Source organism: Eumetopias jubatus, unplaced genomic scaffold (assembly GCF_037043125.1).
Source record: "Eumetopias jubatus isolate StellerSeaLion01/CBP00866 unplaced genomic scaffold, mEumJub1_p1.0 scaffold_16, whole genome shotgun sequence".
NCBI lineage: Eukaryota > Metazoa > Chordata > Mammalia > Carnivora > Otariidae > Eumetopias > Eumetopias jubatus.
In genome coordinates this window covers 70,023,747-70,142,695 of record NW_028274822.1, presented here as the reverse complement: position 1 = coordinate 70,142,695, position 118,949 = coordinate 70,023,747, and the positions used below count along the sequence as shown (strand labels likewise).

At 43.6% G+C, this 118,949-nt stretch overlaps 2 protein-coding genes across 4 annotated transcripts; one reads left to right on the top strand and one right to left on the bottom strand.

The window, feature by feature from the left end:
* Positions 1-10,240: 10,240 nt before the first annotated feature.
* Positions 10,241-49,753, bottom strand: MORC2 (MORC family CW-type zinc finger 2). Of its 3 annotated transcripts, XM_028124678.1 has the most exons (27): positions 48,501-49,753; positions 42,287-42,340; positions 40,420-40,454; positions 34,294-34,362; positions 33,687-33,777; positions 29,958-30,066; positions 25,927-26,086; positions 25,712-25,823; positions 25,080-25,205; positions 24,188-24,267; positions 23,381-23,463; positions 22,861-22,946; positions 20,959-21,099; positions 20,722-20,876; positions 20,478-20,606; positions 19,866-19,971; positions 19,414-19,546; positions 18,312-18,386; positions 17,845-18,225; positions 17,127-17,258; positions 16,611-16,665; positions 16,051-16,192; positions 15,671-15,949; positions 15,485-15,578; positions 11,732-11,920; positions 11,546-11,638; positions 10,241-10,460 (listed from the first exon to the last, which is right to left on the bottom strand). In XM_028124678.1, the coding sequence occupies exons 1-27, from the start codon at positions 48,566-48,568 to the stop codon at positions 10,392-10,394; spliced, it is 3,246 nt and encodes a 1,081-aa protein (XP_027980479.1). In that variant the 5' UTR covers positions 48,569-49,753; the 3' UTR covers positions 10,241-10,391. The 3 variants fall into 3 exon arrangements, with proteins under 3 accessions (XP_027980479.1, XP_027980480.1, XP_027980482.1); XM_028124679.2 differs by lacking the exon at positions 11,546-11,638; XM_028124681.1 differs by lacking the exon at positions 11,546-11,638 and having other exon boundaries at positions 11,741-11,920.
* On the top strand, positions 49,100-59,684 carry TUG1 (taurine up-regulated 1). Its single transcript, XM_088019405.1, has 4 exons — positions 49,100-49,104; positions 49,661-49,827; positions 50,045-52,442; positions 53,602-59,684. Exons 1-3 carry the CDS (start codon positions 49,100-49,102, stop codon positions 50,500-50,502), a joined length of 630 nt encoding a protein of 209 aa, XP_087875531.1. The 3' UTR covers positions 50,503-52,442; positions 53,602-59,684.
* The last annotated feature ends 59,265 nt before the right edge of the window (positions 59,685-118,949 follow it).

Genomic DNA, 118,949 nt, shown 5'->3' with positions numbered 1-118,949 from the left:
AAAACCACAATGAGATACCACCTCACATCAGTCAGAATGGCTAAAATTAACAAGTCAGGAAACGACAAATGTTGGCAAGGATGGAGAGAAAGGGGAACCCTCCTAAACTGTTGGTGGGAATGCAAGCTGGTGCGACCACTCTGGAAAACAGTATGGAGGTTCCTCAAAAAGTTGGAAATAGTGCTACCCTATGAACCAGCAATTGCACTACTGGGTATTTACCCCAAAGATACAAATGTAGTAATCCGAAGGGGCACCTGCACCCCAATGTTTATACAGCAATGTGCACAATAGCCAAACTATGGAAAGAGCCCAGATGTCCATCGACAGATGAATGGATAAAGAAGATGTGGTATATATATATACAATGGAATATTATGCAGCCATCAAAAATTGAACTCTTGCCATTTGCAACGACATGGTTGGAACTAGAGGGTATTATGCTAAGCGAAGTAAGTCACTCAGAGAAAGACAATTATCAGATTATCTCACTGATATGTGGAATTTGAGAAACAAGGCAGAGGATCATAGGGGAAGAGAGGAAAAAATGAAACAAGAAGAACCAGACAGGGAGACAAACCATAAGAGACTCTTAATCTCAGGAAACAAACTGAGGGTTGCTGGAGTGGTGGGGGGTGGGAGGGATGGGGTGGCTGGGTGATGGACATTGGGGAGGGTATGTGCTGTGGTGAGTGCTGTGTATTGTGTAAGACTGATGAATCACAGACCTCTACCCCTGAAACAAATAATACATTATATGTTAATAATAATAATAAAATAAATTTAAAAAAATAAAGAACACTACATGGTCATCTCGATGGATGCAGAAAACACTTTAGAAAGGATTCAACATGCACCCATGATATTTAAAAGGAAAAAATGCTTTAAAATAGGAATGGAAACTTCCTTAATCTGTTGAATGGTGAAAAGGAAGAAGGAAGAAGGAAGAAGAAGAAAAAAGAAAAGAAAAGAAGGAAGGAAGGAAGGGGAGGAGAAGAAGAAAGCTTTGTCAATGAGATAAGAAACAAAAAAATAGGGGTGCCTGGGTGGCTCAGTCGTTAAGTGTCTGCCTTCGGCTTGGGTCATGATCCCAGAGTCCTGGGATCGGGCCCCACATCAGGCTCCTTGCTCCGTGGGAAGCCTGTTTCTCCCTCTCCCACTCCCCCTGCTGGTGTTCCCTCTCTCGCTGTGTCTCTCTCTCTGTCAAATAAATAAATAAATAAATAAATAAATAAAATCTAAAAAAAAAGAAACAAAAAAACCCCCTGCTTTTCCCTTTATACTCAACATTGTACTGGCAGCCCTAGCCAAGGCAATAAGGCAAGAAAAATACATGAAGTATGAGAATTGGCAAAATTATCATTCCTCACAGATATGTATAGCAAACTCAAAAGAATCAAAAGATAAATTAGAATAACATGAAAATCAATTACATTTTTATATATTAGCAACAAACTGTCAGAAAAATGAAGTTTTAAAAGTATCATTTACAATAGCATCAAAAACCATCAGGTACCTAGGATACATCTAATCAAGAAAATAGAAGACCTCTGGGACACCTGGGTGGCTCAGTTGGCTAAGCATCTGCTTTTGGCTCAGGTCATGATCCCAGTGTCCTGGGATCAAGCCCTGCATCAGGCTCCCTGCTCAGCTGGGGAGCCTGCTTCTCCCTCTCCCTCTGCCTGCCACTCTCCCTGCTTGAGCTCTCTCTCTCTGTCAAATAAATAAATAAAATATTTAAAAAAAAGAAAATATAAGACCTCTAAAAGGAAAATTATAACACTTTCTTGAGAGACACTAAAGAAAGATCTAAATTAATGGACAGTTATACTATCTTCACGGTTAGGAAGACTTATAAATATCAGTTTATGTCAAACTGATGACATAGAATCAATTCCAATGAAACCCCTTCAGGTTTTCTCTTGGAGCTTGATTAAATGATTCTAAACTTTATATGGAAATGCAAAGGACCAAAAATAGTAAAGACACTCTTGAAGCATAAAAAGTGGTTAAATTGGCTCTACTAGATATAAATACTTACTGTAAAATGATAATAATTAAATCGGTGTGGTACTGGCATACAGAAAGAGACAACAGCCAAATGTAACTGAATAAAAATTCAGAAACAGATTTACACATATATGAACACTTGATATAAAAGAGAGGTAGCATTGCAAATTAATGGAGAAAGGTAAGACTTTTCATTAAAGGGCGTGGGGACAATCAGGAAGAAGTAAGGAATTGAAGCTCTACCTCATACCATACACAAAAGTCAATTCCAGGTGGATTAAAGATTTATATGTGAAAGACAAAACTACAAAAGCTCTACAAGATAATATAAAATAGTATCTTCATGACTTCATGATAGGGAAGAATTTCTTGAAACAAACTACAAGAAATGTAAACGATAAAAAATACTGGTAAATTAGTCTACACTAAAATTAAGAACTTCTACTCATCAAGACTCTATAAAAAGGTTTTTTAAAAAGATGCCAAAAAGTAGAAGAAATCTGCAACACAGATAACTTACAAAGAACTTGTATCCAGAATATACAAAAATACAAATCAATAAAAAGAAGACAAAAGAACAGAAAAAATGGTCAAAAGTCTTGAACAAACACCTTATCAAAGAAAAAATCCAAATGGTCAATAGACAAGAAAAGGTGCCCAACCACATGACAAATCAGGAAAATGCAAATTAAACCACAATGACAAAAATTAAACAAACCGCAGTGACCTACAACTATACACCCATAGACTGGCAAAAAAATTCAAGTCTAAAAATATCAAGTATAGGTGAGGAAGTAGAGAAATGAAGAACTTAGTGCCAGTGAGCATGTAAACATATACAAGTGCTTCTGAAAATAATCTGACATTACCTAGTAAGGTTGAAAGGGGTATGACCGGGGCACCTGGGTGGCTCAGTCGGTTAAGCGACTGCCTTCGGCTCAGGTCATGATCCTGGAATCCCGGGATCGAGTCCCGTATCGGGCTCCCTGCTCGGCAAGGAGTCTGCTTCTCCCTCTGACCCTACCCCCTCTCATGCGCTCTCTCTCTCAAATAAATAAAATCTTAAAAAAAAAAAAAAGGGGTATGACCTATATGATTCAACAAGTCTACTCCAAAGATGATGCATGCATACATAAACAAGAATGTCCACAGCTGTATTATAATAGCAGAAAAACTAAAAACAATCCAAATGCCAGTCACAGAGACATGGATAAAAAATTATATATTCCATTGTAGGTGTGATTCATTTTTCATTACTGTATGATATTCAACAGTGATAGAAGAGTATATAGTAGTGAAGATTAATAAATTACAGCTACATCTAACAACATGGATGGATTTCTGGAACACAATATTGAAAAGAAAATAGCACGTTGCAAAACAGTAAATTTCAGCAAAACAGTCTATTCAAGTTCAAAAACAGGCAAAACAAAACAATTATTTAGGAAGGTAAAAGTTTTTAAAAGAGCAAGAACAAATATGCACATCAAATTCAGGATGGTGGTTACTGCTGGGCAAGGAGGAAACGGGAGAGGACCCAGGAAAGGCACACAGATTTATAAAGTAAGAAAAATGCTTTTTTAAAAAACAAGATGATAGGTGTACATTGCATATTCTTACCATATAAATATTTTATAAATACAGTACTCTTTTGTAGCGACACAATGTCTAATAAAAATAATTGTTAAAACAGCAGCTTAATGGAAAAAAAAAAAAAACATATGATTTGACAGTCAGGGTTGTGTCCCTGACAATTGTGTGCCCCCCAACCCACATTTCAGTCTATGTAACTAGAGCCCCCTGGTGCTCCACTCAGGTAAGACTGGCAGTTTAAACAAGATGGAAACTCCACACTTTAAAGATCACTCACCAAAACCACAGCCAATATTCTGCTCACCTCTAACATGTGGATTTCCAACCCATCAGAAACAAGACCCAGATATCAACATTGTTTCACCGTTTCTACCTAAAGCAAAATAGCAGGGCCCCTGGGTGGCTCTGTTGGTTAAGCTTCAGACTCTTGATTTTGGCTCAGGTCATGATCTCAGGGTGTGAGATGGAGCCCTGCCATGGGCTCCACGTGGAGCCTGATTAAAATTCTTTCTCTCCTCCCTCTGCCCCACCCCACTTGCACTCTCTTTAAAAAAAAAAAAGGCATTAAAATATTTTTTAAAAATAAAATGGCAATTAAAACTGGTGTACTGGCAAATTTAAGGCTTGCATCTATAAAAAAAATAAGTTTATTTTTAAAACTACCAGAGTTCATAACATAGAAAATAAATTGTTTGCTTTTCTCTGTATTAATAATCAGGAACAAAGATGGAAAAAATATCCCATTCACAATACTGACAAAAACTGTAACAGAAAAAGAGAAAGTTATAGAACATGTATGAAGAAATTATAAAATCTTATTGTAGGACTAAAAAGAGTCAAACAAATGAAAAACCATTTTGTATCCTCTGGGGGGATTTAAGGTCATAAAAATGTCAACCTCCCATAACTTACATCTAAAATTTAATGTAATTATAATTTAAATCCCAAGGGAACTTTTTTCTTTGGCAAGGATGGGAAAAAATTGGGTAACATGATCTTAAATTTCACTTAACAGGAGCGCCTGGGCGGTTCAGTCAGTCAAGCGTTTGCCTTCAGCTCAGGTCATGATCTCAGGGTCCTGGGATGGAGCCCCGCGCTGGGCTTCCTGCTCAGTGGGGAGTCTGCTGCTTCCTCCTGCTCTGTCCCCCCCTTCCGACTCTCTCTCCCTCTCAAATAAATAAAAATAAAATCTTAAAAAAATAAATTTCACTTAACAGAATAAATTCTAAGAATAGCCTGGAAAAATATTAAAAAAAAACAAAACAAAACAGTGAGGGAGACTGATCCATCTAGATGCTCCTGACACCCAAAATTCTAGTTTCAGCTGGGACCCCACCCCTCACATCAGAATCACCTGTCCACCCGATAACAGGACGTCTTCACTGACAAGTCCAAGGAGCCACCAAATAGAATGGACTATAAATAATGACCAAGGTTGTTCACTTAATAAATGGGGCGAACATAGTGAATTCCCATCTGAAAGAATCAAAGCTTGACTCTTGCCTTACCGCTTAAACTAAAATTCCACAGGGAGTGGACACTGACATTTTTAATATTGCAACAAAACATAAGAGAATATTTGGGGGAAGGCAATAAAAGGGAGAGGTTTTCCTAAGCATGGCAAGAATCCCCAAATTCTAAAAGTGTTTACCTTTCAAGTACAACATACACAAAGCTAAGGACAAACCCGTAGGAAATGGGCCAAGGTTGTGAGACACAAGATGCCTCAGGTCCTGGGAGAGGCCGACAGGCTGGCAAGCAGGCCAGACCTTCGAGGAAAATTACCTGGAGATGGCTATTTTAAGATGTGAAATATGCAGCTTCCTTTCCAGGTCCTTTATCTTGCAGATATAAAAGCACCACACCGCAAAGTCATCTATACAAAATGCTTTCTGTAGTGGCCAAAAAAAAAGTTGAAAAACAACGCAGACGCCATTAGAAAAAAACAAAACAAAAAAACAAAAACCCCACCCACTTTTCTGCTTGGGGTGTGGGCAGGCCATTGGATCCCCAGGGCCTTTCGTTCGCCCTAGGATGCGAAGACCCTGAGGCCGCCGCCCCCCAACTTGCCCCGAGTCTGGCCGCGTGTGGCGGTGCTGCCAGGGCTCCACATCGCGTCCCTGCAGCCAGCAGGCCTCGCGCACCTGAGTTTCGGCACAGCGCTTCCTCCCCACTAGCCTGCTCGCCTGCACCCACCGCCCCATTGGCGGGCTCGTCGTGTTCCCAGGCGCATGGCGCAGCCGCACACGTGCGTGCCGGGGAGGAGCATCGCGCAGGTGCTGTTACGTTCCCGCCTCGAGGGTCTGGAGAACGGGCTAAGGGACGCGCTCGGCCGACCGGCAACGGTTGGCGGGTTGGGTGAAGGCCGGCGCCCGGATGGGACTGCGGCTGGATCCTGGCCGCGTCTTCTGGGCCAGGTAAGAATTTGCAGCCAGTTCTCCAGCCCATCTCGTATTGTGATAGATGGTTTAAGAGTAAGAACTCAGAACTCTTCCCCTTCTAATAGTTCTCCTCCAACCGCAGCGCCCCACACCCGATGACAGACTGGCCTAAAGGGTGGCATTAGGGAGGGTAGTGAGAGCCCAGAGCTTCGTTAGAGGAAAAGTGTAAAGGGAGGGCCAGTAAACTCAAAAGTGGTGAATTAGAGCTGGCCGCGGCTTCCCCATTTCTGCCAAGTCCAGAGGGGAAAGGGGGAAAAGATATGTCCATGTCCATCAGATCCTTCTCTCAGTGGTCTAAGTGTGCCCCAGTGGTATGAGCTCCCCCACTCTCTAGGCCTTGGCTGACAACTGCTGGGAATGCCACAATGTACCATAGGCAACCTGCAAGGCAGCCCTTTAGGAGGCTGGATGGAAGCCCCGCCCCTCCTCACCCTTAAGGGATACTTTTGAAACAGGCCAAATGGTTAGGCAGCCATGAGGATGGCTATGGGGTAACACCCCAGGAGGGCCAGAGTAAGCAGTGAAATGCCTACGGGTAGTTCGGAGGGACCAGTGAATCTTGGACACAAAAATTCAGGGTCAGGGCAACAAGCGCTTTGGACCTCCATTCCAACTTCAGACCAGCCCTAGATTAGTGGCTATCTACATATAGGGGCCTCTGAGTAAATTTAAGGTGAACTAGCCTCATGGCTTAAATAAGCCAGGATGGGCAATGACTGGTCTGAGGCCTTGTGAGCTGGAAGGAAATTTCTACAGGACCCACCAGGAGCCCTAGTTAGACGACCACGGGGGCGGGGAGACACTCGTCAATATTTTGGCTCATTGCAGAGTGAGATGTTCCTTGCCAGGGCCTTCCTCTGTCCAGTCTTTGTCTTGCTCACTATGGAGGGTGACCCCATTAGTGCTGAGAACAGAACAGTCTGAGGCCTAAAACAGGGCAGCAAAGAAAGCGTGTTCCCTTGGAGCTCTGCCTCCCTTGGCCAAGCTGGCCATGGAACCAAAAGCAATGCGGTCATTCAAAAGGAAGCCTCAGAGGTGCCATCTCCAACAAAGGCCAAAACCCTCTAGCGGAATTCTGAGGATGTTTCAAGCACCTTAGTGACCACCACCAACAGGTCCCTTATAGCCTGGCCCAGCTAGAGAACAATCTTCCGACAGGGACAATTAACCAGGAGCCACTGCCCACTCCAGTCAAGCCTTGTATTCTATGTAAATGGCAAAGAAATTTGAGCTTTATCACTTACTGATCCTTAGAGCTAAAAATTCTTGGCTACCACTGCTTGAACCACAGGTCTGAAAGGCATTTATGTAGACTTGGGGAACTGGACCCAGTAAGAGCAGCCAAAAAGTAGTGTCACTCAGATAAAGGAGGAACCAGAAAAGTTTTTCTCAACCTATTAACCCATGCCTTCCTTGAGTAAACAAACATGTTAAACCTTTGTCCTGACCTAGTAATACAGTACTGATCCTGAAGTGGGGGTTATAATCCTAAATCCATGGGACACTTGGGCCTGAATGGGTTGTACAAGGTGAACATTTTCCTGAAGACTTCACCCCTTGGTTATCATCTTCTATTTTTGTAAACACTTTTGTAAAGTCCCTAATCCAGATTCAGAACTACAGACTGCATCAGAGACACAACTGGCCAATGAAGGTGCTCAATCGTAGTTCAACTCAAAAATATATCACTTTTCTCCTTTCAGATTAGTACACAGGATGGAAGAGACTGCATACTGACAAGTGTGGTGGGGGGGCGGAATACACTGCTCGTAGGAGCTAAAGTCGGAGGTCTTTTCTGGACTGTATCTTAGTATTTTTAATATTAATATCTACCATTTGACACAGCCATTTCTCTTTGGAATTTACCATACATACATATAGATCTGAGTTAATAATACACACATCATAGCATTTTTCATAAATGTTAACCCAAATTTTGTTAAGTAGGAGACTCTTAAAACATCAGTACATCCAAATCCAAGACAATGAAATGCTATGAGGTTGTGCAGAAGAAAAAAGTAGACCCATATGGGCTATTCTGAAACAGGTTCCAAGATACACTGATTGGGAAACCGGCAGTAACAGAACAGATGTGTGCTCAGCATGGATATTCTTTTCAAGGAGAAAACAGGGATCAAGGGTGAAACGGAGTCTTGCTTTTCAGGCTTTCCAGCCTTTTGTACTGTTTGAATTTTTACTGTTATGCGTGTCACTTAAAAACTAACGAAAGTCCCCACTGCTCCCATTCCTTAAAAACAGGCAATGCTGTACTCACTCACCTTTTTGCGGCCATTGTGCTATGGACCCTCAGGCCACAAACCAGCCAGACCACTCCCTCCTCCCAAGTCTTCATTAAGTTCCAAGCAGGTCCCATCACATGGAAAGGGGAGGAACCCTGCACTTTATCTTCCCACCCAGAATGGCAGGACCTCTGTCTGGGCAACAGGCTACATTCAGTACAGCTGTGATTGGATTTACACAGCAAAGTGGGCACATGAAGTTCAAGCTAAAATGTTTTATGAAATTCAGCATTTGTTTCTGTGTGTGTTACGGAGGGTGAATATTGAAAAAGATGGTGATGAGGAATAATCTGAAGACAGTTTAAAACCATAGTGGTAGAAAGAATGAAGCAGAAAGTGCTAGATTTTACTAACAGAAGAAAACAGACTGCATTCAGGAGTCTCACCAGTAAAAGTTTTATAGTATTGCATTTTGATTACAGGTGTGTAAATAAAAAACTTGGGTATTACCCCTGGTAAAAATGGAGAACCAACTTCCTTTAGATTAAAACAGTAGGTCTGGGGACAAAAATGAACCACATGCTGCCTGGGATGGAGAGAGCGAGGTGGACAGGAGAGGACTCACCAGCTCAAGAAACCCCAAGGCTCAGAGAATCTTCCAGAGGAAGAGACCAGGTTCTGAGTGGTATTTCCCCAAATAACCCTGCCCCAGGGATGTGGTTTGGGGAAGCCCCAAACCCACAAATTGCAGGTGCTTCTGGACACATGCACAAGTGGGTAAAGACTTCCCTCACCAGTGCCTCCCAGTCTTGTGCAGAGGCCACAAAGTGGCATGTGGGCCACTGTTGACCCGGAGTAGGTAGATGCCAGAAACACACCCAGAAAGGTTTGAATCACAGACCAGTGGTACCAGGCCATAGTTCTTGTGCATCTAGAAAACCCAAAGTCCCCAACAGTAGAGGAGAGAGAAGAGAGTTGGGGGAAATCAAACCAGAATTTTTCCAATGACCACTAAAGAGAAACTCAGCAACTCTTGCCATGTCTTTGACCCTGAGAAGTCACCTGAAGGACACAGCTGCATGAGGCTGTGATTAGATGGGAGGGAAGGCATGGTGTGCTTCCTACAAAGCTGCCTCTGGAGTCCCTGTGGCTCAGTGACCCCTCTCCTGTCTGGCCCAGAGCAGGGACCGGTGAGGCCAGGCAGAGGGGAAACAGTAAAAACAGCAGCGGCAGGCTCTCCAGATCAGCCAGCACCATCTGAGGCAGTGTGCTCCCTCCAGACCCTGCCAAACCCACAGGCAGAGGTCACCACCAGATCAGCACCAGGGGCTCTGTCATAAGGAGCTTTCTCAAAAAGAATCCTTTGGAATTCAAACATTCATTCAGTGTGTATTCCAATAGAGTCAGATCTACTACTCAACCTGGACTCAAGTTTTTGAGGTGGGAAACCTCACTATCCATGGTTAACTGAGGAAATCACTGCCACAGGGAGAACTTGAATGGTGGATGGGGGGGGTTGAATGGGAGGATCTTTCTTCCCCAAGCTGTTGGGACAATGCCACAGCATGACTGACAGCTGCTTGGGCCAACATTCATGTCCCTGACCTGAGAAGGGAGCTGCTCAGCAGTGAGCCTCTATCCTGACCCCCTACCCCCAGGGGTCCCCCAGATCAGAGCCCCTAGGAGAAGCACAACTCTGGAGGGCTCTTTCCCTTGCCCACTCCTCAGATATCAACACTGTTCATCCTCTAGAATAGCTAAGCCCTGCCCCTGAAGCCTGACTTATGGATGACACTGGGTTTACTGTATCTTGAGGAGCCAGGAGCCAAGAGAAGGAGCTTGGCATCCTGGTTCTCTGTCCTTTGCCCAAGAGTCACCAAAAGAAAAATGTATGGTCTCATAGCAGGCGCAGCATCTTATTTCTTTTAAAAAATAAATATTTATAAACTTAGGGAGGAAGATTCAAAGAATCAGAGTATTTTTCCCTCCAAAAGCACAAATGTCTCATGAGTCAAATCAAGGTAAGTCCACCAACCCATGAACAAAACAACCCCCCCCCGAACTCTGCCTTGAAGGGCAGAGGAGCTGATCTTTGTCTCTGAGCCCCTTAGTCCCCCTTGGTGATCAGGTCCTCGATGTAGGCATCCAGCTCATCATCTGTGTTGATGTCTATGTCCTGGAATAGAAAGGAGCAATCAGCTAGGGCCCAGAAGGCGGTGTGGGGGGGGGGGGGTGCCACCTCCCCATCCTTCTCACAGGCCAAGGAGCCTGAGCCCAGGATCCCCAACCCCCGCCTCCACCCTTGCTGTCAGGCCTGTCCCATCTTGATCATTCTCCCCCTCCCCATCCTCTGTGCACAGATGACGCCCAGATTTCTTGCTCCTGCCCTGCCTTTACCCCAGGTTCCCAGTGCCTTAGATGTGTTACAGACTTCTCAGACTCAGTATTCAAAACAGCCCAACTGCATCACCCTACCCCGGCTTGTGCCCATCTCAGTACAGGCTACCACCTTCCCTCACCCAGGGGCTCAAGACAAACATTAGTATCACCCCTGTTTCCTTCCTTCTCCCCAAATATTACAAATCTTTCTTTCTCACGGTCACCATCCAAGATTCAGGCCACCAAATCTCTCACCCAGATAAGTGTGGGAACCTCCTCACCCAAGCCCTAGCTTCTAACTTCCACCCAACTCCAGGACTTCCTACAACCAACCACAGTTAAGTATCTTAGGTTGCAAAAAGGACTGTGCCATACCCCTCCAGGGACGGCCCACCTCACGTAGGCCTGCCTCTTCTATCACCCACAAGTCCCTGCCTTTGACCTCAGGTCCTACTCTTCTCTCTGCCCAAAGCACTCACATCCAATCTTGTATGACTGATTCTACTCAGCTCAAATACCCCCTTCTTAGCGAGAACATCCTAGTAAAGTGGCCTCCATGTTTTCCTTCTCTTGTATTTACTTCATAGCACTTCCCCCCATCAATAATTCTGTGCACCAGACTGTTGGGCCATGAGGGTAGGGATCTTATCTTGCCTATCTGGTTCACCCGGTATCCACAGGACAAACACAGAGCAAGTCCACGGTTTTCACTGCCTTGGTGAAGGACTAAGACCCTACAGGGGCACTCCCCACTTCTGGGCAACCCAATCCCAATCTGGGCGTCATCTGGAAAAGCGAGAACTTTTTTCTGTTTTATGGCTTGGAGGATTCTCAAACCAGGTTGTAAACCAGAAGATCTAAACAAGGGCAAAAATCTGATACCGTGGGTCTGGCTGGGATGAGGCCCAGGCAGCCGCACCACCTCCAGCCCTTCTGGTCAGGATGCTGTGCAGCCAGGGTTGGAACCACAGATTCCTGTGAGTGGGGAGAAGGGAGCAGGAGGTGCCCAGGCCCCCCTCCCTGAGACACCAGGTGGTCCAGCTGCAATGAGAGGGCTGCCTGGCTCACCTCCTGCACCTTTTGCAGGAGCGCCACGATGTTGGTCCTCAGCTTCTGCAGCTTCTCCTCTGTCTCTCGGAGCTTTCTCTCAGAAGTGCGCAGGCTCTCCTCGGAAGCCTTGGCCCGTGAGTCGGCACGGCTCTGGTAGGAATGGCACAGATTCTGGAGTCCCACTTCATACTGTTTGAAGTACTCTTTCTGTAGGGAGGGAACCCACAGGATGATTGCATTAACTTACAGGGGCCCCCAGGGTCCCTCTAAATTAGCACTAGTATCCCCACCCTGGCTCAGCACGAGGATGTTCAGTGTGAAGGGATGTCACACACAAGGGACAAGCGGGCTCTCTAGCTCCAGAGTGGAAAAACCTGATGCCCATCTCATGGGGCTGCCATGAGAGGGAGATAGGATCACCTGATGTGAAGCCCTCAGCCCTTGGCAGACACCAAGCTATTAGTGAGGGATGATTCTTCCATTCCAGTTGGCACAAAAAGGACGAGTTCCTCTCCCAGCTCACACCTTTCTAACCTCACCATAGTCCTCTCAGCAGCCCATTCCAAGTCACGCCCCACAATGTAAGAACCAAAAGTTCTCTTCCAGAAATATTTATCAAGCACCCACCAGCGGCAAATACCTTCAGATTTGTGTAGTATACTTCTATAAGCAACATCAGAGCTTTTACTATCTTTCCTGAGTACCTGAAACTTCCAAGATGTGGGGTAGTGATGGTAAACTAGCAGTTTCTCTAGACATGAGGCTTTTCAAACTTTTAAAAGGTAGCAGAACATTTCAAAAGAAATGTTACATGGAATCTAATTGTAAAAAAATCTGAGCAGTATCTATTTTCAAAACTCAAATTTATAACATCATTTACTCTTAAGTCACCAATGAGAATAAGGCCATTTTAATGAAAATGAGTGGTTCTGGCTGACCACTGTAGTCTTATCAACTCATGTGTTTATATGCTTCTATAAAGATGTATGAGCTACCGGCATTGAAGGGCTCCTGACTGATTTTAAAAAGTGTTACTGGCTCCTGACTGCTGTTTTTAAAAAGTGTGACCGGAAAGTACTTAACTCTGTCATTTACCTTACAATGTAGAGTATCCTATTAAACCAAGATGGCAAAAGAAATTTGAAGTTTTATGTAAAAAAATTATGTTGGCAGCACAAAATAAGTGAGCAGACTCCAAAATATTAAAACTCAGTATACGATGTCTTGAGCCTATGATTAGTTTTTTAACTCTTTAAACTTTTTATTTATTATAGATTTAAATGGTTATATTACTTTTTTAAAAATATATATTTAAATCTAATATTTGCAGGACTCCTGAGAGCTTTATGGAACTCCTAGTCCAGTATGATGGCAAAAAAGATCTTTTACAGACTGACAAGAGCATAATGAACATTAGACTGTTGTGTCCCTGACATTAAAAAAATTAGTTTGAGTTACTTTAGACATTACAGTCAGCAGACTATAAAGCTGATGCATTGAGATGATGGACTCTGAAAAACAAACTGAGGGTTCTGGAGGGGAGGGGGTGGGAGGATGGGTTAGCCTGGTGATGGGTATTAAGGAGGGCACGTTCTGCGTGGAGCACTGGGTGTTATATGCAAACAATGCATCATGGAATACTAAAAAAAATAAATAAAAATTGAAGTTGATGCACTGGTGATATACCTCCTTTTATAAGCATAAGCTAATAGACTTTTAGGCTCAGATGATCCTGGCTGTGTTTCTGGTCTGAGCAGCAAAGACCCCACTGCACTCAGGCTTCGCTGAGTCTGACAGCTTCAAGCCAAAATCAACAAATCTGACTGACAAGAGGATGCCAGGCCACCCTAGCCATCCTATTAGTGGTTTGTTCCTGGGATTTGCAGAGAGCACCTGCAACCTCAACAAGCGCAAGAGTTGAGGCATGGAACTTTCTAAGGAAGCTACCACGAGCTCTGCCATCCTCTAGCTTCCTTTGCCAGCACCTACCCTCTCATCTCATGGGGAAGCAAGGCAATACTGGAAGAAGGGCAAGACCCTTGTCCTAAAGAAGTACCTGGGTTCAAATCTGGGTTCTATCACAATAGACTCTTCACCTCTCTGAGCCTCAGTTTCTTCAACTCTTTTTTTTTTAAGTAGAATGGAGATTTAAAACCCCATCTTTTCCTCTTTGGCAAACCATCAAGCACACAGCTGCCATACAAGGGCCCAAGGTCTTGAACATACTAGCCCTGCAGTTTCAATTCTAGTTCTGTTCTCTAGAAACTCCTCCCTAGAAAACTTAAGCTATTCCAACCACAAAATTATCTATCCCGCTCAATGAAAGACAACTCCCAGATCCCATATGCAGCCCTGGCCTTCCTACCCCTCCCAAGTGCCCAATCCCCAATCTCCACCTGCCCACTGGACATCACCAGAAATGTAGGTGCTGGTGCTTCCAGCCCAACACATATCACAATTCATCACCTCTCTTACCCTCACCCTCTGTTTTCTCTCCCAGTTAATAGCTTTGTCATCACTTCCCACAGGCCTGAGACATAGAGAAGCACGTGGCCTCTGCCTCCTCCCCCATCACTTGCCTCCAGTCAACAACCTCTGACATGGCCCTTTCACCCACCAGTCCACCCCCTCCACTCTGGCTCAAGTTCCCGTTCCCTCACCTCTGAGCTGTCACAACTGGACCCGCCCCCTTGCCCCTGCATCTCCCATCCACCCATCCCACCCAAACATACTGCCACAAGAGGTATCCTCTTAGGGCGGGGTCAGCACACTACAGCCCCAGGCCAAATCAGCCTGCCACCTGTTTTTGTAAATAGAGCTTTACTGGAGCACAGCCATATCCATTCCTTTACAAACTGTCTACTGCAGCTTTCACGCTGTAATAGTGGAGTTCAGTAGTTACCACAGAGACTGTATAACCCACAAAGCTGAAAATATTTGCTAACTGGCCCTCTACAGAAAGTTTGTTGACTCTTGCCCTAGACCAGGTTCAGACTGACAATTCCCCCAGCTCAAAACTTTTGCTGGCCCTTCATTTTATTCAAGGTTTAAACCACTATGCCTAAGACCAGACATTCAAGACTCACCATATCCTGGCTCTCAGGCCCTCTTCTTGCCTAAATGCTCACCACACAGCCTGCTGCCCTGACTTGGGAAGTTTCATCCCTCTGACCCCTTGCTCACAAAGTCCCCTTACCTCAAAGCTTCCCTGTCACTTATAGAGGCACTTCAGACTGCTGCTCTCTCCCTTCCCAAGGCTGCCACAGCCCAACCACCTGCTTCCACAGCACTTATTGCTCTCACAGTCTCATATCCAACTACTGGTAAAAATTCAGGCTCTATTGAATCCTAAGCCACTTGGAGGCAGGACTCTCTTCTGCTACTCATTAAGAGGTCCAGCACAGGGCCTGTGCCACATCAGCATAGTAACACCCAGTGCTTACTTTCAACACATCTCTACCTCGCTCTAAGAGTCGTTTTAGGTACTTTGAGCCTAAGTTCTTCACTGTTGTCCGGGACAAGTTTACTCCCTCTGCTGGGGTAGAGAAAAAAGGATATACTCATTCTAAAATGTCAAACCAGGCCTGCTGTCCCGAAGTGAGGACTCAGCCCCAGCCTCTTATGGTAGGGTGTGGTTGGCTTCCGCACATCACAGTCATATCCAGCTACGGGGGAACGGGGAGTGGGGGGACACAGCAAGGGCTGGCAATCACAAAAAGCATTAAGCTGAGAGGTCATGCAGAATAAAAATAAAGGTCAGGCCAAACTCACCAGAGGAAATGATATTAGCTCATCTGAATTCATAGCACTAAGTTCCTTCTTGGAGATGGGGAAACTTGGAGGCAGAAAGTACCGTAAACAATTCCTAAAGAAAGAAGAAGGCGGGAACAGAAATTCAGAATAGCAAGAACAAGTGTGGAGTGCCACAGCTAGCCCCAGAGTGGGAAGACACATTACCGAAGGATCTGGACAAGCAGGTCAATAGTCTCATGGTTGGTGCTCGGGGCAGTGGTGTCAGGCTCTATGCGGATGCAGTCAGAAGTAGAGGGCTCTGCCATGGCTACAGCCTGCTGGGCCGCCGCCGCCGCCGCCGCCGCCTCCTCCGCCGCCTCCTCCTCCGCCTCCTCCTCCTCCTCCTCCTCCTCCTCCTCCCCGCCCTCCTGCTGCGTGTCCGGGCTCTGGTACTCCGGAGAAGGGGGCTTCATCAGCCGCACATCCTCACTGCCTTTCTCTACCCTAGGAGGCACACAAGCACTTGTGTCATGTGTGCCCCAGGCGCCCAGGATGGGCCACCTTCTGGGAGGCCAACTCTGTCAGCCTCTGGAAAGGAGCATTACCAGCGGTCTCTTGGAGTGGTGTCTGTGGGCACGTAGTCAAATTTCACCTTCCACCGCACCACATGTTTGCCCACCTCCACAGCTGTGACGCGGCCTGTGTACCACTCCCTGTTCACACGCACCTCCACGTGCAACCCTTTATCTGAAAGAATGAGGATGGAACGGAAGTCAGAACACTAACAAAGTTCCCCACTCAGCCAGGGCCACCTTGAGAGAGGCGGTCCCAGGATCTGCAGAGACAAGAACCCCTAATGCTTGCCTGTACTTTGCCAGGAACATGAAGCCCAGCCACCCTGATCTCCTCCCCCATCTGTTGTGAGGGTGCCAAAGAGCAGCAGGATGAGTGACTGCCAGAGGTGCAAGCCAAGAAATTTGTGCTAAAAATACACATAAGGGTGTGCTATCTTCAGAATTCTTCTCGGGATCAGACTTGGAACCACTGCTACATAAGAGCCCAGAGCCAGGAAAGCCTTCGAGAGCCTTCAGGATAAACAGCTGCTGGCTGAGGGACCCCACTACCCTTTTCCCCCACAGGCTGCCAGGTACCTCCCCAAACTCACCTTTCTGAGCCCTCTTAAGATCAGCTGGGTCCTCTTCCCCAGCACTGTCTGAGAGCTGTAAGGAGAACAGAGTCTGTTAGAACCATCCCCAGTGCCCCCGAAAAGATTTTTACATGACTGGTGACCCAGGGTCATTAGCGGTCACCTCATGTTGTCTTATGTAGCCACTTACATCTCCGTGTCTCACCAAGAGCTGCTCTCTAAATCACTACCTTGAGTATCTACCCTTCTGCCACTTTTATAAACAAGACAGTACGCAAAGGAAAGTCACAAACACAGGGAAGCAAAGGGTTTCACAAGCCTCCCTGGTGTGTGACCTCCAGCCTGTGATGAGAGCCAGAAGCCAGTCTCACTCAGAAGCCTACCTGGCGCCATGTTTCTAAGTCATCTGTGTGACTAAGAGTCCTACAGAGATGAACTGGGCTTCTGGAAGGCTCAAATCACAAAACAGAAACGGAGCTGGTGCAGACTGCAACCCTGGGTAAGGAGGTTCTAACCTCACCTGGGACCACCTACCTCATTCAAGTCCTTCTTTTCCTCCTTCACAGCAAACTTGCCCCGCTTAGACCTCTCCTTCCTCCTCTCAGCCTCCTCCTCAGCTTCTTCTTCATCAGAGACCCCAAGAGTCCGCTTCCGACCAGGAGTGGTCTATAGCAAGAGGAGAGGGAATTGAGGGGCCCTGTCAGCCCTTGAAGTGCAGGAAGGTTCCATCTGGCCTAAAGGAGCTGTTCCACTTGTGTGCTTTTCAGTTCCCCCAAGGCTGAGCCTCCCGACATTACTCAGTATAGAGAAACCTCCTGATCCCTGTGCCCACAAGGACCTTTGCTCAAAGCTGTCATAGGGGGAGCCTCTCAGTTTACTTCTCCCTTAGCCTGCCTGGCCAGCCAGCTGTGACCTCCCTGAGACATGCTGACCACTGTTGCAGCCCAGCAAGGTGGTCACCAGGCTGCCAACCTACATCTACACCACAGAAGCTGGTGGAGGGGACTCAAATTTATAGCAGACCAAAACTCGAAGGGAGCAATGAAGAGCTCCCTGGACAGGAAACCAACTTGCTCTGTGCCCTGACCAGATCAAGTCCCTTCAGCTATTGAGACTCCTCCTCGGGGGCAACAGGAAGCTTTAGATTTGGTGATCTCCAGTGAGGCTCCCCCAATATAGCTTTGACACAGCCTGATTCCATTCCTACACCACTGAGAGTAGACTCGGGGCTGGAAGAGAAAAAGCATCTCACTGGGGACAGTTTATTGGGTGGCTCTGGCTTCTTGACCACTGGAGTCTTGATGGCTCTGGGAGCTGGGACCTCCCGAGGGCTCTTGGAGTTGGGTAGCAGAGATGGTGACAGTGGCTGCACCACAGGTGTAGGCCGGGGCGCAGTCTTAACCAGTGTGCTAGCAGGCTTTCGGGGTGGCTCGGGTGGCTGCAGCAGCCTGGATGTACTGGCCTCCTCCCGAGCTGCCAGGGAAGGAGGCTTTGGGGTACTGCTGATGACAGGAGCCTTTCGGGGCTGGCTGGCTGGCCTGGGAGCTTGCAGGGAAGGGGGTCTGCTGGGGGCATTCTTGATCACAGCAGGTAAAGGAGGTGACCGAGGTCGCTGAGGTCTACGTGCAGGTTCCTAAAAGAGAACCGGAGAGAATTGAGAACGCTGATCCCAGCACGAGACACCTAAGGAAAAGCCCTTCCCCTCTTCCTGGGCTTTACCTCAGTGGAAGGTCTGGTGGTCACTTCCAAAGGCAATTTCTTCAGGTCAGCTTGGGACCGGATAGGTGTGGTTTTCTGCACAGCAAACGTGATGATGAGGTTGTTTGCATATGTTGGTACATTCAAGCAAACTCTTTGGATCCCTACTATGTGTCTGGGATAGTGGGCACATAAAAAAGAAAACCTAGGCACAGTTCTACTATTTTAAGATTCCCATTCTCACTAGGAGACAAAAAATAGAGACACTGTATCATCAGCAAACTACAGGATTCTATGTGATTAATCTAACAATTGAGAGACCAGGAAAAAGTGTCAATGGACTAAATTCCTATAAAAGAGGCCAAAAAAGGTAAGAAAAGCCTGATGGAAAAGATCAGAAAGGACAAGTGGGATTCAGTAGACAGGGAGGCAGGCCTAAGACATCCAGGTTAGTGTGAACATCTGCACAGACACAGAAGCCAGAAAATAAAAAACTTTTTATAATAAAAATGATAAAGGGTTAGTACCATATGTACATCTCAAAAACCTGACAAATCAATTATGAAAAAAATACATGAAAAGCAGCTATCCTGAAACAAATAGACAAAAAAATTGTCCAACTCAAAAATATGAAAGAAATTCAAATTATAAGATGTGTACCTTTGCCTGTTGAATTTGCAAAAAAAACTTTAAAATAAACATACTACTTGTAAAAAAACAGAAATCGATACATCTTCTGGGGAATTACTTGGAAGAAGTTATAATAAGCCATAAGATTTTACAAACCCTTTTACTCTTTCAAATTCACTTCTGGAAAATTATCCCAAGAAAAGTATGCACTAAAAAGAGTCATAACACATCATTTCCATATTTTTATTATAAAATATATGTGGTACATAGGCACCCATAAAAAATTAGAAAGATATGTTAATTAATGGTGGTTACCTCTCTGGTAGAATACTTATTTTCTGCCCACATTGGAACACATAAACAAAACAGTTTGATTTTTTAAAATGATCATCATTAATGTACTCAAGAACCAGGGAGCCACTGAGGGTTCCTGTTCCTATCCCAGACAGACCTGACACAGGCTAGCTCTGACCACTGCCCACGACCCACGCACCTGCAGGGCTTCTAGTTTTTCCTGCTGCTGGCGAATTTTCTCTGTCAGCTGCTTCTGCTTCTCTTCTTGTGTCTTCAGGTCCTTTCTGAATGTCCCCAGGGGAACCTTCTGCTTCTGTTCAGAAGCCTCACATCTGTAGAATGAGGGTGTTAGGGAGGTTGCGGCAAAACAGGGCCCTAAGGAGGACATGGTCCTTCCTCTTCAGCCAACCCATGCTGTCTCTCACCACAGCAACAACCTCAGGGTTCCCAAATGTATAGAATTAATACTCACTGCAGGACAGACATCTATTCTTATTTCCAGGGCACTTACTATTTGTAGCAAGACAGAGATGTGAGGATATCAGCACTGACCTCAAGGTGCACAGCAAGTTATTTACCCAAAGGGTAGGGAGAATACAGTGGGGGAGAGAGGAGATACCCACAATCTCCTTGTTAGAGCCAAGTGCTCACCGGTCCTGCTCAGGATCAGGGTTCATGGAGCAAACCCAGGTGTCAGGGTAATCTTTTTCCACAGAACTCAGCTGGAAGGGGAGGGTTCGCCACTTCAGACACAAATCTATGACACAGAAAACACCCCCACAAACATCAGCCATGCTCCATACTATCTTTACTAAACAGGTTCCTCCCAACCAGGCCCAAGGCAAAGATATCCCCGACTTTCCATGGCTACAACTCTGCCTTCCTTACACAATGGTAATTCTTCTCAGGGACAGTGATCCCAGCAAGAACAGACACTTTATATCATGGACTTTCAATGTTCCCAGCCTCTCTCCCTCCTCCAACAGGATCCTGGCTCAATCATCACTCACACCATTAACAATGGAGTACCAAACCAAGTGATGCCTGGCAGGTTAGACACCTTCTGCCTCATTCAGGAGGGACAGGTGGGACTTGACACAGCCCCAAGGCTAAGCTCCCAGGCCCATCACCAAACAGACTCATCCCCAGTGGGACCCAAAGTCCATGAATGTCAGTCAAGTCAGGAGGCCAGCAAGGGGATAGAAAGAAGAGGGTCATGGATTATGGTGGAGAGTCAGGAGGAGGTTCCGACCACCGGCTCACCACACTGGATGGTGGTTGGGATTTCCATAGCTCTCCGGCGCTTATAACGTAGCTCGCTGGATGGGGGCTGGTTCCAGTTGGCAGAGAGGTAGCCAAACTCATCCCAGAACTTGATGATTCCCCTCTGGGCTGGAAAGGAAACACCCACACATCATATTAGGAGCCAGCCTCTCGCTCTTCCTAAATTTACATCCTTGGGCACTAAGGGTATTCTAAGGTTGGAAGTGAACAGAAAGGGAATTACCAATGGCAATGTCCTTCCAATACTGTGCCAGGTGCTCCCCCATCGCCCGCAGCAGGTGTCGGTACTCCTTAGCATCAGCAAAGTCCTGCTTGTTGTGTGTAGGTTCCAGGACCAGGTAAGGCACATCAACAACCCCAACAACCCCACCGCATGCCCTGCAGGAAGGAAAAAAGACAACTCTGTCACCCCACTGGCCCACTGCCTTGGGCTGAAAAGCTCTCCTTGGGCAATACTCACATGCCCCCTTCCAGCTGTGGGCCCACTTTTTCATACATCTTGATCAGGCGGCTACAGTTATAGATGAACATGCCATCCAGGTCCCGGTGCTCAATGTTGACCCCAAAAACAAAATTCAGTTCTTTAGGTTCTTTAAGTGCTCTGAGAAGACACAATATAAATTTAAGCAGATCAACCCACGAACACACAAACACCATGTTCTTGAAGATATGTTAGCTTAAGCTTAAACTTGAGACATGTTAAGGAATAAGTTTTGCATTTCCAGTCAAAGTGTAACCCATCAGACTTGGAAGGGAGATGGTACTGTGCAGTGACTCTAAGCATCCCTAATTAAAAGCATGTGACTTTGGCTGGCTTCTGGTAACAAAACAGGGACGTTAAGATTTAAGTATGAATGGGATACTGTGAAGCTGCTGCAAATCTCTGTGAAGATAGTTACATGGTGGACTAAACACAAGATCATACCTACTCCACTAATGTAGACAGTAATAAATTTTAAAAAGGTAAGAATTCTTAATCTCAGGAAAGAAACTGAGTGTTACTGGAGTGGTTGGGGGTGGGAGGGATGGGGTGGCTGGGTGATAGACATTGGGGAGGGTATGTGCTACGGTGAGCGCTGTGAATTGTGCAAGACTGTTGAATCACAGTTCTGTACTTCTGAAACAAATAACGCAACATATTTTAAGAAAAAAGAAAAAGAAGAAGATAACAGGAGAGGAAGAAAAGGGGAGTATGTCAGAGGGGGAGACGAACCATGAGAGATGATGGACTCTGAAAAAGAAACTGAGGGTTCTAGAGGGGAGGGGGGTAGGGGGATGGGTTAGCCTGGTGATGGGTATTGAGGAGGGCACGTTCTGCATGGAGCACTGGGTGTTATGAACAAACAATGAATCATGGAACACTGCACCAAAAACTAATGATGTAATATATGGTGATTAACATAACAATAAAAAATAAAAAAAAAGAATATAAAAAAAAAAAAGGTAAGAATTCACTAGGACAATGAACACGTATGTGAGGGAAGAGACCCTCATGTGATAAATAAAATCATGGAGCTGAAAAGCAGATGGATGAGCAGCACACTCACTCAGAAGAATCCAAAAACCTATGCCTGTGGCAGGAAGGCCAAGAAGCAGCAACCCAGGAATTCAATGTCCAGAGCCCCAAGAAGCTCCAGACATAAGGTGGGACATGGAGATCATCTAGTAAGTCAGGACAAGTACCCATTCTAGATGAAAAAGGTCCAAAACTCAATCTACAGCATTACTCCACATTTGTAACCAGGGATAAAATATTAAGAGTAGATATTACCAGATGGTACAAATGTAAGGGAGTTTTAAAATATTTCTAAAAATGGTCTGTTTTACTAGTTTTATACAATGAGCATTTTATATATCCTTTAAATGAAAAGGAGAAAAAAGAAGGAAAGAGAGAGAAGAGAGGGAGAGACAGAAAAAAAAAAAAAAAAAGAAGGGAGGGAGGGAGGGAAGAAAGAACAGGAGTTGCCAGGAAGAGAGGTCTACCAGGGAGTGGGCCCACCCTGCCTTTTCCTAGCTCAGGAAAAAACCTGCAGTGGGTATTTGACAAGCATTTGGGATCACATCAATGGCTCTCTCAAAGCAATCTTTGTGACAGAATAGCAACCTCACAGGGTGGGGAGGGATTCCTCAAGCTTTTTAATTTTGAGTACAAAAGCTACGTAATTTTAAAAACCCAGAAGTCAGGGACACCTGGGTGGCTCAGTTGGTTAAGGGTCCTGGGATCGAGTCCTGCATCGGGCTCCTTCCTCAGCAGGGAGCCTGCTTCTCCCCCTGCCTACCACTCCCCCTGCTTGTGTGCGTTCGCACTCTCTGACAAATAAATAAATCTTAAAAAAAAAAAAAAAACAGCCATGGCACTCACCGCTGCTTGGCCTCCTTGATCCGCTTCTTGACATCAGCTTCTCTGCGCAGGGTAATGGCTGTGTTCTGGACCTGACGCAACATCACCTGGAAACGTACGTTGGCACCAAGTGAGGGGAGGAGGTGCTCTGGACCGCAGCAGGCAGTATTATAAAAAACATCTGAAACTTCTCAATTTAAATCACATGGAATCAAAAACACACTGAGGGGTAGAGAACTGCTCAGACCCCTTCACTACTGTGTGTGACCTGGGGCAAGTGACCATCTTCACTTCAATCTCCCTTTCTATAAACTGAGAATACTAACAGTGGCCACTCCATATGGTTGTTAGGATGTTGAAATGATTAGCCAAGATTCTGCCATACAGTGTGTTCAATAATGATTATGGAAACATCATCTTAATATCCATTTTGCAGCTTTAAGGTAAGGAGTTCATGACTAGCCTAGAGCTGAGCCAGGCCAGCTCTGGGATGCTAATGCCAGGAATGCTAGACAATAGCTGCTCAGATCTGGGGCCTTACCCTGGAGTCCCGTGTGAGGTCTCCACCTAGGCGAACTTCTAAGGTCCGAGCTTTGCTCTCTGCCTCCCGTGCCTTCTCCTCAGCTGAAATCCAGAAGAAACCATGAATAAGGAATACAAAGGTTCAAAAACTCTTAATCATCCCTCCTGAATCCCACAGTGTAGTACCCGCTGGGCAAGATGTGTGTACACTGTCAAGGAACAGGAGAGCTGGGAGAGCAACCTCCAACCTCCCTGCCTGGAATGCAGTCAGTACAAAAAGGAAAATCCTTTTGTTTGGAGGTCCCAAACAAAACAGGCACTATTTATACTTGAGACATGTTTTTTAAACTTTACAAATGAACCAGAACAGGTCAAAAACTGCCCAAAGTAACCAGAGTTACATCCTCAGCAGGAGCTGGAAGTTATCCAAGTCCTCAGCCAATCACTCTCCATCAAGCAGCCAAGAAGCCCTGTCAGCATGGGAGACCTTGAGATGTTTGCCCTGGAGTCAGGAAAACCAATTTCGCAAGTATTTGGGCCAAAGAAAAGTGTGAGATTCTTCACTCTGAGCAAGCCAAGGAGTTGACACTGTTTTAGTTAAGTCCCTATAAATGGCTGATGAAGAGAAAGTAGAGTCTGGGGAGGAAAAACTGCTGAGAGGATTGGCATGCAGGGGTGCAAGAGGAACTAGACCCATGGTTCAGAACAGCCTGCCCCTGGGTGCTACACAGAGCTTTTTTTGGATCCTGCTTTGGCCACAAGCCTCCCCCAGACAATCCCAACCTGATCCCCCCTCCTGCCCAGGGGGGTGGGGGGTGCACATTACCAATCCGTGCTACATGCTCAGCTTTCTTCACCTCCTGCTCTGCACGAGTCTTGAAACGGCTTGATGTGTACTTGTACATCCTGAAGAGGGGGAGAAAGCAACCTCAAGACCCAAGCAGCAGCGGGGCTGGACAGCAATTGAGCAACTCAGGAAGCACCCTGCCTTCCTGCCCCCTTCCAAGCTGCACTATTCTCATGATGAGTCAAAAACAAACATTTTTTTTAAAGATTTTATTTATTTATTAGAGAGAGAGAGAGCACGCACAAGCAGGGGGAGCAGCAGGCAGAGGGAGAAGCAGACTCCCCGCTGAGCAGGGAGCCCGATGCAGGACTCGATCCCAGGACCCCAGGATCATGACCTGAGCCAAAGGCAGACGCCTAACGGACTGAGCCACCCAGGCGCCCCAGCAACAAACTTATTTTAGCAAAATATCCAATTCCTTACTCCACTTGCCCCTTTCTCCATCTTTGATAAGCAACCCCACTACACACCAGGTATATCAATAATCCCACAGCAGAAACAAATCTCAGCAATCAGCCAGGGCCTTTGCTCTCTCCTGTGTAGTGTCTAAAGGCCCCTTGGTCCTGAAGCTGAGAGGCTCAGACCGTTCACTGTGCCAGGCAGGGTACCCTCCATGTCACAGAAGGCACTCACACTCAACAAGCTTCACCAGCCAACCTCCACAGCTCATCAGCCATCTGTGTCCCTCCCTCAAGACTTAGAAGTTTCTATGCAGTAAATCACAAGTAGCTTAAAGGCCCAGATGCAGTCAACACTGTCAGAGCCTCTTATCATCACTCCTAGCATCACTCAAACAATGCCCCCGAGAAATACAGCCACGGCCCTATCCTCAGCTCAAGGGAACAGCAGACCGGGGTGGGCAGACCCCTACCTGGGCTTATATAGGCAGCAGGAGAGCCTCTTGGTCTGCACCTTGTGCCCATGGATGAAGATCCGCATCCGGGGATCAATATAAAGCACGGCAGCATAGGCACGGAAGGAGCGCCGCTCTGGCTTCCTAGAGGTGGCAGGAATAGAGGAGTGCTATCACCCACCCCACGACCAGCTTGACCAAAGATACGACAGAACAGCCTTTCTGCAGACCCTCCACCTCACATGTTAGCTTTTCTCACCACCCTGAAGGGTTGCTCCCTCCGTGTGGGGAGCACACCCTTCACATCCCCAGCACAGGCACTCCACAGACATCAGACCCAGCCTTACCACTGGCCCCACCACAGACCCAGCAAAACCCATCCTGTCTCTAGGCTCGGTTTCCAAATCAAGGAGTTGGGGCAAGGGATCATTAATCTTTTCTTTTGGCTTAGCTGAGGAGCTGCGGTCCTATTCATCCTGTTTGTGGTAAGAAAACTTGGGAGTGCTCAGCTTCATCAACTCCAATACCGGGAAATTCAGGGAATGAGCCCCACCCCCCCCTTCACTATTAAAGTCACCTCCTGAGCGTTCTCTCCCTGAGAAAATGGACCACCAGTTCCAAGCCTTCCCTCCCTTCCCAGCCACACTCACGTGCCCTCTGGGGAAGTCTCTGCCATCTGGATATCTCTTGGATTTGAGATTATGTCTAGCTCTGGCTCTCCATTATCCATGAGTTTGAGATTGAAGATGATCACCAGTGTTCCTGGGAAACAAATCCTCCTTTTGTCCTGCCAGGCACCACCTGGTCATCCCCACACCACTCATGGCTCCTGGATTCTAGGGGCTGTAAGCTCAAGCCTACTTACCACTGTCTCCAGGAATCTTCATGAACTGAGTCATAACTTCCTCTTCATTGCGGAAGGGAGAATACTTGTAGATGAGTTCTGTCTCAATGGCAAACTTCTCCACGTTGTCTGTGACAGGTTCCCGGGTCCGAGCATTCCAGGTGGGCAATGGGACTATCACCTTTGGAGAAAGCACGGGCAGACACTTTGAGGGAGGACCCAGAATAGCCTTCCCCCAAAATGTGCATCCATCTTGTCCCTCTCCACAGTGGCTCCACATTGCCCTAGAGGTGAGGTCCAAGCTTTGCAGCCTGACACCAGAGGCTCTGTGGCTTCTGCCCTTCCCAAGCCTCAGCCTCACAGCAGTAGGTCCTCTGGGATATGCTGATTTATGCCCTGGGGGTCTTTGCATGGGCAGTTCCCTGCTTGGGATGGCCCTGGCCATTCTCCCAATTTGATATCAATTCTTCTCTCTCTACTACTGAAAAGATATTTGTACTTATCTCGTGAATCTGAAGATACATATAAACATACAACTCAGCAATTCCACTCCCAGGTTCTGGGAGTGTCTTCTGCACACATGTACCAGCAAACATGTAAGAGTAATATAAATATCCAAAACAGAATGAATAAATTACACTATCATATATTTATACAACAGAATAAGGTATAGTAATGACAATGAACAAACTAACAGCTATTAGCATCAACATGCATGGATCTCAAAAACAACGTTAGGTGAGGGGCGCCTGGGTGGCTCAGTCGGTTAAGGGTCTGACTCTTGATTTTGGCTCAAGTCATGATCTCAGGGTCATGAGATCAAGCCCCACGTTGGGCTCTGTGCTGGGCATGGAGCCTGCTTGAGATTCTTTCTCTCCCTCTGCCCCTCCCCCTAACTAAAACAAAAACAACAAAAAAACGTTATGTGAAAAAGACAAAATAGAAAAAAAAAACAATCTATGGTATGAGCCCACTTAAATAAATATCATAAAATAGAGAAACTAAACTATTACTCAAGAATGCATACACAACACAGGTGCCAAAACTATAAAGACAAACAAGGAAATAATCATTACAAAAGTTACCTGAAGGCGGTTCCTTCAGAGGTACGATAAGGAATACAATTAGTGAGGGGACACACTGGGGGCTTCTAGTATCAGTCTATTATGGCAACTACCTAGGTGTTCACTTTATAATTATTCTCTCAACTGTACCTGTATTTTAATACACTATTCCATATTATGGAATTTAATCTTATGTTTTTAAAAATCCTACCTTTATCAATTGTACCTCAATAAAATTGGGGGAAAAAAATCCTACTCTTTCTTCTAAAAACCCTACCCTCAAGTGCCGCACCCAGAGGCTTAGATGTGCTCCTCTCCCAGCCAGCTGCCCAGGAGCCCTGTGGATAGATGACTGCTTGATTCCCTCTGTAAAGCAAACCAGTCCAGGTACCTCAAAATCTCAAATCAAATGGCCCACCCTAAGAATAAATGGATTCTGTAATTTTAAAAAGTGCCAGGGTGATAAACTGTTAAGGGTTCTGAGACATTTTACTGGTTTCTAAGAAGCTTTATGCCTAATGGTATTCATCCCTAGAGCTGGTTTGGACACATTCCTACCCGGTAGAAAATGATCTATTTTGAAATCTTGGCTGAGTCTGCACTGGAGTACAATCCAAAATAGTGACCTTCTAGCACCAAGTAAGGAAAAAATTTCAACCTAGCCTTTTCACCCAGGGAACTGAATTCCATTTGTGTTCTGTGAATCTGTACCTGACTCTGCAACCCCCATTCTTCACAGCAGCCCCAGGTGATAACAGCATTGCTTTAAACAGCATACACTTCCACTGGCACCCATCCCGGCCATCAGGACACTTCCTTAATTTCAATGTGACCACTCTCCTGGTTTTCCTCCTACCCATCTGGTCACTCCTGTCTCTTCTGCCACCTTCTCCTCTCCCTGGAGGAAAGTATCCCTGAGATTCCCAGGTCCTCTTCTCACTCTGAACACTCCTTTAGGTGAGCTCATCTGCTACCAAGGATCCCAGAGCCCAGGCCTCCCAAGCTCACGACCCAAACTTAACTTTCCATGTCCAGGAGAACTTACACTCTTCACCAAAGAGCAGGATGCTACTCTCTTATTCTTCACCAGCTCCAAACAGCCCACATCATGCCCCAGCTACCACACCAGAACCTACATCATTCATGACCCTCCTCCCTTTTCCCCTCTCCAGTGATCAAACACCAGATTTGTGGGTCCCACATGTTAAAGGACCTCCCTGCTGTGGTCCTGCCAGGCTACACACAGCTAGGGAATCTCAACTAGTTTACTCCAACTCCTGTCTTTTCAATCCAATCACCACACAATAACAAAATGATTTTTTTGTGTTTTGTTTTGTTTTGTTTTGAGAGAGAGTGCAAGCAGGCAGGGAGGGGGAAAGGGAGAGAGAGAGAATCTAAAGCAGGCTCAGCACTGGGCATAGCCCAATGCCGAGCTCCATCTCATGCCCTGAGATCATGACCTGAGGTGAAATCAAGAGTCAGATCCTTAACCGACTGAGCCACCCAGGGGCCCCACCAAACTGATCTTTTTAAAAGGGAATCTGATACTGCCACACCCTTGCTTAAGTTCCCTTTGAAGGCTGGTGTTAGTCCTGTACTCACCAAGGCCCTGAGGTCAAGCCTGACCTAGCCCTCCCTGCTGTCCAGAGGCCACCACCTTTCTTCAGGTAGTCCCTCTGCCAAGTCCCTTCCTACAGCCCTCACCCTCCCTCAGGGCCTTGAACAGACTATTTCCATGGACTTGACCACCCTCCTCCCACTACCCACAGTCCAACAGGAAACATTCCTGAAAACCACAGCCTGGGCAAAAGTTCTCCTGCCCTACCTTCTCCCAGGAGCGTTCTTTCCAGCTGTAGCAATTCTCTCACTGCATGTATGATAGATGAACTGACACAGTGCACCAAAAAGGCAAACTAATCCACTGGCTTGCCAAGTAAAGGTGGTGGAAAAAGACAGCCTTTCCTTCCCACCATGAACTAATTTGCTATGATTTAAGCTCACATCTAAATAGGGCCAGCACAAATCTAATCACAGCTAACCAAGAGAGATTAATCAGATTAAAACCCTGACTAAATTTACCTATCTGGAGATTTCTCTCTGCAGACCCTCTCTCAGCCCCCTCTCTACAGCTCTGGCCATCACCTCCCACACATGAAAGGAAGAGTCCAGTCTGAGGCTGGGAAGACTAAAACTGTCTCTGATACCCCCCTTGGTGAGGAAGCACAGACCTTACCAGACCAACTCTGTAGATGGCTGAGCCACCAGGCCACAAAGAGAATCAACTGAGCATGTGTTTAGCTTACATAATTACCTAATTACTGAAATGTTTTAAAATCAGAATATTCCAAATTCATTAGGACTTCTTTCCAGCACAGCAATGATGAGCTAGGGCTGAGTGTCATCTGTCATTTAGCAAAGAACTTACAATGATGTTGTCCATATACTCACCTGCTTCACTACCTGCCCAGGCCCCACAAGTATCTTACTTGTACCTTCTGATATAGATGATTAAAACAACATATTTCTTCAAAAGGAAAATACACTCATAGCACATTCCACAAAATCACCATCATATGGGAAAGACAGTGCTGCTCCTATTATTAGTTCCTATTACTATTGCAGATTGTGATCTCCACCCACAATAAAGAAGGAAAAACACTCCCCTTGATAAAACTCTTCATATTAACACCCCACCAGACTAAATTTAGGCTGCAAGTCTAGAGAAGCTGCAAATCCAACTCTTGGTTTCTGCCATCCTGATGGCCTCATTCTCAGAAACAGGACAACTGTTCTCTAAAGCTTTGAGATTTTTACTTCCTCTCACACTTAAGAGGTCTGCCTAACCCCTCAACCAGTTCATCCAACCAGCTAATACCATAAGGGGGCATTGCTGCAATCCTGCAACCCCAATGAGCCCAGCATCGCAAATAACCTAAGCCGACCCAGGAAATGTGAAATGACGACTTAGGCCACGAGGATAGGACCTACTTCATCAATGCCTTCCTCCTCATGAAAGGTCCGAGACAAAAAGAGGCAGGTCATGGTGTCTTCCTTCTTGGTGAAGAGTATAAAATCCTTCCCAATGCGCATTGAGCCCCTGAAAGGAAAGCAGAAATGGGTTATTCTCCCAGGGATTCAAAAACTCATCTGAAAAAGGAGGAAATTCACCCTCTGGACATGACTGAAACTGCCTTTGAAGGGCTCTCCTCAAGACCTCCCTCCCTCGCAGGACCCTGAGATGAGAGGTCCACAGTCCTCATTCCCTCTACTCTTCCATCAGCCTTCACTGTTCCTCACAACCAGCCTGACCGCACTTACCCACCATACAAGGCTTCCCCACCACCCTTCTAGGGCACACTGACCACGGATCGTCAGCCCCAAGTTAACTCCCGACCTGCTGCACATAGTAAGTAACCCTGCTGCCCATGCACCAGGTTCATCTCAGCTACACAAGGACTGCTGTACTCTTTGTGCCACCATCAGATTTCTCTCCAGGAACCGATACCTTCAACACATCATCTTCCATGCTAACCACATCCAGTTCCCATCTGATCCTTCCTTTGTTGACACAAACTCCCTTCTCATTCACTCATCAAATGGCAGTACCATCAAGGGCACAGCCCACAGTCTACACTCATAAGTCCTCAAAAAAAAAAAAAAACAAAACCCAGTATAATCCCAAGGCTCAGCCAAATATAGGGGCTAACCATACACAACATAATTCTTCTTAATCATAGTTTTTAAGGAGCCCTATAATTGGCTCACGTCCTGTAACTACAACCATCTTCTGTCTCAAAATTGTTTCGCCACCTCAAGCTCTTTATGACAGAGGCGGTCCCTGCTTTTAGATGCAATTGGTTTCTGGGAAATGTGCCTTGAGGCTGGGTTCCACAAGGCAAAAGTCCGAATGGAATCAACTGCTTCCTTCCTGTTTGGCCACATTAAATCATCTGAGAAACAGGCAAAGACAGGCCTTTCTGGGCAACATGGAACAGGGCAGAAGTTCCAACAGTTCATTGCCCAGTGAACAACGGGGCTGTTTAGCTCCTTTCTTCTGAGCAGCTTCTGGGGCTTTATGGCTATTATCTCATTAGTCTTCATAATACCCCAGGGAGGGGATGGCAGTGGAAAGCCTCATTACTCTCTTCATTGTACAAATACAAACCAGGCTGGCATGCCAAACACATAAATGAATGCCATGTCCCATTTCCCCAAATGCTCAGGAAAACGCCCAGGACACTATCCAGAGACACCGTGGGGGCTGCCAAGTTCTCTTTCTCCTCTTCCAGTTCCCAAGATGCTGGCAATGCTGCTTCCTCTGACAGATTTCACAGCCCTCCTCCTTCTTCCCTGAAGCTTATGGATAGCAAAATGAGGCACATTACCTTGCTTTCTGTCAAAGCTTGTTCTTGCCCTAATTTGGCAAAAACTCTCACTTTGTGCTTCCTTTCTTCCCTCTTTGATCCTGACCTCGGAAGCTGAAGAGCAACAACCCCAAAACCGCCACCTTTCTGCTGGCTTCCTTGCTTCTCAGCCCTATTCTCACCACAAATCACTCCCTCTTGAAACTCTTTTTCAACTTCTGGTTTCAAAATAAATACACTCTCAACACTAGATGGCTCCAACTCAATGCATCCTTTACGAAACTCATTCTACTAAAATATGCTAATGAGAACACTCTCAACTTCCTGGTCTTCTAAGCACCGTGAGAGTCATATTTAGTTTGCGCCTCAAACTTGCTCTGTAAGGGAGAATGTCAGAGACTAGAACCCCGTTTTCTAGATTAGAAAACAGATATTCAGAGATGTGAAACAGCTTGCCTGCAGCCACAAAACTGCTAAAACCAGGTAGGAGGAGGCTGGCCTACAATCCAGATGGGAAGTCAGGACTTCTTTCGCACTGACTCTAAGAGACCTCAGTTACTGGGATTTAGGGCACCAGCACCAGAATCACTTGCGGAACCTAACCTATAGATTCCTAGACCCTACCCTAGACCAGGAATCTGCTAATGGAAAGAACAAAGGAGAAATAAAATAAGAATCCAGAAACTAGTCTAAGGCTCTCAAAGCAATGACAGCATTTAATCCTTAACTTACTTGGCACATATTATAATCCCAATCTACAAAGGAGGAAACTGAGGCTCAGAGCAATAATTAAGTGGCTGAGATGAGATTTGAATTTTAATTTGCATGACTGAAGTGAGATGGATAACAGCTCCGGCTTTGCAGTCAAAAGGACCTGGTTCGTATCTCAGCTCTACACTCAGGCAAATATTTGTATACCTCTGGGCAAATCACTTCATCCCCATAAATCTCAATTTCCTCACTGGAAAATGAGAATAAAAAATGAGAATAGGAGCGCCTGGTGGCTCAGTCATTAAGCATCTGCCTTCCGCTCAGGTCATGATCCCAGGGTCCTGGGATCGAGCCCCGCATCGGGCTCTCTGCTCAGCGGGGAGCCTGCATCTCCCTCTCCCACTCCCCCTGCTTGTGTTCCTTCTCTCGCTTTGTCTGTCAAATAAAAAAAAATGAGAATAGGAGGATTAAATAAGATCATCCAAGTAAAGTTTTTAGCACAGTGCCTGGCACATGGTAAGTACTTGTTATTACCATTTGGTTTCTCCCCTGAAAGACAAATCAAAAAGTCCAGGTACCATGTCTCCGATGTCTTTGGAAGCACGCTCTTTCCCTGCCACACACCTAAAGCATGCTGCATGTGAGGGACAAGTGATACTGTTGACTGACCAAAGCACCACCCTCTAACAAAACAACACGTTTCCACAGCAAGACTGGAAACGTGACTCAGAATTCCATTTGTACAAACTCCAATTCCACTAAATCTTACTCCGTCCAAAGGTATGTACAGCTGGAAGTGAGCATTTCAGAAATAGAAACCTTTCCCTTGGGCCTTCACTCAAAACCAGAACAACACATTCCAAACACCAAACAAGTGGGAACCAAGGGCTAAGAAAGAAGTCCCAAAGGATCTGAAGACATTAGGTAGGTCCCTGCTACAGGGTCTAGCAGGACACAGAAGTGGAGACCATGTCCTCTGAGAGGGAGGGTTCAGATCTCTATTACTCACTCTGGATCCCCAGTGCCTGGCTCAAAGCATGACATGTGGCAGGTGCTCAAGGAACACTGCTGTGCCATGAAGCAACCCCTTTAGCATCTCAGACACATCCGAACCCCGCAAAACAACCACTTGCATCCTCAAACCACAGGGTAAAAATAAGAATTTTCATCAGGAGGAAAAATGCGGTTCCAAAGCACATTGCCAAAAGAAACCTATAGCTTGCTTCTCTCACCCCAAATGGTTTAGGATGTTCATTCTTTCAATCTGTAAGGAAAACTTGGCTGAACGACAGTTGCAGGCACCTGGGTGGCTCAGTTGGTTCAGCGACTGCCTTCGGCTCAGGTCATGATCCCGGAGTCCCGGGATCGAGTCCCACAGCGGGCTCCCTGCTCAGCAGGGAGTCTGCTTCTCCCTCTGACCCTCCTCCCTCTCATGCTCTCTTTCTCTCAAATAAATAAATAAATAAAATCTTTGAACGACAGTTGCTAAGTCCCCAAACTACTACTTCTTTCTGATTTAATTCTTCTGCTCCAGAGTTACACTAATGGAAGGATAAGGAATAGAAAGTTTTCATTGGACAACAGCAGGAGAGTACTGCTTGATTCTGTATTGAGTCCTACGACAGGCTTCTAGTATACTTACGATTTTAACCCATTCCCATATTGCCCAATCTGGGTGGACTCAGGTGTTCGTTTGGCCGACTTCCCAAACTGGATCACACTGGCAGCGTCACCTGAAGTGACAGGCACAAAACAAAGAGAAGCATTTGCATTTCTTCCCCAGGATCCTCAAAAATAAAAGGTCTGAGCTTTGTTAAATCTGAGCAGGGCTGTGTGTCTACTAAAACCACTTCCCAAGGAAATTCAGAACCATGAGGCAAATGGAGACAACCTCTGACTGGCCTGTTAGTACCACCATCACTATGACTTTATTATGTTACCAGAACATGGTATGAAGGCTGAGGGAGACCTCTGTAGTTCCAGCTCCAGGATGTTGTGCAAGCTGATAAATACAATGTCAAGAGACAGGTAATCTGACTGACTTCAGGTTGCCATTCAGATCCTATCTCCCATGCTAGGACAAGACCTGGCAAATCCATTAGTGGAATTAAGCCTGAGATGTTGCAACAGACCTCTCTCTCTCCAGGTGGATCTTCTAGTCACAACAGTAAGGCAACAGAAAAACAACACAATGAGTATTTAGTAAAAAGAGTTACATCCTCCCCAAAAGAAGAAATCTCATCACTTACTTGGATCCATTCCTGCTCCATCATCCAAAAAGCAAAGCATAAATCCTCCTCGAAGGTCCTCTCGCCTTTCTGTAAGAGAAGCAGCTGCCATTACTGTGTAGTTACCTACCAGAGGGCGCCAAAATGGGTAAGGTCAAAGGTGGATCAATGTGACATTTGGGCCAAAAACATTAGGACAAACCTAGCTCCTCTTTCTAATAGTCTATTAGAAGGTACGTGTCGGGGTCCTTGAAGGTAGACATTACTATCAAAGGTTCTCCAATGCTTTCTAGTTAATGACAAAGATTGACAGAATCTTTGAGGGCAGGAAATACCTGGTCCACTAGACTAACCACCAAGCAGGAAGTCCAACTCAGGGCTCGATTCCAGGACTCTGAGGTCATGATCTGAGCCCACTGTCTGAGTCACCCAGGCACCCCTGAATATGCATGTATTTAATGCAAACCTCAATCATCCTTCTGCCTCTTTCCACCTGGATTACTTCCACCTCTGCCCTCCGCTATGGACCCCAAGTCACTAAAGTACTCCACCTACAACACACTGTACCTTATCAACACTGCTCAAATTCAACAGGGCATCTCCTTTGTGGGTTAAATCTGGGGTAGCCTTCAGACAATGTGATCAAGCCAGACATGCTGTGGGCACAGTGGTGGCAGTTACTATCCAGAGAAACTGCTAAGTCTGTGTATGACTACCCCCAGGCTAACTTGAATTTCTGGGCTATCTGTATTCATTGCCACATCCTCTGCTTGCTATGGGTCCCTGAAATGGCTCCCTAACCTAGGAATATGATGGCACAACATGCAGTGAGAACTGCCTGGTTCCCAGCTGGACTTGCTCGACTAGAAGGAAGAATAGTCTTTTGACAAGAGGATTAAGTCCTTTGACAGTGCAGCCATGGCAGGGCTTCCTGGTTGACAGAAGGGGAACAAAACAAACTGGCTGCCATTTCAGTGGGTCTTCTGCAGCAGCAGGTGGTTACTCAAAGTAGTATGGGTCTAAGCATGTCACAAACACTAAAGAAGAGATTCCCAAATAGAGAAGGGGGCGATATTGGAGTTTCCAAGGTGAGGATTATATTGACAAAGGAGAACAGCACAGGCTTTGGAATCAGGAGATCACTTCTACTAAAAGGAAAAAATCTATGTAAGGGACTACAGGGACAAGCCCAAGGCTGCTTTGGAGCCTAGTTCCCAATTACTTTTTTGTTCCCCGCAAGCTGTGGTTCACTAACTTTATACAACTATCAAAGCTGAGGAATCCCAGTTTAAAATACTCTTTGTCCTCCCCTTGGGCTAAAGATTCAAGTGAGTCATGACCACCCTCTGTTAAATTGACTAGTTAAGTGTAATTTAAAACACAATTTTAAAAGTACTATAAACCACAGATTTTCAAGTATCACTAAGTGTTCAGGAAGCTGACTTTGCTGAAACATTAATAACAAGTGCTTCTTGAAAGTTCAAGAGCAAGGACCTTCCTGTTAAGCATGTAAGGTAGATAAGAAAATTTCTCCTTATGGCAGTGCCTCTTATCAGTGTGGAGAATCCAAGTGAGATCTAGTTAAGCATGAGCAAGTGCAAGAAAAGTGCAAAAAGGCTTCAAAATTTCCTTCTGGAGGAAGCAAAGTATTAAATGGAAACTCAAACTAGGACAGATACAGAGCATGGTAAAAAAAAAAAAGTGTTCTAAATCTAGCCAAGAGCCATTTGTTGTACACTTCAGCCATAAAACATTCATGAAGATTCTGCTTTGGAATCTAGAAACTGGTTCAAGCCAACTGGCATTCCTTGAACACTATATAGGAAATTACTGCAAGGCTCCTGTGTTTGTTAGGCACATAATCATCACTTAACAGTGGGTCTGAGATCCCTTCCTTGTTCAAGGACTTCATTTAAATATTTTTCATATGGTTTACAAGGGTAAAAGTTCCACCAGTAGAGGATCCTCCTGGCCACATAGTGATCAACAGCCTGTAAGCAGCTAGTAGTACCCAAGTCCACATGATCATAAGCAATACTGCCTCAGGGCCAAGAAAGACTAGCTGACACAGCAGTCACTTCTTCAACTTTGGAAATAGGCAATGTGGCATCATCACCTGGCTACAACGCTTATCCTGATCACTTGTTTATTCAATGAGTATTTACTGAGCACTTCCTCTGTTCCTGGCTCTGTGATAAAGACAGTAGTAAACAATGCAGATATGACCACTGCCTTCATGGAGCTTACAGTCCAATAGATGCTACTCTCTGTAGCAAATCAGTTAAGCAGAAGGGTTTAAGCAGGAGATTAAGAGTAACAGCTAGAACAAAATGTATTGTGCATAAGAATCCGTTGAAGAGCTTGTTAAAAATACAGATTTTGGGCTCCACCCCACAAAGTCTGTGTGGGTTTGAGGAGGTACCTGAGAATTTGCATTTCTAACAAGCTCCCATGCTGATGCTGTCCATCAGTGGACCACTCTGTGAGAAGCACTAAGCTAGAGAATCAAGAACCAGATAGCTCAAAACGATCTCCCTAGACATCCCACCAGTTAGAGATGTATTCCTAACACCTGATATTTACTTATCAGTCAGTTGAGTGTTATCTGAAGCCTCCACACAAAGGATTTTGATGAAGGAGGGGGAGTTCTAGAGAGAGGAGAGTCTAAGCAGCTGGGTGTTGTATGCTCCCACTCCCATCATACATCTTGGAAGCAAGACAGGGAAGGCAAAGCCAAATTGCCTTCTTTATAGTTGTGCTTCAGATCCTGGTAGCAGCTATGTAAGATTATCAAAATGAGTTTGGAAGGATGCACATCTAAGCTCCCCCCAATATGGCCAAGTCTGGCTTCTCCAAATTAGCCTGACATCATCCCATCATCCAACTCCCACTGGGGAGAAGACAGAAAGAAGCAGGAGATGAAATGTAAAATGGAACTCATAAGTCAAAAATCAGAGATGAGAAAATAAAATTGTCCTTAGCAGAAGTTGTAATAAAATGATATCCAAGTTCTTCATTGTTCTTTTACAATCTGAGCAGTATTCATTTCAGTTACATGTGCTCTAATTTTCCACTTACTAACCATGGTTTAGCATCACAAAGGGGATCTTTCTTTGAGGAATGGCACTGCCTATCCAAGGAAGTCAAGAAAGTCAGTAAAAATATGGAGTCTACTTCTGACAGGCACATTATTGTCTGGCCCCGTCTAACAGGAATGCTTTGGGTAAATGAATACCTCCACACTTTAAGCGTCTGGTTCCTTTGTCACCCTTTTTTTAAAACATGACTTTTTAGTGAATTCAAACTAAATCTGATGTTTAAGGGGATTTCCAAGTTCAGTATCAATCTAGTCTCAGAATGGGAGTCAGGAAAATACTTTCCCCCGTGTACTGACAATAAGAACTTTATAGTTATTAGGGTATTACTAATTTTATCATTGTACTGATAAAATGAGATTGCTTTTATTCCTCCTGTTGAATGTGTTAATAAGGCTCTGAGGTAGAAAAGTGTGAAGTTGGGGCAGCCAGGTGGCTCAGTCGTTAAGCGTCTGCCTCCAGCCTGGGTCATTATCGCAGAGTCCTGGGATCAAGCCCTGCATCAGGCTCCCTGCTCCATGCGAAGCCTGATTCTCCCTCTCCCACTCTCCCTGCTTATGTTCCCTCTCTCGCTGTGTCTCTGTCAAATAAATAAAATCTTTAAAAAAGGAAAAAAACAAAAAGAAAGAAAAGTGTGAAGTTAAAGATATCTCAGCCAAGATACCCAATCTTGAGGTATTTGGAGAAAATCAAGTCTTTTTCTAAAATGCTATAGTGTGGGGTGCCTGGGTGGCTCAGTCGTTAAGTGTCTGCCTTCAGCTTAGGTCATGATCCCAGGGTTCTGGGATCGAGCCCCACATCAGGCTCCATGCTCTGCGGGAGGCCTGCTTCTCCCTCTCTCACTCCCACTGCTTGTGCTCCCTCTCTCACTGTGTCTCTCTCAAATAAATAAATAAAATCTTTTAAAAAAATAAATAAAAAATAAAAATAAAATGCTGTAGTGCTTAGTACTTCTATCACACCATTTAATCCTTAACTGCCTTGACAGTTCCCTCAAGATCAAGTTATTGTTCTCTAATCATCTGCAGAGTGCTAACTGTCTTCTCCAATTAAAGACTTAAATTCTCTAATGAGAACTTAGAAAAGGCCCCATCACATCCTCTCTGGACTCTTCCCAAAGCACAACAGGAGTAAGAACACCGAGCACAGAATAAATGCACAGCGGGCCTTTTTCATTTAAATTGAAATCCAACCGTTCTGTTGCATTCTGAGTGTAAAGGATTAAATTTTCTTAGTGAAATTCACCCACCAAAGGTGGTAGGAGGAGGCAGGGATGACCTGTGTTTAAAATGCTTCTTTCAAGTAGACTCAGCTATGATGATTTGTCCTTTCAATGTCACTTAGAATAGAGGCCCATTCTCTGCTTTACCATCTGTGCAACGATTAAAACAACATTTCTTTCAGAGATAGCTGTAACTGCTCCTCATTAAAGTACACTTGAGATGTAAGATGCACACTGTGACTTGGGAATGGTGCCTCCATTTGGCCTTAGGGTTTAAGTAACAATCTTCTAACACTCTTCTGCCGTGCCTCTGAGATGTATCCCTAACACCTGATATTTACTTTGTTCCTTTCTTCTAAAAATAAAAGAAGTCTTATTTTCACCACTTTGGCATAGCCTTTTGAGCAGAAGGCTTTCAGAATTTAAGCAGTACAGCTGACTTTCAGCTGTTCTGAATTTTCTTTGCTCCAAAGTGTATCAGAGATGAGAAAGTCATCCTATCTGGGAGATTCTTCATAAAATTATGTAACATTGGAGGTTCTGAAAATTACCTCTTAGTTTGCTTGTTCCCATTTATGAAATGAGTCCACAAAGATGGGTTATTTGGTAAGTAAGTGTATATTCCCACAAAAACACTTCAGTCTTCTCAGAAGCTAGTCAATGTTATTCAAGACTTTAGAAAAGTTTGTCAGAGACACATACTACGCTAGCCAAATTGGTTTTAAAAGCCATCTTCCTCTATTTTGCTTCCAAATTTTTAACATTAAAATGACCAGAAACATGCTGGTACATACACTTAACAGGCAGAAAGCAAACTAAAAATAATAATTTAAAATTTTTAAAAAGCCAGTGATAATGACTAAGAATTATTCCACTATTGCACCCACTCCAGAAAAAAAGAATCTTACTACCAAACAGCAGAGCCAATTAAATAAGCAAAACAGGAGACACCATTAATAACATCTTTAAATTCCGGGGTGCCTGGGTCGTTCATTTGGCTGAGCATCTGACTTTGGCTCGCATCATGATCTCAGGGTCCTGGGATCAAGCCCTGCGTCAGGCTCCCTACTCACCACTGAGTCTGCCTGTCCCTCTCTATCTCTCCCCCAACTCGTGCACTCGCTCTCTCAAATAAATAAAATCTTAAAAAAAAAAAAAAAAACTTTAAATTCCAAGCAAAGCAGCTCTCCTTCCTGACACCTCTGCCTGAAAACATCTCCTTAGCAAACCCCAGTGCCAACCCAGTTAACCCAAATGTTTTATGCAACTGACACCAGCAACTCTCTAAGTCCTCCCTGAGGTTACAGAGAGAGAAACTGGCCTCCAACAGGATCTCTCTTTGGCTCCAGGTACCAGTAAAATCAACCGATCAGTAATCCAACCAGTAAAATCACCAGTACTTGGTCACTTCACTCCCCACTACTCTACTCCATCATCCCATAAATCTCTCAGGGGCTATCTAAATAGATCTACAGGGGCACCTGGGTGGCTCAGGTCATGATCCCAGGGCCCTGGGATGGAGCACTGAGTCGGGCTCCGTGCTCAGCCTGCTTCTCCCTCTCCTCCCTCCTCATGCTATCTCTCTCTCTCTCAAGTAAATAAATAAAATCTTTAATAAATAAATAGATAGATCTGGGAACCACATGTTAGTTTCCTTACACCAATATTCTTGGTTTCTATTACATGCCTGACCAGAGCTGCCCTATTTCTACCCTATGATCTGGAGTAATCCTTCCATCTCCCCAGGCTCTTAGGCATTTCTTCTTAGGCATAGCCATACATGCATTCAAAGAACTGAACATCAGAAGAAAGGACTGACGTCTAACTTACCTGCGTAAATATCTATTCTGGTGGCATCCGCATCTCTGCAAAAGAAATCAAGATCCAAATGAAATATGAAATATCAACCATCAAAATACATAGTATTTTAAGCGGGATGCATACTATTTTAAGTCTATTTTAGGAAGTCACACAGAAATTCTGTATCCATTAAAGTACACTTTCATACTTGGCAACACTATTTTCCTTATGTGTCTGTAAAACAGTTCTGAAGCTCTAAATTATTTAAAATAACCACATGACACATAGGGTCTGGACACATCTTTTTAATATGGATTTCAGATTTCGCAGTAAAAATATCTAGAGGATGAAAGAACATTCCCCTTTACACACTAAAAAATGACTCACAACTATATTTCTCTCACTAATTTGATAGCCATCATAAAAAAATTTTCCAATAACTTGTCCATTTTTCTTTTGTACTAGATACTGAAAAGAAAGAAAAACATCATCTGCCACAAAACCTATGAAAAATCAGGTTTCATAGTATATACATTACAGTCAGCAGACTAATTGACAAGCCTGTAATCTTATCCTCCCTAACCTAGAAAGGAAGTTGGGGCACTCCATTAGACTCCAACCACCAGCTGAAATACAAGTTCAGTCATCAATAAAGGCTTGAAACTAATCTAGTCCAATTCTGCCAACTGCAGGGAAGGAAAATGAGGCACAGAGAGTTTCATAAGTTCTAAATGCAAAAAACCCACTCAAATCCATACAGTTCTACATGTACCTATTCCCAAAAACATAAAAACAGTTTCAAATATGAGAAAGACGGGCAATATGTGTGCATGACCAGGAACACATACTCCCAGGAATCTCCAGTTCACCATATGATATACAAAAAGGCAGTCTGCCACAGCACACCATGGTCTCACTAAACTAACAAGTGGCAAATTCAAACATAGTTCCATTAAGCTACAGCATTTTTAAATTAAATACAAAAACTATGAGTCAACCAGGATTGAAACAAAATGGGAGTTTTCTGATTAAACCGCTGTTAACAAGCACAGTTCCATAAACAGTCCGGTGAATAACAATAAAACTAATAATGGTACATGATTATAGTCTAAGATACAGATACAGACAGAAAATTATCGGCAAGCTCATTAATTGGGGATGTTTAGAAAGCACTTCTACCAAAAAAAAAAAGTACTCTCCACTCTTACCCTCTTCCTTCATTATTCATCAATAAGCAATGTGTCTGAATTTTATGTTTGCATTCAAAAACAAAACTGAGATAATATTTTCATAATTATTAACAGAATCTTGATTTGGATGTTGCTATTTATCTTTGAGCCAAACCAAACTTCTTTCCAGTCTTACACAGTAACATTTAGAGACTTCCATCACTAAGAACTCAGTATAACACAGTGCTAAAGAATTTTTTCCAAACACAGCTAACAATAGAAGACACTTTGATCAATTGGTGTCATTGACCTTAAAATATACATTCTGAGATCACACATATCTGTGGCATAATTTTAAAAACTTTAAATGGTGTACTGTTCTGACAGCACAAATTAAATCAGATCTTGCCTGTCCCATTAACTTGACTCCTACGTTTCTATCTTAATTCCCTGCATTTCACTACAATTATCTTGCTCTAATACACAAGGGAAGGTAACTTTGGGGGTCATAAGCTCATTTTTAGGAAAAGCAACGGATGAATTAAAGTCAATCAAGTAAACTGGAAATATCAACTAACTTGCTATTAAAAATACTTGGGGGTAAGAGACCTCTTAGGAGTGAATTACAGCTGCTTACAGAATTGTCTTCCTCCCACATCTTCAGAAACAAAGGTCCCAACGACCCAAAAAGTTTTCAAGCACAGACTGTATGCCTAAAGACTACATACCTTGCATTATCAACCAGTTCAGCAAGAGCACCAAACAAGAATTCATGAGTAGTTCTGAAATGATAAATACTAAGAATCAGCAGAAGAATTACAGAATTGAACTATGACACCTAATAAGGTTATAAAATGTTATTTTTTAGGGAAAAAAAAATCTAAAATTGCCATTTGTGCTGTCAATTTATACTACTGAAATTTAAACTTCCCCACAATTAGAGCCTTTTAAAGGCCTTCTAAACCCCCTCAAATGTTAATCAGGTTCTGCTATCTACTCATGTTTATTCTTACTATGTTAAGAAACCCTTGAGAAGCATTAAGATTTCTATGTATACTACAGATTTAAAAGCAGCTTTTTTCACTACTCATGTTCTGCCTAGAAAAATGTGTTTTATTTTTCACTGCCTTAACCAGCTATCAGTTTCTGCATATCTCTAAGCATGCTCAATGGACAACTTGCTAACATTTTGCTTTACCAATACTTGCATATTATCCATTGGTGAAAAAAGAAAACCCATTTGTTTCTACGCAGTTTGTAAGCAAAATATTCCATATGAAAGTGAGGAGAAAGGAGAGAATAATCTATTTCCTGACATTTCAATTCTAGCTAAAAACCACCTTCTCCACATTAAAGAAAGGAATCGAAGACCCTCTTGTACGTTTTCCTCTTAGGACAGCTTGGTATATTCTTCCTAGGGTCCCTGATAGCCCTTTTAAGAAGGTCATCTCTCTTCCAGGAGACTGCTCAAAGTTGGGTTAGGTAAATACACAATTACCACAGTATTCAGAACTCAGTAAATATGATATTTATGCAGAAGATGAATCCTTAAATTCTTTCTCCATTTACATTCTCTTTAATTTGTGTTGTTTCCCATAATAGTCCTCTTTAGATGTAAAAGTTAGGATGTGTTCATCTAGAAACCTTGACTTTTGATAAAAAAACAAAATCATTAACCTAAATAATACATTACCATCATCAATTTTTCAAAAATAAATTCCTGCTGATTTTTTCGTATACCATTTCAGCCACTAGACAAAGTGAAAATTTCTGAAAATTTAGAATACACCAAAATTAAATAACCAGTGTCTAGGATCTCTGATCACTTACTATCATGTAAAACAAAAAACAAATTGTAAAATATTTGCTTATAAAATAAACACTCAAAACTGAACTGTCCAGGAACACTGGTTTTCCCTCAAATAAACCTACAAATTTTTACAATAGCAAATTCTGAATTAAAACTACTAGTTATTAAAAAAAAAAGAAGAAAAAGCAGTTCTTGGAATTTTAGGAATAACTTTTTGCCCTGAGATCAGTGAATATATCTGCTGCTAATCCACAGGTGGCACCAACAAATATGTCTTAGCGCAAAGTAGAAATTTATCTCCAATTTAGAAAATAGAGCTCAAATTCTTCTGACCAAAATCCAATCCTTAACTATTTTACAAGAAAAACAATTTCTAAGAGAAAAACCTGCATAAAACAGATCTTTAATTTAAAAATTTAAGTCTCTATAATCATCTTAAATTCTTCAAATTATCAATTGAAGAAAAGAGAAGTATTCTGTAGATTACTACACTAAATAGGGAGAAATGTTAGAAAATTAAGGTGATTTGCTAAAGGTAATATAAATTAAAAGTAAATCTAACATTTGCTCTCAAACTTTCAACCATTTTCCTGTCTTAGAAATGGCTTAGAAACTTACAAAGTGAGTTAGCTTTCTATACTCTAAATGTTTTTAATTTTGAGGTTAGATAAAAATATAAAATAACAAATTCTACTGTAAAAGTTCTCATTTCAGTGAGAACCTGTACTTTAACCATGGTCAAAGAAACTCAGAAATATAGCTCCTGTAACAACAACAAAGAGAAAACAACCATAGTAAGAATGGGACTACAACTTGTATGCAGGAATCTTCGGAATAAGTATGTTTAAGAATAAAGTACTGGCCTTTGGTAGTGAGAATAGTGAATACAAATAATCTTGAAAACTAATTTTGATACCCTTTGCCATCAGGGCAAAGAAATAAAAAACAAATGGCAACTGCTTCTCAGCAATACATATTTCTAACTGCTTCATATGAAAAGGAGAGACATTCAGAATTCAGTAAGATCTCAAAAGGGCAAGCACAAAGTATCTCTGGCTAAGTTTTCACTGCTTTCTATACAATGTTTAGAAATGTGCCTTATAAATTCAGAATTTAAAGAAAACATTCCAAATGGCCTTTGTTGTTCCATAGAGTATCAATGCTGTTCCACACATACATATTTCAGGTAAGTTAACAGATAACTTTAAAGCGTAGCTAACAGATACTTTCGTGATATGTATTGACACATCATAAAAGGGGTCTTTTGTGACAACTGATGGGAAGGGCAGAGACAACACTCATCTTCTCTAGACCTTCAAATGATTGATGGGTCCTACTAACAAAGTCAGAGTTCTAAATATTTCTTAAAATCATAAGAACCAAAAATATGCTGACATAATTCCTCCTTTTTTCAAATAATATTCAAAGAGACACATTCATTGCTTGCTAGCATTTGAAACAGGTATTTGATTAAATATCAAAGAAAATTATTTTCACAGATGTAAAGATTCTTTGCATGTTATCCAAGAAAGGTCAACCACATGGAAAAAGACAAGGATTTTTAGCAAACTCTCATTTTCAATTGGCTTTTATACTGTTTGTGCCATGATCAAAATAGTTTTGCAGCTCAGCATTTCCAGTGACAAATTCACGGGTAAATCTACTCATTATGTAAGGAAAATGGTGTCCCAATTTATACTCAACCTGAATTTAAGCCAATAGATTATCCACAAGTCCATCACACGGTGATAGCTTCTCCTGTGTTCTTAGAGATGTTGACAACAGTTAACTGCCTTAATTGCTAGAAAATAAAGCTGAGAAACTAGAGCAACCATTTTACATTCAAATGGCTTTAATATATTTAGTGTTAACCCACATTTCAACTAAGTCCCAAAAAATATTAAGTCTCTAAAGATGGTACGTTCCTCTATATTCACTACATATATAGATAAAACAAGCCAAAATCATATTGCCAAGATAATTTATTAAATGTGCCAACAGAAATAGACACAGAGAGCAGGAATCTTATACTTAAGCATCCTGCTCTATCAGACCACTCAGCAGTACCGCAGTGATGTAAGATATGCACCTTATCAAAAAGGAACATCACTACCACCACTATATCTGGAATCTAGCACCTAGATTGCTCATGCACTTTTTACTAGTAGTCACAAAACCCAACACTAAAGAGCAGTAATAGCATAAAACTGTTTTTATTTAAAAATCGTAACATCATTTTATACTAGCAACACCCTGTATTAAAAGGAATTAGCCTAAAACTTTCATGTTATCATGAGACTCTCCCAGGCCTGCCTTAAATCTTAATGCTAATGTAACCAAAATAACCATCAGTTACCCTAGACATCATACAAAAAAGAACAAAAAAAACCCCTCAAGACAGATGTTTACTGTCTCCAACAAATGCTCCAGAATTTACTAAGAATGTATCTGCCTAATGACTACCACCAAAGAGCAAGCTGCTACACTGACCACTTCTGGTTTATATAAATTATACACTGAATAATCAATCACCATCTGTTCAATGTTTACTATGTACCATGCATGAGCTAATTACTTTATAAACATTTTACATAATCCTCAAACTGTTGGATTAGCCCCCTTTTATAGATGAAGAAACTGAGGATCAGGGAAATCAACTTGCCCAAAGACTCAGCCAGGAAGCAGACAAATCCAAGCTTGGCTGGCTTCCAAGCCCATGCATGCTCCCTCCATTGCACCACACTTTCTATTCTTCTAGCCTGCCTGGGTTCAGCCTGCAAGTCCAAAGTACATGGGGGGTAAGCAAAGGGCCATACCTTTCATAATTCACAATATGGCAATATTGTAGATGTCAGACACCCTATTATGGTCTTATGTTTTAAAAATTAGACCAAAGGAGAAAGTACTATAAAACAAACCTTCCTATTTCTAAAGGTGACACTGCATATCACTTAACACAGAGAAGATCCATCCACCATCACTAGGAATAACAAGTCACATCTTACAAAAATTTAAAAATTTGTTTCCTCTAGAAATGAATTTCCATTCATGTCACCACGATAAATTTTGAAATTGGTTATAAGCTAACTTATCATGGTATTCTAGGGTTCATATTTTCTTCTGGCAGGACTGGACACATCCAAAAATAGACAACTTCAAAGGTGTGACCCAGATTAGAAAATCTAAAGCTTCCAAAATGGTACATCCAACCCTTAAATGTTCATCCAAGCAGGTGGCTCCAATTCAATACGGGGAAGTCAAATTCACAGAAATTCTCCAGTTTCACTTTAAACAAGTGACTTAACTAGAGCTCAATTCTTGACCTTAGTTCTGTTCACCTATTAGTAAGATAGCAAAAGAAGTAATATTCCAGAACTTCAAATTAAAGGTTTTTGATAAACTGAATAGATCTTCCAAGTAGGAAGTAAACCGTTTGCTTTAGAAGCAAAACAAGCCCTTAAAGGTAAAACTGACTAGAGTTAGTACTGCCTAATGGTTAAAGACACTAACCACTGTGGCCAAATAAATCTTGTTGCCTTAAATCTTGATGCCTTAAATTTGCCACTTAGAAGTTGTGTAATTTTTGGCATGTTATTCAATCTGAGCCTGTTTCCTCAACTGCAAAATAGGAATAATCCTTACTCCAGCAAGGTTACTATAAAGATTACACATCTTTAGAAGTAGCAAGAAGCAATTAACTGTTCTAACTATTATTTTATTATCAAATAAAGTCTTTGGGGGAAGCTAGAACAACCCACCCAGTTTCCCAAGTCCCATTCATGGTCTTCCAACGTTATCATATAATCTGTCATTCCAAATTTGGACTTTCATTCCACAATTCAGAACTGAAGTAACCATTTATCAAACCCAATCACCTGTGAACATCTAAGTGGCCTTCAAATGCTTGTTCTTAAACATGGCAGTTCAAATATAAAAAAGGATACTGAAGATTTTGCCCAAGACTGTTATCAACTAGGTAAGCGAGCCTGATCTACAACCTTATCTAAGTGGGTTTCAGATTCATCATCAATAGCATGAGACTTCACTTAAATGGCCTCTACAGTACCTACTCTAAAACTTTTGAGTTCAATAATAAGATTCCTAAACAAAAATAAAACCAGGCTATCACCATTTGGCAATTCACTTCACTACCCAGAAAAAACTTATTTCCTTGATCAGAAAAAGAGCAAACAAAAAACTACTCTCATCACAAATAACGTATTGTCCTTTCCCATAAAAAACTAAAACTTATTTTACTATTCCTAGATGATTAAAGTCTATATCCTCAACCCTCAGGGTGGTTCGTCAGATCTCTGGGCCATTCATGTAGCTGCTCATCACTTCTCCAGGCACTAAAATGGTAGAATACTTACCTTCATCTCGAAAGTGACAAACGAATGTGTTAAAACACTATGTGGTTATGATCCCACCGAATTACTTCCAAGAGAGTGGGCATAAGAATTAACCCTGAAACATTCCAGGTCAACATGGGATAATGATAATCTCTTCATGAACTCAAGAACCATAAACACACGTGTTCTGTGATTTGCACACATTTTGGGGAAAGGCTAAATTGTGGGTTTAAACAAGTTACCATTTCCTGCTTAGCACATAAAATCTATACTGGATGTAGGGACGAATTTCCCAGGAAGATAAGGCCAACTGTTTGCTGAAAAGAGAAACTAATAATTTCTTCTCACAGTTGTCATTTAAAGATCTTCATTCTTTTTTTTTTCTTGTTAGGAAAAAAAAGACTTGTTATAACCCAACTGTTTTGGCTGTTGTCACTAAAGAGAAACAGTTGATTCTAGAATAGTCCAACTTCTGGCGATCCAAAGAAAAGTATTTGCTGGATTCCTATTAAACACTTGAGTGAAACAACTCAAAATATGGGCTTCAAAAAAACTAAAATTTGCATTTGGTCAAATGTATTTTGATTCAACAAATGAAGATCATATTCTTCTGGATTAGCAACAAATATTTCACTGATCTCAGTTCTTCAATACAGAGCTCAAGACTCATCCAGTGACACATCCCCAAAAGTAAAAAAGCAGAATTTTCTGGGAAAAGGAGTTCTGTATTATCAAGACATGAGTTAGCAGTGACCTCAGTGGCACCTAAAGGATACTTACGAATTTGTATGCAGATATTCAAAGGTTAGCTGAGCTCGATTCAGACTGCTGTAATTTGTGAAAGCCATGAGTGCAGTGAGGTCTCCAGTCCTTCACCCACTAACTGGGAAATATAACCTTACAATGGAATAGATTTTGCAGGATTCCTTCTAGTAAAGGTTTGGTAAGTCTGTGCTCCTTACTGTTAAAACAAGGTTACCTAGTATCTATCCAAAATATATTCTAAGAGATGTCTACCACTACAATTGATTTCGCTTTTAAGTTTTTTATCTTCTTGATGACTGTGATGTAATATTCTGGAAAAAACTTATAAATCTGTAGTCTTAAAGAGCTTTAGCATTCAGTTGCGATAGTTCAAGGAGTTGAATGTAGATGGCCTTGGAGTAGATGGTATTGGAGTTGGAGGTTTTATTACTGCTCCATCTTCACGTTCTTCAAGTTTTTGTGTTCCTCTGAATTTCCGATCAGAAAATTTACCAATCCGGAAATTTACCAACTTCTGTCATAAAACTGGACAGTCACCCATTTCTTCACCACCAATGATCCCAGGGTTCTTAAATAGGCCCCAGGCTGGCGGCCATTAAGTCGATGGAGTGCATATGGCGTTAGTTCCGGCTTCACCACCTCCCAACTGAAAGGTCCCGTAAGCGCTGAAGATGATTTCTGTTTCCAAAGCCCAGACCCAACCTAGTGTGTGCTCCCGTCCCAATCTCCTCAGGGTAGTGGGTCAAATTACCTCACACTGACCCACAAAAATGCTTCAGAATTGACCCGACCAAATCACCTGAGGCGGGCAGCGCCCCTCCCCCACTTCCCTCAGACAGAGGCCTCCGGCTCTCAGGCCCTTCCTGGGCCTCGGTTCCGAGGCCGCCGCCTCCTCACTGAAAGGAGTTAGTCCCAGCTTTCAAGGCTCGGATCGAGGGCTGAGTGGAGCGCGCACAACCCGACCGGGCGTTGCCCGGTGCTCAAAGCTGCCTTTGTCCCTCCCCACGGAATTGGAACCCAACAACCGCAGCGCGCTCTTGGAACCATGTGCTGCCTCCGCCGCTGCCGCCGCCGCCGCGAGACCAGCCGCCCACGCGCCGCGCTGGATGAGATGATGACAGGACTCAGCACCACGGAATTCGGCGTTTAGGGCTGCTCTGCCGCCGTTGCCGCAGCCGCCACAGCCACCTCAGCCACCGCTTTGTCTCCGCTACTGCACACAACCCGGGCCGCCTCGCGCACTCCCCGACGCCCCAAGCCCCCGAGGCCTCCGCGGCGCATTCAGCCAATCACAGAGCCGCAGCTCCTCCCGCCCCCGCCCTGATGCGACGCCTCCTGATTGGCGGGTAGCGGGTCTCCACGTGACCGGATCTTGCTAGCCGGGCCCGCCCCTGTCACGTGAGAGCGCGCACCTCTCTTCCTGCTTTCATGACCCTCTCCGCCATTTAAAGAAACAGTACCGGGGGCGGGCCGAGCGACGCAGCCGGGACGGTAGCTGCGGCGCGGACCGGAGGAGCCATCTTGTCTCGTCGCCGGGGAGTCAGGCCCCTAACTCGAAGAAGCCCTGGCGCGCCCTCCCCCCCTCCCCGGTCTGGTAGGGCGAAGGAGCGGGCGCGCGGTCGATCGAGCGATCGGTTGGCGGCTCTTTCTCCTGCTCTGGCATCCAGCTCTTGGGGCGCAGGCCCGGCCGCCGCGGCGCGCGCCCGGTGGCCGTTGGCGCTCGCGCCGCGTCTTTCTTCTCGTACGCAGAACTCGGGCGGCGGCCTATGCGTTTGCGATTCGACGAGGAGTCGTCCGGGTGGTCGGCGGCGGCGGGCAGCTGCTCCGCCCCGCTCCCGGGGAGGCGGCGGCGGCGGGATTTGGCGCGGCCGGGGAGGCGGGGGTGGCCGGGGCCGGCCTGGAGGCCTGGCGCCACCCTTCGGGGCCTGCAAGGACCCAGTTGGGGGGGCAAGAGGGCGCTGGGGGATGGTTGGTGGTGGGCTTTCTACTTTGCCTTTTCCTCCTTATGCCCCCTTAGTGAGGGGCGGGAGCTCTGGCGGCAGCTCCGGGGTGGGGAGACAAGCCCCGGAGTCGGAAGAGCTGGGTTTGCTTCCGGGCCTAGCCACCAGCTGGCCGAGTGACCTTAGGCAAATCACTCTGTAATTTGTCGGCGCCTCAGTTTCCTCCTCTGCCTATCAATGTTTGTGGGGTTGAAAGCGCTTTGTAAAGTATAAAGCGTCGGTGTACGTAAGGGATGATTATTGTTTGTAATGGGGTTTTTTTTTTTTTTTGAGTTGTAAGAAAAGTTAGCAATTGCCCAGTTTTTGGATTTTGAACCTGGGAACCTTGGATTGAAGTTGGAGATCCCCCAAACTCCCCGAAATTGTATGTAGAAATAGTGGGAGTGTGCATTTTTGGGGACTGAGGATCCATCGCCAGCAAGTTATCAAAGGGGGCTGTAACACAGAAGAGTTAAGAACTACAATTGTTTTATGCCACAGGGAGGAAACTGAGGCCTAGATGTCATTGGGACCCTTCACAACCGATTTGAAGCCCCTGTTTGAATCCCTGGGATATGTGAGCTGTTTCTATGCATAATGGATATTTGGGGTAACAACACTCCACTGCTTGGCTTCTATTCTGAGTCCTTTTCCTTTACCATGGGGTGCCTGAAGGGTGGCTGACACGTTGGTATGGTTCAGTGGCACCCAACATAAAGCAGCTAAAACTAGAAATGGGTGTGTTCTCTAGTATCAAGAAGCCTGTTGAATCTTTGGCCCAGCAATTCTTAGTGTTCTGCTGCTTATACTGGTACCTGACTACCTTTCGCTTTCATTGACCATTTTTCACAACCATGGTTGCCATCCATTACTTGCTTCTGTTTTATATTCTTAGTCTGTGCGGTTGGTACTGAGCAGGCTTATTTTTAAATGGTGCTGCCGAGTCCAGCTAATTAATGGTGCAGGTGGATTTTTAGGAAGCTGACTCACTGGTACAGACTAAACCAGGCATGGAATTCCTGAAGATGTTTGGGGGTTTATCTTTATTAACTGAAGGTTAACACTCTCTGAAGAGTTTTGTTATGACTTCTGCTGAACTTCAAAATCAGTAGATTTGGAAGTGTTTCAATGCTTAACTTTTTCCAGGCCTGCTTTGTATTCTATTTGCTTGCAAGTGTGTTACTAAGATGGCCAAAATGCCAGTTATTGCTTCTTTGTTAATTGTCAGCTGCTTTTATCAAATTCCAGGCCATTGTCCAGCAAACACTATAGAAATGTTTGAACAGTTGGATTTCAAACATTTTCATTTTGTGGAGTGGTGCTTACCAGTGGTACAGCTCTAAGCAAGTGAACATAAACACATTTAAGTGTATTTTGTCTGGTTAGGTGTTTACCTGTTTTGTTATTTCATACAAATGTCTGAGAAAATCAGTTGACTATTCCTTTTACGTAAAGGGCAAAGACAAATGATCTCACTTCCAGAGAAAGGACTGTTTTGGAAAAAAATATGTTGGTCTTTTAGCTCTTTTGTTATTATCTGGATGTACCTCAAAAGAATCTTAAGACTGTGGTGATCTTATAAGATGCTTTCCTCGGGAGAAAGGAGGAAAAAAACAACTGGAACTCAAAGCTTGAAATTCTGTGACAAAACATGAGATGTCCAGGATAGGAGGCCGAAAAGGTTTCACTACAGTGTTCTGCACTAGCTGGAGCAGATGCTTTTCTATGTAGCCACGGCATGGACTCCAGATTTCCAGATTTTCAACACCTGGGACCTGAAGAGCGTGTCAGGATGTGACTGGAACTCTGGAGCTGAATATTTTTGGTTTTGAATTTGGGGGCTGTTGACCTTTCTTTGAGAAGAGACAGCAACTGAACAAGCACTGCCACCAGCACCATTACTGGGAATTTGAAGACCTGAGTTTCTGCCAGACCTTCAGTGCAAACTCTAGCAACACTCCATCAAAAGTGAACTACGGTACTTGCCATTTTCCAAAATGCCTCATTCTTTACTTACCATCTCTGCACTTTTGTTCATGCTCTACTTTGGAATGTATTCCTCTGGTTCTTCACCTGTCAGAACACTGCCATTTCCTCAATATCCACGTCAGATGCTCTCTACTTCCATGAGACTTCTTAATTTTATCTTTTTTTAAGTTTTATATTCTGTTGTTTACCTTTCAGCTATCTTTGCATAGCATACGTTATAAAGTAGTCATTTGCAAGCATTGGCTCTTTTTCCAGATAGCAAGCCCCTTGAAAGCAAGGGCTTTGTTTTAAGGATTTTTGCCTGCATGTACTACCTACATATGATGGAGCCTTTCTTAGAAAGGAGTGATTTAGAGAGCGAATTTATAGAGAGCGGGCTATCGGAATAAACACTCAGTAAGTGTTTGGTTAATTGCTGTGTGGTAACCTAATTACTTTTGATTAGGAAAAAGATCACTAGTTACGGATCATGTTTCTTTCTGTGTTTCATGGTGGGGTTTTTTTTTTTTTTTTTCAATTCTAAATTTAAAAAGATTAAGGGAGCCCTCAGACATGAAGAGAAACTGAAAGATTGCATAGGGTATTAACAGAAGGGTGCAAATACCAGGGTCTTAAATTCGCCGGGTACCTTATTCTCTCCCACACAAGATGAGATCTTGTTAAAATGAAAGTTAAAGACAGCTTTTAAAAAAGTACAGGTCGTAAGATAATTTGAGGAAAGCATTGGAAAAGGAAGAAGGACAAGATCTCCTTTGGTGTTGGTATATATATTCAGTTCTTCTTGTGCTACCAACGGAGCCACTTCTTTCTCCCCAATCAGGCACTACTCAGCAGCCTGAATACAATCAAATCACTCCCCCAAATTACGAGACTTAGGGCAATTCCTGTTTGCTGCTTCCCTAAGACAGTTTGTTCTCAAGAGTCAGGAAGCACTCCCTGCCCGAGAACAATTATCATCACTGATTGTTAATCAGAAAGCTTTTTTTACTCCCCATTTATCATTTGTCAGCTTCTTAGTTAGGCTTATTGAGAACGAGTACCCATCAGGCAGCTGATATGTTGACAGCACACCTACCCTAGTGTTAGTGTCCTGTGTTTGTAATTCCATGCATTTGTTATCTTACCTGTTTTGTTCCTGTCCCTTCCAGTCCTGTGCCTCCTGATTGCTGAGTGTTCACCTGGACCTTCTGACCACCTTCCTTGTACTATTCCATCAGCCTACAGATCTGGTACCTGGATTTTTGCCCTTGGTGATTCCTTCACCTTACTGCTGACGAAGACACCATTCCAGTGGACCACTGTGATCCAAGAGGCATTCAACCATCATGATGTGGCCTTCACCTCCACTCCTGTCCTGTTCCAACCCAGATTCAACACAGCCCTTTATAGTGAAATCAAACTTTAAGTCAAGTAGCTGAAGCTATCACAACAAAGGCCCAATTTGTTCCTTGAGTGTGCATTTCATTTCTTCAGTTAAAGCCTTCAGAGACACATAATAAGTTTGGACCAGAGGATTTTTAGTTACCAACACTGAAGAATGACAACATCTTTTCAAGAACAGCATTGGACCATACCCCACAATTTCAAATGATTGAAATTCATGAAGTGTCTAGGATCCTCTCCAGGTCACTGGATCTTATTCTTTTTCCACTTCAAGTCTATAGTAGCCTACTGAATAGAAAGCAGATATTCTGACCAGCAGATATTGGGATTAAAACAAAGGCACAGTGAACTCATAGCATCTTTGGGATTACTCAGGAACCAGAACTTTTCACACAAATTTAAGAAATTCTACCAAGGAATCCCTTTATCTAACAGCATCTCACAAACCTGCAGTCAGATTCCAGAAAAGGCATCTTGATACATCCAGGTAGAACATATAATGGTAATCCCTTATGTTTATATAGCACTTTATAGTTTCAAAGCACTTTTACATGCATTAATCTCAGTTATCAAAATAACACAGTAAATTATAATCCCTTTTTGCAAATGAGGAAATGGAAATTTAAAAGGTTATCCAAGGTGACACAGCTACAAAAGTGGTAGAGGTCAGGCCTTCTGACTCCCAGTCCAGTTCTCTCCATGGAATTTACTTAGCTTCGACTTTACCTGCAGTGTTAAGATGACTGGAGATTGGTAACCCCAGAAAAGTTTTCAACTTCCTGATCTGGTACCCTCAGTCAGTCAGGATGTCATAAGTGTAATCTTGTGATGGCTGTACCTAGACCAGAATTCCATGGCAATACCCCTAAGGTTTAAGAGTGGACTGTCTCCATAGTGGCAGATTATTCCAGTCAACAAGGCACACGTTCATCTGACAATAAGACTATGTAACATGAAACACAAACCTACTTTTAGATCTGTTATTCCCGTCTTCCCAAATGGCCTAATTGATTGGAGATCCCTGTTCATGTTTTGTCCTCTTTTTTTTTTTTAAGTCTTATTAATAACTCCTAGACACCAAGATCTTATCTATGGTCCTCTACCCCCAAACATGTACTTGACATGAGTCCTATGTTTTTTTAGAGCAGTGCTGTTCATATATGTGTGTATGTAGATTTGATGCATACTCATAACATGTATACATAGAGCTTCCATAGTCCTGTAAGATGGTAAAATATGTGTTCCCTCCCCTGATTGACTGTAGTGTATTAAAGGATCTCAGAAGGCTTGCAACAAAGAGCCTCATTGAGCTGTTTAGCCCAGTGTGTCCTAAGTATAATCAAACACTGAATGTTATTGTTGCAGCATTCCTTTAAATGGAATGGGGAAACTGCTTTAATGCAGTATAGCCAGTACTGGAGACCTAGGAGTAAACAGCATCTTTGAAGCCCCTCCCCCCATTTCTGACTTTGTCAATAACTGCTTGAATTGCTATGTCTTTATCATCTGAGAGTCCTACATCTTGACCATTACCTCTGTTTTTCTGTTAAAGGAACCGCTAGAGGATCTGTGAGGATATATGGGAAGGGAATGGGGAAAAGTTAATGTTGACCCCCAAATTGGATGAGTTCCATGACATTTAGCAATATACTTCTCTGTCCTTAGAATTGTGCTGTAAATCTAGCTCAAAGGCATTGAATCTCAGGTGGGTGAGGAGATAGGGAAGGGAAGGGAGGAGGAGAAAGATGGAAAAAAGGGGGAGGAGGGATGAGAAGGAAATATTTTCTTAGAATTTTAGTTGTGGCCCATTGAGATCTTACCAGTGCTTGAAGAGAAGTCATCTAGCCATGGACTTGGGATAATATTTGCAAAGAAATGGAATGCATTTTGCAGACGTATGCTGACTGCAAAAATCCAGTGCTGTTGTCACTTAAAACCAATAGCCTGTTCTCTGATAGTCACAAACCCAATTTGAGGCCATCAGAATTTATAGCAAACTTGAATGTTAACTTCATCATTCTGTAATGTGGCCCTTATTAGGGAAAGAATGACTAGGAAAACACCTTCTTGGCTTACCACAGACTTTGCTCACAGTTTCTGGTTTCTGTGACCTATTTTTTGTATTTCAGCATTTTGTGAACAACTTATTCTTAGATCATTGGTTTTCCAAAGGCTTTGTGACCATGAAGCCCTTTGGATGAAAACTGTGTGGAAGCCCAGAGTAAAAGAGAAGCTGCTGTAGATGAAGCAGGAGTGGGGGGCCTGAAACCTGCCACACAAGCATCTTCCTTTACCACCATGGTGACCCCTAAGGAGACTTCTTTACAACACCTAGAATTCTTCAGAACACAGTTTGAAAACCACTGCCCTAGACAACATGTGCAACCTGAATGGCATTCTGATCTGTACCTCTACCCAACCCAGTCCGTGTTCAGTTGATGCTGCATATTCTTAGGAATACTTACTGTGGGCAGAATCAGAAAAGTGCAAGAAGATGGGCATATCTTTGCCCCCCCAGAGTAGTCATGTGGGCTGAAAGTGGTATCAGATGGACCTAGATTAGCAGCCCTGTACCCCCAGATGGATTTCAAGTCAGTGATTACTGGGATTCAATATAGTCAGCAATTCATATGTACGCCACACTGACACACCCCCTTACCCAGCCTCTTTAACAAACACCAGATGTTCTAGTGGTACTTGAAATATGTAACTTTGAAGTCTTGATCCTCCTTGGATACCTGAATCGCCAGGTATTGAAGCTGGTACTAAAGTTGATGATGCCTCATTGAGGCCATATTAGACCAACTTGTACATTGGACCTCCCATCATCAGCCATGGTACTTTACTTCGTGTGCAAGGCATAACCATTAACTATGAAAGTAGAACTGAAATTCTGGCAACATTACCTAAAAGGATACCTGGTTATTCATCTTATTCTCAAAACCACAAGTCACTATGACTCAACCAGAGGCAGTTACGCTGCTCCTTGGTTATTATTCCGTTTAACTGCTGTTTCCAGGATAAATGAGCTAATAACCTTAAAAAAATTTACTCCATCATTGGCATATCTGCTCCAACAATTACGAATACTCTGCTCTAACTACATGTAACACCTGATCCACAAGAGACTATTTTTGAACATCCTCTCTCATCTCTGTGATTTTAAATGCGATCTTTTGGAAAATTTTCTTATAACCAATGAGAGATGTTCTTTTATGATGGCTCTTTTGATGTCTGGTACCATCAACTGCAGGTGTTAGGGATATATGGAGGTAGGCCTCTTGACCAGGCCATGGTAGCTTGCTTGCTGGGCATCTCAAGTTACATATCATCTACCTTTTTGCTGGAAATGTAGACTGACTTGAAAATCTACAAAGCCTGCAGCTAAGATTTTATCAGTAGACTCAAGAGCTTCCTGCAGCTTCTTCCTAATGTTACAAGACCAGTGTCTTGTCTTTGTGGATGTTTTCATAGAATTTCATCTGTTTTATACTGTTGTTTTACACTGATTCAGAGTGGCTGACTTCATTCCTTGCTATGAGATACTCTCAGGCATTAAGACACTTAACCTGTTTCTGCAGGATGGATTCAGTTCGTGAACTCCCAGACCAGATCATGTCAAACAAGTAGACTTCAATTTGTGTCATGAGAAAAATCTCAATCCCTTACTTCACAGTCTGCTTAAGGGTCAGCTGTCCTCAACTATACTCTAATGAATGCACTGGTTAAATGTTGGGAATGGTTTCTTTGTATCTTTGTCTCTTATTCTCTAGACTAACCCTGATTACATGACTCTGTCTACAAATCAAACAAGGCCTGCGCATCCTCAACTAATAAAAATCTCATGACTAGCTTGCTTGTATATACAACTATTGTTTGTTAATAAGAAGTTATCTACAAACTCCATTTTTCTACTACCTTCAAAATGTCAGCTCGATTTTCTCTTCTGTACTTACAGAAAAAGACACTGATCTACACTGCCAGTCATTCCCTTTAATCCTGTCAAACGCAGTCAAAATGAGGGGCTTAAGGTGAGGATGATCATCTGTTCAAGAGTCTAATGTACGCTGTGTATAAGAATTGATGGTTGAAAATGAAGAAAGCCTAAAACTCAAACCTAGGATCTTAACTACTATCTCCCTGCCTCAGATCTCAGTCTAAGTCTTTCAGCAGCACCATCCAACCAATCTAAGGCCTTGTTTATAAGCTGATTCTCAGAGATGGGCTGAGTTTCAGAAGATGGAGACTTGATTACCAAAGAGAGTAGGGCCAACCTTCATGAACCTGGCTCTCCCAACCTTGTCATTCCCAGATGTAGCATAGACTCCTCAACAGAACCTCAAGTCTGAATTGAGAATATAGCCGCCTACTGAGCTGAAAGTTCTGGGGCAGATAAGCAGAAAAATGAAAGCTGCTATACCTGACTGGCCCTTTAAGATCAGAAAATCGTATCCAGAGTAAACCCTAAGGAATGACCCTGGAGTACTCAGGGTAAAAACTAATTTACAGAGCTTCGATACCAATCTACCCATTTTTCCAGATCACATCCTGGCTATTGGTGTGGCTAGCCCTGCTGAAGGTACCGTGTTTGCCTGTTTAGACTCAGCCCTTGTATGCCTTTTTTGACATTTTGGCAATCAGACTGGCTGTGCATGAGAGAACTACAACTGGTATCAGCCTATCTTACACTCACTTCCACCAAGGAGTTTTGAATAGAAGCAACCTGCATCTCATACACACACACACACACACACACACCCCCAGGACTTAATGTTCACAACTGGAAGGACCGTGCTGTATACTACTTGACCAGCAGCCTTTTTTTTTTTTAAGTGCAGAGTAAGCCTCTACACCTATATATATTTCATCATTTTTAGCACTTGAGACCCCTTCTACCAGATCTGAAGGACTACAGATTGAAAGCACTGTCCATTCCTCTTTTCTGCAGTAATACAGAGGTGACAGAAATGTACCAGTTCACCTTGGCAAAAGACTAAAGGAATGCAAGAAAAGTTTTCCACTGAACTTAAAACTTACACTGACTTAATAGCCTCGCAGAACTATTTGCCAGGGGGAGGCTTATTGTCCTGTGTTGTGTCTGCAAGATGGTTGGGCTCTCAGATTCAAGGCCACTGAGTTTACTTCTGTTGAAACACTATTGCATCATCCAAAGTATGCTATTGGACACAGTTACTCCATTCAAATGGATTACAAGCTTCCTGAGGACAGGACAAACTTACTCATGATGTTTTTTCAGAATAGTCTTATTGTCAAGAAAGTAACAAATGCCAACTGTTAGTGAACAGATACTAAACTTTTTCAGTATTATGGGTCATATTGACATCAGTTGTTTTTGATTGACCAGCATCCATTCCATCTCTTTGTAGCAACTCTGTGATGTTTCTTGGAACCACTTTTCCGTATCTTCAGTCCACATGATTCAGACAGTCTGGCCTAACTTGAAGCTTCATGGGTGGACATGTAATTGAGACCTGATCAATCAGCATAGTCCATTCTTTCACCGTAAAGATTGGTTCTGGAATGGTCGTGTGATCCAAGTTGGTCCAGTGATACTCAGCCCTAGGAGTTCTACTGAACTGTGGAGGAGAAGCTCAGAAGCTCTCTTTACTGAGGTTGCTTGGCTTTGTAGTAGGAAAAGCTCAAACCAACAGGGCCCACCATATCAAATGAGCCAGAGAATGAAGCCAGTGCAGAGCCAAATGATGGAGAGACTTGAGTCCTGATGACAATGTTTGTGCCCCTGGATCCAACCGTGCCTGAAGCTAGTATATCCCTATGGACTTTCCAGTTATGTGAGCCAATAAATACCCTTTTTTGCTTTAAGTTACTTTGAGTTGGGTTTCTATTGCTTAAAATTGAGTCAGTCCTGACTAGTATACTGTCTACCAGCATCAAAACTTGACAAATTCAAGTATTTATTAAACTGGAGGTCATGGCCATACTGAAGTCTTCCAAACCAGAAGACAAAGTGAAACAGGAAGTGACAATGTTTAAGTTACTACAGAAGCATAAAAATTACGTGGTAGAAAAATAGAGAAGAAAACCTAAATGTGTATAGGTAAAGGATTGGTTAAATAACACATGGCTCAGCCATGTAGAAAATCTACATGGCTGTTAAAATTAATAAAATACATTTATTGTGTATGAACATGGAAAAATGGCCATGATATATTAAGTGAAACAAACTTAATAGAAAAGTGTGTAGTATGAACTAAGAAATTTGTTTATGATGCATAGAAAAGTCTACTAATGGCTTTCTTCAAATAGTGTAGATTACATGAGACTTTCAGCTTTATACATTTCTGTATTTGAATATTTTCCACTAACATTACTTTTAAACTTTATTTAAAAATAAAGAATTTTAAAAATTAAATTTAGTACTTACTGTTTGACTTGGGCAAGTTACTTACCACTGAGCTTATTTTGTCAAATAATTTAAAATACCCATTTTTCTGTTAGTGAATATTTAGATAAATATAGTCATCACTCCATTAGTGAAGCTGACAAGGTTGTTGTACCTTGTTTGAGGAACTCAAACTCAGTAATTGATTCTTAATTTTTCAAGCATATCTCTTTAAATGAGGTTTTTTTGGATTATCAGGATATCCTAGTATCAGTGTTCATCAAAGATTATTCCAGTTCTCAACTGATTAATCTATTAAGTCCTCTATTGCAGTGTTCACAGTAGGTAGGTAGAAGAAAAAGATCGCCTTTTCTTTGAAATCCTTCAGTATTTTGATACCACAGTCAAGTTCAGTAGTGACCTTTTTATTGCTAAGTCTAGTACATATTCATCTTATCTGAACTTTGAGCAGCACAGTCTGCTCCCATCATACCTTGGCACACTCTTTTTCCCCTAGGTATTGTGACACATTTTCTTCCTGCATTTCTGGCTTTTGCTCCATTGTAGATAGTTGTCTTCTTCCCATCATTTAAATATTAGTGTAATGGCCATCCATTGATTTTTGCCTCCCATTTCCCCTTTCCTTTAATGATAAATCCCCACTTTTTCTTTGGAGTGCTATTCCTTTCCATTCTGAGGTTTTAGTGGAACTGTAGATTACAGTATTCCACCTCGTGACCCCCTAGTTGATCATGTGATCCAAGGCTTGTCCAATCAAAATTCCCCTCTCACCAGGACTTTGAATCTTAGAGTGGTGATGCAAACAAAATCAGGAATTGAGTCACTCTGATGGTAGTGTCCCAAGGAAGCTATATCAGAATTGGTGCAAGGACATTCCCCCATGGTGCCCTGATTCCTGTTGCAAGGTCTAGTTTCCAAATTTTTCTTTGATTCTGTAGACTACCATATATCCTAAAATACGTTCCCTTTTCATTTGTCAGCCAAAGCAGGTTTCTCTTGCTTACAACCAAATGACTGAATGATAACAGAAATTGATACCAGAGAGTTAAATGGGCTTCAGACCTTTAGGAACATGGAAGATCTGGAATTGAGTCTGCACTAAAGGCAGGAAAAACTTGCTCTGTATCCCAGAGTAGGGGAAATAAGCAATTTATATTGGCAAAGGAGCCAGTAAAGATACTTTCCCCTTGTCATTTGGAAGCATGTGCCTGTTGAGGCAAAGTGTGGATAACCAGGTATCTGTTGACAGTGGGACAATTTGAAATGGATAAGGAAACCATTCTACTGACAGTATCTTCTCACTAATATATACAGGTCTGTTGGTGATGGTTAAATATGCTAGCAGATGCATAAATTGTTGATTTCAAGGTACGGTTTAAGAACTAAAGGACAGTATCACCCAGAAATTTTAGGTTTGACCCTGGATGTGATAAGTGGAAGTTATTTTTAAGTTTTCACCTTGGGGAGAACAATCCATTTTGTACAGTATGTTGAATGGAAGCATTTATAAAGTTATTCGTGTTGAAGAATGCATGTCCTGGGCAGCCAAAGGTTAGAACATAGTGGGCAATTGCATTTACCTAACCAGTGTCTCTCCCCGCCTCCTTTGAGAACAGCACCTCACCTTCCCTTTGTGAAGCTGCCCCTCTACCATGCTACCAGAACATAATATGTAAATGGCGTATGAGTTCATGTTACCAAGGTTTCCTCAGTTACCCAGATTCCTGATTTTCTTCAATGTTAAGCTTCTCAAATTTTTGTGAACTGCCTTGTATCCTTCCAGTAAATTGCATCAGCTGTGCAGACTAATACATATGGCTGTAAAAAGGTATCCCTTTACAACTAAAAGCAAAGGCCTGGTAGCCAGGACCAATTTTTGTTACTTACAGTCAGAGAAGCCCAACCAAATCTGTGTCCCTCCTGTGTCTTAGGCCTTCTTGGCCTACTCTGAAGAATCTCCCCCATTCCTGTTTCTTTGGTTTCCAACTGTATGTTGATAACTTCAGATTCCTATTTTCAGCCCAGATATATTTCCTGAGCTCCATATTTGAATGTCCACCTGCCATTTGGATATCCCCCTGCTTGATGAACAGATACTTCACACTGACCCCATCATTTTTCCCTCAAAATCTGCTCTTCTCATTCTTTTCTTGAGAAATGGCTCCACACTCCGCAAACTAGAACACGGGAATTATTCTTGTCACTTCCTTCCTTTTTTCTGTCACCCCTAACATCCCTGTTAGTCATTAAGGTGTATCATGTAAATGATACACTCTCCATGATACCCATTAAGGGGTATCATGTAAATATACCTCAAAACCATCTCCATTCTATCAGCATTGTCCAGGGTATCTATTGACAGGACTATTGTGATGCCATTCTAGTGTCACTTTCTCTACTGCTGTCCTATTACAGTCTGTTCTTTGCAGAGCAGCTAGGAGTAATCTTTGATACGCAGATCTGATTGTGTCACTCCCCTGCCTAAAACCTTTGAACAGTTCCCCCATTGTTTCAGAATAAAATCTAAACTTTTATTCTGAAACTTTATACTTTTTTTACAAGGCTCTTCATTATCTTACTCAAGCCTTTCACCACTTCAAACAGAAATAGCTCAATTTTGTATATTGGCGTTTACTGTAGTACTTCATATGAAAAAAGGATTCCAAGGTTCTCTTTCCATGAAGTGTCTAAATTAAATCTGATATGTGTTACTACTATATAATTAGAGCTACAGTAAAGTGCCTAGAGAGCAACCAGACCTGCCTCACAACCTACACAATACCAAAGGGACTGCAAATTCAAATGTTAAAATGAAGTATTGGAAGAATTTTGAGGAGGCTTTCTAATCGTATCATGGGGCTCATAAGCAAAAGAAAATCTAGAAGTTCTCAAGGAAATTAGAGAAATACTTGACCACATAAACAAATTTGGGGAAAACAAATCTTGGTTCTATAAAAGACACATGAAAAATTTCCAACACAAGTGACAGGTTGATGATTAATATCCCTAACATACAGAGAGTTCCTACAAATTGATTACTACAAAACAATCATCCCCATAGAGAACATCCAATAGGCAACTCAAGAAATCTAAAAGACCAACAATAATAGTCGCTAACCACTTACTTGGAGTTTGCTATGTGCTAGACATTGTTTCAGGCACTTTACAAGCATTATTTAATACAACTTACCTTGGAGATAGGTAATATCATCCCTGTTGTACGGCTAAGAAGACAGGCTTAGAGGAATAAAGTAACTTGTCCAAGTCCTGCAATAGGTGGTCACATGGCTTGAGCTATGACACAAACTCAAGTGGTTTGACTCTTGAGTCCATGCTTCAAACCATTGTTCTCTCGGGCATATCAATAAGCATATGAAAGCAGATCAAGTGTACACATAGTCAGGGAGATGTAAATCAAAACGGTACCATTGGTCTCCTGTCAAATGCAAAATTTAAAACAGCAATGACCTCCAGTGCTGGCAAGAATTAGGGTAAATGAAAACTTTTGTACATTGTTGGTGTGAGTGTGGATTGTTCTAGTCTTTTTAAAAGGTAACCTGGCTGTAGCAATTACAATTTTTAGATGCATCTCTTAACCTAGCAGTCCCACTTTGAAGAACTGTATGTCAAAGAACTACAAGCACTGAGATGGAAGGAACAAGGACATCAGTGCAAGAAGTTTGCTGTAACATGGCCTGTGGTGGGAGAAAAATGGGAACAACTTGACAGTCAAAGGGAATGATTGAATCATTTGTGGAACAACTACAAGCTGGAGTATTACGCGGCTGTTGAAAAGAATGAGTCAGACCTCTGGGTCTTAACCTGTGGCATGTCCATGATATATTTAAGTGAAAAGACAAAGTTACAGAGTGACGTATATTGTGAACCCATGTTGGTAAAAACAAAACCTACAAATATGTCAATGAATGAATAATTATGAGAGAAAGGTGGACACAAAGACAGTTCTGGAGTAAACTGAAGGGTTTAGAGAAACTTAGTACTTTGTACATATTGGCATTGTTTCACTAGTTGCGGGAAGCACATGCTGTTTTTTAAGAGAAAATTTACTCATTTCTAAATTGAAATTTTTAAAGAAGCAATTAAATTGCAATTGGACATTTTCTCACTAGAATATGCTAATAGAAGAGTGATAAAAAGGAGGAGAACAAAGAGTAATGGTTAGTTATGTCTCACATATTTAGGGTTGCCTTTTGAAGGTGCTTGGTTTCCAGGTGACTGGTCTTTAGCCTTTGGATAGGCCAGTCTACAGCAAAGAGCTGTACATTAGGGTGCTACATTCTGACAAAGACTGGTTGTCTCCCTGTATCTGTTCTTCCCAGAATAAACACATTTCCCAACCTCCCTTGCATATAAGTATAACCCACTGAGTACATTTTAGCCAATGGGGCATGAGCGACTGCTGCAACTTGTCCTTAAAGGAGTGTGTGCCCATCTCTTTCTTCCCATTCAGCCAAGTACAATGTGGGCTTGGAGGCTGGGGACTTGAGCATGTCACAGTTGGACCATGAAGCAAAAGGAGGTGTGTGGGAATGGTCATGGAGCAACAAGTTAGAAGGAGCCGAGGTTTATGATGAATAAGGAACCACCATACCAGGCCTGAACTATTCACCTCTGGACTTTGTTTATAAGGCAGACTCCTATCCTCTTAACATAATTGGTATTTGAAGTTTTCTGTCCCTCACAGCTGAACCTAATCTGCCCACAAATACTTTGTTGGGAATATTTCTTAGAAGCATCTCATAACATCTGTTCTAATTTTATGCTACTGAAGCAACCTCCTCCTAGCTGGACTGACAGAAGTGCAATGCCCTAGGTGGATTACTGGTTGGGCCATGAACCAGGCATATTTCTCCCATCATAAATCAATTAGTTGGCTTTATTAGCCAGCCATTCTTTATGCTCCCAGAGTTCCCACTGCTATGAACATCTATTGCTTTTGTATTCCTACTCTCCATCCCCACTTCTTTTGAATTGCCCTCCACCACTTTCTGTCTGTATGCTGACTACCCCTGGCTCCAACCAAGACTGACTGACCAGAGCCCTGCAGCCCCTTGGTCAAGGTATTTAGATAAGGGATAAGCATATGAACTAAGCCAAACCCATCTTATAAAAACAAGAATTCTGAGAGGTGAAAGGGTGGGGGTGTTTAAACAACTGAGAAAGGCATTTCTTTTTGTTTTTAATCCACTGAATTTAGAACTGTAAGGCTACAAGTCTGGTACTGCAGGTAACCATCTTGCTACCATAAGGAGATTGCCTGTCAGAATGGAACATGCACTGGGGACTAAGAAAGAGAATCCTTAAAGACACTGTTGTCCCCTGGGTCTAGCCATGCCTGAGGCTAAACTAACCCTGGACATTTTTTGCAAACCAGTAAATCCAAACCTATTCAGTATGAGTTGTCTTCTCTTTTCATGAAAAAGACAGAGTCCTGACTGAACCCATTTCAATTTATTACCAGCACAGGACACAGTAAATGTTAGAAAATAGTATGAGATCAATTAATAAGAGGCAGAAACTTAGAACTTGTTGGGGCACCTGAGTGGCTCAGTCGGTTAAGCGTCTGCCTTCAGCTCAGGTCATGATCCCAGAGTCCCAGAATCGAGCCCTATATCAGGCTCCCTGCTTCTCCCTTTGGCCTTCCCCCCTCTCGTGCTCTCTCTCTCAGATGAATAAATAAAATCTTTTAAAAAAAGAGAGAAAAACTTAGAACTTGTTAACTCCAGTAGACAGAGCCACAGAAGTTTCTGCATTGGCAAAGCCGAAGATACTGGCATGCTACTTAACCTCTCTGAGCCAATTTATTCAGAAAAGGAAGAGTACCTACAGGCCCTGTGTCAAAGAATGTGAGGATTAGGAGAAAGAATGAATACACAGTACTGAGCACATTGCCTGGCACCTAATAAGTCCTTAGTAAATGGCAGTTGTTGTTAGCAATAATATTACAGCAATAATACCCTGGAAGCCTCTTAGCTCAGCCAGCCAGCCATTCCCTTGCCATCTTTTTAACCTCAACTTGCCATCATATTCTTTTATAAGGAAAATAAATTCCTTATTGCCCCATCACCCTTGGGAGTGCTGGTGGCAGCAAAACATGTCACATTCCATTTCCCTCGTGGGCTGAGGTCCTTGGATACCACCTGTGCCAACTGGCCTATTAGCAAATGTGACAGGAAACCTGGATTAAGGAGGTCCAATTCTCATTGATAGAAACATGTCCTTCCTCATCTCTGTCAGAGCAGGTGGCCAATCTGGGCATGCTCCAGACAGATGAGTGGCTCACCACTTCACTGCATCACATTGAGACTCAGCACTCTGAACTGCTGCTTGTTTTAAAAAAAACCAGTTTAAGTCACAGAGTTAAGAATCCTGGTCCTTCACACCAACAAGAATAAAGGATATCTTTCTGTTGAGGTGTAATTCTGAATATCTCAGAAGACCTATGGCTTTATCCCAGGTCACCATCCTGAACTGCCAGGACTTTGAGTCTTAGGGAAAGTAACTGAAATCAGACCTAGTCATTAGGTCAGGGAAATGGGCCAAAGCTGTATTTCATCAAGTGGCAAGCACTGATGGACCTTGGGGAGCCCCAGGCTCATCATTGTCATTCTTCTGAGGCAACAGAACAGAAAGATCCCAGCCACATTTGCCTGATTCAATGCCTGGCTGCTTTGGACAGGAATTCTTGATTTCTCAAGTTCAGAAGATGCCTAGGACTACCTGGATTTGGGGAGAAAATAGTTTTCCCAGAGAAATTATTCAAGTTCAGATGCTATTTTAGGTGGTCCAGGACTCAGGAGACATACACAGATCAGGGCTTCAAAGACTGTGGAGTTGATGGGAGGGAGGGAGGGGGCAACAGGAGGATCATCAAGCCCACTCCACTCTTACCACAAAGATTCCCTGACATGGTCAAAGACAACAACGACAGTCCTCAAGATGGTGTTCAACTTCTGTCCCATCTTCAGAACACATTGCCTATAGTGCACTATGAATTAACATTTTAAAATAAATCCTTTGGTTATCTTGTGACCAGCACAATCATGCTGCAGTATATTCTTGTGTGTATTTTACACTATTCGTTTTACAATGTGATCATTTAAGTTACACCACAAATTTTGAAGAGTATATGACAAAACAAGCCTGAAATCAGAGTCCAAGTCTACACACACACACATCTGCCAGCACCATGACTGAGCTGAGACGGCCCAAGAAGCCAGCCCCAGAGGCAGGGCCCAGCTGGGGTCTCCATGAGAGGCAGCCGGTAACAGGGGACTATCAGACCTTGTGGTTCCCACAGAGGATCTAAGTAGTTACATGACTTCTATCCATCACTTCCTGGCCTAAAGCAAGAACCCCCAACCACTTTGAGATGTTTCATTATCTCTAATAACAGGAAGACTTGCAGTAATCAAAAGTAAATGTGGAAAATTTTCAAGAAACCTCAAGTCTAATAGCAGGCATCCTTGGCCCTGGCGGAGAAGCAAGTTGATACCAAGTTGTTCTTAGCACTTCGCCAAATGGATTGCTGTTTCCTCATGCCTTGGGCACCCAAAAAAGGAACAAGGGCTCAGGCTATGTTTATGGCTTTTTGCCTGGATCCCTCTCCCAGTTCCCTCTTTTAAGGCAAAGAGCCCTGCTCTAATCATATTCTGCCCTCCAGAGCCTGGCCTTATCTATGTGGACCTGTTTTGTGCTAAGTACATACTTTTGGCTTTACTTTCTGGGCTTGTCCTTAGGCCTAACAGCCTAAGAAGGAGAAGCAGAACCTACTTGTTTCCCCTCCCTTGCTTCTCTCATTCCTTGGTCTTTCTTCCACTTAGAAAATTTGAGTCAAGCTGCCATGTTCCCCACACATGGGCCTTACAAGAAACCAGCTACTTCCTTTTACACATCTGTGGGTACCACCAAGTTAATGTGGAGGAGATCCTCACATACTCTCCACAGCTCTGGCTCCTCCCCCTTTCTCTAATCCTTTGGTGTCCACCTTTTTTTTTTTTAAAGATTTTATTTATTCATTTGAGACACAGAGATACAGAGAGAAAGAGAGAGCATGAGCAGGGGGAGAGGCAGACAAAGAGGGAGAAGCAGGCTCCCCGCTGAGCCAGGAGCCCGATGTGGGGCTCGATCCCAGGACCCTGGGATCATGACCTGAGCTGAAGGCAGACACTTAACCATCTGAGCCACCCAGGCGCCCCTGGTGTCCACCTTCTACCCCTGCCTTGTGAAACTTCATAATGGAGGAAGGTGCCCAAGATATGTAAAGAATCCTACAAGAAAAACGGCTGTAAGAAATTTGAAAACTTTAGGGGTGCCTGGGTGGCTCAAGTCGTTAAGTGTCTGCCTTCAGCTCAGGTGATGGTCCCAGGGTCCTGGGATGGAGCCCCGCATCGGGCTCCCTGCTCGGCGGGAAGCCTGCTTCTCCCTCTCCCACTCCCCCTGCTGGTGTTCCTTCTCTCGCTGTGTCTCTCTCTGTCAAGTAAATAAATAAAATCTTAAAAAAAAAAAAAAGAGTCTGAAACATATCCATGCCACCCAGTCTGCTGGTTCTGGACAGCATTTGGTATCAATATTACGATATGTATTAATAATTATCATTTATTAGTGCTAGGAATGGAGCTAAGCCTTCTGCCTGTTAACTCTGTTAATACTCAGTCATTATATTACAGTAATATTCCAGTCATTACAGAGGAAAACCAGAGTCCCTCAGCTTGTAGGTGGTCTTTACCCAGATTTCTAACCAAAACCCCGTCCTCTAAATGACAGATATCAGCCTGGAAAAGAGTGGGATCCATGATGGTGGATAAACAACAAAGGCATCATAGGCAATCAAACTAGGAGATTTTGACATAATAGAACAATAACTTTCATTTAAAAAAAAAAAAAACGTTATGTATGTGCCAGGCACTATGCTCTGCAATTTACATGTACCATCTCATTTGACACCTTTCTGGTGTGAGTTTTATTCCATATCCCCAGTGCAAGAAATTTTGCCTTTATCACTCTATAGGTCATTTAATACTGCCCTGAAGTCAACTTGCTCACACGCATCCCCACCCCCAGCCATGGACTCTTGTGATGTCAGATGTCAGTGATGTCAGAAAACTGGCCCCACATGGAGGCTTCTCTACCTGCTCATGGACATTATGGTCAAGGACTACTTTTCCTCCTGGTGTCCAGGGACTTTGGCTCTTACCTCAGTACCCCAGACCTATACCTGGACCTTCACCTTTCTCACTGCAAGTGGTATATTTCAGCTCCCCCCTGAAGGAGCAATGCAAGGACAAGCACCTCCATTTTGAACATTCTCCAAATCCTGTCCCCCTTCTGATTTCAAATTTTCCATGGCCTTGAAACACCAAACACTAAGAGCATGGGGATGGGGGGTATAAGGCAGAAATTCCAGCCTCCTTTTGCTGGGGCTTGGCTAGGGAAAGGAACTGCTGACACCGGAGGGTTTTTTTAATTTTAGGACTTGCCATATTACATCAGATTAAGCGACTTTGGCTGGAAAGAGGAGTCACTGATCTAAGGTTCTATAGCTAGGAAGTGGCAGAGCTGGGGATTTGAAGCTGCTGGACTCCAACCTTCAACTGTGGGCCACCTACTCCCTCAGTAGAATCACCATGGGAGAGCTCATTGAAACTTTCCAAGCCACACACTGGACTACAGAATGAAAAACTATGGGGACAATCTGCATTTTTTTAACACCTTGTGTGTTACCTGGAAGCTTTCAGAATTTCTACTTGAAATTCCAGCCAACCTCACAATATTAAGTGTGGCAGGCAAACTCTAAGGTGCCCCCACCATGATCAGTACCTACAGGCACTCACACCTGTCTTAGCTCAGGGTGCCATTGAGGGAATACCACAGATTGGATGGTTCATTCAACAAAAACTTATTCTCTCACAGTTCTAGAGTGTGAAAGTCTGTGATCAGGGTGACCTGCCAATTTGGTTTCTAGTGAGCACTCTCTTCCTGGCTTACAGATGGCTACTTCTTGCTCCATCCTCACATGGCCTTTCCTCTGTGTGTGTGAGAGGAGAGTGAGCTCTTTGGTGCCTCCTCTGATAAGGACACTAGTCCTTATCAGATGAGGGTCCTACCCTTATGATCTCATATGACCTTAATTTCTCCTGTAGAGGCCCCATCTCCAAATATAGACATGCTGGGAGTTAAGGCTTCCACATGAATTCTGTGGGGACAAAAACATCGAGTTTGTAACAACACCTTTGAGTAATCCATTCTGCTAGAGTTGGACTTCCCCCTGAGGTGAGACCTGTGATTTGCTTCTAACCAATAGCATCTGGCAAAAGTGATGGGATGTCCCTCTGTGATTACATTGCATTATATAAGACTCCATCTTGCTAGCAGAGTTGCTCTAGAGGCTCTTGCTGATTTGTTGAAGTAAGTGGGCCATCTTGGGAAAGCCCACATGGCAAGAAACTGTGGGCAGCCTCTAGGAGAGAAGGGTGGCTTCCAATGAAAGGAAGAAGCTGGGGCCCTCCATCTTACAGCCACAAGGAACTGAATTCTGCCAACCTGCATGACCTTGGAAACAGGTTCTTCCCATTTGTGCCACCCGATGAGAGTGCAGTCTGGCCAACACCTTGACTGGAGCTTTGTGAGTCCTTGAGAAGAGAAGTCAGCCAAGCTATGCCTGGACTCCCAACCCACAGAAACTGTGCGATAATAAACGTGTGCTGCTCTAAACCTCTAAGTCATTTGTTACACAGCAATGGAAAGCTAATACATGAGAAGACCCCACAATCTCCACTAACAAGGCTGCACGGATGATTCATCCCTTTTTCACCGCTACCTAGAAGCAACTTGTGTACCTACTGAGCATAACAAAGAGCACGTTTAAAAAGAGCCTATTTAAAATTTTTTTAATTTCTTGAATATGAAAGGTAATAGATATTCACCGCAGAACATTTGGAGGCACACCAAAAAGAAAATAAAAATTACCAGGAATAATTTCCTCCCATCCCCTCAGATAACATATTGGCAAACCACCTCCCCCAACTTAGGTTCTATGCAGAGGGACTGGATAAAGTTACAAACAGAGAACACTCTGTACGGACTTTTTTGTAACTTGTCCTTTCCACGGTGTTAGCCCACAGTTTCTAAAGAATTTAAAGCATCAGAGGGGCGAACTTGTCCCTGGGATTTGGGGACGTTGTCAGACCCCACTTTTAATGACCTCAGGTTTTTCCCAGGCTGGGCTTTGGCAAAGGAAACTGAGGCCAGAGAATAGATGACATGCCGAAGGCCAGACAGCTTGTTGTCTCCCAGAAATTTCTCCCCCTTCACATGCCTCATAACACTGTAGTTGAGCTGCTATACCCACAAAGTTGTTACCCTTGGACTTATAGGCAGAGTTCAGTTGTGTAAGCCACAATCTAACCTCTAATCAAGAGAGGTGCTCAGATGGGCTTAGAATAGGGGAAGGCAGCACCCTTCTGCCTGAGACCTGGCCAGCCCACTATCCATGAGGCCTGATAATCCCCTGAGCCCCAGAACAGCTAAAATGACCCCTGGCACACCATTTCAGAACTTTTAGGGTTTAACCTTCTTTTAAATGGGAGAGGGAGGGGCACTTGGCTGGCTCAGTGGGTTAAGCGTCTGCTTTTGGCTCAGGTCATGATCCCGGGATCAAGCCCCGCCTCAGGCTCCCTGCTGCTCAGCGGGGAGTCTGCTTCTCCCTCTGCCCCTCATCCTGCTCATTCTCTCTCTCTCTGTCTCTCTCTCAAATGAATAAATAAAATTATTTTAAAAAATGTGAGAGGGAAGGTGGTAAGGAAGGAGATGGGAAAAGGAAGGCAAGAATCATTCACCCAGTAAACTTTATCAAGCTTCTGGAAGTCCAGGCCCTGAGCTAGGTACTGAAGTCATGGAGGTAAGTACCACAAGGTCCCAAAGCTAAACAATACTTCTGTATTTGAATGTGATACAACAAACAGGTGTTACTTTTGCAATTAAAAAAAAAATGTTTAGTAAAGATTTTTTCAAAAATGCCTAAGTTAGGGGCGCCTGGGTGGCTCAGTCAGTTGAGCATCCTACTCAAGTTCAGCTCAGGTCATGATCTCAGGGTCATGGGATCAAGCCCTGCGTTAGGATCCCCACTCAGCAGGGAGTCTGCTTGGGATTCTCTCTCCCTCTGCCCCTCCCCTCCCTGCTCACTCTCTCTCTAAAATAAATAAATCTTTTTAAAAAAAAAGAATGCCTGAGGAGCGCCTAGGTGGCTCAGTCGTTAAGCGTCTGCCTTCGGCTCAGGTCATGGCCCCAGGGTCCTGGGATCGAGCCCCGCATCAGGCTCCCTGCTCTGCGGGAAACCTGCTTCTCCCTCTCCCACTCCCCCTGCTTGTGTTCCCTCTCTCGCTGTGTCTCTCTCTGTCAAATAAATAAAATCTTTAAAAACAAAAAAGAATGCCTGAGTTAGTTTAACATTTATAAATTGTGATTCTTTCATTTGTTTATTATTAAATAACATACCAAAATTTTGTAGCATAAAATAACAACCATTTCTTATACTCATGATTCTTTAGGGTCGGAATTGGGCAGAACACAGTGTGGATGACTCATCTCTGTGCTTAGATATCCTGGACACCAGCTGGAATGCCTAAGATGGCTACAGATGGCTGGCACAGCTCATCTGGGGCCATATGTCTGGGGCCTCAGTTGTTCTCCATGATGTATCTTCTGAGACAGGAATGACCAAGATGCCTAGGTCATGTCTCTGCATGGCACTTGAGCTGAAAACAGTCAGATAGCTGGAGGAAGTTTGGACATCTTTCTTGATGCTCCCTTTCCACATGCCTAGCTTGGGCTTCCCCTCAGCATGGCAGTCTCAGGATAGGCACCACTTCTGCATGGTAGCTGGCTTTCCTCAGAGCAAGAATCCCAAGAAAGAGGAAATCCTCTTAAAGGTAGTAAGACAGAAGCCACAGTGCCAAAGTCATACATCATTACCTCTATTTGTTTTCTATTCATTAGAAGCAAATCAAATCTAGTCCACACTTAAGGGAAGGAGAACTAAGCTCTATCTCTTGAAGAGAGGAGTATTAAAGAATTTATGGACAAAGTTCTTTAAAAGTACCCTAACAGCCACATATTCTACTACATCCTGGACATTAGACACCCTCTCCAAGCCTCTGCTCTCTTGGAACCAGTGCAAGTCCCCAGCCTTGTCTCCTAATGAGCAGTATAGCTGATTTCCTTTTCCCCCTGGTTTCTTCCAAAATTCCCACCCTTCTCCTCTACCCACAAGAACTTATCAGTATATATTTTCCCATCCTTTAAACAGTCCCCTCCCTTAAATGAATTCTGATATCAATTGTTAAAATAATGAAAATTCTGTTGCATGAAACTCTGTATAGAGAAAATTATTTTGAATGAAAAGTCCATCTCCAGCAATATTGTTAAATGTGAGGACAAAAGAAGATATCTGAAGACAGGCTGGGACTCTGAAACTTTCTCTTGTACACGCTCTCTGAAAAAAAACTACTTTGAGGTTGTACTCCAACAAATTAATAAAGGAGTCCAGGGAAAAGACTAGGAAAAAAAAAAAGAAGGAAATGGTGAAACTAAAGCAGGAAAAAGTTTGAAAAAATTCCAACCTAATAGCTATTCAGCAGACCTACAATACAATCTGTCAAAACCAGAACTGGATATTAGATGTTTCTGGGACAAAAATTATACAGATGAAATAGATGTCATTGTGCAAATTGAGTAAGTAAAAGTCTGAAAATCTTTAAAAGTGAAGTGAAGGGGGTGCGCCTGGGTGGCTCAGTCTTGAAGCTTCTGCCTTCGGCTCAGGTCATGATCCCAGAGTCCTGGGATCAAGCCCCTGCTCAGTGGGAAGCCTGCTTCTCCGTCTCCCTCTCCCACTCTCCCTGCTTGTGTTCCTGCTCTTGCTATCTCTCTCTCTGTCAAATAAATAAATAAAATCTTTTTTAGAAAAAAGTGAAATGAAGATAAAAGACTCTGACTGGGGCACCTGGGTGGCTCAGTTGGTTGGGTGTCTGCCTTCGGCTCCAGGTCGTGATCTCAGGGTCCTGGGATCAAGCCCCACCTCAGGCTCTCTGCTCAGCGGAGAGTCTGCGTCTCCCTCTGCTCCTCACCCCGCTTGTGCTCTCTTTCGATCTCTCTCAAATAAATAAAATCTTAAAAAAAAAAAAAAAGACTCTGACTGCCAGAAAGGGAGAGAGCAGTTAGAAAATCTGGGGGGACACAAGCTATGTTGGAAAATCATGGTCAGGCTAAATGCACATGATTTTGGACAACTGATTGTGACTTAAACAGTAAGACACAAAAATCACCAAATCATCTAAAACAAAGTTGACTTTATTGCCTTCCTGGCAAAGGAGAGTCATGTCACTCAAATGCAAGTTCCATAGGTCTCTGAGCAAAAATCAAAGTAAATAAAGAGGAGGGAAAAAAGAGTGCCTCAAATAAGGCAAGATTCTGATTTACGGTCTCTAGCTGGCTCACAAAGCAGATTGTCAAACCATGTTTGAAAGTGCTCACCTTTAAGTTCTGTGTCAACTGATGGTAGGAACCTGCTTTCAAACAAGTCCAAGATGTCAAAACAAGATTCCCCTGGGCCAGAGGTGCTTGAATGTACATGGTCAAAGCTTAGCAAGGTGTTGTTTGCTTTTTTAAACAAGTGTGAGCTGCCCACCCCTTATAGGTCAAAGAAATTGAGAGAGGAGTGAGATTAATATTCTGAATCCACAATTAACTTTGTTGGTTTTAAAATAGATAGCAGGAATAAGTGTTTTCACAGGATGCCTATTGTTTTTTCCCCTACAAGCAATCTGTCACTTTTATTGGATCTTTTCTTGGATCAGCCTTTCTCAATTATTTTCTTCTAGTGGGTTCAGGTTTTAATCTTTTTCCCTTTCAATAAATTTTTTTAAATCCATGTGTGTGTATTTATTGTCTACTGAACTGTGACAGTTGTCTTCTGATTTTCACTTGGCAGGTGATGAGGTTTTACTACATGGAAATTTAAAGTTATACCTATTAAGAGAAACAAAGTTTAATAAAAAACGCAAGGTTCCCACTCTCACTATTTCACAATCTCTTTTTGGATTTTGGAGGGTGAGGGAGACTGGTTTCACTTCAGTTCTTTTTCTTCTATTAAAATCTGGTAAGGTAAATTAAATGTTTTCTTTTGAAAACTGAGACTCAATATACCATGATAATGGAGTTAAGGATGATTTTTTATTTTCATCTTTATGTGTTATATTTTCTGTAATTTTCTTTAAAAATTTAACCACAGGGTGCCTAGCTGGCTCAGTAGCTGGAGCATGTAACTCTTGATCTTGGGGTTGTGAGTTCGAGCCCTATGTTGGGCATAGAGCCTACTTAAAAAAAAAAAAATCCACTCATTCCACCCTAAAAATAAACCATTTTTAAAAATAATAATAATAAAATAAAAATAAAAATGTAACCACAAATATGCATTATTTTTAAACCATAAAATGTTATTTTATAAAAGAAAGCCAAATATATATGTTAATGGAATGTTCATGACAATTTTAACCCCTTACAAAGAAAAGCAGTTATTTTACCAGCAAAAAAATGGTTTATTCAGAGAAGACAGAATTGCAGCTGGGATACGCAAACTTAGGCAAAATCATACTGGCAAGTCCACAGAACAAAGGAGAGGAATGCTGTGTTATTGAGGCAAGGGGGAGATGGGAGGGGATGTTATAAACAAAAAGTCCATTGGAGTAAAGTGGGAGCTCCAAGTACACTGGCTTTTCATTGGCAGAGTTGTGACAGTCTCTTATTGGCTAAGCTGTTGCCAGGGGAGAAGGAAAGACTTTCTTCCTCCTGCTGGGATAGTAAAGAAATACCCGCATGCAAGGTGTGTCTCTTCTTGTAGGGGCTGCAACTGAAGATAGTTAGGGCTTGAGAGCGCCCCCTGCCGGCCTCCTAACTTGATTCTGAATGAGGCTTCCTTTTATTAATTTTCACACCACATTGTTCATAATAATAAAAAATGGCAAATAGTGGAAAGGTCCATCAACAAGGGAAGAGGGTGGTTAAATTATGGTGCCCCCATAAGTGATGATATAGCTATTGAAAATAGTAAGGTAGTTTTACATGAAGGGACTTGGAAAAATATTAAGGAAAGCAAATTGCAGAAAAATATGCTCTTATTTTTGTGGGGTGTAGAGAGTAAGATGGAGCCACTCATGTCAAGCAGTACTCATGTTAAGCAGTGACAAGCAGCCAAGGGCGTTGCAGGTAGGACCAGACATCACTGAAACCAGCACAGACTGGCAGCACTCAGAACTGATAACCAGTAAAGCCAAGAGAGCCTAGAGGAACCAAGAGCTGGTAAGTGGCCTGCAAAGACCCAGCACTGATTAAACTCCTTTAAGAAGGGAGGACTTTTGTATCTTTGGGGTAAATACCCAGTAGTGCAATTGCTGGGTCATACGGTACCACAAAGATACAAATGAATTGACCCGAAACGGTATGTGCACCCCAATGTTTATAGCAGCAATGTCCACAATAGCCAAACTATGGAAAGAGCCAGTGATAGGCACTGGGGATACGGTGAGCGCTGTGAATTGTGTAAGACTGATGAATCACAGACCTGTACCTCTGAAACGAATAATACATTATATGTTTAAAAAAAAAAAAAAAGATAGGCAGGGACAAATGAAGGGGGAGAAACTGGAGGGGGAGATGAACCATGAGAGACATGGACTCTGAGAAACAAACTGAGGGTTCTAGAGGGGACGGGGGTGGGGGGATGGGTTAGCCCGGTGATGGGTATTAAAGAGGGCACGTGGGGTGCCTGGGTGGCTCAGGCGTTAAGCGTCTGCCTTCGGCTCAGGTCATGATCCCAGGTCCCGGGATCGAGCCCTGCATTGGGATCCCTGCTCAACGGGAAGCCTGCTTCTTCCTCTCCCACTCCCCCTGCTTGTGTTCCCTCTCCTGCTGTGTATCTCTCTGTCAAATAAATAAATAAAATCTTAAAAAAATAAAGAGGGCACATATTGAATGGAGCACAGGGTGTTATATGCAAACGATGAATCATGGAACACTACATCAAAAACTAATGATGTAATGTATGGTGATCAACATAACATAAGAAAAATTAAAAAAGAAGGGAGAACTTTTGCAGCAAACTGTCAGACACTCCAGATGCTGAACCTTCCATGTCTGACTGCCTTTGAAAGGCAACTCCCTCCAAAGTTTATGCTTGTTTGATCTCTGAACATAATAGAGATCCTCCACTGTTTCAACATAATAAGCAGTAAGCCCCGAGAATGGACCTGGACAAGACCAAGTCCTGATTTCAACTACATGCTCATGGACTGACTTTGTGCTTGGTTCATTAACTGCTTATCCCTTATTGTATCTTGTTTGTTGTGTTACTTTGTACTGTGCTTTGCTTTGTGTGATGTGTATGAAGCCACACGCCTAGTGAAATGTCATTGAGTTTGGAATGCTGGTTAACAATTATGTTAACTTTGCTTTATGATTGAATAAGGCTGACTGTGGAAAGACACAACTCATGTAGGCAGCATTGTAGTGTGTGCACGAGACATGGGGATAAAAGGAGTTCAATTTAAATTACCCAAATATAGGGGTGCCTGGGTGGCTCAGTCAGTTAAGTGGCTGCCTTCAGCTCAAGTCATGATCCCAGGGTCCTGGGATCCGAGCCCTGCATCGGGCTCCCTGCTCAGCGGGAAGCCTGCTTCTCCCTCTGCCTGCCACTTCCCCTGCTTGTGCTCTCTCTCTCTCTCTCTCTCTGTCAAATAAATAAATAAAATATTTTTAAAATAAATAAATAAATAAATTACCCAACTATAACTCAAAGGGCTTGGAGACTAAAGAGAGACATAAAGATAGAGATATATGTGTATGTGTGTATATTTATGTGTATGTATATTTCAACTTGACCCTTAAATGCAAACTGATACTCAAGTGAAAAAAAGTGATCTATTTCCTGACTTAGGAAACCGAGGCGGACTTACTAAAGAAAGTATAGCATATATTAAGACCATGTATATTGAACTGTATGAAATATGAAATATTTTAAGGATAATTCTGACAGTAATAAAATTTTACATTATGAGCTGACTTTGAAGCCATCACTTCACATCACATAGGACATTACTTCACTTTTTATGTGTGGACCAGAAATTAACATCTGATAGCTGATGTTAACATTTAGTTAACAGATGCTAGGGGACAGACTTACTTTTTTTTTTATAATTTTTATTGTTATGTTAATCACCATACATCATTAGTTTTTGATGTAGTGTTCCATGATTCATTGTTTGTGCATAACACCCAGTGCTCCACGCAGAATGTGCCCTCTTTAATACCCATCACCAGGCTAACCCATCCCCCCACCCCCCTCCCCTCTAGAACCCTCAGCTTGTTTTTCAGAGCCCATCGTCTCTAATGGTTCATCTCCCCCTCTGACTTACTCCCCTTCATTCTTCCCCTTCTGCTCTCTTCTTCTTTTTTTTTTCTTAACATATATTGCATTATTTGTTTCAGAAGTACAGATCCGTGATTCATCAGTCTTGTACAATTCACAGTGCTCACCATAGCACATACCCTCCCCAATGGGGACAGACCTACTTTTAATGCTTACCCACATAGAGTTCTATATAGTTAGGATTTGTTAAATGTATTCATAATTTATCATTTTCAAAAATTATATTTATAAGTATTTATATAATGCCTATTATCTTTCTGTATTAATATATTTTCATATAACACTATTTTTTTAAGTTTTTATTTTAAGTAATTTCTACACCCAATGTGGGGCTCAAACTCATGGACCCCAAGATCAAGAGTCTCATGCTCTACTGACTGAGCCAGCCAGGCACCCCATATAACACTATTTTTAATGGTTGCATTTAGTCGGACATTTAAGTCTTCTAATTTTTTTAAAAGATTTTATTTATTTATTTGACAGAGAGAGACACAGTGAGAGAGGAAACACAAGCATGGGGAGTGGGAGAGGGAGAAGCAGGCTTCCTGCTGAGCAGGGAGCCCGATGCGGGGCTCGACCCCAGGTCCCTGGGATCATGACCTGAGCCGAAAGCAGACGCTTAATGACTGAGCCACCCAGGTGCCCCAAGTCTCCTAATTTTTATAATTATAAACATTCTCATACATAAAGTTTTGTTCATTTTTCCATTTATTCTTTTATGAATTCATCCTGAGTGGGGAAAAGGGGGATATGCATTGTTTAACAACATCTTTGTGAGGATAATGTAAAATAAGGCTTGAGAAAAACCTTACTTCTATAATTTTTCCCTTGCCACTGAGCTTGTACTCAGATTTGAAAATCCCTGAAGGTTAAACAAACATCTGGGCCCCATTTCAGTTGCCACAGCCTGGGCTGGCCCCTGAATGGTACATGGACCCTGGCCCTGACCACAGGGTACTCACAGTCTTGAGGGGAAAACTGACAGGAATAGTTACAAAACAATGCAACCCGTGTCAAAAATGAAAATGCAGTATCAGAAGTGGTACAGAACACTTCTCAAACCCTAACATGCACACTCATCACCTAGGGATCATTTAAAAGGCAGACCTGACTCAGTAGGCCTGGGATAGAGCCTGAGATTCTGCATTTCTACCAGATCTCAGGTGATGCCAAAAGTGTGGTCATTTGCAGACCACACTTTCAGTAGCAAGAGTATAAATAGAAGATAAACCGAGCTTTCCAGATGCCTGAACAGAATTTTGAAAGACGAATATGAATTTCCCAGACAGTTAAGGAAGGAAAGGGTGTACTCTGGCAGAGGGATGGGCTTCTGCAAAGGTGCAGAGGCACCAAATGGCATGGTTTCCTGAAAGTTCAAAAGGTGGTGGGGGAGGGAGTGATCAGAAAGATGTCTCCTAAGGAGCATCAATGGTGATGAAACAGAGAAGGCAGAGACTTCAGGGTGAATCTGCAGGCTAGATAACTGGATGTGGGGGGAAGCAGAGGAGGGCATGAGGGGGAGGCGGAGGGGTACCCCCACCAAGGGATTGAATAAAGAACCTAGTGCAGGTTTGAGGGAGAAGGTAATGAGTTCATTTTGAGATTCACAAAGTTGAGGTAGAGGAGGAGGCAACAGTGAGACATTAGTGAGCACACCAGGCACAGGCTGGAACAGGAAAGGCAAGTTGTCAGCGTGTTGGGTAGTCAAAGCCATGGGCTGAGAGTGGAGAAGGAGTCTCTCAGCCAGACAAATAGGCTCTCTGAGAACCTCAGAACCACCACCTTAAAGCTGCAAACGTGTGAATAATGTTTCTCATACTACAGCTGAGAACATGGATCATCAGGGGCCAAAGCCAGGTCTGCAAGGCTCCCCGAATTATCAACAACATCTCCCACAAAGGAATTTCATGGAAATGTTTATAGCCGCTTTATTCATAATTGCCCCAAACTGGAAGCAACCAAGATGTCTTTCAATAGATGAATGGATAAATAAACTATGGTACATTCATACAATGGACTATTATTCAGGAATATAAAGAAATGAGCTATTAAGCCATGAAAAGACATGGAAGAACCTTAAATGCATATTGCAAAGTGGAAGAAGCTACTACAAAAAGGCTATATCTTGTATGATTCCAACTGGACAACACAACACTGTAGAGACAGTAAAATAATCAGTGGATGCCAGGTCTGATATTGTGATTTAGAACAAGAACTAAGTATTTGGTCTTCATCCCTGTTCTGACACAAAACTCCTAAAACTCTTGGAATTTTCTAGTGATGAAAGTGATAAAAATGCGTCTTTGTTATGTGACTGAGGTGACTTTTGTAAAGCCCTAGGTAACCTAAGGGTGGGGGCTGGTTGCCAAGGGATTCAAGAGTTGGAACTTTCAGTCCCACCCCCACCTCCAGGGAGGGGAGAAGGGCTAGAGATTGAGTTCAATCATACCTATATTATGAAGCCTCCATAAAACCCCAAAAGGACAGGGTTTGGAGAGCTTCCAAGTTGGTGAACACATGGAAAGTGACACACCCAGAAGACATGGAAGCTCTGGGTCTCTTCCCACATACCTTGCCCTATGCCTCCCTCCCATCTGGCTGTTCCTTTATAATAAACTGGTCATTTGGTAAGTAAAATGATTCTCTGAGTTCCTCGAGCTATTCTAGCAAATTAATCAAACCCAAGGATGGGGTCATGAGAATCTCTGATCTATAACCAATTGGTCAGAAGCACAAGTGACAACCTGGACTTGTGATTAGCTTCTGGAGAGTTCAGGCGGGGAGGTTGTGTCTTATAGGACTGAACCCTTAGCCTGTGGGACCTTATGCTATCTTTAGGTAGATAGTATCAGAATTGAGTTAACTGCCTGTGGTGTTGGAAAAAGCACACACAACATCAGACCAAACATTCATGGAGAGGGATGAATAACGAAGTACAGGGGATTTGAAATCAGTGAAATTCTGTATGATACTGTAATGGTGGATACAATTCATTACTGCATTTCTCAAAACTCAGAATGGTACCACACAAAGACTGAACCTTAATATCTGCAAATTTTTAAAAAATCATTTAGGAAGTTGGGGGATCCTAGGAAGGAATGCAGGCTGTGGTAAGAGAATTTAACTATATGAATGTGTGAGTTTATGAAACACCTTCAGAACTGAAGGGGATGCAGGTGCTGATCTAAGCAGATCTTTGGAATAAGTCGGGTCTATAAGACTAAAGGCAAAAGGAATTGCATGTAAGCACTGAGCTCTAGTTGATAACATTGTTTCCTATGTGGGTATAGCTTAACAATTCTGATACCTGAATACTGGAATAGAACAATTAAGTAAATGGGTATCAGATAATGGGAGGTGGCAATTTTCTGTGTTGGAATAGTTTACAGGTACCCAAGGGTAGAAGGCTAGAATGATCCATGTAGTATTGGATGCATCAACATGAGCTCATGTTCAGCTTTATATAGCGACATATAGAAAAATAACGTAGATGTGTGTGTGCATGTGTGTGTATATAGTTAGTTAGTTAAATAGTTAAATATTTTTTGCTCTGTCAGCTGAGAAGCCCTAAAAGAAGTGACACTCCAGTAGCCAGGAGAATGTTTAATGTCCAGATCTTGGTTTCTAATGGCCTTCTCCAATAAAAGGAATCAGAACTCCTCAGAGAAATAGCTGATTCTAGGACAGGTGCAGGAAACATACAAGATGAACCGGGAGCATCTTGTAGTGCCAGAGAGTAAGGAAATATTTAAAATATATATTTTTGGGGGGGCGCCTGGGTGGCTCAGATGGTTGGGTGTCTGCCTTTGGCTCAGGTAATGATCCCAGGGTCCTGGGATCGAGCCCCACATCGGGCTCCCTGCTGGGCAGGGGGCCTGCTTCTCCCTCTGCCTCTGCCTCTCTCTCTCTCTCTGACTCTCATGAATAAATAAATAAAACATTAAAATATATATATATATACATATATATTTTAATGAGAATATATCACAGGAACCAACTAAAATAATTCCTAATGGCCAAAGCTGAAATAATTTGAGCAAGGGAAAAAAAGTAATATTGGATTATAACCCAAAGTAAAAAATAAATATCCATTAGTCCATAATGATATAAATGATTGAATAAATTAAGAAAGGGGAGAGAGAGGACAAATCTCCCATGCAAAATGGAATGGGCTGAATGGTGTCCCTCAAAAACTCATGCCCACTGGAACCTCAGAATGTGACTTTATTAGGAAATAGCATATTTGCAAATGTAATTAGTTAAGGATCTTGTGCTATCCTACCGGATTTAGAATGAGCCCTACATCCAATGATTGGTGCCCTCATAAGAAGAGGACACAGAACAGAGATACACAAAGAAAGCCACGTGAAGGTAGAGACAGATATTGGAGTTAAGCTGCTGCAAGCCAAGTAATGCCTGGGGCCACCAGAAGCTGAAAAGGGCAGGGAAGGATTCTTTCTCAGACCCTGCAGACGAAACATGGCCCTGCCGACACTTTGACTTCAGACTTCCAGACTCCAGAACTCTGGGAGAATACATTTCTGTTTTTTTAAGCCACCCAGTCAGTGGTAATTTGTTATGGCAGCTCTTGGAAACTAATACACAAAAGAATTCTAAATAATTTGTGGAGATACTCTGCTCTCAAGGAGGGGGAGCATAAATCTTCACCCACTGGGGCATGGTCTGTGCATAGTGACTCCCTTCCAAAGTGTATAATACAGAAAGAGGAACAAAGAGTAGCTTGACAGTGGAAAAACATGACAAACACTACATCAGCCAGGTGATCAAGGCCAATATCAACAGTCATAAATCATGTTGATAGTATATATGCTTAATATGGTGTAATGAAAATGGAGACCTCTGCGATCTCCCTCCCAATACGCCAAGCTTATGAGAAAAACATGAGACAAATCTAACAGTGGAGCAGCCTACAAGATACTTGACTAGTAGTTCTCAAAACTGTCAAGGTCATTAACAACAGGAAATATGAGAAACTCTCATAGCCGAGAGGAGCCTAAGGAAGGATGACAGCTAAATGGAATGGGGTATCCTGGAGGAACCCTGGAACAGAAAAAGACATTAGATGAAAACTAAGAAAATCTAAATAAAGTATGGACTTTAGTTCATTATAACATATCAATAGGATTCACTAATTATAAGCAAATATATCCATACTAATGGAAGATGTTATATATAACAGGGAAATTGGATGCAGGGTACTCTACTATCCTGTCAGTTTTTCTGTGAATCTAAAAGTTTCTTTAAAAAAGAGCGGATTAAAAAGAAAAAATTTAAACAACACAAAGGTATGGAAAGTGAAGATCTTTTTCTTCTGTTCTGAAGTCCTAATCTCCAAAAGATTAGGTTAATTAATAAGTTAATAAACTTGGTGCATATCCAAAAAAGAAAATTATTAACAACCTCCTCCAGGGATGTGCCCCAGGGGGCCATGGTTTTCATCTCTGCCAATCAACCTGCACATCTAAACAACGCTTGTCTGACTGCATGATCAGGAGAACCCATGTCTCTGGTTCTCAGACAGTCAGTGCTCCAGAGCACCCTACTGAGATGAGCCTTCCAGACCACAGCTGATTGGCCCAGGGGTGGACATCAAATTCCAGGTGAGCAAATCAGACTCTGCCCTGGGACTTGCTTATTCCCTCAAAAGTCAGCCCTATAGCATTGAACTGGAAGGAAAACCAAACTTCAGTGGCCACCTGCTGGGCAGCCAGGGAGAAACAGTCAAGTGACCAGGAATCTCTTGGACAGACAGTTCCTGCTTCCAGCAGGAGACGGTAAGACGGAAGAATCCTGTCTCTGGCGACAGCGATCTCCCAGCAAGGAGAGCAACATGGCCTTTTTAAAGAGAACGTGTGCTATTTGTACACATGGCAAACAACAATTATAATCCATTTGCTTTAAAAGAAAACAAAAAGATTTCTTCACAGAGGGATTTTCTAGAAAGTTTGGTGTCAGTCAGATTTTTGTAATCAGTAATTTTGAATGTGCTGGGGGAGTTATAGTTAAAGAAACAAATCCTTGCACCTGGCAATAATATTTTAAAATAATAATAATGATAGCTTACATCTACTAGGTCCCAGTTGCCTTTATAGGAACCAGACTAAGCATTTAACATACACTGTCTTAATTCATTCTTCAATAGGCCCATGAATTAAGCACTGATATCATCCCCATTTTACACATGAGGAAATTGACGCTTGGAATGTTAGTATCTCACCCACAATCATATAGTGTTTAACTTGAGAGCTGAGTCTTGAATCCAGGTCTATCTGATTCCGGGGTCCATTCTTTTGAGATCAGTTGATACAGACCTTTCAAAACAATTCATGGGTTATGGTGGAATAGAGAGAGCACAGGCAAAGTCTTTGCCTCATTTTACTCTCATGTAAAAAAATTTCTCATGAGGGGAACCTGGCTGGCTCAGTAGGTAGAGCATGCAACTCTTGATTTCAGGGTCATAAGTTCAAGCCCCATATTGGGAGTAGAGCTACTTAAAAAAAAAAAAAAAAACAATTCCTAATGAATAATACCTACCTCATGATAATTAAGAGAAATACAGCCTATAAAATGCCTTCATAGTGTTTGGCACATAATAGGCACTTAAAAAACCTGTATTTCCAGTGTTAATTGACTATCAGATCCAACCAGCAGAAATCTTAGTTGGCCCAAACAAGGACTGTGTGTGTGTGTGTGTGTGTGTGTGTGTGTGTAGGGGAGGGTTTCTTTTGTTATCTTACTCTTATTTTTATGAGGAGATTTGAAAGATTAAAACACACGCACACAAACACACGGTTGCCATGTCTTGCTATGAAAAGCCACACAAGTTTTTAGGATTTTGAATTAGTTACAAACATTTCAAATTTAGGAGATCACCCAGAAAAATATGGATTCCCAGTTTCCTTAGACAAACTGGAAGCCCTGGCATCACTGGATGCATATTCTAGGGCACAACAATCCTGGGAGCGGAGAGGTCCCCTTTAGACAGAGTGTGTGCCCTCTGAAGGCATGTGCTCAGTCTCTACCACCCCCGATGTTCCTAACACGGAGGCCTCTGTGTTGGCTCACAATGTTCTTTTTTAACATTGTATTGTGAAAAATATCAAACATACAGAAAAGTAGAAATAATAATATAATGAACTCTGTATTCATTTCTTAAGGCTGCCCTAAGAAATTACCACAGATTGGATGGCTTAAAACAACAGAAATATATACATTTTTTAAGGTTTTTTTGTTTTTTTTTTTTTAGAAATTTATTTTTTCACAGTTCTGGAGGCTAGAAATCCAAAGTCAAGATGTGAGCAGGGGGGCGCCTGGGTGGCTCAGTTGGTTAAGCAACTGCCTTCAGCTCGGGTCATGGTCCTGGAGTCCCGGGATCGAGTCCCGCATCGGGCTCCCTGCTCGGCGGGGAGTCTGCTTCTCCCTCTGACCCTCTTCCCTCTCGTGCTCTCTATCTCTCATTCTCTTTCTCTCAAATAAATAATAAAATAAAATCTTTAATTAAAAAAAAAAAAGATGTGAGCAGGGCCCTGCTCCCTCTGAAGGCTCTAGGGAAAAAAACTTTCTTTCCTTTCTTCCTAGCTTCTGGTGATTCCCAGCAATCCTTGGTGTTCCTTGGCTTGTTGGCAATGACCTCTGACTCTGTCTTCACATTACGTGTTGTCCTTGTGTGTTAGTGTGTCTCCAAATCTCCCTCTCCTTGTAAGGACATCAATCATTGGATTGAGGGTCCCTCTAAGCCAGTATGACTGCATTTTAACTTGATTACACCTGCCAAGACCGTATTTCCAATTAAGGTCACAATCACAAGTACTGGAGTTTGGGGCTTTAACATACCTTTTTAGGAGACACAATTCAACCCACTGCAACTCCCCATTATCCATCACCCAGTTTCAGTAATTATTGCCAAATTTGCTTCATCTATGCCTCCCACCACCTACCTTCAGCCAGTTACTGGATTTTTCCCAGCTTTATAGAGGTACTTACTTATACAATAAAATTCACCAAAGATAAGGGTACAATTCAATAACTTTTAGTAACTTTATACAGTTATACAACCATCACCACAATTATTTTAGAATATTGCCCGCACCCTGACAAGTTGCCCTGTGAGTGTTTGCACTCATCTCTACTTCCAGTCTCCGCCCAGGGCAAACATTGACCTGCTCTCTGTCTCTACAAATATGTCTCTTCTGGGCATTTCATTTAAGCGGAGTTATATGATGTGCGACCATATGTGTCTGGCTAATTTCATTTAGCATAACGCTTTTGAGGTTCATCCATGTTGTAGCTTATATCAGTACTTCATTACTTTTTATTGCTGAATAATATTCTATGCTGAATAATTTTTCATTGTTACCATATTTTGGTTATCCGTTCACCAATTGGTGGACATTTGGATTGTTTCCAGTTTGGGGCTATTACATATGGTGCTGCTATGAACATTCATGTACAGATTTTTATGTGGACGTGTTTTCATTTCTCTTGGGTATATGCCTAGAAGTATAACTGCTGAGTCATGTGGTAATTCTGTTTAGTGGCAAACTGTTGCCCAGCATATTTTTTTACATTCCCATCAATGGTGTATGAGGGATGTGATTTCTTCACATCCTCACCAATACTTGTTTTTTGTTGTTAAGCAGGCTCCTTGCCCAACCTGGGGCTTGAACACATGACCCTGAGATTGAGAGTCACATACTCTACTGACTAAGCCAGCCAGGCCCCCTCACTGATACTTGTTACTGACTTTTTGATTATAGCCATTCTAGTGGGTGTGAAGTACTATCTCATGGGTTTCGATTTATGTTTATCTGATGACTAATGAATCTGAGGATCTTTTCATGTGTGTTGTATTTGTATATTTGTATATTTCCTTTGGAGAAAATGCTCATTCAAGTTTTTTGCTCATCAGTATTGAGTTATAAAAGTTGTTTATATATTCTAGATACCAGTCCCTTATCAGCCATATGATTTGAAAATACTTTCTCCCATTCTTTGGGTTATCATTTCACTTTCTTGACAACGTCAATTTGTTGTCCAAAACCAACCTCCGTGCATCAGAGCCAAAATGTAACGCGAAGACAAAGTTTGGGATAAAGAGGGAAAAAAGCTTTATTGCTTTGCCAGGCAAAGGAGGCTGCAGCAGATATGGCCTTCAAAGAAAGGCAAACCTGCCCAGGGGAAGGGGCTGGGGTGGGGGTGGGGAGGTTATAGGGAAAAACAGGATCTAGCTGGTTTTGACAGGAATTGTGTACTTGCTGCCAGCCTTCTTTGTCATGTCTTTAGGGTGTTACCGGTTCCTGAAACAGAAAGCTAAGAGAGGAAGGGAGGTTTGTGGAAGAGAGGAAAAAGTTTACTTTAAAATCAAGCTTTGGGGCGCCTTGGTGGTGGCCCAGTCCATTAAGTACCTGCCTTTGGCTCAGGTCACAATCCCTCTACCATCCCCGCCCCCCCCAACAAGCTCCAGTGCTCTCAAAAAAAAAAAAAAAAAAAAAAAAATCAAGCTTCACTGAAGCAATAGTGCAGCCATTTTGTTCAACTTGATGCTTTTAAGCGGTTTCACTTTGAAGCATACGATTTTTTAATTTTGGTGAAGTCCAATTACTCTATCTCTTTTTTCTTGCTGTTCTTCATGCTTCTGGTGTCATATCTAAGACTCCATTGCCAAATCTGAGGTCATGAGCTACAAGGCTACATTTTCTTCTAAGAGTTTTATATTTTTAGCTCTTACATTTAGGTCTTTGATCTATTTTTCACTAATTTTTATATATGATGTGAGGTAAGAATCAAACTTCATTCTTTTGCATATGGCTCTTCTGTTGTCCCCGCACTATTTATTGAAGACTATTATTTTCCCATTAAATGACCTTGGCATCCTTGTCAAAAATCAGTTGACCACAGACACATGGGCTTACTTCTGGACACAATCGTATTTCATTCATCCATACGTTCTCCCTTAAGCCAGTAACACACTGTCATGATTATTGTCACTTTGTAGTAAGTTTTAAAATTAGGAAGTGTGAGTCCTCTTTGTTCTTTTTCAAGATTATTTTGGTTATTCTGGGTCCTTTGCAATTCCATGTGAAATCTAGAATCACCTTATCAATTTCTACAAAGAAGCCATCTGGGATTCTGATAGAGATTGCGTTGAATCTGTAGATCAATTTGAAGTTTATTACCATTTAACAATACAGACTTTCCAATTCATGAACATGACATCTTTTCCCATATATTTAGATTCTCTTCCATTTCTTTCAACCATATTTTGTTTTCAGGGTATGTTTTGCACATCTTTTGTTAAATGGTTCTTAAGTATTTTATTCTATTTTATGCTATTGTAAATAGAATTGTTCTCTTAATTTCATTTTAAGATTGTTCATTGCAACTTTATAGAAATACAGTTGATAATTTTGCATATTGATCTTGTCTCCTGCAACTTTGCTGAACTCATTTACTAGTACTATTAGCTTTTTTAATGTATTCTTTTGGATTTTCTATATAGAAATCATGTCATTGGCAAATTCAGATTTACTTTTTCCTTTCCAATTCAATTCTTTTTCTTGCCTAATTTTTCTGGTTAGAACCTCTAACACAAGGTTGAAGAGAAGTGACAAGAGTGGACAACTTGTCTTGTTTCTAGTCTTAAGGGGAAAGCACCCACACTTCCAGTGTTAAGTATGATGGTAGCTGTAAGTTTTTCATAGTTACATCTTATCTTGCTGAAGTTCCCTTCTATTCCTGTTTTGTTGATTGTTTTCATCATGAAAAGGTGTTGGATTTTGTCAAATGCTTTTTCTGCATCTATTGGGATAATCATGTGGTTTTTTTGTTATTTATTCTATTGATATTGTGTATTACATTAATTAACTTTTGGGTACTAAACCAACTTTGTATTCCTGGGATAAATCCCACTTGGTCATGGTGTATAGTTCTTATTATATTTTGTTGGATTCTAGTTCATTTTTAAAAATTGTATTATTATTACTGAGTTGGAAGAGTTATTTATATATTATGGATACAAGTTTTTTTTTTAAAGATTTTATTTATTTATTCATGAGAGACACAGAGAGAGAGAGAGAGGCAGAGGGAGAAGCAGGCTCCCAAGGAGCAGGGAGCCCAATGCGGGACTCGATCCCAGGACTCTGAGATCATGACCTGAGCCGAAGGCAGACGCTTAGCCATCTGAGCCACCCAGGCGCCCATGGATACAAGTTCTTTATCAAACATATGGTTTGAAAATATTTTCCAGGGGCATCTGGGTGGCTCAGTCAGTTAAGCATCTGCCTTTGGCTTGAGCCATGATCTCAGGGTCCTGGGATTGAGCCCTGCTTCGGAGTTCCTGCTCAGTGGAAGCCTGCTTCTCCCTTTCCCCTGCCCCAACTCATGCTCTCACTTGCTATCTCTCTCTCTCTCTCAAATAAATAAATAAAATCTTTAAATAAAAGAAAATATTTTCCCCAGTCTATAATTTATCTTTTTATAAATGTGTCTTTCACAAAATAAGTTTTTCATTTTATTTTTTAAAAATTTTTAAAGATTTTATTTATTCATTGGAGAGAGAGAGTGAGAGAGAAAGAATGAGCAGGGAGAGTGACAGAGGGAGAGAGAGAAGCAGGCTCCCCACTGAGCAGGGAGCCTGATGAGGGGCTCCATCCCAGGACCCTGGGATCATGACCTGAGCTGAAGGCAGATGCTTAACTGACCGACCCACCCAGGTGCCCCAAGTTTTTCATTTTCTTAAAGCCCAACTTATTTTTTTCTTTTGTAGATCATCCTTTTAGTGTCATATCTAAGAAATCTTTGCCTAACTCAAGAACGCAAAGCTTTTCTCCCATGTTTTCTTCTATAAGGTTTATAGCTGTAGTTCTTAAATTTATGTCTGTGACCCATTTTCAGTTCATTTTTCTGTATGGAGTGAGGAAAAGTTGTAAATTCATCATTTTGCATATTGATATCCAGTTGTACCAAAACAATTTGCTGAAAAGGCTACCTTTTCCTTATCAAATTGCCTTGACAGTTTGTGGGAAATCAATTGACCCTAAACATAAGGGTTTATTTCTGGGCTCTTCATTCTGTTCTATTGATATATAGCTAGCCATTTGCCAATTGGGTTTATACTTGGGTAGTGTAAGTCCTCCAACTGTTCTTTATTTTCCAAATTTTTTTGTCTATTTTAGAACCTTGCATTTCCATATGAATTTTAGGATAAGTTTGACAATTTCTACAAAAATCCTGCTAGGATTTTTATCAGGATTGTATCAAAAGTGTAGATCAATTTGGGGAAAATTGCCATCTTAACAAATAATGAGTCATGAACATGAATATCTCTCCATATATTTAGATATTCTTAAATTTCTCTCAGCAATGTTTTATAAATTTATTCCTAAGTATTTTATTCATTTTGATGCTACTGTGAATGGAATGAATTTTCTAATTCCATTTTTTAAATTCCATTTTTAAACTTCGTATCCTGTGACTTTACTGAACCTCATTTATTAGTTTTAGCAGCTTGTGTGTGTAATAGGAGAGAGATTCCTTAGAATTTTCTTTTTTTAATTTTTATTTATTTATTTTACACAATTCCTACACCCAACATGGGGCTCAAACTCATGACCCTGAGATCAAGAGCTGCATGCTCCACTGACTAAGCCAGCCAGGTGCCCCCTGCCCCAAGGATTTTCCATATGCATAACCATGTTATATTTGAATAAAGACGGTTTTTACTTCTTTATTCCCAAGTAGGTGCCTTTTTTTTTTTTTTTTTGCCTTTTTACATATCTAGAGCCTCCAGTAGAATGTTGAATACAATTGGCAAACATGGACACCCTTGCCTGGTTCTGATCTTAGCAGAAAGGCACTGAAGTCTTTCCCTATAATGATGGTAGCTGTAGGCTTTTCATCAAATTAAGGAAATAACATTCTATTCTAAGTTTATTGAGAAGTTTTATTATTACTAGGTATTGGACTTTGTCAGAAGATTTTTCTGTACCTATTAAGATGATCATGTGGGTTTTGTCCTTTTATTGGTTTTTATTTTACTTTTTTATGCCCAACGGGCTTCTTTCATTTATGTTGGCATCTTGGCACCTGTAGGTATTTGCATCACCCAAGTCATGGCCAAGAGTCAGCCTTGTGTTCACTTAAGAAAGGAAGGTGACCTTTCTTCTCTAGCCTGAGCATGTCAATGTCACTTCACAGTGTTATCTCTCAGCTCCTCCTGGTAAACTCATTGCAGAAGCAGAAGTCTGCTGTTTTTGCCGGTAAACTCTTCCTCTGGGGCCTGGAGCCCGTTCCTCCGTGTTGAGCAGGTTCTGGATGAAGCACTCTTGGCCTCCCTGTGTGGCAGGAGGCCTGCAACCTTCTTGAATTTCAGAGCCATTCTCCACTGCACAAGAAGAGTCTGCTGGCCAGGCCACCACACCCGCTGCCCTTTCCTCCCTTCTGTGGCTTGTTGGAGATACGAGGGCAGAAGGGAAGGCCAGCCTGTGAACTCACCAGTTTCCTAAAATGTAGGAAAGGGTCATTGTTTATTAGCTGGCTTGGGGGACCTTCTCCCTTCCCTTCAATTGCCCAGGGCCTACTCAGCCAAACTCATTCTCAGTTACCTCACAATGGCCTGAGGGGATGCTGGACCCAAGGGCAGGGCAGTCATGCTGCTCCTTCTCTCTCAGGCTGCCCCATGCTTAACTCCAATCTCTGGGAATACCTGCCATCCACCTCAGACCCATCACTCAGAGCCAGCTCCCACACTGGGGCTGAACAAATCTAGGGGCTTATCCTACATATGGGTGAGGCAGAGAATTCCACCCAAGAAGGATGGTTCTGGCTCTTTCACCCTGAAAACCTCTATCAGAAGCCACCTGCCCTTTCAGGATACGCACCCACCTCTGAGCCTCATCCAATCCCTTCAAGCGGGCCTGATTCTCCCCACTTCACAGATAAGAAAACTGAAGCAAAGACTGACCCCAAAGTCACACAGCTTGTAAGTGACAAAGATTTGAACCCAGGATCCCAAAACCCCATGTTTTTTCCATTGGTACAATGTCCAAATGATTTTTGCCACATCTATGTCCCTTATTGTTTACTTAATATTCTTCTTTAAATCATCTCACTTTAAGATGTTTTATTTTGAAATAATTATAGAGTCACTGGAAAGAATAAGAAATGTATAGGGCGGTCTCACCCAGAGGCCCCCAGTGGCAACATCTTGTATAACTTAATGCATAGACCATGCTTTTTTTTTAAGATTTTATTTATTTATTTGACAGAGAGAGAGAGACACAGCGAGAGAGGGAACACAAGCAGGGGGAGTGGGAGAGGGAGCAGCAGGCTTCCCACAGAGCAGGGAGCCTGATGTGGGGCTCGATCCCAGGACCCTGGGATCATGAACTGAGCCAAAGGCAGACGCTTAATGACTGAGCCACCCAGGAGCCCCGTGGACCATGCTTTTGATACCAAAACCAGAAAACTGAGGCGCCTAGGTGGCTCCATCAGTTAAGCTTCCAACTCTTGATTTCAGTCATGTCATGATCTCAGGGTCGTGAGGTCAAACCCATGTGGGGTTCCGCACTCAGTGGGAGTCTGCTTGTGATTGTCTCCCTCTCTCCCTGCCCCTCCTCCCCTGCCTCCAAGTGTGCATACGCATGCGCTCTCTCGTGCTCGCTCTCTCTCTCTCTCTCTAATAAATAAATCTTAAAAAAACAAACAGGAAATTGATTGTGGTACAATCCTTAGAACACATTCAGATATGCACTTGTGTCTGTGTGTGTGTGTGAGTGCATGTGTGTGTAGCTCTGTGTAATTCTATTGCATGTGTAGCTGAACCATCACAAGACTCCCTCCTGCCTTCCTTTGTAGCCACACCCACTCCACTCCCCATCCATTCTTAACCCCCCCCCCCCCCCCCGCAACGGCTAATCTAGGCTCCATCTCTATAGTTATTTAATGAATGTCAGTTAAACAGAATTGTGCAGTATACTTCCTTTGAGACTGGCTTTTTTCACTCAGCATACTTTCACCCAAATGATTTCCTGTATCAGTAGTTTTTTATTTTTGTCTTTGCTGAGTAGTATTCCATGGTATGGATGTAACATAGTTTCTTTTCTTCTTTTTTTTTCTTTTCTTTTCCTTTTTTTTTTTTTAGAGACAGAGAGCAGCAAACAAGTGGGGAGGGGCAGAGGGAGAGAGAGAACCTTAAGTAGGCTCCACACCCAGTGCGGAACCTGACGTGGAACTTAATCCCATGACCCTGAGATCATGACCTGAGCCAAAATCAAGGTCAGAGGCTTAACCGACTGAGCCTCCCAGGCACCCCTGGATGTAGCATAGTTCCTTTAAACATTCACCCACTAATGGACATTTGGGTAGTTCTAGTTTAAGGATATTATGAACAAAGCTACTATGAATATTTGTGTACGTGTTTTTGTAAGAAAATAAGTTTTCATTGTTGGGTCATATGGTAAGTCCGTTTTTAGTTTTAAAAAGAAATTGCTTTCCAGAGACACTGTATCATTTTATATTCCCACCAGCAATATGAGTGATCCAGTTTCTCCACATCCTCACCAGCATTTAGTGTTATAACTATTTATTATTTTATTCATATAAGTGTGTGGTGATTTTATTTGCATTTTTCTAATGGCTAATGATGTTGAACATCTTTTCATATGCTTTTTTTGCCATCTGTATATATCCTCTTCAGTGAAATGTCTGTACATCTCCTCTCCCTGTTTTCTAATCAGAATGTTTGGTTTTCTTAAATGTAGAGTTTATATATTCAAGATACTCTCCTTTTGTCTGATATGTGGTTTGTAAACATTTTCTCCCAATCTGTCATTTGTCTTTTCATCCTAACTGATTGCTTTTCTGTAGAGCAAAAGTTTTTAATGTTGACAAGCTCCAATTTATCAATTTTCCTTTATGGACCATGCTTTTTAAAAATAAAAATTGTAGCAGTGCCCGGGTGGCTCAGTGGGTTAAGTGTCTGCCTTTGGCTCAGGTCATGATCCCAGGGTCCTGGGATCAAGCCCTGCATCGAGCTCCCTGCTCAGTAGAGAGCCTGCTTCTCCCTCTCTCTCTACTGCTTCCCCTGCTTGTATGCGCTCTCTGTCAAATAAATAAACAAAATCTTTAAACAAATAAAAATAAAAAGTATATATATTTAAGGTGTACAACATGATGCTTTGGTGTGCATATATAGTGAAACAATTATTATAGTGAAGCTAATATCATCTCCTCACATAGTTAGTACTTTTTTTGATGATGAAAGCACGTAAAATCCACTCTCTTAGCAAATTTCCAGTATTTGATACAGTATTATTAACGATAGTCATCATGCTGTACATTGAATCTCTAGACTTATTCATCCTACATAACAGCAACTTCCCATCCCCCTACTCACCCCATCACCCCGACCCCTAATAACCACTGTTGTACTCTCTGCTTCTATGAGTTTGACTCTTTTAGATTCCACATGTAAGTGTGATCAAGCAGTTGTTGTTTTTTTCTTTCTGTAAATGGTTTATTTCACTTAACATACTATATGGACCATGCTTTTAGTATCAAATCTTTTTTTAAGATTTTATTTATTTATTTGAGAGCACACAAGCAGGGGAAAGGGGTAAAGGGGAGGGAGAGGGGGAGGGAGAGGGAGAGAATCTCGAGCAGACTCCGTGCTAAGCATGGAGCCCCACACTGGGATCTATCTCACAACCCTGAGATCATGACCTGAGCTGAAATCAAGAGTCAGATGCTGAACCTACCAAGCCACCCAGTGCCCCTTGGTATCAAATCTAAAAAACTTTTGCCTAGTCCTGGGTTCCAAATATTTTCTCTTATATTTTATTTTTCCTAGATGTTTTATAGTTTTATATTTCACACTTTAGTCTGCAATTCATTTAGAGTTAAGTTTTATAAGGTGTGAGGTTTTCTTCCTTTTTTTCTTTTGTCATTTTGCCATTTAGGCACCACTTATTGAAAAGATTTTTTGTGTCTAAATTTATGAGAGGTACTGATATGTTGATTTTTTTTTTCTTTTTGAGCTGACTTTGTCTGTGTTTGTTATAGCGATAGTACTAGCTTCAGAAAATGAGTTAAGAAGTGAACCTTCCTCTTTTATATTCTAGAAGAGAGTATGTAAAATTGGCATTAAATCTTTGACTATTAGGTAACATTCTCCAGTAAACCATCAGGGCCTGGAGGGTTGGGTTTTTTTTTCTTTTGAGAGCATTTAAATTAAAACTTCAATGTCTTCAGTATTTATAGCATTATTAAAATTATCTATCTCACCTTGACTGAGCTTTGGAAATTTATGGTTTTTGAAGAATTGGTTCATCTCTTTCAAGTCCAATAGTGTGAAGTTGTTTGTAGTATTCTTTTTTTTTAAAGATTTTATTTATTTGACAGAGAGACACAGCGAGAGAGGGAACACAAGCAGGGGGAGTGGGAGAGGGAGAAGCAGGCTTCCCGTGGAGTAGAGAGCCTGATGCGGGGCTCGATCCCAGGACCCTGGGATCATGACCTGAGCCGAAGGCAGACGCTTAACGACTGAGCCACCCAGGCGCCCCTGTAGTATTCTTTTATTATCCTTTTAATAGCTGCACAATTTGTCATGATATCTCCCATTTCATCCTGATACTGATTTCTCTTTTTTGTTAGTCTTACAAGAAGTTTGTCAATTTATTAATTTTTTCCCAAAGAAAGAGCTTTTTGTTTTATTAATTTTCTCCATTGTTTTTCTATTTTCAATTTCATTTCCCTCTGCTCTTTATTATTTTCTTTATTCTCTCTGCTTTGGGTTTATTTTTCTCTTCTTTTTCTAGTTTCTTGAGGTGGAAAGTTAGATTATTAATTTAATATCTTTACTACTTTTTAATGTAAAGATTTTAATGCTATCAATTTCCCTCTCAGCACTGCACTAACTGCATCCCACAAATGTATTTTCATTCAGTTCTATATTTTTTAAAGAGTTTATTTATTTATTTATTTGAGCGAGAGCATGAGCAGGGGCCTGGGGTGAGGGGAGCAGAGGGAGAGGGAGAAGCAGGCTCCGCACTGAGCAGGGAGCCTGACGGGGAACTCAATCCCAGGACCCTGAGATCATGACCTGAGCCGAAGGCAGACGCCCAACCATCTGAGCCACCCAGGCGCCCCCCGGTTGAAATTCTGAAAACAACTCGGTACACATTAGTACAGTGTGTGGAAGCTACACGTCTCACCTCCAGCAGCAAGCCAAATGCTCACATGCTTCCACATTTATCTACTTACACGCTCATCCACATATATGATTGCCTGCTCGCTCATGTTTACTTACTTACAAACTTCCTGCCCACACAATTATGTGCTTCCTCCCTGACCTAGCTCCTCAATTACGTTCTTACCCACTTACCAGCTTACGTGTTTACCTCCTGACATGCCACACGCTTATCTCCTTGCACCTGGACCTTTTACATGCTTGCACTCTCGTGTGCTAACACAATTGCACACTTACTCGCTGATCTGCTTGCCCTCCTCCAGGGTTACCCTTTTACCTGCCTAGTCACTTACACAATTACACACTTATGTGATTGCAAGCTTATACAACTACATGTTAATCACCCACTTCTACAGCCCCAGCTCCAGATCTGGTGTGATCGCAACCGCATAGACACCCAGTTTAACAAGGAGAGGAGGTTGTATTTCAGGGAAGGAAGGCTCTTAGTCACACTCCCGGCAGTTAGGCCCACTCTCATTTCTGACGCCTGCCTCATACCAGCCTGTTCTTGCAGGAGCCCCTGTCCACACCTCTGACAGTTGCCAACATATTTCCTGTGATCTGAACATTTTTGTGGGATTTTTTTCCTCCGTCTCCATGTGTGTCCGTTGGAAGAAAAACAAGCAGCATTTGGGGCACTTGCAGATTCAGAGCTTTGTGTGGAGCACCCCGTGTACACCCTCCTCCCCAGTCTTTTGGCAGCTGGCCTGCTCGGCTTCATGTGGCTCCCTCTGGTCTGAGTCAGAGTTGATTCTCAAATCAGTGGACACTGGCTTCATGGATGGTGTATGCAGGGATCTCCGGGGAAGAACAGCCTGAGTATAGCTGGGAAGGGGAAAGAAAACAGGACCTGGGGCCCCTAGGCCTGAAGTTAATGTCCAAATGGGCCTCTTCTAAGAAAGCTGTACACCTTGGGGGAATCATTTATCCCCTCTGAGTCTCTCTTTCCTCATACAAGAGAAAGGATAACTGGGGACATAGAGATGCAGAGACTAGGTCCTTCTGCCTTCCCCTTTATCCCTGGGTCCTGGTATACAACAAACCAGTGAATGCTTTCCAACTACATTCATACTCCACTGAGCACCCGAAAAGTGACAGGAAAGCCATGCAGCACTATTCTCAAAATGAGGTTTCCCCCTCAACCTGTATCAGAATCATTACAATGCTGTGTTAAATACAGATTCCTAGGCCCTACCACCTCTGGGGACATGACCCAGGAGTCAGCAATTTAACAACTTGCATAGAGAGACTCACATGCATAGTGTGTGGGAAACAATTTCCGCTGCTCCCTTTTCTCCACACAGTGGATTCTTGTTCATCCTTCAAGTGAACGCCAATGTCATCTCCACCATGAAGCCTGCCTAGACTCACCCCAGAGAGAATTAACTGTACCATCCTCTGTGGGTTCACTGTCTTATTCACAGTTGTGTCCCCAGCACCTAGCCCAGGAGCACAGAGCAGATGCTCATAATTAAAAATAGCCTCCCAGGAAGAACGAAGGGGAGTAAATCGGAGGGGGAGATGAACCATGAGAGACGATGGACTCTGAAAAACAAACTGAGGGTTCTAGAGGGGCGGAAGGTAGGGGGATGGGTTAGCCTGGTGATGGGTATTAAAGAGGGCACGTTCTGCGTGGAGCACTGGGTGTTATGCACAAACAATGAATCATGGAACACTACATCAAAAACAAATGATGGAATGTATGGTGATTAACATAACAATAAAAAATTTAAAGGAAAAAAAAAAGCAGATGAAAAGCTGGGGAAAAAAAAATAGCCTCCCTCCCCTGGCCTATGAGGCCCTCAATGATCTGACCGTTCCCAATTCTACCTGCCTTCCACACCCCCTCAGCTAACCTCTCCTGTCCATGCCCTGATTCTTGATGTTCCGAGCACACTGGACTTCATTCTGTACCTTAATCAAGCCAAGTTTTGTCTAGCCTCTCAGCCTTTGCTCTCAGTGCTTCCTCTAACCGAAGCACTCTTCCTTCAGATCTTTGCATGACTGGCTCCTTCTTGCTGGACATTCCTGTTCTAGATCAAATATCCTCTCAGAGACACCTTCTCTGCCCACCCAACTGAAGAAGTCCCCCAGTAATACTTGCCTCGTCACCCCATTTTTCCCTTTATCACATATTTCTTTAAAAAAGAAAGGGTTTTTGTCTGTCTCTCCCCAGGGAACATAAGCTCACAAGGTGAGAGATCTTTATAAGTTTAGCTCAGTAATTCTTAACCAGGGTTGATTTTTACCCCTCAAGGTCAATTTGGGTCTGTCACACTGGGCAGGAGCTACGGGCATCTAGGGAGTAGATACCAGGAACGCTGCTAAACATTCTGCAAGGCACAAGACAATACAAAGACTCGTCTAGCCCCAAATAACAATAGTGCCAGGGTGGAGAGATCCTGGTCTAGCTCATCTCTGATACCCCAGTGCCTGGACCAGCACCTGGTAAATCTTATGCAGTTCAAACATTTTTGTGGGATGAACAAATGAAATGTTTGAATTAAATGTTGGATTTAATTTTAAAGCCCCAAAAGTTCTTAGAGAGCAATTAAACCACACGTTTTCACACTCTGCTTCTGGAAGCCTCAGGCTATGGAGCAGAGTCTCAGGAATTCTGTACACCATGAAGAATTTCCAGCTAAATGCTGACAATGTAAATTTTGTGACTATGGTCTGTTTTATATATTGGCGTCCTGACTGTCTGACAAGTTCCACTGCTTAAAAAAATTGTTCCAGACCAGCCCCCTTATTTCACCAAGCTGGGAGTCAGGATCCAAAGAAGCTGGTAGCTCCTCAATATTACACAGAGAGGGATGCCTGGGTGGCTCAGTCGGGTAAGCATCTGCCTTTGGCTCAGGTCATGATCTGGGTTTCTGGGATCGAGCTCCCTGTTGGGCCCTCTGCTCACTGGGGAGCCTGCTTCTCCCTCTCCCCCTGCCTGTTTGTTCTACCTACTTGTGCTCTCTCTCTGTGTCAAATTTATTTATTTATTTATTTATTTATTTATTAAGATTTTATTTATTTATTTGACAGCGAGAGACACAGCGAGAGAGGGAACACAAGCAGGGGGAGTGGGAGAGGGAGAAGCAGGTTTCCCGCAGAGCAGGGAGCCCGACGTGGGGCTCGATCCCAGGACCCTGGGATCACAACCTGAGCCGAAGGCAGACCTTAATGACTGAGCCACCCAGGCTCCCCTGTGTCAAATTAAAAAAAATAAATAAATAAAAATCCTTGTCGCATATGGTAATACATTAGTTACTTTTTGCATTGATTTATGGGAGTGATTTTTCTGGAGAGTATTTTTTTCAACACTGTAATATTATCCCCATTTTTTTCCAGTTTTATGGAGATGTAATTGACACACAGCACTGAATAAGTTTAAGCTGTACAGCATAATGATTTGACCTCACCTACTTTCTAATAATGAAGTAAATGAACCTCTTGGTCTTTTTCTATCAGTTCATGCAAGGAGGCCCACAGTACCTCTACTTAGAAAACACTTTTATAGCCCTTGGTTTGTTAACGGATGTCCTCAAACAAGAGAACTTTGTTTCTTTTTTTCCAAAAGTCTGTATTTCCAACAGTTGACGGCTTCAACTAAATTTTCCCCAGTAACACAGAATCTTGGAACTAGAAAGCAGTTTATATTTAGCTACAACTGTGCTATTTCCCAGATGGGAAAGCTGAGTCTGGGGAAGCCCACTCCCTTTTCTGAGGTCACACACTAATAAAGGATGACCCTGGGGCTCAGACCCAGGGTTCAACTCCTGGGCCAGGATGCTCTCAGAGGTTCTCAAACTGGGTTCGACACCCAACGACCAGTTTCACAGAGTAGTGAGTAGCTAGGAAGTGAGAGGGAACCCCACCCCTCCTCCCCCTGTCACAGAAGCTCCACTTTTAGCATTTGTACATTGAGCTTCAGCTTAAGGAGCCTCTGAAAAGGGTTCATGTGCTGAAAAAACATTTTTTGAAAGCCACTCAATTATATCATAAGATTGACATATTTTCTTCCCTGGAAAATGTGCTCCCATGGAGAAAACTTAACTACTTCTTTGAACCACGTTTTTCCTTCTCTAATAGACTGTACATGGTTGGACAAAATGGGTGCATGGCCCTTTAAAAGCCAGCCGTTAAAATGAAAGGCTCATTCACTCCCAGGAACACGCTGAGCCCGGTGAGTCAGGGTGTTGGTAACAACTAGCCCAGATGTATAATCTCATGCCTATCACTTAGGAAAATGCTGCCATTAGGGATCACGTGATAGAACCTTAGAGTGAGGGTCCAGGAGGGCCCGAAGGTGGATAGTCCCCAGGAAGCAGGGCAGAGGAGGACAAACTGCTGTAAGACCATCTAGAACCCAGGCCCAGGGCACTGGACAGGGGCAGGAGCTGGTGCTAGTGAGTTGTGCTTCTCCCCACCCCCTCCACTATGATTTTAAGCTGAAACAGACAAAATCCAAAGCTAGGAAAACATCCCGGGCTGACCCTCTCAAAGTGGAAAAAGACAACAAGAAATGGCAAAGTGCACAACCTTTGTCCAGAGCGATTCTGGCTTAAAGGAAGTGCGAGGAGGCATCAGCTGATTCCCCGTAGCAGAGGTGAAAGCTCAAACTCGATACTCAGCAGGTCTGGGTTTGAATCCTGACTCAGCCACTCACCAGCTGTGCCACCTCAGGAGAGTTACCTCACGTCTCTGAGCATCCTTTCCTCATTGGTAAAATGTAGATTGTAATGCTACCTACCTTTTAGGGCCAGTGAAGGATTAGGAAAAGGGGAGGGCTCTCCTCCTTACAATGCTTCTGTGCCAAGGAAATAGTCATAGCCACTGTTTATTAAGCACCTGCTAAGTACACGTGTATAGATGCAAGAGCCTGAGCCCCTCACCACTGAGCTGTGTGGCCTCTATTGGGGATTCTACCAGATACTGGGGTAGTTCAGAGTAGGGCTGTCACCATCATAATTCAGAGCCAAAATAGTTTGGAATCAGAATATCCTGGGAGACTCAGGGTTCACCAGTCTTTGCCATGGGTTACTGTGTTTGGCCAGTCCTCCCTATACAGTAAGGGCTCAAGAAATATTTGTTGAATGAGTGACTCAGTGATGGAAGAAATTAATGAAAGACCGAATGTTGATGAATGTATCCTACTGGATGGAGGGAGAGTAAAAAAAAAAAAAAAACTCAGGAGTTCATGAGCGTAATGTTGAATGAAATAAGCCAGATACATGGGGCACCTGGGTGGCTCAGTTGTTAAGCATCTGCCTTCGGCTCAGGGCATGATGCCAGGGTCCTGGGATCGAGCCCCACATCGGGCTCCCTGCTCGGCGGGAAGCCTGCTTCCCCCTCTCCCACTCCCCCGGCTTGTGTTCCCTCTCTCGCTGTGTCTCTGTCAAATTAATAAATAAATAAATAAAATCTTTAAAAAGAAATAAGCCAGATACAAGAGAATGTTCTGTGTGATGACATTTGTATGAAGTTCTAGAATGGGCAAGATAAAGCTGTGATAATAGGAGTCAGAATCATGGTTCCTGGAGGCTGGAAGGAAGAGAAAATGGCAGAGCTGGGGTTTGAACTAGGGGCTCCTGCGAGCTAAGCCCACATTCTTTTTATTTCTTAAAGATTTGTTTATTTATTTTAGGGAGAGAGACAAAGCATGAGAGTGGGGAGGGGCAGAGGGAGAGGGAGAGAATCTCAAGCAGATTCTGCCCTGAGCATGGAGCCCAATACAGGGCTCGATCCCACAACCCTGAGATCATGACCTGAGCTGAAACCAAGGATCGGATGCTTAACTGACTGAGCCACCCAGGTGCCCCCTAAGCCCACATTTTTTTTTTAAGATTTTATTTATTTATTTGACAGAGAGACAGTGAGAGAGGGAACACAAGCAGGGGGAGTGGGAGAGGGAGAAGCAGGCTTCCCGCTGAGCAGGGACCCCCGATGTGGGGCCTGATCCCAGGATCCTGGGATCATGACCTGAGCCGAAGGCAGATGCTTAACGACTGAGTCACCCAGGCGCCCCCTAAGCCCACATTCTTAACCCCTTAGCCAAACTGCTGCTCAGAAGCCACATAGCCGAGTTTCCCATCAGATTTTGCAAGCTTCTTCGTAGCCCCTGCCAAATGGTTGGCCAGGCTCCCCTTGCATACCTCCAGTGATAGAGAGCTCATTACCTATAGGCTTGCAAAGGAGAAGGTTGGGAGGAAGTGTTCTAGTCCCTATACCAGCCTCTGCTTTCTCCTGCTTGACCTCAGCTATCTTGTGACTGCCCACCCTGGGGACTTGTATCCAGAAGTGGCTTTTCTCCTCCTTGTCCAGTCCCTCAAGCTCAGTGGGCAGGGTAAGGGTAATGGTGATATCTTTGTAATGGATTCTCTCTCTCAGCATTCTCTTTGAAGAGAAGGCAAGAGTATCATGGAGGATGATTTGGCAACAATTCAGCAAATATAAAATGTACATACTCTATGACCCAGCCATTTCTCTTCTTGCACGCACACCTAAAGGTGGATGGGTGAACAAGCTCCAAACAGCAGGTTTGTGAGAATAAAACCTCAAAAGCAATCTAAATGTCTGTTGATAGAGGACTGCTTATATCAGAGTTCATCCTTCCCATGGAGGATACCACAGCAGTTTCAAAGGTTGGGATTGAGGTTATCCACTCAAGAGAAATGAGAACACACAAAGACTTGTATGCAAACATTCATAGCAATATCATTCCTAATAGCCCCAAACTGGATATACTCCTAGAGTCCACCAACGGGCAAACAGCTAAGCAAAATGTAGCATATCTAGACAATGGAATATTAGCAAGAAAAAGGATGATACACCATATAGCATGGATGAACCTCCAAACAGTTATGCTAAGCAAAGAAGTCAGATGCAAAAGAGCAAATTGTATGATTCCATTTATATGAAATGTCCAGAAGAAGCAAATCTGTGGAGACAGAAAGATCAGTGATTGCCTGTGGCTGAAGGATGGACTGGCAAATGGGCCTAAGGGCACTTGTTGGGGGGTGGGGAGTGTGTGGAAATGTTCTAACCCCTTAGCCAAACTGCTGCTCGGAAGCCACATAGACGTTTCCCATCAGATTTTGAGAGCTCCTTTATAGCCTCTGCCAAATGGCTGGTCAGACTCTAGTTGAATACCCCCAGTGACAGAGAGCTCATTACCAAATGGCATGGCCCTAGACATTTGCAAAAGTCATTGAGCTATAGCCTAACAACAGGTGAATTTTATAGTACATAAATTATACCTCAATCAAACTGGTTATTTTTAAAGATTTTATTTATTTATTTGACAGAGAGAGACACAGCGAGAGAGGGAACACAAGCAGGGGGAGTGGGAGAGGGAGAAGCAGGCTTCCCGCGGAGCAGGGAGCCCGACGCGGGGCTCAATCCCAGGACTCTGGGATCATTACCCAAGCCGAAGGCAGACGCCCAATGACTGATCCACCCAGGCGCCCCTCAGTCAAACTGTTTTGTTTTTTTTTAAAAGGAAGTTGATATAGCAAGAGGGATATAAGACATTAAGTAAAAAAGAGTGAGAGGCCCATCTATACAATTCTCAGGTAGGTAAGAAATAAATGCCATTAAAACCCTCCTATATGAACACAAATACATGTATAAAGAAAGGCAGAGAATCCTGTCTTCAAAGCACCACTCCAAACTTTTGACAATCGATATTTCTGGGGAGGAGTGTAGGAATGGGAAGCAGGTGAGGGGGACTTTTATTTTACCGTGGAAATTGATTCCTTGGGTGATTTTTTTTAATTAAAAACAAGCCAACAAGAAAGAAAAGAAGCAATGCAAAAGAGCATAGAGGCTGCAGTCCATCCTCCCACCCTTTTACAATGATTGGGCCCATGGATTTAGGAAATTGGCATTTGTAAGCAGTAAATTGCATGTGTCTAAACTTAAGAGGGACTTCGGGAATGATCTAGTCCAGTTCCTCCGCCCTGTAGGTGGAGAAACTGAGGCCCAGGGAGGGACTGGGGCCTGTCCAACACCAGAGCTCATTGGGCCTGGGCCTGGGCTGAAGTCCAGGCCCCGGTTGGAGCTCCCAGCTCTGCCCCCGCACTGTACTCTGCGCAAATTGTTTCGTGTCTCCGGGAAGGGGGAGTTTATAAATTTGGCCACATTTTGGAACAACAGAACCATAAATGGACATGCCCGCGGGAGGCTGGGAGGTACCTGACCTTTGAGGCTGGGGGTGGGGAGAGGAAGGGAGAACAGGGCCAGCAGCCTCAGCCGTGGCCCAGATGGCTTACATACATACAGGGGAAAAGAAAACTGGAGGAAAGAGCTAGTCCAGTGGGAGGCTACAGATGAAGCGGGTAAACACGGAGGGCCACATGGACCTGGTTCAAATGCCCCCTCTGCCTCTGCCCCTGTCTGGCTGCCTTCGCCTCTCGGAGGCCCCGTAGTCACCAAACCTGGCAAATGATGAGAACGTTTGGGAAGGTTGTAAAAATGCAGGTGACCAGGCCCCAACTCCAACTTACAGAGAATCAGACTCTCCCAGGATGGGTCCCAGGTGACTGTATTTTCCAGAAGCCTCTGCCTCACAGAAGTCTGCATCACTGGAGACTGAATTCTGGAGCCAGTGACATCCAGGATCTTAAAACAGGCTTCTCAAAATCATTATTTTTTCTTCGACTCCATTGCCTCTAGATGAAAACCCAGACTGCCTAGCATGCCCTTCAAGGCCCCCAGGGCGACAGAAGAGCTTCACCCCGACCCCACCTCAGCCCTTCACATTCATCCCTCCATTGCTGCAGCAAACAAGGTGGAGTGTCCCCGCTGCAGCCCCAGATAAATCCACGTCTCTGCTTTCCCTGGCAGTCCCAAGTGGGAATAAATTAAATTCCATACTCCATGGCTCTCTTCCTTTCCTAAACACATTCATGTTCACACTTTCCAAGCCAGACAATTCCTTCAAGTTGGACAGTCCTCGGTCCCATTTGGCTTCTCTTTTGATGGAAAACCCACCTCAAATCCCCTCTGCCATGAACATTTCTTTCTGTTCTCTGCACTGCTCCCCGCCCCCCCACCCCCAGGACGGAATCACTATCTACTCAGGGCTCTACCCTCCAAATGAATGAGTGAATGAGTGGAGTTCCTGACTGCTTTACCTCCTGGCCCTGGCACACGGTTTGCAGCCAAGAATGATGATGTGTGTTGCAATTCAATAAAAACATGATTATCTGAGCTAACTCTGACCTGAATGCAACTACCACTGAAAAACATTCAGTCAACATTTACTGAGTACCTACTATGCACCTGGCACGTGTAAACAAGCCAGATCCGTCCAGATGGGGTTAAGTATTGTGATGAGTGTTTCGAGAGAGAACGACTGAGAAGTGCTGTTTCAGAGAGGGTGGTCAGGAAGCCCCTCAGAGGCGTTTGAGTCCAGCCACATAAAGACAGATGCCATAGCAGGGCCTGCAGCTTGGGTGGCACAGCTGATCTTCCCAAACCCTTAGCTTCTTTGATTCTCTGACCCTATCTATGTTTTAAAACTCACACACATACACACACACACACACACACACACACACACACACACACACACACACACACAATTAAAGAAAACAAAATCCCTCGCATCCTCAGAAGTTGGCTAAAGCCCACAGGATTGTTTGTTTTTTTAAAAAATACATTTTCCCACTGAATCTTCAATTTTGTGTTTCCAGCACCTGGCATCCACCCAAGGGGACATGTTAGCTGAGACAAACAGGCTTCCGTCCCTCTGTCATTGTCCTTTGGATCGCAGCTCGTGCCTGGTAAGAGGGTCATTTCCTGAGGCCTCTGCAGGACTAGGAGGGTGAGGTGTGGGGGCCAGGCCTTCCCACGGATGCAGCTGGGTCAGTTGCATTTCCCGAGAGGACACTGCTCTGGGGGAGGGGGTGGGGCAGGCAGAAAACAGCCCCAGAGGTCAAGCAAGCAGCTCTGGGCCCAACACTTCATCAGTTAAGTCAGTTACTTGAGGTTTAACAAAACAATGGGTTGAGGTTCCCAGGCTAGCCCACAAGAAGAGCCTGTGGCTCTGGTTTTGGAGAGTAATGTGTATAGGATAAGAGGAACTCAGCCCAAGAGAGTGTCTGGGCCCCCTGATTTCAAAACTCACCAAATTCAGGCTAGGTGACCTGGGAATGATCCTCTGAGGTGAGGCTGGGCTGTGACTGGGACACAGAAACGCCCCTCTTCCACTGGGAGGGGCAGGGGGCCCTGACTCTGGAACAGAGGACTCCAGGCATGCGGCCCACTGCACTCCACGACTATCCAAGCCACACTTTACAAATGCTGAGCGTCTAGGTTCAGCCCCTCCTGGTTACAATCTGGTTTCTTAAACTGATGCTTTGCCCCAGGGAGACGGGGGAGAGTGCCAAGGCTGTGCCTGGCCCAAACCCATCAACTACCTCCCACAAACCCAGGAATTCTGTATCAGGATCATGCACCTTCCTCTCATGCCACTCTCCCTCGCTTGTTACCTCCGGTTGCACTAACTTGCCTTGGGTTCCTCTTTCCTGCCCCATGGCCTTTGCCCATGTGGTGAAAGTAAGAAAAAGCCCAGTATGTGGAGGGTTTTTTGGTTTGTTTGTTTTGTTTTGTTTTTTGCTCAAGTCTGGAGGAGGTATACATCCCTTCTGCTCACAATTCATTTTCTGGGATCAGCACATGGCTCCACCTAACTACAAGGGAGGCTGGGAAATGTGGTCTAGCTGCGTGTCAGAGAAGAAGGCATGGATATACGAGCTGACGGGCACAGAAGAGTGGCTCCCCAACATGAGAAGAAAGGGGCGACAGAAGCCCGGACAGGAAAAAGCCCCTGCTGTTGCAGCGTACACACCCTTCCCATCCTCCCCCACGGAGGGGGAGACACGTCTCCTGGGCCTGTGTCCACCTTTTCCTGTGAATGTAAAACCAATTAGTGGTCAACTGCTGGACCAGACACTACTCATGTCCGACTGACAATCACGTCTACCCACGACAAGCCGCTCACTGTGAATCCTATAACTCTGCCTGACAGTGTGAGTCTAGCCTCAGGAGCATGCTTGTATCTACCTGCGCATAAGCTGGAAGTGCCAAGACATGGCACCCTCAGAAGAGCCCTTGACCATCAAAGGGTGGAAAATTAGTGGATAGGGAGCCTGGGTGGCTCAGTTGGTTAAGTATCTGCCTTCGGCTCAGGTCCCGGCGTCCCAGGATCGAGCCCTGCGTCAGGCTCCCTGCTCACTGGGGAGTCTGATTGTCCCTCGGCCTGCTGCTCCCCCTGCTTGTGCTCTCTCTCTGACAAATAAATAAATAAAGTCTCAAAAAAAAAAGAAAATTGGTGGATAGACACCACAGCCCCCTAACCCTTTGGTTGGGATGACTGATGTATGCCCGACACTGCCTCTGAGAGGTCCCTAGTAGGGCTGATCTCTAGTTGTCCACCCCAGTAATACCTTGATTATGCTTCCCTTACTGGCTGACTTCCACTCCCTGTCTCACTTCCCCACTCCCCTGCAGGGATTCACTTTCCAGAGAGATGATTGACACTTAGATATTTGTCTTGGGGTCTGCTTCTGGGAGGACCCAAACCAAGGCATCCCCCCCAAGCATAGGAACAATGACCCATACTCTTCTCCACTATCGTGTCCAGCCTTGTGCTTCATGGGTGCACAGTCATCCTTCTAAATTACTTTTAGAAACACACAAAACACATGTCAATGGATTGGTCCTCTTGGCCAGGGCATCGAGGCCAGGGAGAGGGCCTCATGCACTTGAAAATAAGTGTTGGGAGGATTTATCTGCTCTTTCTGTTTCTTTCCCCCACACAGGAAATCCTGGGCAGGCAGAGCTTCCTGACCTGGGGTGGGGGAAGCTTGCAGCACTGGGTGAAGACCCTCCTCCTCATGAGAGGAAATGTTCGGGTGGTTTGAGGGGACTGGTGTTCCCCCTCCCTCACTGCCTGGAGAAAGGAAAATTTCAGAGTTCTGGGTTCTAGTCTTCACTCTGCCACTAGTTTACCGAGTCACTCTGGGCTGGTCCTGGCCCGTAGATTGCCCTCTGTGCATCGGGATATCCTAGAATTGCCACCTTCTGCATCTCCTCTGAACTTAGATCCAGGCCTGGCACAGGATTTTACTTGTGAAAACTTTTAAGGGATTCAGGAAGTTAAAGCATACAAGTATTTTGGGTATTTTGGAAAGCAGTACTAGCAACAATTAAGAAGAGTTAGAGTGGTTTGTCCTGTTGATGGAATTTTCCGTGGAAAAATACTTTGAAATATATATTTTCTGAATAAATTGGCATTCATCAGCAACTTTTCTCTTTTCTTTTCTCCAGGCTTGCTCTGGTCTCTATGGCCCAAGTTGTTTGACCAATGAGACCATGTTGCTCTCTCTCTCTTAAAACTTACTTATGGATACCTGGTGTCAAGCAGGCCTCCCACAGTGCTTTGTACAATAGCAAATGATTGATTATTGAATTGAATTGGATTTCTAAGCTACTCTGCCTGGGAAGATACCTTAGGAATGCTTGTTAGGATTGTGTCTAAAGTAAAAGTTAAAAGACTGTGAGTGAAGGCCAGGGACTGCTCACCTAAGAGTAAGGTGATTGGTATGGACATTGTGCTATTGGTTTTGGTGCTCAGCTGGCCTTTCAGCTACATTTCAGATTGTGAAATTCAGATAAATGAAGTCATTGCACAAGTTACTCCAGTTAAGTGAGATGCTATTGTGCATGCTGATTATATTGGTCAGGAACGCACTAAACCTGCAAGGTGCAGGATACAGTAGCTTAAACCTTAAGCACATTGATTGTTTGCTTGTCTGCAAAACTGGATGCAGGCAGGGGTGCCTGGGTGGCTCAGGTCATGATCCCAGGGTCCTGGGTTCGAGCCCCGCATCGGGCTCCCTGCTCTGTGGGAGGCCTGCTTCTCCCTCTCCCTCTCGCCCTGCTTGTGTTCCCTCTCCCACTGTCTCTCTCTCTCTCTCTCTGTCAAATTAATAAAAATCTTAAAAAAAAAAAAACTGGATGCAGGTGGTCACAGAATTAGTCCACCTGCTTAATGATGTTATAAAAGACACAAGGGTGGGGCACCCGGGTGCCTCAGTCGATTTGGGCAGCCGACTCTTGATTTCTGCTAGGTCATGATCTCGGGGTCCTGAAATGGAGCCCTGGGTTGAGCTCTGTGCTCTGCATGGGGTCTGCTTGGGTTTCTCTCCCTCTACCCCTCCCCCAACTAGTGCAGGCATGTACTCTCTCTCTCCAAAATAAATAAATCAATCTTTTTTTTTTAAGATTTTATTTATGTGACAGAGAGACACAGCGAGAGAGGGAACACAAGCAGGGGGAGTGGGAGAGGGAGAAACAGGCCTCCCGCTGAGTAGGGAGCCCGATGCGGGGCTCGATCCCAGGACCCTGGGACCATGACCTGAGCTGAAGGCAGACGCTTAATGACTGAGCCACTCAGGAGCCCCTAAATCTTTTTTTTTAAAGATTGTATTTATTTATTTGACAGACAGAGAGCGCAAAGCAGGGGGAGCAGCAGGGGGAGAGGGAGAAGCAGGCTCCCAACTGAGCAGGGAGCCCCGGGACCCTGGGATCATGACCTGAGCCAAAGGCAGACATCTAACCGACTGAGCCACCCAGGCACCCCAATAAATAAATCTTTTTTAAAAATAAATAAAAATAAATAAAAGACACAGGTACTTTCTACTTTTTCACTCCTGTATCCTTATTCTCAGTGCCTCATGGTTCCCAGATGGCTGTCAGTTTTTAAGTATCATCCTTGTTCAAGGAGGGAGATACCCCTCAGCTCTCCTCTCCCTTCTGATCCTTTTATGAAGAAAGCTTCCTAGAAGCACCCAAGCGAGTCCCACATCGGCCTCCCTGCTCGGCGGGAGGCCTGCTTCTCCCTCCCCCGCTCCCCCTGCTTGTGTTCCCTCTCTCGCTGTGTCTCTCTCTGTCAAATAAATGAATAAAATCTTAAAAAAAAAAAAGAAGCACCCAAGCATACTTTCCCTTAGGTTGTACTAGTCAGAAGTAGGTCACATGACCGTTCATGTTAGTTACCCATTGTTGGGAAACAAATTACCCAAAACCTAAGTTGCTTATTAAAACTGCAATAAACATTTTACTATCTCTGGTTACTGTGGGTCAGCTAGAGATGGCCTGGTTGGAGGCTCTGGATCAGGATCTCTCAGGGGTGATTTGTGTCTGAGTCTTAATGTATCAAGATGACTACATGACGACATGGAAAATTCAATGCCACTGAAAGCAAAGTTTAACATTACTCACAGTTCTCCTAGTAACAAGAGTAACAAGATGCAGAAAGCATCACCATCAGCCAGGAGGCAGAAAGAAGCAAGAGAAGGCCAAGGCCACAACCCTCATTGGGGTTTCTGTGGGAAAAGCAGGGCAGGGCAGGGCAGGGTAAGGTTTGGATAGTTTGGATAATTCCAGTTGACTTTGGGGCACAGGGGCTGTCCCTAGTTGTCTAGTATTTGGCCCTAGGATGATCTAAGTCAAGGGAAATATTGGCTTGGTGTGTGAGTTACATAAGGAGGTGGCTGGGAGGTATGGACTCAGGATTAGTTGGTTTGTATTTGAAAGGTGGGCTCACCAACAGGTTGTTCACTGTCTCTAGGAATTAGCTAGCCCTAACCGGGAGGGGCAGTCTTTTCCCAGCCAGCAAGGCTCTCCAAAGATACTTAAACATCATAAAATATAGAAAATTTAAAAATATGATTAATACAGAGGCACCTGGCTGGCTCAGTCAGTACAGTATGCAACTCTTGATCTCAGGGTTGTAAGTTCAAGGCCCATGTTGGGTGTAGAGATTACTTAAAAATAAAATCTTAAAAATAAATAAAATCTTAAAAAATATGATTCATGCAAAGATATCTCTGGCTCATGCTGCAGTCAAAATGTTGTCCCACGCTGCAATTATTCAAAGGCTTGACTGGGGCTGAAGCCACTTTCAAGGACTTTCAAGGCATCTCACGCACATGCCTGACATGTTGGTGCTGGCTACTAGTGGGAGGACTTAGTTCCTCCCATGTGGGCCTCACCACAGGGCCGTTGAGTGTCCTCACAATATGGCCACTAGTTTCCCCCAGAGTGAGTAATCTAAGAAAGCCAGGCAGAAGGAACAATGGTTTTTATGACCTACCCTCAGAAGTTACTCTTTGAAATGAGTCACTCAGTCTAACCTACATTCAATGTTGTGGGAATGAGTTTCCACCTTTTCAAAAGGAGGGTATCAAAAAATTTACAGACACATTTTAAAGCTACCAGATCATTCCTGACTGCAAGGGAGTCTGGGAAGGCACAGGAGAACAGGATTGTCATGACTAGCTTAGACTAATCATGACTGGCTCATCACCTGGGACAAAATGGCACGCAGACAACACCAGGGTTTGGTTAATGAGGAAAGAGAGGGAAGGCTAATGAGAGGCATTGTATCTGCCACAATGATGACAATAAAGATGAAGGGGATTGGGGTTGCCAGATGCCCCAATATTACATGAGACATATTTATACTAAAACATTTTTTGTTGTTTATCTCAAAGTCAAATTTAGCGGGGTATCTTCTATTTTCATTTGTTAAAAATCTAGCACCCCGGGCGCCTGGGTGGCTCAGTTGGTTAAGCGACTGCCTTCGGCTCAGGTCATGATCCTGGAGTCCGGGGATCGAGTTCCGCATCGGGCTCCCTGCTCAGCAGGGAGTCTGCTTCTCCCTCTGACCCTCTTCCCTCTCGTGCTCTCTATCTCTCATTCTCTCTCTCTCAAATAAAAAATAAAATCTTAAAAAAAAAATCTAGCACCCCTTGGTGGGAAATAGTTTTCAATCATCATAGAAGGAGGCCAGTGAGGGGGTGGCACTTCTCAGGAAGGGGGAGCTAAGGGAAGCCTGGGATTGCCTAGGGTAGGTTCCTTTGGGGGGCAGTGCAGGGGAGTGAGGTTGAGGTCTCCTGTGGTCCCAATCTCTCTCCTCTGCTCCCAGGCCACCTCCATATCCACCACCACCACCAATGCCTCCATTCTGATCTCAAAAGACATCCAGAAAGCTCTAGCTAGAGGCATCTCTCTTCCCAATACCCTGAAAAACCAACTCACAAAGCCAAAGTGGGGGCTGAGGGCAGTGCTGCTAAATGCATGTGAGTGTTGTGGGAACTTGGAGCCTCGGTGTGTGACCTCAGGTAAGGCCCTCCCCTCTCTGGGCCTCCCTTTCCTTGGCTTTATAATGAGCATTGGTCTAAATCGTTTCCAAGGGCCCTTTTACTTGGCCTACGTGTCTCCCTCCCAAAAGGAAAAACTACAGGGAACAAAAAGACATGGGTGGTTTCTCTCGTCCGGTCTCCAAGCCAAATTCAGACGAAAATGTCCAGTGTGACATAGATTTAATATAAACAGTGGTGCATTGATACTCACACCCCAAAAGGAGTCCCAGATGGGCTATTTTTATCCCTTAAAACACACACACACACTCACTCCAACCCCCATCACCCCCACCCATAAGTTTCTCCAGTTGGTTTTTACAAGAAGACAAGAGTTCCAGTTAAGAGTGCTAATTAAACAACTCTGACTGTGGGCAGGAGGGAGGCTGGCGCAAATCTTCTCTCTGGGAATGATGTCATCACAATTGTGCTTTTCTCATGACCCAAGAATGTGAGTGTGTTTGCACTGCACGTCAAAGCCAGTGATGCAAGCGCCGCCTGGTAAACAGGCCCCAGACAGGCAGGCCGTGCAAGGAGGAGCCTCGTGCGGAGGCCTGGCAGAGGCCCAGGGTGCTCTTAACTCCTTCCTGGCAGAACTGCCTGGTGGGCCGCCAAGGTTTGGCTCAGGAGCCTTCTCCACTCAGCCCCTGCTTCTCTCCCAGCCAGGGTCCCTGCCGGTGATAAGTTCTGAATTTGGAGTCCCTGGGACCTGCAATCCTACCCACTGGTGCCATTTGCTTGCTCCAGGGTCTTGGGTATGTGATTCCTCTGCCCTGAGTCTCAGTTTTCTCATCTGAGGAAATGGGGAGATGAATCAGGGCTTCAATTCCTTGTCCTCAACTCTAACAGTCCACAAAGCCCAGACAACCAAGGGCTTTTCTGGATATTTGAAGAAAACTCGTGTGGAGGCAAAACCCGACCTGAATGGACTGGGGCCTGGGCAGAACCTTTATTGATCCCACTTTGACTCAATACTCACACTTCTCACTACAGCAATATTCATAGATCTGACTGGAGATGGGTGGGCCCAGTCCGCACTGGGTCATCTTTTAAAGCCCCCAAAATTCTGAGTTCTGAAACCCGTCCAGCCCCAAGAGTATTGATCAGGGGTTGTGGGCCGGGGGCAGCTGCCTCTAGCTCATCGGGAGACTTGCTGAGGGACTGCCTGCTCCTGGTAAGTCAGCCCCGGAGGACAGGGCTTAGCTCTGTCCTGGCTGTGTCCCAAGCAGCCAGCTCAGTGCCTGGCACCCAGCAGTCACCAAGAGCTGTTGAATCAACAGCCAGAGTTACTCCTAGCCCCATAAATGCTATGGTGGTGATCGTGGGGGGAAACTGAGGCCCAAGCCTGGCTCCTTTCCCACAGGAGTTCTGACTTCCCCCAAAAAAGGTAGCTGCTCACATTTCTCTGTGGGCCCGCTCACGAACAGCGTGGTGACCCCCTCCAACATTCCAGGCCAGCCTCCTCCCCGGCTGGCTGGTTTGCGGGCATCGACGAGTTTTCTTTGGCAGAAGGTTCAGTGGATTGAAAACAAGGGGGAGCATGCAGAAAGCTGGAGGTGGGGAAGGGGTGGTCCTGGGTAGAGTGGGGGCCGAGGGGTGTCTAGGGAAGCTGAGATCTGCTGGCTGGCCTGAGATCATGGACCAGACTCTGGGACCCTTCTGAGGACTGTGACTGTGTCAGTCAGGTCCCGTCCTAATCCTAAAACTGGAGAATTATCTAGACCTGTGCAGAGCTGCCAGGATGGAATAGGCCTCTGCAGTGTGGTCTGACTTGCTCCCAGCTGCTGTGGAGCCCCGAGTAACCCCCTCTTCCTCTCTGGGCCTTAGCATGGTAAGGTTGGAGAATCCAGCAGAGGAGACCAGAGCTGAGGGTATAGACACAGATCTGGGTCCAGACCCAGACTCTTCCTCTGATTGGAAAGGGAGTTAGGGCAAGTCACATTCCCTCTCTGAGCCTCAGTTACCTCATCTGTAAAGTGGCACTGAGTTATAGGGATGGTGTTCTGCTGGATGTGCTTGGCACACAGTAGCGATAAAGGAATGTTAGTAAATTAGCCTTGGCCTAGATAACCCTCCTGATCTGATGTTCTATGTTAGGCACTTAGCACAATAATAACTTCATTGTCTGAGCACCCAGTATGTTCCAGGCACTGTGCTAAGTGCTTCTCAGGCATTATTTTATTTCACTCTCCCAATATTTCTCAAATGGGTCCTAGCACTGTCCCCATTTGTCGGAGGAGAAGATGAGGTTCAGAAAGGTGAAGTGACTCTCCCAAGGCTGCACAGCTAGCAAGTGGCAGAGCTGGGATCTGCTGCACTCTAAACACTTCATACCATGGTTTCAAGAAAGATCTGGAGTTAAGTCCATGCTCAGCTCCTTGAAGCAAGGCCACCCCCTGATGTGGCATATGACCAGTGCAGGGGCCCCAGTTCCCCCATTCGAACCATGGGGAAGATCCTCCCTGCTCTGCCATCCCCAAGGCTGAGGTGAGGATGCCAGTGACCTTGAAAAGGACTTTGCAGGTTATGAGATGGGACAGACACTCTCAAAGGCTCAGAAAGAGGGAGACACAGGAAAGAATTAACCCTCTCTAGCCACCCTGGCAAGTTTCAGCTCCAGTCGCAGAGGGGCTGGAGTAGGGAAAGTAAGTGAGGGACAGCTGCCTCAGAAAGACTCCGGGTTATGGGGACTGCTCAGAAGCTAAGAACTGAAGGAGAGGGACACGGGGGTGGCTCACTCAGTTAAGCACCTGATCTTGGCTCAGGTCATGATCCCAGGGTCCTGGGATTGAGTCCCGCATCGGGCTCCTCGCTCAGAGGGAAGCCTGCTTCTCCTTCCCCTCTGCCTGCCACTTACCCCTGCTTGTGCTCTCTCTCTCGCTCTCTCTCTCTCTCTCTCTCTGCCAAATAAATAAAATCTTTTTAAAAGATGTTAAAAAAAAAAAAAAAAGGACTGAAGGAGAAGTGATCCCAGTCCACCCCCCAGGACCTGACCCTCACCATGGTCTGTCCCTCCGTTAGGAGTTGGGCCGTACTGCCTCTGGAGTCCAACAGATCAGGGACAAGTCTCAGCTCCACTCCTCTCTGCCGTGCATCCTTGGGACTTCCCCTCTCTAAGAGCTTCACCAGGACTGTAGTGAAGACAAGCCTTGGGCCATGGACAGTGGTTGAATAATTATCTTCTGGCACCTGGTCTGCAATCCTCAAGAGGCTTCTAGTCTGCAAGGAGAGACTGTACATAAAGTGGCTGGCACAGGTAGGTACCCAGTGGATGAAAGAAAGGAAAGAAGGAAGGGAGGGAGGGATTGATGGATGGGTTTGATGAGTGTCTTGTTCCAGGTCACACAGTCCCGAAGTACCTCTTCCTGATACCTCACACTGGGCACCAAAGATTGCACAAGAGCTGGTAAGCTGGTCCAGGTGGAGGGGATGGCATGATCAAAGGCTTGGAGTTAGGAATTACTGCGGTGTGGATGAGACACTGGTCTCACATGTTCTCCTTCAGTAACTTGCTCAACAAGATCCCATGAGGAAAGGGATCTGAACAGAGGCTCTCCCAGAGTCCTCTGGGACAGAGCCCAGAGGTTGTATAGGGAATAGGGCCCCACGGCCCAGATGAGCAGGCAGGAGCAAGCCTAGCCTGGGGGTCGGGCCTCAGAGGGCCCGGTCTGGCCATATTTGGTTTTCAAGGAACTGGGAAGCTTCTTACAGGCTCTGCTGCCCACGCGCAGGAGCAAGGCCACCCGCAGCTGCTGAGTCAGGCAGGCAGCTGGGGTCAGGAGCAGTGGCCCCACAAAGGGGTGACTGTATGGAACACAGCTGTTCAGAGCTTGGCCTCTAGAGCAAAGATGTGGGTTCAAATCCTGCCTGACTCCAATAACTGTGTGACTAGGCCAGCCACATCACCTCTCAAAGACTCTGTTTCCTTTATAGGTAAAATAAAACACCATCAGTAAGGACAAGCACCATGACTGAGTTTGCTATGTGCCAGTGTGTGCTGAGGGCTCTGCCTTGTTTCATTCACATCATGATAGAGAAGTATTATCATTGTGCCCAGGAAACATCACATGAGACCAGTGTTTCTCACGCAATCTGCAATAATTTGTAATCCCAAGAGCCTTTGCTGCAGTCCCCTCTACATGGAGTGCCTCTCTCTCCCTAACCAGCTCTCTGTGTGCTTCAGTGTCCACTATGACATCCTGACTGTGGGATGTGGCTCTCTCCAGACGAGGAAACTGAGGCACAGAGAAGTGAGGTCACATGCAAGTAAGAGACATAACCAGGAAGAGCTAGGAAGTACTTAGCAAACTCCCTAATTTCCCATTTCGAGGATTTCATCATTTCCTACTCAGATACCCCCAAATGCCCCTGTAAAACAACTCCTGCCCCCCCCGCTTCCAGTTTCCAAATTGCTGCCAAAGCCTTACTCAGCCCCTCATAAGAGCCCCATGCGGAAGGTAGGCTAGACAGCACCTCCCATTTTACAGATGGGAAAACTGAGGCTTGGAGAAAGAAAACGGGTTGCCTGAGAGTTAGCAACCAGCCAGAGGGGAAAGCAGAGTTGGACTGCAATGTTATCTGACTCCCCGTCCAGTGCTCTCTCCCCACCACAGTGAGCCGACCCTCCATGTTCTGAGAGGAGAGCTGTCAACTCTCCTCCCAGGCAAGCCACACCTCATTGGACATAAGGATAAAAGAGAAAATTAATCTGAGCTCCACTTGAAAGGAAAGGTCAGGTGGGACGAGAAGGGTATTTTGCAAATAGATAAAGAAATCTGGCCTGATTTGAAAATCATAAAAGAATGACATGAATGAACAAGCTATAGCAGCTCTGAATCAGATCATCCCCGCGTGACAGGCAGGAGACCAGAACAGCTCTTTAAACCCATTAGCTCATCTCACTCGTTCCCAAGGTACCTCCTGCCCTACCACGTATCAGGAGCCTGTGCAGAGAGCTAGGCGAGGGCTCTGCCCCACAGGAATTATTACCTGGCCAGTGCTTCCCAGACGGCGATTTTACATCCCAGTGAAGTGTTCTCCCCAAATGCGGCAACATTTTGTTATTTGTCAAAGAACACTAAAGAAAAGGAAAAATAAAGCATTGCTTTCTACTGTCACCATAAAATTTAATAAGGACTAATCTCAGAATTCAGCAATTAAAAAAAATTACCTCTATAACTCACCACATTGTTCTAGTTTTCTCCCTAGCCGCAGGCCAGTGAAAACTGTATCTAAGTGGGCATTTGGCAATCTCCAGATGCGTGGGAGAGAGAAAACATTTAGGGAAATAATCCAGAGTAGCTATATTCTTTGAGTGTCTTCGGGTTGAGAGCTACATAAAACTATCCTGGCTACCTTAATAAAGATTTATTGGAAGGAGATTTTATTGGGAGATTGGATTCTGGGGATTATGTAGTAGACAGTAGGGACAACCAGCCAACCTACACCTGGCAAAGACAGGAAACTCCAAAAACAAATAGAATCCGGTCTCTCTCACTCCCACTCTCTGCTTCTCTCTGTGTTACCTATCTTCCCTCGTTAGTGGTGGACAGGGTTCCCCCATGTAGCAGAGAAGGTGATGGCTAACAACTTCCATGTTTCATAACGCCCAGCACCAGGCACCACAGACAGACCAATCAACTTCTCACTTCCATTGGGGAGGGAGAGATCCAGAAAGGTGTCTGATTGGCCCAACTGAGTCAGATGTCCACCCCTGGACCAATCAGCTGTGGCTCGGGATGGGTCTGTAAAAATATGGC

Excerpts from the sequence above, each read along its gene's own strand:
- MORC2 (XM_028124678.1), bottom strand. The coding sequence starts at position 48,568 with ATGGCTTTCACAAATTACAGCAGTCTGAATCGAGCTCAGCTAACCTTT. Across the intron at positions 23,464-24,187 it reads TGAGCATGTAGCACGGATTG|CTGAGGAGAAGGCACGGGAG; the intron begins GTAATGTGCACC and ends TCTGGATTTCAG. Across the intron at positions 10,461-11,545 it reads TCATCCCAGCCAGACCCACG|GACATAGACATCAACACAGA; the intron begins GTATCAGATTTT and ends TTTCTATTCCAG.
- TUG1 (XM_088019405.1), top strand. Across the intron at positions 49,828-50,044 it reads GATGCGACGCCTCCTGATTG|AAGCCCTGGCGCGCCCTCCC; the intron begins GCGGGTAGCGGG and ends CCTAACTCGAAG.